This window comes from Puma concolor, chromosome A2 (assembly GCF_028749965.1).
Source record: "Puma concolor isolate L17-30 chromosome A2, mPumCon1.1.hap2, whole genome shotgun sequence".
Classification (NCBI taxonomy): domain Eukaryota; kingdom Metazoa; phylum Chordata; class Mammalia; order Carnivora; family Felidae; genus Puma; species Puma concolor.
In genome coordinates this window covers 109562579-109705315 of record NC_141668.1, presented here as the reverse complement: position 1 = coordinate 109705315, position 142737 = coordinate 109562579, and the positions used below count along the sequence as shown (strand labels likewise).

General features: G+C 44.8%; 2 protein-coding genes and 1 long non-coding RNA gene across 13 annotated transcripts; all 3 read right to left on the bottom strand.

Moving 5' to 3' along the window:
• Positions 1–60325: 60325 nt before the first annotated feature.
• MRPS24 (mitochondrial ribosomal protein S24) lies at positions 60326–69102 on the bottom strand. Of its 2 annotated transcripts, none has more exons than XM_025923205.2 (4): positions 68843–69102; positions 68694–68792; positions 68497–68608; positions 60326–60757 (listed from the first exon to the last, which is right to left on the bottom strand). In XM_025923205.2, the coding sequence occupies exons 1-4, from the start codon at positions 68879–68881 to the stop codon at positions 60474–60476; spliced, it is 534 nt and encodes a 177-aa protein (XP_025778990.1). In that variant the 5' UTR covers positions 68882–69102; the 3' UTR covers positions 60326–60473. The 2 variants fall into 2 exon arrangements, with proteins under 2 accessions (XP_025778990.1, XP_025778998.1); XM_025923213.2 differs by having other exon boundaries at positions 68694–68762; positions 68843–69100.
• Positions 69103–76818: 7716 nt separating this feature from the next.
• Positions 76819–135394, bottom strand: URGCP (upregulator of cell proliferation). 10 transcript variants are annotated; one of them, XM_086697217.1, is made up of 7 exons: positions 105156–105352; positions 100672–100853; positions 91584–91610; positions 91204–91274; positions 82012–82044; positions 81750–81788; positions 76819–79980 (listed from the first exon to the last, which is right to left on the bottom strand). In XM_086697217.1, the coding sequence occupies exons 5-7, from the start codon at positions 82025–82027 to the stop codon at positions 77387–77389; spliced, it is 2649 nt and encodes an 882-aa protein (XP_086553343.1). In that variant the 5' UTR covers positions 82028–82044; positions 91204–91274; positions 91584–91610; positions 100672–100853; positions 105156–105352; the 3' UTR covers positions 76819–77386. The 10 variants fall into 10 exon arrangements, with proteins under 10 accessions (XP_086553343.1, XP_086553338.1, XP_086553345.1 ...); XM_086697212.1 differs by lacking the exon at positions 100672–100853 and adding an exon at positions 93837–94460; XM_086697219.1 differs by lacking the exons at positions 91584–91610; positions 100672–100853; positions 105156–105352 and adding exons at positions 128858–129084; positions 135166–135394.
• Positions 82917–86353, bottom strand: LOC147583398 (uncharacterized). Its single transcript, XR_015248182.1, has 2 exons — positions 85082–86353; positions 82917–84836 (listed from the first exon to the last, which is right to left on the bottom strand). It is a non-coding gene; the product is annotated as an uncharacterized LOC147583398 (long non-coding RNA).
• Positions 135395–142737: the final 7343 nt, after the last annotated feature.

Here is a 142737-nt window from a genome sequence, read left to right as displayed (position 1 = left end):
AATAAATTTCATATATTGAAAAAAAAATTTTTTTTAATTTTTAAAAAAGAAGTATTGAACCCAAGGAACTTTGAATCCCAAGAGTCCGGGAGGAAAATAGTCGTGTTTCCAGGGACCCACCGAGACAACCTGATGGGCCATAGGTGCGTGATTGTGAACTGGGAGAGATGAAATGAACAGAGGGAGGGATCTGCTTCTTGGGAGAAACAAAGGGTGGCTGGGGAAAGAGTGGCTGGGGAAGCATAAGGCTGTATGTGGACAATAGAAAAACCTCAGACCAGGACAGAGAAAGATCCAATCTCTAACTGCAGGGCTTGCTTTGGACTGGGGCCAGCTGCCCAAATCACGAACCTGGGGAGAAGGGGAGCCAGCCTCCGGCTCAGGGGCTAGGTCAGGAGTACAGTCCGCACTAGGAGAAAGCAATCCCCTCCCTGGAGTGCTGTGAGACAGGACAAAGCCTGCCCGCACCTGCCAGCCAGGGACCACATATCAGGTAGTGCAGAGAGATGCTTCCCCAGTACTGGGGCCCATGGAGCGAGAGTTTGAATCCCAGCCAAGTGCCAGGCATGGGAGTCGGGGGAGTGAGACAAACTGCCTCATTTGTATCCATGGCACAGTGAGGACAGCTCAAACAGAGTGGTCTGCAGATGAGAGACTGGGGGGTGGAGGGAAGGGTCGCCATTTTTCTCCCCACAACCACCAAGATGGGGCCTCAGGGATCAGACAGCAGGACCCACAGTGGATTCCCCCTCCTCCAGACCTGCGCTGCTGCATTGCCTGGTTTAATTCTCGGACAATTCTAATTATATAGATACATTCTTCCTTCCTTTTCTCCTTCTCATCTCATCCCCCCCCCCCCCCAGTCTGGTTACTCTGGTCATTGGTTTGTTTAAGCAGACATATTTAATCCATTCTCTTGATACATGTTCCACACCTCCTTCTTTATTCTCCATTCTCTCTCTCTCTCTCTCTCTCTGGATTAAGCCTATAGTTTCTCTGTCTGGACAACTTTATCTTCCTTCATTCTTCCCTGCCTCCTTCTTCAGTTTCCTTTCTCTTTCTCTCTCTGGATTAACCTGTATAGTGTGTAATTTTTCTGTCTGGATAACTTTATTTTCTTTTTCTTTTTTCCCTGCCTCCTTCTTTATTCTCCTTTCTCTCTCTCTGAATTAAGCCATATAGTTTCCTTGGTCCACTTTTACTCTCTCTTTTCCCAGCCCCTGTCATGTGTCTCTTTGTATGGGATAAGGCCTCTTGAATCAGCACTGCCTCCACCCTGTGGTTTACTTGTAGCTGGTGTTTCTGATTTTTTGTTCTAGGTTTTTTGTTTGTGTGTGTGTGTGTGTGTGTGTGTGTGTTTGCGTGTTTTTGTTTTCTGTTTGTTTTTGTTTGTTTGTTTGTTTGTTTTCCTTTCCAGAGCTACTTCAATGAACAAGAAAAAACACATTTGGTGGAGGGTCCAAAACATCACTACTAGTTGGGAGATAAGGTACTCAGGGTGACAGCAACAGAAAGCAAGTAACACTCTCCAAAAAAAACATCTCCTGAAGGTCCAGGCCCTGGACAGGGTATGGTCCCTCCTTAATGTAGAAGTGCTTGCAGGTGCAGGGCACATAACAAACTTTTAAAACACATAAAGGACAGAACACTAGCCAAAATGATGAAACAGAAGCGTTCTCCTCAAAAAAAATTCCAGGATGAAATAACAGGTAAAGAATTGATCTAAACAAATGTACACAATATAACTGCACAAGAATTTAAAATAATAGTCATAAGATGATTAATCGCTGGGCTTGAAAAAAGCATGGAAGAAAGCAGAGAATCTATTGCTACAGAGATCAAGGAACTAAAAAACAGTAATGATGAATTTTAAAATGCTATAAATGAGGTGCAAAATAAAATAGAGGTGGTCACAGTGAGGATTGAAGAGGCAGAGGGGAGAATAGGTGAATTAGAAGATAAAATTATGGAAAAGAGGAAGCTGAGGAAAAGAGAGATAAAAAAAATTCTGGATCAAGAGGGGAGATTTAGAGAACTAAGTGATTCAATGAAACAGAACAATATCCATATCATAGGAGTTCCAGACGAAGAAGAGAGATAAAGGGGCCGATGGTGTACTTGAACAAAACATAGCTGAAAACTTCCCAAACCTGGGGAAGGAAACAAACATTGAAATCCAGGAGGCACAGAGAATTCCCTTCAGATGTAACTTCCATTGATCTTCTGCACAACATATAGTGAAACTGGCAAAATACAAAGATAAAGAGAGAATTCGGAAAGCAGCTAGGGATAAACGGGGTTAACATATAAGGGTAGACACATAAGAGTAGTAGCTGACCTATCTACTAAAACTTGGCAGGCCAGAAAGGAGTGGCAGGAAATTGTCAATGTGATGAACAGCAAATATATGCAGCCAAGAATCCTTTACCCAGCAAGCCTATCATTCAGAATAGAAGAAGAGATCAAGGTTTTCCCAAACAAACAAAAACTGAAGGAATTCATCACCAATAAACCAGCCCTACAAGAGATCCTAAGGGAGACTCTCTGAGTAAAATGGTGCAAGGACCACAAAAAGCAAGAGACATCACTACAAGCATGAAACCTACAGATAAGACAATGACTCTAAGCCCATAGCTTTCAATAACAACACTGAATGCAAATGAACTAAATGCTCCAATCAAAAGACACAGGGTGATTATTTGAAGAAGATGGTGATGTAGGAGGACGCTGGGCTCACCTCGTCCTGCTGATCACTTAGATTCCACCCACACCTGCCTAAATAACCCAGAAAACCGCCCGAAGACTAGCAGAATGGACTCGCTGGAGCCACCCATAGACAAGAGGCCCATGGAAGAGGGTAGGAAGGGCAGAGAGGTGGTGCACACTACACGGACTGGCAAGAGGGAGCCGGGGCGGTGGAGGGGCAGCCTGCCCAGAGAGGCGGAATCCTGGAATCTGGCTTGCAAAAGCGGAGGGGCTGGACTGCATGAGTTCTGACAGCCAGCAGGACTTGACATCTGGAATGTTAAAAGTCAACAGCTCTGCTCGGAGAGCAGGAGGGCAAGAGAACACAAGGAGGGATAGGTGTTGAGCCCCGGAAGACAGAGCTCAACTCGGCAGGCACGAAGGCACTGGTCAGCGCCATCTCCCTCTCCCATCCCCCAGCTGAAACCCCAAAGGGAACCAGTTCACCAAACCTGCTTGCATGGCACAAACACCCAACGCTGTGCTTCTGTGGATCCATCCCTCTGACAAGTTGGCCTCCCTCCCGGTGCTGCAGGGCCCCTCCTGCAGGGGACCACCAACAGCAAAGTGAGCTGAGCCTGCCCCTCCCACCCCTGGGCACCTTGTGGATCCACCCCAGCTAATATGCCAGATCCCATAGAAGAAGCACCACAAGCCTGGCAGTGTGCAAGTAGCCCAGACAGGGACCACACCACTCCACAGTGAGTCCTGCCCCTGGGAGAGGGAAAGATAAGGTACACACCAATGTACCCAATGTGGGGCTGACTGTGGCCCCAGCAGTGGGCTGGGGACAGACGTCGGGTCTGACTGTGGCCTTGCCCACTAGCACAAGTTACTCCAGACAGCATGGGGAAAATGCCCTGCAGTTTGGTGCCACCCCAGGACTACCGAAAATAATGAAATGGAAGAATTCTCAAAAGAAACTCTAGGAATTAGTGACAGATAACGAATTGATCAAAAACGATTTAAGCAATATGATGGAACAAGAATTTAGAATAGTAGTCATAAAATTAATTGCTGGGCTTGAAAAAAGTATAAAGGACAGTAGAGTATCTATGGCTACAGAGATCAAAGGACTAAGAAACAGTCATGAGGAGCTAAAAAAATGCTATAAATGAGGTGCAAAATAAAATGGAGGCAACCACAGCTCAGATTGAAGAGGCAGAGGAGAGAATAGGTGAATTAGAAGATAACATTATGGAAAAAGATGAAGCTGAGAAAAAGAGAGATAAAAAAAATCCAGGAGTATGAGGGGAGAATTAGAGAACTAAGTGATGCAATCAAACGGGCCAGTATCCGTATAATAGGAATTCCAGAAGAGAAAGAGAAATGGACTGAAGGTGTCTTGAACAAATCATAGCTGAGAACTTCCCTGATCTGGGGAAGGAAAAAGGCATTGAAATCCAAGAGCCTCAGAGAACTCCCTTCAGACGTAACTTGAATCGATCTTCTGCATGACATATCATAGTCAAACTGGCAAAATACAAGGATAAAGAGAAAATTCTGAAAGCAGCTAGGGATAAACAGGCTGTAACTAATAAAGGGAGACCCATAAGACTAGTGGCAGACCTATCTACTGAAACTTGGCAGACCAGAAAGGAATGGCAGGAAATCTTCAACATGATGAACAGAAAAATATGCAGCTGAGAATCCTTTATCCAGCAAGTCTGTCATTCAGAATAGAAGGAGAGATAAAGGTCTTCCCAAACAAACAAAAACTGAAGGAATTCATCACCACTAAACCAGACCTACCAGAGATCCTAAGGGGGATTCTGTGAGTGAAATGTTGCAAGGACCACAAAGGACCAGAGACATCACTACAAGCATGAAACCTACAGGCATCACAAAGACTCTAAACCCATATCTTTCAATAATAACACTGAATGTAAATGGACTAAATGTTCCAACCAAAAGACATAGGGTATCATAATGGATAAAAAAAACAAGATCCATCTATTTGCTGTCTACAAGAGACTCATTTTAGACCTGAGGACTCCTTCAGATTGAAAGTGAGGGGATGGAGAACTATCTATCATGCTATCAGAACTCAAAATATACCTGGAGTAGCCATACTTATATCAGACAAACTAGACTTTAAATTAAAGGCTGTAACAAGAGATGAAGAAGGGCATTATATAATAATTACAGGGTCTCTCCATCAGGAAGAATTAACAATTATAAATGCCTATGTGCCAAATACGGGAGTCCCCAAATATATAAAACAATTACTCACAAATATAAGCAACCATATTGATAAGAATGTGGCAATTTCAGGGGACTTTAACACTCCACTTACAGAAATGGATAGATCATCTAGACACGGGATCAAGAAAGAAACAACAGGGCCCTGAATGATACATTGGATCAGATGGACTTGACAGATACATTTAGAACTCTGCATCCCAAAGCAACAGAATATATTTCTTCTCGAGTGCACAGGGAACATTCTCCAAGATAGATCACATACTGGGTCACAAAACAGCCCTTCATAAGTATAAAAGAATTGAGATCATACCAAGCACACTTTCAGACCACAATGCTATGAAACTTGAAATCAACCACAGGAAAAAGTCTGGAAAACCCCCAAAAGCATGGAGGTTATACAGCACCCCGATAAAGAATGAATGGGTCAACCAGGCAACTAGAGAAGAAATTTAAAAATATATGGAAACAAATGAAAATGAAAATACAACAATCCAAACACTTTAGGATGCAGCGAAGGCAGTCCTGAGAGGAAAATACATTGCAATCCAGTCTTATCTCAAGAAACAAGAAAAAGCCCCAATACAAAATCTAACAGCACACCTAAAGGAAATAGAAGCAGAATAGCAAAGAAACCCCAAACCCACCAGAAGAAGAGAAATAATGAAGATCAGAGCAGAAATAAACAATATAGATTCTAAATAAAACTGTAGAGCAGATCAATGAAACCAAGAGTTGGTTTTTTGAAAAAATAAACAAAATTGGTAAACCTCTAGCCAGGCTTCTCAAAATGAAAAGGGAGGTGACCCAAATAGATAAAATCATGAATGAAAATGGAAATATTACAACCAATCCCTCATAACAAGCAATTATCAGGGAATACTATGAAAAATTATATGCCAACAAACTGGACAACCTGGAAGAAATGGACAAATTCCTAAGCACCTACACACTTCCAACACTCAAACAGAAAGAAATAGAAAACTTGAACAGACCCATAACCAGCAAAGAAATTGAATCGGTTATCAAAAATCTCCCAACAAATAAGAGACCAGGACAATATGGCTTCCCTGGGGAATTCTACCAGACATTTAAAGCATAGATAATACCTATCCTTCTCAAGCTGTTGCAAAAAATAGAAAGGGAAGGAAAACTTCCAGACTCATTCTATGAAGCCAGTATTACTCTGATTCCTAAACCAGACAGAGACCCAGTAAAAAAAGAGAACTACAGGCCAATATTCCTGATGAGTATGTATGTAAAAATTCTCAATAAGATACTAGCAAATCGAATTCCACAGCATATAAAAAGAATTACTCACCATGACCAAGTGGGATTCATTCCTGGGCTGCAGGGCTGGTTCAACATTTGCAAATCAATCAATGTGATACATCACATTAATAAAAGAAAAGATAGGAACCATATGATCCTGTCAATCGATGCAGAAAAAGCATTTGACAGAATTCAGCATCCTTTCTTAATAAAAACCCTCAAGAAAGTCAGGATAGAAGGAACATACTTAAATATCATAAAAGTAATTTATGAAAAGCCCACAGCTAATATCATCCTCAATGGGGAACAATGGAGAGCTTTCCCCCTGAGATCAGGAACACAACAGGGATGTCCACTCTCACTGCTGTTGTTTAACATAGTGTTGGAAGTTCTAGCATCAGCAATCAGACAATAAAAGGAAATCAAAGGCATCAAAATTGGCAAAGATGAAGTCAAGCTTTCACTTTTTTGCAGATGACATGATATTATACATGTAAAGCCCAATACACTCCACCAAGTCTGCTAGAACTGATACATGAATTCAGCAAAGTGTCAGGATACAAAATCAATGTACAGAATCAGTTGCATTCTTACACACTAATAATGAAGCAACAGAAAGACAAATAAAGAAACTAATCCCATTCACAATTGCACCAAGAAGCATAAAATACCTAGGAATAAATCTAACCAAAAATGTGAAAGATCTGTATGCTGAAAACTATAGAAAGCTTATGAAGGAAACTGAAGAAGATATAAAGAAATGGAAAAACATTCCATGCTCATGGATTGGAAGAATAAATATTGTCAAAATGTCAACACTACCCAAAGCTATCTACACATTCAATGCAATCCCAATCAAAATTGCACCAGCATTCTTCTCGAAACTAGAACAAGCCATCCTAAAATTCATATGGAACCACAAAAGGCCCCGAATACCCAAAGTAATTTTGAAGAAAACCAAAGCAGGAGGCGTCACAATCCCAGACTTTATAACCTCTACTACAAAGCTGTCATCATCAAGACAGCATGGTATTCTCACAAACACAGACACATAGACTAATGGAATAGAATAGAAACCCCAGAACTAGACCCACAAAAGTATGTCCAACTAATCTGACAAAGCAGGAAAGAATATCCAATGGAAAAAAGACAGTCTCTTTAACAAATAGTGCTGGGAGAACTGGACAGCAACATGTAGAAGGATGAAACTCGACCACTGTCTTACACCATTCACAAAAACAAACTCAAAATGGATAAAGGACCTGTATGTGAGACAGGAAACCATCAAAACCTTAGAGGAGAAAGCAGGAAAAAACCTCTCTGACCTCAGCCGCAGCAATTTCTTACTTGACACATCCCCAAGGGCAAGGGAATTAAAAGCAAAAATGAACTATTGGGACCTCATGAAGATAAAAAGCTTCTGCACAGCAAAGGAAACAATCAACAAAACTAAAAGGCAACCAACGGAATGGGAAAAGATATTTGCAAATGACATATCGGACAAAGGGCTAGTATCCAAAATCTATAAAGAGCTCACCAAACTCCACACCTGAAAAACAAATAACCCAGTGAAGAAATGGTCAGAAAACATGAATAGACACTTCTCTGAAGAAGACATCCAGATGGCCAACAGGAACATGAAAAGATGCTCAATGTCACTCCTCATCAGGGAAATACAAATCAAAACCATACTCAGATACCACTTCATGCCAGTCAGAGTGGCTAAAATGAACAAATCAGGAGACTATAGATGCTGACGAGGATGTGGAGAAACGGGAACATTATTTGCACTGTTGGTGGGAATGCAAACTGGTGCAGCCGCTCTGGAAAACAGTGTGGAGTTTCCTCAAAAAATTAAAAATAGACCTACCCTATGACCCAGCAATAGCACTGCTAGGAATTTACCCAAGGGATACAGGAGTGCTGATGCATAGGGGCACTTGTACCCCAGTGTTTATAGCAGCACTCTCAACAATAGCCAAATTATGGAAAGAGCCTAAATGTCCATCAACTGATGAATGGATAAAGAAATTGTGGTTTATATACACAATGGAATACTACGTGGCAATGAGGAAGAATGAAATATGGCCCTTTGTAGCAACGTGGATGGAATTGGAGAGTGTTATGCTAAGTGAAATAAGTCATACAGAGAAGGACAGATTCCATATGTTTTCACTCCTATGTGGATCCTGAGAAACTCAACAGAAGACCAGGGGGGAGGGGGAGGAAAAAAAATGGTTAGAGAGGGAGGGAGCCAAAACATAAGAGACTCCTAAAAACTGAGAACAAACTGAGGGTTTATGGGGGGGTGGGAGATGGGTATTGAGGAGGGCACCTGCTGGGATGAGCACTGGGTGTTGTATGGAAACCAATTTGACAATAAATTGCATATTTAAAAAAATAATAAAAAGAAAAAGAAATTGAAACTGAAGTGGAGCCCACTATCCCCCAACTTTGCCAAAAATGGTTAAGGAACAATTAATTGTAAACCATATGAAATGAAATGTACACACAAACTTTACCACCTACACCAAAATTCACTGGAAACTGTAGAGAAATTTAAAATGCAAACACAAGGGGAAGCTCTTCCTGCCCACAGGACCTGTCCCTGTGCTTTAATAAAATCACCTTTTTGCGCCAAAGACGTCTTCAAGAGTTCTTTCTTGGCATGGGCTCCAGACCCCGCGAACCCGACTATCACCCCCCAAAACTTCATCATTTATATGGTGCCCATCATGTGGGGCAATGAGTCTTTTCATCTGGATTCTGGGCTGGTGCAAACTTGATGAGTACTCTTTCCTTCCTTTACCCTCATTTCAGGGCCTTTTGAGAAGTATGGTCTTATTGGAACACTTTCATGTCAATTGCTTAAGCTGCCATTTCCTCAAACGTGGCTACTCTACGGGGAGGAGAAAGCCTGCCTTATAGTCGGAAGTTAGTACCCTGTCAGAATGGTAACATCTTTAAGAAACTAATATTGACTATGAAGCATGACACCAATAAAGCCCCTTGGAAATGGCCTGATACCTTGCTTACAGAGTTCCCAGCAGCCTTGCCAGGTGAGTAAAGAAGTCACTTCCTGGAAGGTAAAGGAACCTCAGGATACCGTGGGGACCTCACGAAGAGGAATCTGCCCACATCTTCAGGTTTTGCAGGCAGGTCTGACGGCAAGTACTTGACATGGCTTTTGACCTAGAGAGGCTACTAGAATTTCAATCTAGAGGTTCCTTATGAAAGGTTCCAGCAAAGCAAATTTTCAAAGATCTGTATGATCAATAGCTAATCTTGCTGAGCTTATGTAAATAATTAGGCCAAGGTTGTGAAAACTGGACTTGTTTTACAAATGAATTAGTGTTGATTTGGCTTCCTCTGGAAATGAAGGCTTTTTAAAGAGAAAAACTATGTTTCAATAATGCACCTTCATGGATGTAAAATTCTAGTTCTGATAGTCTACAAATATTGTTTGCCTAAGCTGGACAGCTTCAGATAAACTTGAAAAAAATTGTCACAATAGCACAAGTATGGACAATTTTCTTGCTTGTTATTCTGTGCAGATAGTAACAGGATCCCATGGGCATATGATTGCTTAAACAACTAAAAATGGGACGGACTCCTCCAATAATTGCATATGGAAAGTCTTTTCTCACTGTAGCCCTATCAATAGATAGACTATAGTGCTTTATTTAATTATTCACTTGAGGCCAGGTTAACTGATACACCTCTAAATGAATATGCAAGTCATAGCCTTCCTGAACCTGATCTTACAGTTACTAGAAATCCACCCCATATAAACCCAGGAGACATGATGTATTTAAAGGATTGGAAGTCTAATACAGTAGGGGTTTTAACTCCAAAATGGAAGGTCCCCTTACTGGATTGTATGATGCACTTCCACTATAGTAAAATTAGAAGGCCATTCTTTTTTAAAAAATTTTTTTAACGTTTATTTATTTTTGAGACAGAGAGAGACAGAGCATGAACAGGGGAGGGGCAGAGAGAGAGGGAGACACAGAATCGGAAGCAGGCTCCAGGCTCTGAGCCATCAGCCCAGAGCCCAACGTGGGGCTTGAACTCACGGACCACGAGATCGTGACCTGAGCTGAAGTCGGACGCTTAACCGACTGAGCCACCCAGGCTCCCCTAGAAGGCCATTCTTAATGGACTCACATATCAAGAATTAAACCTGAACCTTCTTCACAGGAATCTAGTATGCAAGCTGACACGTCTTCTTATTCCTGTGAACCAGTGGAATGCCTCGAATCTCTCTTCAAATGACAGTAATGGACTGAAGGAAAATTACCAAACGTTTTATATATATATATATATATATATATATATATATATATATATATATAGCTTCTCTTTCCCATAACATGAAACTTATTTTGTTGTCTTTTCCTGTGTCTTGGTGGATCGGAGATTTAACAGTGGCGGGCTCAGAGGCCACCCTTTCTCCAAAGATCTGAGCCCCGAATGGAGGGGAGGAAGGGTAATTTATAGTTGTCAGCTTCCATATCTGTGGCAGTGTTTCACGTGCATGGCAAACAGGGCAAGAAGAACCCAGAAGAGGGGTCTCTAAGCTAGAGACCAGAGCTTCTTTTAGTCCTGTTGGCCATCTTATGGTGTAAAACTTTATTCATTTTCCCAACATTCCCCCCTTTGATGCCTTTTTAAAAATCTTTTATTAGGCATCACTTTTTAGCTCTAGGGGTTGGTACTCTCAGAGGGCTAAGGTACATGCTGCAGTTTGGCGAGCAGCAGTGTTTTCAATAAAATGTACCAGGGTATTTAATATACAGGGGCCGATGGTCACAAGTAAAATTATGGAAAGGAGGGGCCCTGCCAGCGAAGGGAGCCAGGATGCCCAGTCTGTGAGATGCCATCCTCCCCACTGACTGATGTTTTCCTGTTGTCTACATTGAATTCTTTCCTTGAGTTCCTTAACCTTAGTCCTGACTATTCCTGATTGGTTTAAAAATAGCCACATTCCCCCCCAGAAAGATACAAGTCCCTCCTTTTTCTGAAGTGAGGAGGTCTAGGGCTCTCCTATTTTGAAGGGACACTGCTGCCAGGGTGTTTATTTGGCTTTGTCAGGCTCCCAGGGAGTCTGCCATCCGTTCCATGTCCAGCTTGTTGCTGCAGTCTCTATTAGCCCAACAGCAAGAAGCAAGATCAGGGCTATGACACTGGTAAGGAGCAAGGGATGGCACAGTTGCATCTGAACCCCTGGGCTTGGTCCACACGTTGGTTCCTCAAGCTTCTGCTGTGCACAGGCCAGCCAGCTTCTGGGGTGTGGCTGGAGCAGGGCTGGAGATCTCAGGGGACAGTGTCTTTTTGAGGGTCAGTTTCAGTGGGTTGACCAGATCTGGATCACTTCACCAGGTTGAGGGTTCCTCTGAGTTGGCCTTAACCCTAGAGTGATGGACACATGGGGTGATACCTGAAACTGAATCCTCTATTTGGTTGTATGTCTGTAAAATCCACCTCCAAGTACTCGAAAGGGGCGGGTTTCTGGTAACTGTCAGATCAGGTTTAGGGAAGATATGGTTTGCATATTTAGAGATCCATCCTGTTTTCCAGTTGTTTAAATAATCATATGCCCATGGGGTCTTATTATTATCCCCACAGAATAACAAGCACAGAAGATTGTCTATACATGAAATACTGTGACAATTTTTCTGAAGTTTACCTCAAGTTGTCTAGTGTAGGCAAACAACAAACATTTAAAGACAATCAGGGGCGCCTGGGTGGCTCAGTTGGTTAAGCGGCCGACTTCGGCTCATGTCATGATCTCGCGGTCCGTGAGTTTGAGCCCCGCGTCAGGCTCTGTGCTGACAGCTCAGAGCCTGGAGCCTGTTTCAGATTCTGTGTCTCCCCCTCTCTGACCCTCCCCCATTCATGCTCTGTCTCTCTCTCTGTCTCAAAGATAAATAAACGTTAAAAAAAAATTTAAAGACAATCAGAACTAGAATTTAACATCCATAACAGTGCATTGTTGAAACACAGTTCTTCTCTCTAAACGCCCCCCCTTTCCAGAGATAGCCAAATTGAGACCAATGCATTTGTAGAACAAGTCCAGTCTTAACAAACCTGCTTAACAAACAAAGCTTATGTAATTATTTACATAAGCTCAGCAAGAATAGCAATTGATCATGAGGATCTTTTAAAGTTTGCTTTGCTGGAACCGCATTGAACTTTTAGTAGCCTCTTCAGGCTAGAAGCCAAGCCAAATACTTGCTATCAGACAGGCCTTCAATACCTGTAGAATTGAGCGAATTCCTCTTCACAAGGTCCCCAAGATATCCTGAGGTTCCTACACCTGCCAGAAAGTGACCTTCTTTATTCCCCTGGTGAGGCTGCTGAGAACTCTGTAAGCAAGGTATCAGGCCAACATTTCCAAGGGGTTTTATGGCTCCATGTTTCACAACCTTAGTTCCTTAAAGCTGTCTGGTCATATCTGAGCCTATGAATGTCACTCTCAAATATGACATTCCAGTCAAAGCCTTGGTAAAATAACCAGTATTTCCAATGGTGACCTGTTACAAGATGAACAGATTCTTACTGAACTTATGCAAACCACTGTAATTTCCATGAAAGAAAAAATACTCATTGAGAGTTTTTGAATTTCAGGGGAGTTATGCAGAGAGAAAAGATAAATGCTTCAGTTTACAAATGAATACTTTATGACATTTCTGTATATCATAGATATCTTGAGAGAAGGTTTCCTTAATCTGAAAGAGCAAACATTAGAGAACCAGCAATATTTTCAACAAGAATCACAAAACTATAATCTTCCTCAATTCATTTAATCCCATGTTTCTAATTCTTGTTCAATCTGAATGCAGCTTTTTAGTTCTGGAAATTCTTACCCATTTTAATATTAATCTTAAAGATGTCAAATACCTATATTTGTCCCCAAAGTCCTTTTTATAAAACTCCTTGAGGAAGAAACACGTTTTGTGAGAGAATAAGAACAATTATAAATGACAAAATCTCAGAAATAGACATTGTTAAAGATCTGGTGAGAGTTCATTATGATGCAATTGACAAAGAAATTCGGTTATTTCTGTGACACATAACACTTCAAGTAATCAGAATATTGTGATGATTGTATACCAAAACATTAAAACTTTAGGAATTGCATATATATTTGGGCAGTTACAACATTTACCTGTGCAATACAACCTAAGGTTTACCATTGTGCGACAGTGCTTTTCCAAGTAACTTAGCATCCCAAATAAAAGGGCCTAATTGGTCAAAAAGCCTTCATTTACCATTTAAACCCTGAGAAATTTGTTAAAACCTTAGGAAGTTATAAGTACAGCCTAAATAGGTTTGCAGATCATTACAAATCTTAAAACTTTATTTATTCAACCAAGGTGGCAATAAAAGATCCAAAAGGTGAATGTATAGCATTATATAGTCCTTCCCAAAACCTAGCTCCTTTAACATTGAGAAGTTTTAACTAAGTAATCAAAAACCTGATAAAGATGAAACCTAAAACTTTGGTTTTCCTGGAAGACAAACCTTTGTTTGCATTGTCTTATCAAGAGCAGATCAGCAGTCCAAGAAAACTTTGTCATTTGAGCAGAGAGAAAAGGAGAATTTCAACCTTATACCAGTGTACTTTTAAAATTCCATTCATCTCAACCTTAGTCCATCCTAAGCACACATAAAATTCCTTGGGATTTCCCTTCATGAACCTTCTACAACTTTGCTTTGCCTTCAAACTTTGTCCCGAAGCCATTTCTCTCCAAATAACCAGTCTCATTTAGAACAAAATTACCTTCCTCTACCCTCAACAAAAATGTATTTCCATTCCTTGTATCTTTCTTACATACCTCCTACTTTCCTACATACAGGGTTGCTTTTCTTATTTCCATCAGTCTTAAGTACACTTAGCAGAATTTTAACTCTTAGGAAACCTTAGTTTCCAATTGAGGACTTAGTAACCAACTGAGAGGTGTTTACACCAGAATTTTTTTTAGATGGCTAATTCATCAACCAATTAAGTACAAAGCATGTTTTCCAATAGGTCCAAATAGCCTTAATTTCTCGGCAAAAAGAAGTTAAAAACACAAACCTATGTTCAGTAATCAAAGCTTTAGCAATTCATTCTATTTGGAAAAGACCTAGATGTCCAAGAAGGCGCACTTTACTCCTTAACCTTGAGGATGGGAGGAGGAGCCAATGGTGCCTGAGGCACTGAGGAGGGTATAGGAACCAGTTATGTAGACCACACCCAAGTTGATGCAGAAACAGCAGGGGGAGGGGAGGGCAGAAGAGGCAAAGTGCCAGTAGAAGGCAGAGAAGGAAAACCTAATTCAAAACCTTAACTCAAACAGAGGAGCAGATGCCATGTTTTTTTCTCCACCAAAGTGGAAATACAGAGTCCACATCAGGCCAGAGAAGACTGGGAATTTCCCCTAAACAAATGGAGTTTCAGCAACAGCTTGGGAAATTCCTTAAAGTCCCCATCCTGAGGTAGACTAACCACACTTGGCTCCAATTATAGCTGTTAATCTGGGAAATGAGGTAGAATCCCTCACATCTATTAAGCAGAGGGAGAGTCAGTGTCCCCTTCAGTCTGATTCTATCTCTGCCAAACCAATAAGGTCCCCTTCTCGAGGTTCCTCCTGATGTCGGCTGGGTTTCTGGGACTTTCCCTGGTTGGGACATTTATTCTTTTAATGTTCTTTCTCCTTGCAGTAGGCTCATTGACCCCTTGCTAAGGAGGTTCTGGGCCTCCCGCCTTTTGGTGGCTAGACCTTCCCCGTCCTTTTGTCGTGGCTCTCTTGTGCCTCTGGAGCAAACAGGGTGTAAGCCTTGCATAGACTCTCATAATAATCCCTGGGGGAATCCTCTTGCTGCTGGGCATATTCATGGGCTTCTCTGCCTCTGCTCTGATCCACCGGAGGAGAGCCTCTTGGTACCTGCGGATGTGGATGGGCATCTGGAAAGCATCTGTGCCTGGCTGAGGGAGCAATTTGGCTACTGGTCCTTGTGAGGGAGGGTTTTCTGGGTCCGGGAGGGAAGGAAAGATGGGCAGCACATCCGGGGCTGGAGGAGAAACAGAGGAGTTTCGAGCACAGGGGCAGGGGGGAGGGAGGCTGGTGAGTCATAAGGTGGCAGAAATATGGGATCTTCCTCTGGGTCTCCTGCAAACACTAGGGGAGCTATAGGTCGCTTCTTTGGTTCCCTGGGTGAGTCTCTGGGTAAGGCAGCTAAAACCTTTGCCTATCTCTGCTCACTATGGATGAATCACACCCAAGGCAGAGGATTTGGGGCAACTTCAAGCCAGGAGTCGATATGTGGAAATTGATCAGGGTGACTTGGGTTCCCAGTGACTATCAGCCAAACCTGCTGCACTACTTGAGAATCTTATGTCCCTTCCAGGGGACATCCTACATTGAATATGGGCCATTCTAGTTTACAAAAGGTCCTTAACTTCCCGGGTGTCATTTTCACCCTGTAATCACCTGAAAAACCCTTTTTAAAATTTTTGAGCATGACCTCTAAAATCATAGGCTTACTCTGTTTTGACCCCATTATTAATTCCTTTCTCTTGTTTGGTGTCATGGAGACAGACAAAGGGAGGGTATCCCCTCAGTTCAGAGGACCAATCAGATACTCCACTGGTTGTGTTCCTGAAGGAAACTTTAGGTGAGGCTTGGCCATAGCAGACTCAGCTTTGTGACTTGTGATTGGAGTCTAATCTGATGCTGCCCTGGACTGTGTGCCTTTCACCGTGATGCAGGTGAGCCCACTCAGACTCCGTAGACTTTTGGGGACCTTAAGGGTGCCTGTCTGTGGAGCCACAAACTCCAACTTGACTGGTAAGCGGCCAAGCCGCACATTCACACACACACACACAAACACACACCACAGGCTATTACATTCCCTCCCACAAAATTTTCTACCTGTGAGATCACTAAGGTCTCTGGGGAGTGATCAGGTCCCCCTTCCACCCTTTTGGGTGGGCCTGACTACTTTGGGGCTCCGGCTTTACTGGTTCTGATGTTGGGTCCAGGTCCTCACCTACCAGGTCTCTTTGAATCCGGTGAGAACGGTGAAACAGGGCCCGCTGGAGGCGACCGAACAGGAGACTGCTGAAATTCAGGCAGGGGGCACTTTCTCCTTTACGATTCCTTGCTCCCTCACTGCCTCGCCATTCTTCCAAACGGGTGGCAACAATGGGCCAGAGTAGTTGGGTTTCCCGGTCAGGGAACCAAATATGTTACGGAACCAGGCTGGAATTCTGGCAGAAAAACCAAGCGGCACTCGGAGATCTTCATGGATTGGAGATTTATTTAACACAGGCGGGCTCAGAGGAGCCCCTTTCTCCAAAGATCTGAGCCCCAAATGAAGGGGGGGAAGGGTAATTTATAGTTGTCAGCTTCCATATCTGTGACGGGTTTCGCGTGCATGGCAAACAGGGCAAGAAGAACCCGGAAGAGGGGTCTCTAAGCTAGAGACCAGAGCTTGTTTTAGTCCCATTGGCCATCTTTGGTGCAGTACTTTATTCATTTCTCCAACACTACCCCTAGGTTGGAACCCACAAATTCCAGTTAATCAGTGCTCTCCCTAATGAGTCCTCTGGACAACTGGGTTCTCTGTGCATCTTCCACCGCCCCAGCCTAAACACATTAACCATTATCTCCAATGACTCAAGGCTCACCCTAACTCCTATCCTCATATCCTAAACCCTCATTCCCTAACCATTACCACCTGATCCCTCTAATCTCTCAACTAATAAGCACTCATCCCCAAAACCTTCTAAACTGACACCCAATACTGTCACCCCCTTACCACCTAAACAATTACCCTCTCAGACCCTCACTCACTCACCCTTAAACCATCACTTCCAAATTCTGAACCCATTAGCTCCCGTGCACACCACCCACTGAACCTCCTAAGCCCTCTCCCCCCACACAAGTATCCACCAGCTTACCCCCTCGTCCACTCACCGGCAGGAAATATTTCATCTCAAACCCAGTAACACTGTTCTTCCCACCTCCTCACACAAAAACACCCAAATCATAAGGGCGTGTGACCACAAAGCCATATGCCATAAACCCAAAACCGTACACCATTAAACAATAGAATCCTAAAACCATAATCTATAAACCATACACCATGATGCATACATCATGAACCAGAACCATAATCACAACCAAAGCCAACATAAATATTCACAGAAATACTATTCATAATTGGAAAACGGTACAAAACATGCAAACATGCCACAAAGGATAAATGAATATACAACATGGGGTCAATCCATAAACTGAAATGTTCTTCCAACATATCAAGAAATGAAATAAACTTGTGAAGCTACTGAGGAAAACTGAATGGGAGTTCCTCAATATCTTAAAAATAGAATTAATTAATATACCTCAGGGTATATACTCCAAATATTTGAAAGCAGAGACTCACTCTGTATTTCTTCCCCCAAATTCATAGCCCTATCATGCACAATAGTCAAAAGGTTAAGCTGACCATTAAAGGGTGAATGGGTGATGTATACACAATGGAATATTACCCAGCCATGCAAAGGACTAAAGTACTGATTCATATCACAATATGGCTGAACCGTGAATTCACTATGCAAGGGTAATAATCCAATCACAGAAAAGAATATTATAAGATTCTACTTGTTTGGGGCATCCAAAATAATTTGATTAATTTGATCAAATTCACCAACAAAAAGTAAAATATGGTTGCCAGGCAGAGGGGAAAAGGGAATGGGGTGTTAATGTTTAATACACACAGACTTTCACTTGGTCAAAATTTAAACATTCTCAAGGTGGAAGATGGTGATTTGTGCACAATGGGAATATATTTAGTGGCATACAACTGTAGACTTAAAATCTTTTAGGGGCACCTGAGTAGCTCAGTCAGTTAAGTGTCCAACTTTGTCTCAGTTCATCATCTCACAGTTCATGGGTCCGAGCCCCGTGTTGGCCTCTGTGCCAACAGCTCAAAGCCTGGAGTCTGCTTCAGATTCTGTCTCTCTCTCTCTCCGCCCTTCCACTACTCATGCTCTCTCTCTCTCTCTCTCTTTCTCTCTCTCTCTCTCAAAAGTAAATAAACATTTAAAAAACTTTTTAAAAAATGTTTTAAATGGTTACTATTATGTTTTAAAGTCATGACTGAAGTACTAAAACATGTCACAACATGAATGAAGATTGAAAACATACTAAATTACAGAAGCCACACAGAAAAGTCTGCCTAGATTGGAGCCCTCTGTGATCTTTAAATCCATCATGGTTGTGAAGTGAGTGAAAGTCTCAAGAACAGTAAAGTGGGTCACAACAGGAAGAGTCATTGTCACAGAGTTCGGGCAGGTGATGACAGTTGAAGTTGCCTCTGGATTAGATTATAATGAAGAAACCATAACAGTTTCCCTGTTTAAGAGTTCTATGACAGTTCCTGTGGAAGGTATCCTGTTTTGAGTAAAAAACAAAGAAGTACGTCATAAGAAGTGGCAACTGTGTAAAATAACAGCTGGTGAAGCTGAGTATAGAGATAAAGAGTATTTCTTCTGCTATGGCAGACTTTCTATATGTTGGAAATTCATGGAAACTACATTACTTCTCAAAACAACTATATTAGTAACATACCAGAAAAGTGAACACATCAAACTTCATGATAGAGGCAAAACCCTACCTGGACACAGTTCACAAGATGCAACATATTACTAAAGGACACAGTGGTAGAATTATATTAGTGGCCACTATGCTGTGGATATTGTGAATGACCTAGGATATGGTAGAAACATGCCATTTTGAGTTCCCATCTTCTACCACATCACTCCACCAAACAAAATGAAACAAAAGTTAAAACAAATAAACAAACTCAGTGAAATTGTAGGATACAAAATCAAGATACAAAAATCATTACATTGGACAAACTCATAATGAACCATCAAAAGAAGTTAAGAAAACAATTAGGAAAAAACTTTACCACAGACATGAAAAACCTATACCATGAAAATGATAAGACATAGATGAAGAAATGGAAAGATATTATGTGTTCCTGGATTATAAAAATGAATATTATATAATTGTCATTTTACCCAAAGTGATGTACAGATGCAATGTAATCCCTCCTGATCAACATTCTAGTACCATTTTGCACAGAACTAGAAAAATCCTAAAAGGTGCATGAAACCACAGAGGACCATGAACAACCAAAGTATCTGTATAAAGAAGAACCAACCAGGAGGCATCACATTCCCTGATCTGAAACTATATTACAAAGCTACAGTAACCAACAGTATGCTATGGGCTAAGAGACAGAAAGAACAGTGGAGCAGAATGGAGAGCCCAGAAGCAAATCCACACATATGTGGTCAATTAATTCACAACAAAAGAACCAATAATATGCAATGGTGAAAAGACAGTCTCTTCAATGAATGGTGCTGGGAAAACTGGACAGCCCCAAGCATAACACCAGACCCCTATCTTACACACCACACAACAACTAACTAAAAACCCACAACAGCTAAGAGGAAGGAGGAGCACCAGTACGGAGGGCAGGGCTGCCCTGAAGTCAATGAACCCTGGTGTCCTGATTGTATTCATTCCAGTGAGGACATTGGCAGAACCTGCAGCGGTTCTGATTTCCTCCTGAGCTCCCCTGATTAAGTATCAGCAAAGACAACGTTGGGCTCAGCTATCTCCTGGTGATGTTTCCAACTCTGAAAAATGGTTTAACAAAGGAACAAGAGAATGTGCTTCAGAACTTTCCTCAATGAGGGAAGGAAGAGAGAAATTGAAAGGGATGAACCCCAAGAAGCTTTTCCTGCAAGGGCCCTTGTGGGGAGAGGCAAAGACCAGACAGCGGGGAAGTGATAGACAACAGCACACCAAGTCCCTCCCTTGCATATGGGAAAGGTCCTGTTCTGAGGGCATGAGGACCAAGCACCCACTTCCATGACAGGGGGCTCCTTTTCTCAGTCCTGACTGAGGATGCTGTCCTGGAGAGGGGTGTTCCAAGCTTGCACATGCATCTCATGGTTTAGGGTCAGAATCCTGATTGGGAACCCTTTGCCAAAGTATGTGATCCAGGTGACACTTTGGTCATCAGACATATCAGAGGTTACCTACAAGGGGCCCCTCCCATGAAGACTTCTGAGAGGTGGCCATAGAGGGATAAAATGGGCTGGGAGGGAAGGTGCACGCCTTACCCATGAACACCATCTCTGGGCCCCTCCAAGTATCAGAGTCTTGGGGGATTCCAGCCATCGAGTCCAATCCCTTCCCCTACTCACTCTGACCCCCCCACACACACACACCCCAACAACTGTCTCCTCACCCTTCACGCTGGGATTAGACAAGTTCCTTAATACATCAGTCATTCAAGGAATTCTTGTTGACCACCGATGGGCACAGCTTCTGACCAGGCACTGGTCCTCCAGATACATCATGCCAAGCAGGCATCAAGGGAGACACCAGAGCTGCGTGGGTTGGTGGGAGCAGCATACTGGGCTGGACTAGTTCTAATATTCTATTTTTAACACCTCCTAAGTGCCTACCTTGGCACAGGCCCCAGCCATTCACTGGGGTTACAGAGACAGAAAAGCCCCACTCTGTGCAGGAAGGGCATTGCAGGGGGCCCACTGACCCCAGGCCCACCACTGACCACACAGCCCTGAGCATTGTCATGACCTCTGAACACACTTACAGCGGGCCCATCCCCAGAGCACCCAGGCCTGGGGTCTTAACCATGTGGCATCTTTCCTCAAAAACACAGGCCTAGAATGCCCTCACCACCCACTACAGCCCTCAAGTTTCCAGAAAGCCCACATATTCTGTTAGATATCTGCGGGCTGGAGGGGAATAAGCCAAGAAAGTGACACCCCTGTGGAGTCAATGCTGAGGAGACTGTCTTCCCCAACCCCATGAGTCCTTCCTTCTCAACCCTTGGACCCCTGGAGCTCAGGGCTGGTGAGCAGGACTAGGCTGAGAGGCTCTCTTTGCATTGTTGCCGATCTTTCCTTCCTCAGATGTGGCTTGGAACCTTGGAAATAAATGCTGAGATTGACTTTTTCAAGTGTTTTCCTGAAACAGTGGTTGAGGCCAAAGATGTCTTGTTGCTGCCATGGATGGGCCCACAGTGGGGAGCAGTCAGAGCTGGGAAAAACCTGCTGCCCTCCACATCCCTGGGCTGATGCCCCTCACTCACCTGGTAATAGAATTTCTCAGTATCTGCTGGTGGCAGAAGGAGGTGGGATGACGGCATCCAGGGGTTGTTCCAAAACTATGGACATCTCTCTACACCAGCCCCATGTACCTGGTGGCTCTGCTCTGCATACTGGATCCCCTTAGAAATCACATCTGGGGGCGCCTGGGTGGCTCAGTCGGTTAAGCGGCCGACTTCAGCTCAGGTCACGATCTCGCAGTCCGTGAGTTCGAGCCCCGCGTCGGGCTCTGGGCTGGTGGCTCAGAGCCTGGAGCCTGCTTCCGATTCTGTGTCTCCCTCTCTCTCTGCCCCTCCCCCGTTCATGCTCTGTCTCTGTCTCAAAAATAAATAAAACGTTAAAAAAAAAATTAAAAAAAAAAAAAAAAGAAAAGAAATCACATCTGGGATCAGATTCTGTTAGTTCCCAGTCCCAGCCTCCATGCCAGACGTCCATCTGCTTGTGCCCAGGCTGAGTACAATGTCATGGAAAGGAGGCCAACCCTGGGCCTAATCCCCACTTGGCAGCAGCAGGAGACCTGACACAAGCCATGGGAGGGGAGCTTACAGGAGGGTCTCAACTATAAGATGAATCTTTGAGTTGCTGCTCCATGAGTCAGGACTCATTTTCTGGAAAAGCCTTCTTGGTCAACTGAGATTTTCAGAAGTATCTCATTGGATTTGATGTCAACTAATGTATTATGTAAGGACCTTATTTGATCTTACGAACATTGATGCAGCTGAATTAACAAACATGGGCCCTATTTACAAAATTCACCAGGTTGCCACTGAATAGACATCTTGAGGTCAGAAAGTACTGCATCAGGAATCCAGGTCCCCAGAGTTATCCCTTTGCAAACTGTGATGTTTGAAAACTTGTGAAGACATAGGATGTACTTTGCAAGGACCACTGATATCCTTGATCTTCAGAAGGTGAGAAGGATACAAGCTTGAGTTATGGCTGACGAGCACATGGTAGACATGCCTGGACATGCGATCCCAGGTCCAACTGGGGCTTTGGCACACATGTCTGCAAGACCAGGCCATGGCCCATTGAACCATAAAGCAATTAGTTTCCCAAGGATGCAGCTCTGACACCCCCTGCCCCATATACTGGCTTTTTCATTTCTTGGATCTGCTGCTCACAGATTCCCCATCTCTTGCTTGTGTCACTGTTGCCAGCATGCCTCTTCTGCAAGAGCAACCACCTCCTACCTTCCATGGTCTATGTTCCAGGCATCCTGCAGCTTCACTTTTTAGTTCACAGCAGAGAAGAGAGCAAGCAGTGAGGAGGTGGTGCCTGAGGGCTGCACCTGCATGCAAAGTCATGCCATCACAGTGACTGTCTGGACGTCATGTGGCTATTTAGGGTCTCCTGGATGTCTGGGTTATCCACGCACATGTCACATAGTCACATGCACATATGTGAGCAACTGGCTATGCCTAACTCTTGTTACCCAAAATGTTTGATCTTACAGAGGCTACAGCCCTACAAACCAGGTGATATTTAATCTCCTGAGGTTGATGACCCTGAAGAACAGTTGTTTCTGGGCCAGCCCAGATCTTGTGACCTACTCACAAAAGGAGAACACAGGGTTTGTTTGCTAGGGCCAGTTGCCTCCATAATTGCACGGTCCCTTGAAGGCAGGCAGGAAGTCTCCTTCCACCTCTGGAGCACTGGGAGGAGCTGCAGCTGGACGAGGTGGTGAAGACACCACTTTGTCTCTGCCAGGTGCATTGCTGGACAAGCTACCCCAGAGGTCATGGACCACACAGGCTCATCGACAAAACTAGTATGCTGGAATCACAAGGCTCTTTAAGTAAATTTTAATGGCACGGTGAGAAACAGAGGGGATGAGACAGAGGAGCACATTACCTGAATCCAGGGGTACAAACATTAATGTGCCCAGTCTCACTCTGTCACATTAGCCTTTCCTGCTTGTGGGGACCAGAGTCCCACACCTGGAAGGGCCTGGGGCAAATGGCACACACTGGCTCCATCAGACAGGCATGGGGACAAGTATGCCTTGTCTCAGCGTACCTGCACAGCCCTCAGTGTTCAGATGATCACCTGGCCTACACTGTACCTGAAATATATTCCAGTGCAGCAGTTTGACCCCCAACAGAGAGGCTACAAGGAAGGTTGTGGCTTTGAAGACATGACTGCAGGTAACAGAGGACAGGTTCATCTGGGACTTCCAAAGGCAGTGTCTATGGAAGGTGGAGACCCCTTTGTGAGACAGCTGGCAGTGAGACTGGAGATGCAATACCTCTATGGTCTGAAAGGCCATGTGCCCCCCAAGCTTGTGTTAGAATCCCAGCACCCAAGATGATGGTGCTAGGAGAGGGGCTTGTGGGAGGTACTTAGTTAAGGAGGATGGATCCTCCATGGATGGGAGTGGGGCCCTTACAAAAGACCCCACAAAGCTCGCTCACCCCTCCCCCAAGTGAGGACATGGCAAAGAGGTGCGGTCTGGGAACCAGGAAACATGCTCTCACAGACACCTTATCTGTGGGCAATTGATCTTGGGCTCACTACTCACTGAGGGCAGAGGGGATGCACAAATAAATGCCTCCTGTCCCCATGGGGAGAAGATTTAGGGGTTCATGCAGCCCCTTGGGCAACATTCTGTACTGCCTGGACTCATGGTCAGGCCCCAGCCTAAGCCAGACCCTGCTCTCTACTGTCCTGAGATGTGTCACCCTGAGCCAGGATGCCCCCTACACCAACATCCCATAGAACATGCAGATGATGAGGCAGGGGGGTGAGGTGTCTCCAGGGCACAGGTCAAATGGCATGATGGTTCTGTTCCCCTCCCCAACCTGGTCTTAGCAAAATTCTCAAACTTCCTAGATGTGGGCAGCATGCAGGGCTCAAGCGTCAGAGGCAGCATGGCATGCATGGAAGGGCAGGTGGCACTGCCTGAGGACTCTGAGCTTAGTGAGGTGATCCCACAATGCAGTCCTAAGAGATTCTCCGGGGGCCTGGACACTCTTGAGAAACAGAGAAACAAGAGACAGTGTGTGCCTTGTGCAGAAGTAGAAAGGTTCTCCATGGTGAACCTCCATTGTGCCTCTTCCCAGTGGGCACAATGCTGAGTGAATGTTCATTCTCCCACTGTGAAGGCACAGGGAGGAGACTGAGGCTTTCAGAACTAGCTTCTCCTGAAGCACCTCTCTCATGCTGCATGCCCTCCCTCGTCCCATGCTCTGCAAGAGCACTGCCCAGTGAGCCTGTGAGCTCTGCCCCCTGCACCACAGCAGAGGGGAGAAAGGCCTGGAGGCTTCTCTGGTCAAGGCCCCCCTGGCTCCTTCTGGACACAGTGCATACTGCCCTGCCTCTGGTCCTGTGAGTCTGCACGAGGCTCTTCGTAGTCTCCTCTGGAGGCCTCTAGCTTCACTGTACACATGGTGTCCAACACAGGCACATGGCTAGGTGGGGCTCCAGAGAAACAGCATTCTGCTTCAGGGAGGACAGATAATTATCCCATGTTGGCAGAGCAGTCAATTTTCTGGGTCTGAAGTTTACAAACAAAATCCCTCCTTTTGAGAAGGCAGATTAACAATGGAATACCTTCTACATTGCTAGCTGGGTAAATAATTTGTCCTGAAACCAATATCTCTATTCTTTAAACAGGATTGGGGAGGGGCGGTTGCATCATTGTTTCTGGGGTCCAGGCTGGCAACAGGGAATCTGGCAACAGGGAAGTAACTATGAAGGAACATTCTCAGAGACCAAACGGACAGGTGGTGATGTTTAGGGAGGAGTCTGGGGATAACAGCAATCAAGGGCCTTCGAGGAGACCCCAGTCCCCTCAGTCAGGGAAGATTAGCCTTCACAGGGCTCCTGGGAAACTGCCTGCCTGTGGGGTAGGGGAAGAAGATGGCTTAGGAACCCTGGATTTCCCACTACTAATAAGTTAATGAAATGAACCAAAGGTGTTAAACAGGGAAACAAGCTGGCCCACAGAGGCTAAATCAGGAGAAGGAACCTGATGCAGTAAACTTCAAAAACAAGAAGTCCTCCAAAGAAAAGAGGTTGCAGAGAGACACAGCAAAGCTTGGCTCCCAGCTCCTGGGAGGCTCTAGACCTGCACACACGTGAACCGAGAGGGCATTCTAAGCTCTTACTTCCTTTATGAAGAATGGCCTTGGGAGAAACCAGTGCCAGAAAAGCTTCTCATCTAAGGTGAGGCCCCATGGGCTACCCTGGATGGGAAAGCCACCTGCCCCAACCCCTTCAGGGGATGCACAACACCCAGGCTCAGCCCTAAGGGGCCCACCTAATAGATGTGAGGAAAGAATGAATTTGGAGCACATGACTAGCACAGAATTATAAAGGTAGGAACCCAGAATAAGACCATAACATTTCTATGGCTGGGATGGAGCTACAGACGGGGATACTGAGTCAAAACCTAACCCTGACCCACTTCTTTAGAAGGCCCCTGAGCCCATGTTCTAAGCCTGACATGCACCCTAACATCCATACTCCACTCAGCCCTCCAGGCAGATCACTGCACTTCTAGTGATTTGGCCACTGCCACACCCCTCGACCTAACCCTAATCCTAGCCAGTCTCTGGCTTCAAAGGGGCCCATCTTTTAGGTCTGAGGAATGAATGATAGAGAGGTCCATGATCAGCACAGAATTATTCAGTGATGAACCCAGAATTACACCATGACATTTCCACAGCTGCTATGGAGGTGTAGATAGGGATCCTGAGCCAAAATCTGACCCTGGCCCAAACAATAGGTTGCCCCATGAGCCTAAAGTCTAGGCCTGACCCATAGTCTAACACCTGTCATCAATTCAGTCCTCTGGAGAGATCACTGAGTGGTTGGTGGTTCGGCCCCTGACACCTCCTGAGACCTAACCCTAACCCTATTCATGGCCTGGCCCCAACAGGATTCCACATCCTAGGTTTGAGGAAAATAACAAAGTTGGGGCCCATGACTGGTGGAGCATTATTCAGCAAGGAACCCAGGAATTCATCATGACATTTCCAGAGTTGGAATAGAGCTACAGAAGGAGATCCTATGCCAAAACCTTACCACCATCAACCATCTCCAGATCCTAAACCCTAAGACTGTCATGCACTCTAACATGTGCCCTCAACTCAGCCCCCTGTGGAGATCACTGAACTGGTGTCAGTTTTTCTCCTGCCACCTCCTGGGACCTAATCCTACCCCTAGCCAAGGCTCTTTCCCTAAGGGGACCCACTTCCATGGCCTGAGTAAAGAATGGATTGGTGGCCCATCACCAGACCAGGACTATTTAGCAAGGGATCCAGAAAATCACCATGACATTTTCACCAGCAGGGATGGAGCTGCACAAGGATATCCTGAGCCAAAACCTAAGCCTGGTCACACCATTGGCTGGCCCTTGGACCCAAAGCCTAAGCCTGACCCACACCCTAACACACACCATCAACTTAACCCTCTGGGGAGATCACAGCACAGCTGGCCATTTAGCCTGTTGTCTCTTGGGACCTTACCCTAACCCTAGCCATAGCTTTGCCTGAAGGGGGTTCCACCTCCTAGGTCTGAGGAACAGATCTGGGGACCATGACCTGTGAAGAATTAGTGAGGAACTCAAAAGTTCATCATGGCTTTTACATGACCAGGATGGTGCTGCAGAAGTGGATCAAGCCAAAACCTAACCCTGGCATACACAATCATCAGGCTCTGAACTCAAACCCTAAGCCTGACCTGTACTGTAACACATGCTCTCAAACACAACCATCCAGGGAGATCACTGTAGTGCTGGTGGTTGAACCCCTGACACCTCTTGGGACCTAACACTAACAGGGCTCTGGCCCTAAGGGGGTCCATCTCCTATGTCTGAGAAAAGAATGGATTTAGGGTCGGCGACTGGCCCAGCATTATTCAGCAAGAAACCCAGGAGTTTGCCATGACATTTGCAGGGTCAGAATGGAGCTGCAGAATGGGATCCTGCACCAAAACCTAAGCCTGGAACATACCATCAGCCATCCCCTGATCCCAAACCCTAAGCTTATCCCACACGCTAACTCACGCCCTCAACTCAAGCCTCTGGGGAGATCACTGAACTGGTGGTGGTTCTGCTCTTGCTGCCTCCCAGGACCTAACTCTAACCCTACCCATTGCCTGGCTCCAAGAGGGTTCCACCTCCTAGATCTGAGGAAACCATGGATTTGGGGCCCATGACCTGCACAGAATTATTCAGCGAAGAACTCAGAAGTTCACTATGACATTTTCAGGGCCAGGATTGTGCTGTAGAAGTTCCATGTTGACCTGTGAACAGTGTGGCCATCAGGATGAGATAGAACACTGACCAATCCACCTCCCAAGAAGCAAGATCTACTTCTAGAGGAGGATGGACTCATCTCCCCCATAATCACTGGTGGAAGTAGGGGGTGGTTAATGAATGCTAAGGAAGCAAGTAGGTGTTCACAAGCAAGGTGTTCTTGCTTTACAGGTGAGGTCTCAGAACCACCAGCAGCATCCCCCTCACCTAGGAACTTGTTGGACCATGGAGTCTGGATGCCCACCCTCTGCCTGACAACTCAGAACTTGGATTTGACAAGATGCCCAGAGTGTGGGGTGGCAGCCAGCCCCCAGTGAGGCAGACAGGAATATGCAGAGGTAGACTTGGTGGTCCATATGGGAGCAGAAAGTCAATCTTCACAGCACTAATTTGCCACTGGGAGTTAAAAGCAAGGTCATCAGCCAAGAGAAGTGTAAAGAAACGGGTGCACTCCTCAAGGAGAGTGGTTTAGACAACAAGGGAGAGAGTGTGCCATGTCCACAGGTGTGGATGACTCTCCTTTGATGACAACACATGGTGGAGAAAACCATGAATGTGTCCCCAATCCATAAGGTAGCAATTTCATCCACCTGTGCATACATTTTAACCTAGACATGAAAGTGGGATGTCTGATGCAAGCTTGGGAGGGTTGCAGAGCCTGTGTAGTTGACAGGGAAGGCAAAACAGTGGTTGAAATTATGCATGAGCTCTTCAGGGGATGAGCTTGCTAGGGGCAGGGGGACAGGAGGGAAGGACCACAAGACTCAGGGCTCAACAACACTGTGGTAGATCCAGGGGTGTGGGAGGGAGCACTAGAGCCATGGGGGTGACACAGGACATGGTGCACTGGAAGTCAAACTCAGAGACAGTGCATCTGCAGGTGGAAGGTTGCATCTCTGTTCTCTGATGGCTCCTGGAACTCAGCCTTTGTGGTTTGATTTATTTTCATTAGGGACATTTTGGTGATTGGCAATGTTTATCCATGTGGTTTTATGATTTAAAAAGTAATATTGATCTACTATAAAATTAGAAACTTGTAGAGAAATAAGCCCAGTCACCCCTGAAATGCATGCGAGCATCAGGGGCCAGATGCCTGGATATCCCACCAGCACCCGCAGGTGAGGAGAGCCAAACATCCTGCAGGCTACAGAGTTTCATAGGTGCCTCTGAGGGGTGGTGAGGTTGGAATCCACTGAGAATCAGATGTCCAGGTTAAGGTGGCTTCAGTTAGGACTGGGTGACAGGCAGGGATCCAGGGAACATCAAGCCAAAGGACCCTCAGAATCCGAGCATCCAAACTGTCTGGGTGTTTTCCACTGAAGAGCCAATGGGTCTTTCAGGAAGTTCTCATAATGAATAATAAAGCTGTTTGCCTGGATCAGTCTCCCAGAATAGGATGGTAGAGAAGCAAGGCCCCCTTATGTAAATGCTAATCTCTCCCTATGTGTGTGGTTCCCCCAGGACATACATAACTAAATGTTGCATCATAACTTTGCACACTGTTTGCATAATTTTGTGTGGGTTACAATTTATGACAGGTCATATGGACAACACCAGAAACAATTCTGGAGACTGAAAACATCGTCTTTCTCACAGCATGCTCCTCACACATCTCTAGGGCTCTGTTTCAACCAGATTTCCTATTCCAGTGGGGCCTCAGGCTCTGGAGTCCCCAGCACCTACCCCTGGGTGAGGTCAGTGTCTGTCCTGTTCCCAGCATCCACGTGGTGACTCACCCCCCAACCAGAGCCAGCCCCTTCCGCCCCTCCAGGAAGTGGTCACAGGGAGCATATCAGTGATGCTACGGCCCACAGGGACAGTTCCTGAAGATCCTGGGTGCTCCCAACAGGGCATGGGCTGCACACTATTGCTCACGCTATGGGAGGCATGTGCCTGGGATGAACACAACGCGTGCTTAGGGTGCATGCGTGTGTGTGTCTGTGTCTGCATCTGTGTTTGTGTCTATGTGTGTGTCTGTGTCTGTATGCAGAACCCTGGGTGTGTCTGAGTTTTACTGGGGTTGGTGCAGAAATAAGCACAGAACCCCCATCAAGAGAATAAAAGTTTCCATTATCTCTTTGGATGAAAAGTTGGAATCTTCACACTATCTGACAAGTACAACTGCCATGGATCTCACAATGGGCACAGAGCTTTGACACGTTGTTGATAGTTGTTCCATTGGTAACGGGCACATTTTTGTTTCTGGAGAGCTGTGTTGGTGTCATGGTCAAGCCCGTCTCATGGTCTGGGCAGTCTCAGAGGTATGAGGAGCTCCTGCCTGGCCTGCAGGCCATGAGTCCCCAGGGACACACATGCCCACCTGCCCAGGGAGCTCCAAATGGCCAACAGGTTGTCCCTCAGCACAGCAGGCAGGAGGTTGTGACAGTGGCCACCAGGACATCATCAAGTCCTGACTTCAAAGAACCCAAAAAATATAGGCTTCTGAGGAGGTCTGAGTCTGAGGGAGGGGGGAGAACCTGGGGAGAAGGCCAGCTCAGTGTCATCTCCATGTGGCAGGGAGCCCCACCTGCAGCCCCATTACTTGGGCATTTCTGAGCTCCCACCGGCCTCATGCCTACAGGCTGTGTGTATTTCCCAGAGGATGTGGACCCTCCATCAAGACTCCCTACATTGCTGAGCTGAGGCTGCCCATGTGGCCACATCCCTTGGCCAAAGGATGTCTCTGCCCTGTGTACTCATTAGCAGTGATGAATGATTGTTGGTAGTCAGCAAGCACCTGAACCCAAACCCTAAGCATGACTTGTATCCTAACATGCACCCTCAACTCCACCCTCTGGGGAGATCACTGCACTGTTGGCATTTGGCCCCAGCCACCTCCAAGACCTAACCCTAACCCTAGTCATGGCTCTTGTTTTAAGGGGGTCCACCTCCCAGGTCTGAAGAAAGAATGGATTTGGGGCCCATGACCAGCACAGAATTATTCAGCCAGGAATTCAGAAGTTCATCAGGATATTTACTCAACTGGGACGGAGCTGCAGATGTGGGTCATGGGTCCTGCACCCAAACCTATGCCTGGCCCACAGCATCAGTGGGCTCCTGAACTCAAACACTTCCCTGTTTGTAAGTCTCACAAGTTCTAAGTCCAGTTCTCCCGAGATCTTGGGAGACATATTGCAGGACCTAGGTAGGAGCCAGAACTTCCTAGCCCAGCCTCTTTCAAGTATTGTAAACATTTCCAGATGCAGGAATCCTGGTATCACATCTGCCCCCCTGAAAAGCAGCCAGGCTTTCCTGTTGGCAAATCTCATGAGATCTGACGCCATATGTCAAGAAATCTAAGTCCAAATCTTACTAGTTCTCATGTGAAATATGGTGGGAAATGGGCATGAGCCAGAACACCCTTGCCCAGCCTACTTGGAGCAAGGGAAACAGTCAAGGATTTCCATTTCCAGATTTAGGAGGGCTGGGACCACACATTCCACCCTGAAAAGTATCCCAACTCCCCTGTTGGGAACTCTCGCATGACCTACGGCAAATCTCATGAGTCCTATGTCCAAATCTTGCTAGATCTTGAGTGACATATCACAGACACAGGGAAGGAGCTGGAAGTCCCAACCTTAGGTTCTTTCCAGCAAGAGAAACAGGCAAAGACGGCCATGTTCAGATTTGGGACTGCTGGAACAACACCTGCCTCCCCTTCAAAGCAGCCTGGTTTACCTTTTGGAAAATCTCATCTGATTTAAAGACCAATCTTGCAAGATCTAAGGCAAAATCTCACAAGAACATGGGTGACATCTGATGGAACTAAACACGAGCCGGAACTCCCTAGCCCACTTTCATCTGGGCATGGGAAATAGGCAGGGATGCCCATTTACATATTGGGGGCTACTGGGACCACACTGCCCCCCTCCAAAAAGTACCTGGCTTCCTTGTTTGTAAATCTCCTGTGACCCAGTGCAAATCTCATGAGATCTAACTCCAAATACCAGGAATCTCAGGCGACATAGGGCAGAAACAGCAGAAGACAAACTCCCAAGCTCAGCTTTTTGGGGAAAGTGGCAAAGATGACCGTTTCTGGACTCAGGATGACTGGGACAACACCTGAACCCCTAAAATACAACCATGCTTTCCTTTTAACGAATATCATGTGATCTAGGGCAGATCTGGAGAGATGTAAGACCAAATACTGCAATATGTCAGGCAACATATCATGGGGAATAGGAAGGAGCTGGAACCTCCTAGCCCAGCTTCGTTTGAGCAGGAGAAACAGGCAAAGATGGCCATTTCCAGATTTGGGGTGGCTGTGACAACACCCACCCCCCTGAAATGGAGCCAAGCTTCCCTTTTTTCAAATCTCACGTGATGTATGGCAAATCTTGCCAGATATAATGCAATATCTATGAGATCTAAATTCAGATCTCAAAAGATCTTGGGTAACATCTCAGGGGAATTTGGCAGGAGCTGGAATTCCCTAGCCTAGCCTTGTTGGGGCAGAGCAAACAGGAAAAGATGCTCCTTTCTGGATTGGGGATGACTGGGAATAAACCATGCCCCCTGAAGTGCAGCCAGGCTTCTTTTTTGCAAGTCTCCCATGACGTTGGGCAAATCTCACCAGATCTAATGCCAAATCTGGAGAAATATAAATCCAAATCTCAAGAGATTACAGACAACATATTGAGGGAACTCTGCAGGAGATGGGATTCCTAGCCCAGACTCATCCCATCTGGGAAAGATGGCCATTTCCCTATTTGGGACATCTGGAACAACACCTTCCCCCTTGAAAAGCAGCCAGGCTTCCGTTTTCACAAATCTAGTATATTGAATGGCAAATCTCGTGAGATATAAGGCACAGTCTCTTAAGATCTAAGTCCAAATCTCGAGATATCTCAGGCGACATCTAGCGGTATTTGGTAGGAGTCAAAACTCCCTAGCCAACCCCTTTCTGTCAGGGGCAACAGGCAAGGATGGCCACTTCCGGATTCAAGATGGTTGGGACAATATCCATCCCCGTGAAAAACAGGCATCCCTTTATACAAATCTTGTATGATGTATGGCAAATCTTATGTGATCTAGGGAAAATTCAATAGATCTAAATCCAAATGTTGTGAGATCTTGGACAGCAAATCTCCCGTTATCTAAGGCCAACTCGCAGGAGGTCTAAGCCCAGATATCCTGAGGTCTCAGGAGAAACAACAGGGGAACTCAGCAGGAGCTGAAACTCCCTAGCCTAGGCTCTTTTCAGCGGGGGAAACAGGCAAATATGGCAATTTCTGGATTCAGGATGGCAGGAAAGACATCCAGCCCACTGAAATGCAGTCAGGCTTCCCTTTATAGAAATCTCATGTAATGTACTGCGAATTTTGTGAAATCCAAGGCAAAGTTTCCCAACATCTAAGTCCAAATCTCACAAGATCTCAGACGACATATCCAGGGAACTCTGCAGGAGCCAGGACTCCCTAGCCCACCTCTTTCAGGCAGGGGAAACAGACAAGGATGACCATTTCCGGATTTGGGACTCATGGGAGAACACCTGCCCTTGTCAAATGCTGCCAGGATTACCTGTTGGCAAATCTCACGTGATCTAGGTCAAATCTTGTGAGATCTGCCAAATCTCATGAGATCTTGGAGAGCAAATCTTGCGAGATCTAAGTGCAGATCTCGAGAGATCAAGGGTGACACCGGGCAGGAGTTCAACAGGAGCTGGAAGTGCCCAGCATAGCCTCACTTGTGCAGGAGAAACCATCAAAAATGGCCACTTCTGGATTCTGGATGGCTGGGACCACAACTATCCCCCTGAAAAGCAGCCATGCTTGCCTGTTGGGAAATCCCAGATGATCTAGGGCTAATCTCATGATATTTGAGGCCAAATCACTCTAGATCTAAGTCCAAATTTCCCAAGATCTGGAACGATGTATCATGGGAACTCAGCAAGAGCTGGAACTCCCTAGCCCAGCCTTGTCTGGGCAGGAGAAATAGGCAAAGATGGCCATTTCCAGATTCGGACTACTGGAACAAAACCCGCTTCCCTGAAACGCAGCCAGGCTTCCCTTTTTGCAAATGTCATGTGGTCTAGGGCAAATCTGGAGAGATGTAAGGCCAAGTCTCACAAGATTTAAGTCCCAATATCATGATATTTTGGATGACATATCAAGGGAACTCCGCAGGAACCAGAACTCCCTAGTCTAGGCTCTTTCAGACAGGGAAAACAAAGATGACATTTCCAGATTTGGGTCAACTGAGAAGACACCCAATCCACTGAAACACAACCAGGTTTCCCTTTTCACTGATATCACACAATGTATGGCAAATCTCCTAAGATCTAAGGCAAAGTCTCCCGACAACTATGTACAAATCTTATGAGAGCTCAGAAGACATACTGAGGGAATGCCTCAGCAGGAGCCAAACTCCCTAGCTCAACCCAGTTTGAGCAGGGAAACAGGCAAGATAGCCATTTCCGGATTCAGGATGGCTTGGACAAATTCTGCCCCTGTGAAACACTGCCAGGCTTCCCTTTTTATAAATTTCCTGTCATGTATGGCAAATCTCCCATGATCTAGGGCAAATCTTGTGAGATCTAAATCCAAACCCTGCAATCTCTCAGATGAAAAATTTCGAGATATATAAGGCAAAGTATTGCGACATCTAAGTCTAAATCTGAAAGAGCTCCAAGGACTTAATGGGGGGAATGTGGCAGGAGCCAGAATTCCCTAGCTTAGGCCCTTTCAAACAGAGAAAACAGGCAAATACGGGCATTTGTGGATCCAGATCAGATGGGAAGACACCTGGCCCACTGAAACACCTCCAGGCTTTCGTTTTTACAAATCTCACTGTGAAGTATGGCAAATATCATGAGATCTAAATCAAAGTCTAGGAGATCTAAGTCCAAATCTCATGAGATCTCAGGTGACATTTGGAGGGAATTTGGCAGGAGCTGGAATTCCCTTGTCTAGCATCGTTGCACCAGGGAAAACAGGCAAAGATGGCCCTTTCCAAATTTGGGACAGCTGGAACCACACATGTCCCCCTGAAAAGCAGCCAGACTTGCCTGTTGGCAAATCTTGAGAGATCTAAATCCAGATCTCTCGAAATCTTGGACGACAGATATCGTAAGATTTAAGGCCAACTCTCAAGATATCTGAGTCCAAATCTTGGAAGGTCTCAGGAGAAATAACAAAGGAATTTGGTGGAAGCTGGAACTCCCAAGGTCTAGACTCTTTCAGATAGGGAAACAGGCAAAAATGAGAATGTCTGGGTTCAGGTCAGCAGGAAAGACACCTGTCCCACTGAAACACAGCCAGGCTTCCCTTTTTACAAATCTCATGTGATTTATGGCAAATCTCGCATGACCTAGGCCAACTGTCTCCAGATCTAAGCCCAAATCTCCCAAGGTCATGGTAGAAATAAAATGGGAACTCAGCAGGAGCCAGAACTCCCTAGCCTAAGCTCTTTCAGAGTTTTACAGTTCGGGTCATCAGGGAAAATACCAGGGCCATGAAACACTGCCAGGCTTCCCTTTTTACAAATCTCCATGATATATGGCAAATCTACTGAGATCTAAAGCAAAGTCTCCTGACACTTAAGTCCAAATGTCTCGAGATCTCAGACAATATACCGAGGGAAATCGGCAGGAACCAGAACTCCCTAGCCCAGCCTTGTTCAGGTGGGGAATAGGCAAAGATGGACATTTTCAGATGCGGGAATACTGGAACCACACCAGCCCACTGAAAAGCAGCGAGGCTTTTTTTTCCCCAGGTCTCATGTGAAGTTGGGCCAGTGTCCAGATATCTAACACCAAATCTCCCGAGATCTTGGACGACATACGAGGAAACCCAGCAAGAGCTAAAACTCCCTAGCCTAGGCTCTTTGTGACAAGAAAATCAGGAAAATATGGGCATTTCTGGATTCAGGTGGGATGGGAAACACCCAACCCACTGAAACACAGTTAGGCTTCCCTTTTTATAAATCTCGAGCGCTATTGGCAAATCTCGCAAGCTCTAAGGCAAAGTCTATGAGATCCAAGTCCAGGGGAAACATACAAGGATGCCACTTTCTGGATTCAGGACAACTGGGACTACACCAGCCCCCCTGAAAAGCAGCCACACTTGCTTATTGGCAAATCTCTCGTGAGCTAAGGTAAATCTCAGGAGAACTAAATCCAAATCTGGTCAGATCTCAGACAACAAATATCTCCAGATCTAAGGCCAACTTCCTGAGATCTAAGTCAAACCTCTCAAGATCTCCGGAAATATAACACCGGAAGTTCCAGGTCTAGGCTCTTTGGGATAGGAGAAAGAGCAAATATGGGCATTTCTGGATTAGAGTCAGCAGAGAAAACACCAGGCCCCCTGAAATGCAGCCAGGCTTCCCTTTTTTTTTTTTTTTTTTTTTTTTTTTACAAATCTTTAGTGATGTATGGCAAAATTTAGTGATGTATGGGATCTGAGGCAAATCCCACAAGCTCTAAATCCAAATCTCGAGAAATTTCAAATGAAATCTACTTGGAACATGGCAAGAGCCAGAACTCCTGCTTATTCTGGCAGGGGAAACATGCAAAGATGGCCATTTGCAGATGTGAACTCATGGGACAAAACCCAAATCCCTGAATCCCAGCCAGGCTTCACTTTATACAAATCTCCCCAGATGTATGGCACATCTCACAAGATCTAAACCCAATTCTCACAAGATCACAGACAGCAAATCTCGAGACATCTAAAGCCAACTCTCGTGAGATCTAAGTCCAAACTTCACAAGATCTCTAGAGAAATAACACGGAAACTCAGAAGGAGCCAGAGCTCCCTAACCTGGACTCTTTTGGACAGAAGAAACAGACAGAAATGGGCATTTCCAGAATCAGATGGGCAGGGAAGACTCCTGGCCCACTGGAATGCAGCCAGGCTTCCCTTTTTACAGATCTCAAATGGTGTATGGCAAATCTTGAGAGATCTAAGGCACAGTCTTGCAAGACCTAAATCCAGATCTCGGGTGACATCTAGCGGGGACTCTGCAGGGGCTGGAATTCCCTAGCCTACTCTCTTTCATGCAGCGGCAACAGCAAGCATGGCCATTTCCACATTGGCGACTGCTGGGACAAGACCCGCATCCTTGAAACACAGCCAGTCTTCCTTTTTTGCAAATCTCCCATGATATTGGGCCAATCTCTAGATCTAAGGCAAAATGTCTCGAGATCGAAGTCCAAATCTCAGACCTCAAATGACATCTGATGTGAAGTCGGTAGGAGCTGGAATTCCCTAGCCTAGCTTGGTTCATTCAGGGAGAGAACAGTCAAGGATGGCCATTTGTGGATTTAGGACAGCTGGGACCACACCCGCCCCCCTGAAAAGCATCCAGGCTTGCCTGTTTGCAATCTCTTCTGATCTAGGGCAAATCTTGCAAACCTAAATCCAAATCTCTCGAAATCTCAGCAGGGAAATCTCGCGAGATCTACGGCCCATTCTCACCAGATCTAAACCCAAATTTCGGATGCTCTTGGACAAGATCTAGCAGGAACATGGCAGAAGCCTCAACTCCTAGCCCAGCCTCGTTCGCACAGAGGAAACAGGCAAAGATGGCCATTTGTGGATTCGGACTTTGGGGAAAAACTTAAGTCCCTGAAACACAGCCAGCCTTCCCTTTTTGCAAATCTCATGTGATGGAAGGCCAATCTCATGAGACCTAAGGCAAAATCTGCCAAGATCTAAGTCCAAATCTGGCAAGATCTTGAGTGACACCTCGCAGGAACTCAGCAGGAGCTGCAGTTGCATGGCCTAACTTTGTTCATGCAGGGAAACAGTCAAGGATGGCCATTTCTGGATTCTGGGCAGCTGGGACCACAGACCCACCCCCTGAAAATCAGCCAGACTTGTCTTTTGTCAAATCTTTTGCAAGATGTAGGACAAATCTCATGAGATCTATGTCCAAATCTTGGGAGATCTCCTACTGCATATCTTGTGAGATCTGAGTCAAACCTTGTGAGAACTCCAGAGATATAAGACCATAACTTGGCAGGAGTCAGAACTCCCTAGTCCAGCTCTTTCTGACAAGGGAAACAGCAAATATGGGCATTTCCAGCAGCGAAGACACTGGGCCCACTGAAAAACAGCCAGGCTTTCCTATTTACAAATCTTGCATTATATATGGCAAAGCTCACATGATCTAGTGCAAATGTCACAAGATCCATATACAAATCTCTAGAGATCTAACACCAACTCTCACAAGATCTAACTCCAAATCTCAGGAGATCTTGGGTGATATCTAGCTAGAACTTGGCAGAATCCAGAACTCCCTAGCCCAGCCTCACTGGGGCAGGGGCAACCTGCAAGCATGGCCATTTCTGGATCCAGGACTGCTGGGACAAAAACCCTGGTACCTGAAACACAGCCAGGCTTATCCTTTTGCAAATCTCATGTGATATAGAGCCAATCTCGCGAGACTAAGACAAAATCTCCCGAGATCGAAGTCCAAATCTCTGGAGATCTTGGGTAACATCTGGCCAGAACTTGGCAGTAGCTGAAGTTTGCCAACAGGCAAGCTTGTATGCTTTTCGCGGGGGGGGACAGTGCTGGTATGGTCCAGTAGTCCTGTATCCAGAAATGGGCATCCTTGATTGTTTCCCTTGCCCGAACAAGGCTAGTCAGTTCCAGCTCCTAATGAGTTCCCATGACATGCCATCTGAGATCTCAGGAGATTTGGACTTAGATGTCGGGAGACTTTGCCTTAGAACTCACAAGATTTGCCACACATCACACGAAATTTGTAAAAAGGGAAGCCTGTCTGCGTTTCAGTGGACCAGGTGTCTTCCCTGCCATCCTGAATCCAGAAATTGCTATATTTGCCTGTTTCCCCTGCTGAAAAGAGCCTAGGCTAGGGAGTTTTGGCTCCTGCTGAATTCCCTTGATACGTCGTCTGAGATCTTGCCAGATCTGAACTTAGATCTCATGAGATTTTCCCTTAGATCGTGAGATATTTCCTCTAGGTTATGAGAGATTTGCCAGCAGGAGAGCCTGGCTGCTTTTCAGGGGGGGCTGATGCAGTCCCTATAGTCCCATATCTGGAAATGGCCTCCTTCCCTGTTTCCCTTGCCTGAATGAGGCTAGGCTAGTGAATTCCAGTCCTGGGACGTACCTGTGAAATGTCACCCAAGATCTAGGGAGATTTGGACATAGATCTCATGAGATTTTGCCCTACATCACACAAGATTTGCAACAAGGGAAGCCTGGCTGCGCTTTAGGGAATCGGGTTTTGTCCTAGCAGTCCTAAATCTGGAAACAGTCATCTTTTCTTATTTCACCAGCCCAGAATAGCCTGGGCTATGGAATTCTGGCAGCTGCAGATTTCCCACAATATGTCGCCCAAGATCTCCAGAAAAATGGCCTCAGATTTCCCACGATTTGGTCTTAGATTTCATGAGATTTTCCTTTAGATCACGCAAAGTATTCCAAAAGGCAAACCGGGCTGCATTTGGGAAGAGGGTGGTGTCCCAGGCATCCCAATCTGAAAATGGCCATCTTTGCCTGTTTGCCTGCCTGAAAGAGCCTGGGCTAGGGAGTTTGGGCTCCTGCCAAGTTCCCTCCATATGTCATCTGAGATCTCACAAGATTTGGCTTTAGATCTCGTGTGTTTGTCCTACTTCACAGGAGACTTGCAAAAAAGGAAGGTTGGCTGCTTTTCAGTGGGGCAGGTGTGGTCCCAGTAGTTTCAGATCTGGAAAGGGGTGTCCTTGCCTGTTTTCCCTACCTGAACAAGGCTAGGCTAGGGAATTCCTACTCCTGCTGAGTTCCTGAGAGATGTTACCTGAGATCCCATAAGATTTGGCCTTAGATCTCATGAGATTTGCTCTAGATCACTGGAGATTTGCCAACAGGCAAGCCTGACTGCTTTTCAGGGGGCTGGTGTGGTCCCAGCAGTCCCAAGTCCAGAAATGGGCATCCTTGCCTATTTTCCCTGCCCAAATGAGACTAGGCTAGGGAATTCCAACTCCTGCCAAGTTCCCTCAAGATGTCCCCAAGATATGGTAAGATTCAGATTTAGATCTCACAAGATTCTGCCTTAGATCTCGAGATTTGCCATACATCACATGGAATTTGAAAGAAGGGAAGCCGGGCTGCGTTTCAGAGGGCTGGGTGTCTTTCCAACTGACCCCAATCCAGAAATGCCCAACTTTGCCTGTTTCCCCTGCCCAAAAGATCCTAGCCTAGGGGGGAGGAGTTAAGATGGTGGAAAAGTAAGGCAACCCTGGGCTTTCTTCATCCCTCAAACACAGGTGTATTGAGGTCCAATTACTTGGAATGCCCAGGAAATTGATCTGCAGAGCAGCAGAAGGATCTCCACAGTTGGAGGGAGACACCTTGGCAGGAGCGAGGTATTTGGATGTGAATTGGGAGAGAGAAAATGGCAGCACCACGGAGGGGAGAGACAAATGAGAGAGAGAGAGGGAGTGGTTGTGAAAGCGCGGCATCGAGTTAGCACAAGAGGAAAACCTCCCTGGACCACGGACTGGGGAACAAGAAGTTAGGAGTGTGCCAGTTCTTTTTTGCAAACAGCCTTTGCAGATGAAACTCTGAGGTTTTGAAGTGCACAACTTTCTCCGGAGCAGAGCTTTGGTGAGTACTTCCGGGGAGGAGGGAGCTGGCCCTGGAGTGCATAGCATGGTGTAGCAATCTCCAGGACACACTGGGAAAGAATTGTCCCCTTCCCAGAGTATTTTGGGAAGAAGGTTTATTGCATCCCCAAGGAAAAAGTCCCTGCAGATACCAGCCAAAGGCCTTTCATCAGCAGGGTGGAGAGGCTCTATTCTGAAAGAGGGGAGTGGATCCATGCTATGCCAGTCCTCTAACACTTTAGATTTTGAATCCCAGCTGTCCACCAAGGAGAAGGCAGAGGAGAGTTTTGGAGCAGGGCAAGCTGACTGCCCTTGCTATTCTGTGAAGGCTGCCTGAGCAGCTGAAGTTGGGATCCCTGGTCTGTGAAGGAGACTGGGGTGACACCATTTTTTTGTCCCCACACCAAAATGATAGGACTTCAGAGAGCAGCACAGTGGCCGCCAGTGGAGACAGGACCCGCTGACAGCACACCCTGCTGCTCCGTGCCTGGCAACTGCTTATTTACTGGGGCAAGAATGAGTCTGATCCAATGCAACTGGCCTCTCCTCCAGACCAGGACAGCCACCACCCCTAGGCACAAACAGACAACTCTCTTTTTTTTCTTTCTTTTGTCCTTCCTCTTCTTTTTTTTCTTTCATATTTTCTGATTTGTTTTGTCATTTCTTTTTATCTTTCTTTTGATCACGCTTTTTATTCTTTTCTTTTTCCTTCTTTTCTCTTTTCTCTGGCTTTTTTCCTTCTTTCCTTCTTCTTTCTTTGGAATGAGCCTTGTGGTTTTTCAATTTTTTGTTTGGTTTGCTTTTTCCCCTTTCCTTTTTCTCTTTTTAGGGGACCAGACTTCCCCCTCCCTTTTTTTTCCAGGCTTACTTCAACAAACAAATCAAAGCACACTTAGTTAAAGGTCCAAACACTCCACACTGCAAGCCAGGAGGAGCTCTGCAGAGGACTGACCAGTGGTATAGAGCAGCCAAAATGCAACAGCAGAGTGAACACAAGATACATCAGAAATACTTCCTGGAGTGCCAGGCCTGGACAGTGTATGACTCCTTTTTAATATAGTAGTACTCTTAGGTGCAGGACACATAACCTGCTTTTAAAACATGCAAAAGGAACCTCCACACTGTTTTCCAGAGCAGCTGCACCAGTTTGCATTCCCACCAACAGTGCAAGAGGGTTTCTGTTTCTCCACATCCTCTCCAGCATCTATAGTCTCCTGATTTGTTCATTTTAGCCACTCTGACTGGTGTGAGGTGATATCTGAATGTGGTTTTGATTTATATTTCCCTGATGAGGAGTGACATTGAGCATCTTTTCATGTTCCTGTTGGCCATCTGGATGTCTTCTTCAGAGAAGTGTCTATTCATGTTTTCTGCCCATTTCTTCACTGGATTATTTGTTTTTTGGGTGTGGAGTTTGGTGAGCTCTTTATAGATTTTGGATACTAGCCCTTTGTCTGATATGTCATTTGCAAATATCTTTTCCCATTCCATTGGTTGCCTTTTAGTTTTGTTGATTGTTTCCTTTGCTGTGCAGAAGCTTTTTATCTTCATGAGGTCCCAATAGTTCATTTTTGCTTTTAATTCCCTTGCCCTTGGGGATGTGTCAAGTAAGAAATTGCTGCGGCTGAGGTCAGAGAGGTTTTTTCCTGCTTTCTCTTCTAGGGTTTCGATGGTTTCCTGTCTCACATTCAGGTCCTTTATCCATTTTGAGTTTGTTTTTTGTGAATGGTGTAAGAAAGTGGTCGAGTTTCATCCTTCTGCATGTTGCTGTCCAGTTCTCCCAGCACCATTTGTTAAAGAGACTGTCTTTTTTCCATTGGATATTCTTTCCTGCTTTGTCAAAGATTAGTTGGACATACTTTTGTGGGTCTACTTCTGGGGTTTCTATTCTATTCTGCCCTATGATCCAGCAATAGCACTGCTAGGAATTTACCCAAGGGATACAGGAGTGCTGATGCATAGGGGCACTTGTACCCCAATGTTTATAGCAGCACTCTCAACAATAGCCAAATTATGGAAAGAGCCTAAATGTCCATCAACTGACAAATGGATAAAGAAATTGTGGTTTATATACACAATGGAATACTATGTGGCAATGAGAAAGAATGAAATATGGCCCTTTGTAGTAACATGGATGGAACTGGAGAGTGTTATGCTAAGTGAAATAAGTCATACAGAGAAAGACAGTTACCATATGTTTTCACTCTTATGTGGATCCTGAGAAACTTAACAGAAGTCTATGGGGGAGGGGAAGAAAAAAAAAGAGGTTAGAGAGGGAGAGAGCCAAAGCATAAGAGACTCTTAAAAACTGAGAACAAACTGAGGGTTGATGGGGGGTGGGAGGGAGGGGAGAGTGGGTGATGGGTATTGAGGAGGGCACCTTTGGGGATGAGCACTGGGTGTTGTATGGAAACCAATTTGACAATAAATTTCATATTTAAAAATAAAAAATAAGAACAGTTTAAAAAATAAAATAAAATAATAAAAGTAAAAAAAATAAAATAAAACATTCAAAAGACAGAAACTTAGTCAAAACAAGTCAGAGGAATTCTCCTCAAAAGAAAGGTCAAGAATAAATCACAGCCAGAGACTTTCTCAAAACAAATATAAACAATATATCTGAACAAGAATTTAGAACAGTTATAAGACTAATAGCTGGCTTGGAAAAAAAAAAAAAAAAAGCATAGAAGACACCAGAGAAACCCATCCTGCAGAGATCAAAGACCTTAGGAACTAGTCAGGATGAATTTTAAGGTTTTTTTTTTTTTCACATTTATTCATTTTTTTTTTTAATTTTTTTTTTCAACATTTATTTATTTTTGGGACAGAGAGAGACAGAGCATGAATGGGGGAGGGGCAGAGAGAGAGGGAGACACAGAATCGGAAACAGGCTCCAGGCTCTGAGCCATCAGCCCAGAGCCTGACGCGGGGCTCGAACTCACGGACCGCGAGATTGTGACCTGGCTGAAGTCGGACGCTCAACCGACTGCGCCACCCAGGCGCCCCCACATTTATTCATTTTTGAGAGACAGCATGAGTGGGGAAGGGGCAGAGAGAGAAAGAGACACAGAATCCAAAGCAGTCTCCAGGCTCCAAGTTATCAACACAGAACCTGACGTAGGGTTCAAACTCACCAACTGTGAGATTATGACCTAAGCTTAAGTTGGACACTTAACTGACTGAGCCACCCAGGTGCCCCAAGTCAGGATGAATTTTAAAATGCTATAGCTGAGATGTAAAATGAACTAGATACAGTGACAGCAAGTATTGAGAAAACAGGTGAGTTAGAAGATGAAATTATGGAAAAATGAAGAACCTGGAAAAAAAAGAGGGCTAGGGAAACTACTAGATTACAAAAGGAAAATTAGAGAACTAAGTGATTCCATGAAACAAACAATATCTGTACCATAGGAGTCCCAGAAGAAGAGCAAAAAAAAAGGAGAAGATTTATTTGAACAAATTATAGTTGTTGAGAACTTCCCTAATCTGGGGAAGGAAACAGGCATCCAAGTCCAAGAGACACAGAGAACTCCCTTGAAAATCAACAAAACAGGTCAACACCACAACATATCATAGTGTAATTTGCAAAATACAAAGATAAAGAGAACATTCTGAAAGCAGCCAGGGACAAAAGGTCCTTAACCTACAAGGGTACACACATAAGGTTAGTAACAGATGTTCACTGAAATTTGGCACACCAGAAGGGAGTGGCAGGAACTATTAAATGTGCTGAATTGGAAAAATATGCAGCCAAGAATCCTTTATCCAGAAAGGCTGTCATTCAGAATAGAAGGAGAAATAAAGACTTTCCCAGATAAATAAAAACTAGTTTCTGACCACTAAACCAGCCCTGCAAGAAATTCTAAGAGGGATTTTCTGAGTGAAAAGCAGCAGAGTACAAAGGACCAGAGATCACCAGAAACACAAAATCTACAGGTAACACATGGCACTAAATTCATATCTTCCAATAATCACTCTGAATGGAAATGGACTGAATGTCCCAATCAAAAGACATAGGGTATCAGAATGAATTTTTTTTAAAAATCCATCTATATGCTGCCTACAAAATATTCATTTTAGACCTAAGGACACCTACAGATTGAAAGTGAGGGGATGGAGAACCATCTATCGTGCTAACGGATGTCAAAAGAAAGTCAGAGTAGCGATACTTAAATCAAACAAACTAGATTTCAAAACAAAGACTGTTAGAAAAGATAAAGAAGGGCATTATATCAAAATTAAGGGGTCTGTCCATCAAGAAGAGCTAACAATTGTAAATATTTATGCACCCAACTTGAAACACCAAAATATATAAAACAATTAATCACAAACATAAGCAAATTTGTTGATAATAATACCATTATCGTAGGAGACTTTAATACTCCACTTACAACAACGGACAGATCATCTAAGCAGAAAATTAACAAGGAAACTATGGCTCTGAATGACACACTGGACCGGATGGACTTGAGGGATATATTCAGAACATTTCATCCTAAAGCAGCAGAATACACATTCTTCTCAAATGTACATGGAACATTCTCCAGAATAGATCACATATTAGGTCACAAATCAGCCTTCAATAGGTACAAAAAGATGGAGATATACCATTCATATTTTCAGATCACAATGCTATGAAACTTGAAATCAACCACAGGAACAAATTTGGAAAGCCCTCAAATACATGGAGGTTAAAGAACATCCTACTAAAGAATGAATGAATGGGTTAACCATGAAATTAAAGAAATTTACAAATACATGGAAGCAATGAAAATGAAAACATGACTCCAAACAGTTTAGGATGCAGCAAAGGGAGTCCTAAGAGGAAAGTACATTGCATTTCAGGTCTATCTCAAGAAACAAGAAAGGTCCCAAATACACAACCTAACCTTACACCTAAAGGAGCTAGAAAAGAAGCAGCTAATAAAGCCCAAAGCTACAAGAAGGTAAATAATAAAGATTAGAGCAGAAATAAACAATATAGAATACAATAAAACAACAACAGTGGAACAGATCAATAAAATTAAGAGGTTTTTTTTTTAAAAGAATAAACAAAATTGATAAATCCCTAGCCAGACTTCTCAAGAATAAAAGAGAGAGAACCCAAATAGATAAAATCACAAATGAAAGAGGAGAAATCACAACCAACACCACAGAAATAGAAACAATTATAAGAGAATACTATGAAAAATTATATGGCAACAAACTAGACAATCTGGAAGAAATGGACAAATTCCTAGACACACACTACCAAAACTGAAACAGGAAGAAATAGAAAATTTGAACTGGCCCATAACCAGGAAAGAAATTGAACCAGTTATCAAAAATCTCCCAACAAATAAGAGTCTTGGGTCATATGGCTTCCAAGAGAATTCTACCAGACATTTAAAAAGGTTAATACCTATTCTCTTCAAACCACCCCCCAAAAAAAGAAAAAGAAATGGAAAGAAAGCTTACAAACCCATTCTATGAAGCCAGCATTACCTTGATTCTCAAACCAGACAAAGACCTCACTAAAAGGGAGAATTACAGGCCAATACCCCTGATGAACATGGATGCAAAAATTCTCAAAAAGATAGTAGCAAATCAAATTCAACAGTACCTGAAAATAATTATTTACCATGATCATATGGATTTATTCCTGGGCTGCAGATCTGGTTCAATATTTGCAAGTTAATCGATGTGAACACCACATTAATAAAATACAGGATAAGAACCATATGACCCTTTCAATGGATGAACTAAAGCATTTGACAAAATATAGCATATTTTCTTGATAAAAACCTTCAAGAAAGTAGGGATAGAAGGAACACACCTCAACATCATAGAAGCCATATATGAAAGGCCCACAGCTAATATCCTCAATCAGGAAAAACTAAAAGCTTTCCCCTAAGGTCAGGAACATGACAGTATGTCCACTCTCACCACTGCTGTTCAGCATAGTACTGGAAGTCCTAGCCTCAGTAATCAGACAACAAAACTAAATTAAAAGCATCCAAATCAGCAAGGAAGAAGTCAAACTCTCTTTGCAGATGACATGATACTCTACATGGAAAACCCAAAAGACTCTGCCAAAAAACTGCCAGAGCTGATACATGAATTCGGCAATGTCACAGGATGTAAAATCAATGTGCAGAAATCAGCTGCAGTTCTATACACCAATAATAAAGCAGCAGAAAGAGATATCAAGGAATCAATCCCTTTTACAATTGCACCAAAACCATAAGATACCTGGGAATAAACCTAACCAAAGAGGTAAGATCTGAATGCTGAAAACTATAGAAAGCTTATGAAAGAAACCAAAGAAGTCACAAATAAATGGAAAAACATTCCATGCTCATGGATTGGAAGAATAAATATTGTTAAAATATCAATACTACCCAAGGCAATCTATGTATTCAATGCAATCCCTATCAAAATAACACCAGCATTCTTCACAGAGCTAGAACAAACAATCCTAAAATTTGTATGGAAGCAGAAAAGACCCCAAATAGCCAAAGTAATGTTGAAAAAGAAACCCAAACCTTGAGGCATCACAATTCCAGACTTAAAGCTATATTACAAAGCTGTAATCATCAAGACAGTATGGTATTGGCACAAAAACAGACACATAGATCAACGGAATAGAATAGAGAACCCAGAAATGAACCCACAAATATATGGCCAACTAATCTTCAACAAAGCAAGAAAGAGTTTCCAATGGGAAAAAAGACAAGTGTCTTCATCAAATGGTGCTGGGAAAACTGGACAACAACATGCAGAAGAATGAAACTGGACCACTTTCTTACACCATACACAAAAACAAATTCAAAATGGATGAAAGACCTAAATGTGAGACAGGAAACCATTAAAATGCTACAGGAGAAAACAGGCATCAACCTCTTTGACGTTGGCCATAGTAACTTCTTACTACACATGTCTCCAGAGGCAAGGGAAATAGAAGCAAAAAATGAACTATAGGGACATCATCAAGATAAAAAGCTTCTGCACAGTGAAGGAAACAATCAATAAAACTAAAGGCATCCAGATGGCTAACAGACACATGAAACGATGCTAAAACTCACTCATAATCAGAGAAATACAAATCAAAACCACAATAAGATGTCACCTCACACCTGTGTCAGAATGTCTACAATCAACAACTCAGGAAACAACCGATGTTGGCAAGGATGCAGACAAAGAGGAACACTTTTGCACTGCTGGTGGGAATGCAAACTGGTGCAGCCATCCTGGAAAACAGTATGGAGGTTCCTCAAAAAATTAAAAATAGAACTCACCCTATGACCCAGCAATTGCAGTACTAGGTATTTATCCAAAGGATACAAAAATGCTGATCCAAAGGGGCACATGCACTCCAATGTCTATAGTAGCACTATCAACAATAGCTAAATTATGGAAAGAACCCAAATGTCCATCGACTGATCAATGGATAGAGAAGATGTGGTATATGTATACAATGGAATACTACTCAGTGATGCAAAATAATGAAATCTTGCCATTTGCAACAATGCAGATGGATCTAGAGTGTATTATGCTAAGCGAAATAAGTCAGTCAGAGAAAGGCAGATACCAAATGATTTCACTCTTAAGTGGAATTTAAGAAATTGAACAGATGAGCATAGGGGAAGGGAAGGAAAAATAAAATAAAAACAGAGAAGGGGGCACCTAGGTCGCTCAGTTGATTGAACATCTGACTTCAGCTCAAGTCATGATCTCTTGGTTCACAAGTTCGAGCCCCATGTCAGGCTCTGTGCTGACAGCTTGGACCCTGGAGCCTGCTTCAGATTCTGTGTCTCCCTCTCTCTCTGCCCCTTCTCTCTCTCTCTCTCTCTCTCTCTCTCTCTCTCTCTCTCTCTCTCTCAAATAAATAAAGTTTAAAAAAGGGAGAGAGAGGGAGAGAGAGGGAGGGAGGGAGGCAAACCATAAGAGACTCTTAAATACAGAGAACAAACAGGGTTGCTGGATGGGTGGCGGGTGGGGGCATGGGTTAAATGGGTGATGGGCATTAAGGAGGGCACTTTTTGGGGTGAGCATTGGGTGTCATAGGTAAGAGATGAATCACTGGGTTCTACTTCTGAGGCCAATACTACACTGTATGTTAACTAACTTGAATTTAAATTTTAAAATGTGGAGTTGCTGCATCATATGGTAATTGGTATATGTTTAATTTTTTCAGAAACCACCAGACCATTTTCTACAACAGCTGAAACATTTTACATTCCCACCAGCAATATGCAAGGGTTCCAGTTTCTCTCCATCCTTGCCAACATTTATTTTCTGAGAGGTCATATGAACCTCTTCAAGAAACATGATCAGGCAGCCACTTTGGGATATAAAGATGGCCACACAACTGGGGTGTTCTTTGAAAGGAAGGCGGAACCTGATAAAACCTGTTTCCACAATTGCTTTCCCAATACTTGGATACCTCCCCAAAACTCATAGACACGCAGTTCCTTCCACATTGGTGCCTTGTCCCCTGTTGCCTGGAAAATCCCTTCAAATCTCAGCTCGGCTTCTCTGCTGAGTCTTTCTTGGCTCATCCAGGTCAAGTTGCCATCCTTCCCTTAGTAACAGGCTGACATCATGGTGCAGTGGAACTCCTCAATAGCCACCACCAAGAGGGATCCTCTTAGTGTCCTCAGAGCACAGGATAGATCATGGTGCATCACTCAGTAAACCTTTGTCCACTGAATGAACAATGGTCTTAATCAGTGTAGGCCAGGTGGAACGCTGCAGTGGGGTTCTCTGAGATCTGCTCTGTGCTCACATGCACTGTGCCACACCCTAGGGATGCTGTGGCTGCAACTGTTGCCACAAGCAAATTATATCACTGACAGTGGTAGTCTGCTAGGGCTATGTGTCCAGAGCATGGGAAGGGTCCTCCAACCATCAGCACTCTGCTACAGATTGCCATAGACAGGGTGAGATAGAAGGTAATGACCCACAGGTAAAAGAGCTGAGCTCACCCCCAAGGAAGAAGGTCCTAGAGTTGGGGACTACGGAAGACCAAGCTCTAGAAGTGAGAGTGTCCTGTGAGGGCAGCCCCTGCCTTTGCGGTGCTTCTCAGCAGGATAGGGTCGATTTCTCTTCTTCCCCATCACCATTTCTGCCAACACAGTTGCTGCCAGAAACTGAGCATTCTTACTTTTGTCACAGCCGCTCGTGGGAGGAGGATGGATTGGTGGGGCCAAGACCCCAGCCCAAGTCAATCTGACTCTGAAACTCATAACTTGCCAACCCCACCCTGAGCCCACTGCCTACTGGGCATGGCAATCCCTGAGCCCTTTAACTTGTGGAGTCTGATGATAACTATGAGCAGTTAATGTCACAACAGAATTGAATTGCTGGTCTCCCAGTTGTTGTTGGAGAATTAGAGAATTGGAGAATTGGTTGGTGCCAGAGAAGACATCCCAGACTTTCCAACTCCACTTTCAGGGACATGGACTAGTGTCTTGAAATCACCCATGTGGGAATGTTTACACCACAGTAACCAGCAGAGGCCTGCCACGCCCTCCTCTGGGAGAGCAAGTTATTACACATTTATCAACGCACCACTGCACAGGCAAGTGGGAGACAGGGACCCAAGCAGGTTTCCCATAAGCCCTCCTCTCTGCTCCCTTCAGGGCAGAGCCCGGGGAAACGAGAATACACAACCTGTTACACACAACAGTGTCTGTGCTGGCCCAGGACCCCACACGCTCCCATTTATCCCCTTCCTCAGGCCTCCTGACAGGAAAGCTGGGCCACACCTTCTCTAAGGAGGGCATTAGCAGAGATCAGCTCTGGAAGAGTCACACAGGACAGCTACACTTAGGATGGGAAGGAAAGCTGGGGACCAGAGGCCCAGGTGGAGCCCTGCAAAGGGGTTCTCCAAGACCTGCTCTGTGCTTGTGTGCACCATGCCACATACTGTCCTCACAGAGCCTGCCATCTGGGGACACAGGGAGGCAGAGATTAAATGAAAAGCCATTAAGTCACTCCTCCATTAGAGTGTGTGATGAATGCTGTAGACGAGTCTACAGAGGGGGCCACACACAGTGAGGGTCGGAATATGCTGGCATAAGCCAATGTTCCTACTGAGTGGGACTCAATCCACATTAGTTTCACAAATGCAAAAGAAAAGAGACTTTTAACACCTAGAGGTTGAGTACTGCATTAGTTTTCTATTGAAGCTTGAACAAATTTCCACAAACTTGGTGGCCTGAAACAATAGAAATTTATTATCTTACAGCTGTGCAGCTCAGACATCTAGTGTGGGTCAGCAGGGCTGTGTTCCTTCTGGAGGCTCAAGGGGAGATTCCCTTTGCTAGCCTTGTCCACCTTGTGGAGGACTCCTGCTTTCCATGGCTCACAGTCCTTTCCTGCATCTGAGATGCTTCTAGAAAGGAATGCAGCCCTGCTGAAACCTTGATTTTAACTCAGCGAGACCTAGGTTTGACTTCTGACCTGCAAAACAGTGACAAATACACCCATGTCACTTTAAGCCACTATATTGATGGTAATTCATGCCAGCCATCGAAAACCAATGCAAGAGTGAAGGTGAGGGTCAAGTTCAGGGGCAAATTTTTGTGGAGGTGAGAGCTAGGGTCAGATCAGGTTGAGATTAGGTGCAGAGTCCGGGGTGGGGGAGGGGGTGAGGGTCAAGGTCACCCTAAAGGTCAAGGTTGGTGTGAAAGTAGGCATCACAGGAAGCAGGGTCAGGGTAAGTTTCATGATCTGGGTCAAGGTCATAATCAGTGCTTCAGGGTCAGTTTTAGGTAAATTGCCTGAGTGAATGTCAAGTTATGACTCAATTTGAACATTAGAGTCAGGATTACTGTGAGAGTTGGGTATAATTCAGGTTCAGGATGAGAATAGATCAGAGTCAAAGTGAAGGTAAGGGTCAATTCTGAGTAGGTATGGTGAATGCCAGATTCAGAAGCAGGTTAAGGATAACCTGCAATGTCAATATCAGGGTGAAGGTCAAAGTCAGGTCATTTTCAAGGTGAAGGTCGTGTTTAGGATCAAGGTTAGGGTGAGTGTAGGGTCAGGATGAGGGCCAAATGCGACATCAGCATCATGACGGTAAGTCTTCCTTTTTTCCTCTCCCCTTTTGTTTACAACTAATTTGACATTCATAACCAAACAGAAGTGCCTCTGCTCATCACACCAGGACACCCAGATTTCTACCCACCTGTGCATCAGAAAGTGAGTGGACAGGACCTTGAAGGAGATTGCAGATCCAAGAAAGTTGAGGAGCCTGCCCCACCCTTACTTGTTAATTGGGGGAAGCACAACTGGAAACTACAAAACAGGGAGACACTCACTGGAGACAATTTCTGGAAGCCCAGCCAGCCTGATGGGAAAACCAGGCACACCACTGAAGCAGGGTAGAGATGGGTTTGGAGGCAGAGGAGAAGGAAGAACTTGAGTTGGTCCCTTCCCAGGGCAATACTGGTGACAACCTGCCTCTCAGCCAGCGCAGGTGGAAAGCGAAAGTGGTGAGTGAGTCCATGACTGGACATTGGAGGAAAAGGAAAGAGGCAGCAGACGAGGATAACAAAAGGCATTGGAGGAACATGTTTCCTGCTGTGTGCTTCAGGATTTCAGCAGGATATGTGACAATGGACATCTGGGAGTCCCCCCTGGCAGGATTCCCCTACCAGGATGTGGACACCCCCAAAGCCCCAGGTACCTGTCCCCACTCTGCTGCAGCCCTAAGAGCCAACTCAGGGAGAGAAACCAAAAACTTAAGCAATAGTGCCACCTTCTGTAAAACAAAAGAAAGGTTTCTAATTGCCAGCAGGTTGAACTGTAACAAAGTCAACATAGTCTCTTAATTAAGGAAGATGTTTACTACCTCCAATGCCAGGCACTGGAGTGTCATCATACACTCATTAGGGCGGCCAACAATTGGCATCATAGTGTCATCGAACACTGTGAAAAATCACAGTAATGCAGTATCACAAAAAGAAGATAATTCTCCAGTAACCCAGCTCCCAGGCATGGAATATTGCAGTCTAACCGATAAAGAATCCAAAATATCTGTGACAGAGAGATTCAACGAGCTACAAGAAAGCCCAGAAGGGTAATTCAAGGAACTCAGATATAAAATTAAAGAACAGAAGGAGTTATTTACCAAAGAGATTGGAATATTAAAAAATAACCAAACAGAAATTCTGGAGTTGAAGACTTCAGTGAACAATATGGACTCATTAGAGAGGTTAGGTAATAGGTTAGGTAATGTCAGATGGAAGAAATGACAAGGGACTTGGGGATGGGAAGGAGAATGATTCAGGAGAGAGAACTAACATTTGTAAAAAGTGCTATGGTGTCTGATAAGAAAAGCAAATATAAGAACAACAACTGGTGTGCCAGAAGAGAAGAGAGGGACAAGGTAGCAGAGAATGTATTTAGAGGAAAACGAAGAACTTCCCAAACCTGGAAGGAATTGAACATGTAAGTCCAAGAAACTAATAGAACACCATATTATCTGAATGCAGAAAGATCATCTCCAAGGAAAGTCATTCATTATATTTGACGTTATAATGAAACTGTCAAAAATCAAACATAAAGAAAGCATCTTAAAAGCAAACAGGAAACAAAAGACAGTAACCTACAAAGGAGTTCCCATTTGGCTATCAGCAGATTTCTCAGAAGAAACTATAGGCCAGGAGAGAGTGGAATGACCTATTGAGTATTAAATGATAAAAAATGCTAGCCAAGAATACTTTATTAACCCAAGTTACCCTTCAGATATAAAGGAGAAATAGAGGCCTTGCTAGACACACAAAAGCTGAGAAAGCTCACCACCACGAGACTAGCCTTGAAGGAAATGCTGAACGGGGTTCTTCAGATGAAATGAAAAGACATTGATGAGTGACAGAAATTCAAATGAAAGTACATAATATACTAGTAAAGGCAAAAAATTAACACAATTAGAAAGTGGGAACTCTTATATTAGAATGATGTGTTAACAACTTAATTATAGTTTGGAGGCTAATGGAAAAGAGCATTAAAAATAACTGAAGCCACTATAACTCCTCAGGGAATTCACAGCGTAAAAAGAAGCACATTTTGGGGGCACCTGGGTGATTCAGTCGGTTAAGCGGCCGACTCTTGATTTTGGCTCATGTCATGATCTCACAGTTTTGACTCGTGTTGTGAGTTCAAGCCCCACACCAGGCTCTGTGTTCACAGCGTGGAACCAGCTTGGGATTCTCTCTCCTCTCTCTCTGCCCTTCCCACTCACGCGCTCACCCTCTCTCTCTCAAAGTAAATAAATAAACAATATTAAAAAAAAGAGGTACATTGTAACATCAAAAATAAAAGAGGAAGAGTGAAAGGGTGGAAACTTCATAGGGAATGGAAATAAGGTGCTATCAGTGTAAAAAGGATTATTTTATCTAACAGATGTTTTTCGTAATCCACATGGAAACAACAAAACAAAACTCTAGAGTGAGTCACAAAACAAGAAAAGGGGAGACCAAAGTACATACTGTGGAAAGCCAGCCCTTCACAGAGGTAGACAGAAACAAAGGGGGGGGGAGGGGAATAACAAAGGGAATACAAGACAAGCAGAAGACAAAATGTGAGGTAGCAGTATTGAGTTCTTACATATAAATAATCACTCTAAATATAAATGAACTGAAGCCACCAATCAATGGGCAGAATGGCTGCATGGATTAAAACATGAGAACCAGGGATGACTGGGTGGTTCAGTAGGTTAGGTGTCTGACTTTGGCACAGGTTATGATCTCACAATTTGTGGGTTCAAGCCCCTCATCAGGCTCTGTGCTGACAGCTCAGAGCCTGGAACCTGGTTCGGATTCTGTCTCCCTCTCTCTCTGCCCCTCCCTTGCTCGCACTCTGTCTCTAGCTCTCTCAAAAATGAATAAACATTAATTTTTTTTTTTTTTTTAATGAGACTCAACAGCAGCAGAACGCACACTATCCTCAAGTGCCCACGCAACATTCTCCAGAATGGACCACATGACAGGACACACAACAAATCTTAGCTACTTTGACAAGACTGAAATCATACCAACTATCTTTTCTTACCACAATGGTGTGAAACTAGGAATCAACAAGAGACAAGCTGGGAAATCCACAAATATGTGGCAGCTAACAGCACACCCTGAACAATCAATAGGTCAAAGGAGAAATCAGAAGGAAAACAAAAAAGTATCTCAAAAGAAATAAAAAAGGAAACACACCATATCAGAAGGTATGGGATGCAGCAAAAAACAGCATCTCTGGGGGCGCCTGGGTGGCGCAGTCGGTTAAGCGTCCGACTTCAGCCAGGTCACGATCTCGCGGTCCGTGAGTTCGAGCCCCGCGTCGGGCTCTGGGCTGATGGCTCGGAGCCTGGAGCCTATTTCCGATTCTGTGTCTCCCTCTCTCTCTGCCCCTCCCCCGTTCATGCTCTGTCTCTCTCTGTCCCAAAAATAAATAAACGTTGAAAAAAAAAAATTAAAAAAAAAAAAAAAAACAGCATCTCTGAAAATTTAAAGTGACAGGTGCATACATCAGGAAATTGTAAACATCTCAAATAAGCAACATATCTTTACTTCTCAAGGAACTAGGAAAAAAAAAAACCAATTAAGCCCAAAGTTACCAGAAGGAAGAAAATAATAACGCTCAGAGCAGAAATAAGTAAAATAGGGATGAGGAAGGGTTGATATAAATGAGAACTGTTTCTTCAATAAGATAAACAAAATCAACAAATCTTTAGCTAGACTAAGAAAAAAACAGAAAAGACTCAAAATTAAGAGTGAAAAAGGAGATATTACAACTGAGACTGCAGAAAAACAGAATTGTGAGACTATTCTGAACAATTATAAGCCAAAAAAGTTAGATAACTTAGAAGAAATGGATACATTCCTAGAAACAACGTTTCAAAACTATATCAGGAAGAAATAAAAAATCTGAACAGACCTGTAACGAATAAAGAGATTGAATCAGTGATCAAAAACCTCCCAACACAGAAACCTCCCCCAGGACGAGACGGCTTCACTGGTGATTCTAACACATTCAAAGAAGAATTAATGCCAATTCTTCTCAAACTCTTCCAAAAAATTGGGAAGAAGCACTTCCAAATTCATCCTGCAAAGCCAGCACTGCCCTGATACCAAAGCCAGAGAAAAGAAAACTATATAGATCATCATCTCTGATGAATATAGATGCAAAAACTCAACAACATATTAGCAAACTGAATTCAAGAACACCTATAAAGGGGGCACCTGGGTGACTCAGTCGGTTAAGCATCTGACTCTTGATCTCAGCTCAGGTCATGATCTCAGAGTTCCTGAGTTTGAGCCCTTCATCAGGCTCTGCACTGACAGTGCAGAGCCTTCTTGGGATTCTCTTTCTCTCTCTCTCTCACATACATATATAGCATTTATATATATAAATTATTATATATATAAATGGCATTACATATATATTGAATATATATATATTGAATGAATGAATAAATTAATAAATGAATGAATGAATGCATACATACATGCATCATGCATACATACATAAATGAATGAATAAATGGATGAATGAATGAATGAATGAATGAATAAATAAATAAATAAATACATAAATGTTAAAAAAAAATAAGAACACATGAAAATAATTATACACCATGAGTAGGATTTATCCCTGGAATGCAAGGACCATTCAACATACACACATCAATAAATGTGATACATCTAATTAATAAAATAAAAGAGGGGCGCCTGGGTGGCTCAGTCAGTTGAGCATCTAACTCTTGATTTTGGCTCAGGTCACAATCCCACATTTTCATGGGTTTGAGCCCCACATCAGGCTCTGTACTGACCCTACAGAGCTTGCTTGGGATTCTCTATCTACCCCTCCCCAACTTGCACTCTGTCTCAGAATAAGTAAACTTTAAAAAATTATAAAAGAAGAAAAGAAAAAATCATATGATCATCTTAATAGATGCAGAAAAAACATGTGACGAAATACATAATTTCATAAAAACCCTCAGCAGATTGAATATAGAAGGAACACACCTCAATATATTAAAGGCCATATGTTATGAGCTCACAGCTAACAGTATACTCAGTGGTGAAAATTGAAAGTTTTTCCTCAAGGATCAGGCACAAGACAAGGATGTTTACACACACACCACTCTTATTCAATATAGTATAAGAAGTCCTAATATAGTATCATAGTATTCAATACGGTATTAGAAGTCCGAGCCAAAGCAAATAGGCAAGACAAAGAAATAACAGGCATCCAAATCTTGAAGGAAAAAGTGAACCTGTCACTATCTGCTAATATGAGTCTGTATTTAGAACATCTGAAAGGCTCAACCCAAAAACTGTTAGAACTAATCAATGATTTCAGTCAGGTTGTGGGACACAAAATCAACTTACAGAAATCAGTTGCATTCCTATACACTAACAATGAAACATCTGAAAAAGAAATAAAGATAACTATCCCATTCAGAATAACATATAAAACAATAACATACTTAGGAATAAATTTAACCTAGGATGTGGAAGTCCTGTACAATGAAAACTACAAGACTTTGCTGAAAGAAATCAAAGAAATGGAAAGACAAAAAAATGGAAAGACATCCTGTGTTCATGGATCAGAAGAACTTGTATTGTTAAAATGTCCATTCTACCCAAAGCCATCTACAGATTCAATGCAATCCCCATCAAAACACCAAAGGCATTTTTCACAGAAATAGAAAAAACAGTCCTAAAATCTTTTTGAAATCAAAAAGACCCAGAATAACCAAAGCAATCTTGAGCAAAAAAGAACAGAGCCAGAGATACCACAGTTCCTGGCTTCAAACTATACTACAAATCTTTACTAATAAAAACAGTATGTTACTGCATATACAGACAAAAATAGACACATAGATCAATGGAATGGAATAGAAGGCAAAGAACTGAACCCCTGCTTATACAACAAGAAAGCCAAGAACACACAATGGGTAAAGAACATTTTTGTCAACAAATAAGGTGGGGTGGGGTGCCTGGGTGAGCGTCCAACTTCAGCTCAGGTCATGATCTCACAGTCTGTGAGTTCAAGCCCCACGTCGGGCTCTGTGCTGACAGCTCAGAGCCTGGAGCCTGCTTCAGATTCTGTGTCTCCCTCTCTCTCTGCCCCTCCCCTGCTCATGCTCTGTCTTTCTCTGTCTCAAAAACATTTTTTAAAAAATTAAAAAACATTTAATTAAGTAAAAACATTTTTTAAAAAATTAAAAAAATAATAAGGTAGGGAAAACTGGATGAGCACATTGAGAGCAATGAAATTGGACCCCTGTCTTACAGTTGAGTAGATTAAAGACTTGAACATAAGGACCTGGTACTATAAAGCTCCTAGAAGTAAATGTAGGGAAGAAGCTCCTGAACATTGGTTTTGGCAATGATTTCTTGACCATGACACCAAAAGCACAAGAGACGAAAGTGAAAATGAACAAATAGGGCTCCATGAAACTTAAAACCTTTTGTACAAAGAATCTACTAACAAAATGAAACAAACAATCCAAATTGGAAAATGGGTAGAACCAGACCCTTTTCCAAAGAACACATACAAATAGCCAACAGGTGCATGAAAAGATGCTCCACATCACTCATTATCAGGGAAATGCAAATCAAAACCATAATGAGACATCACCACGCACCTGTCAGAACACCTATTATCAAGAAGACAGGAGGTAAAAAATTGCTGACAAGGGCATGGAGAAAAGGGACCTCTTTCACACTGCTGGTGTGCATGTTTCAACCACAGTGGAAAACAATATGAAGGTTTATAAAAAAAATTAAAAGTAGACCTACCAATGATCCAGTGATTCCACGTCTGGGTATATACACAAAGGAAATAAAAACAGGATTTTGAAGAGAGATATGCACTCTCATATTTACTGCAGTATTTGTTCACAATAGCCAATATGGAAACAACAACCCTCCCATCAACAAATCAATGGATAAAGATGTGGTACACATGGAATATTATTCAGCCATGAGAAAAGAGGACATCCTGACATTTGCAACAGCATGGATAGACCTTGTGGAAATTACGCTAAATGAAATAATTCAGATGGACAAAGACAAATACTGTAGGATATCACTTATATGTGGAATCTAAAAAAGCCAAACTCACAAAACAGAGTGAAATGGTGGTTACCAGGGGCTAGGGAGGGAAGGGGACTGGGCAGTTTTTGTCTAAGGGTACAAATTTACAATGAAGATTAAATGAGCCCTAGAGATACAATGCACAATACAGTGAATATAGACAATGTTGTATTATAATCAACAAACTTACTAGGAACGTAGAACTTCATTATTCCAACAACTAAAAAGACAGAATAATTCTGTAATATGACAGAGCTGCTAATTGTTGCAATCATGATATGTATCAAGATACATATGTACATTTAAGGTATACATGTTGATACATTTAAGATGTACATGTTAAGTTGATACACCTTAAATTTATACGATATGTCAAATACATTTCAATTAAAAACTGGATCAGGGTCAAGATCTGGGTGAGTAATGGTGATTATCAAAGCAAGGCTGCACATCAGGGTCACAGTCTGGACCTGTGTCAGTTACGGATTTGAATAAGGTTCAGGGTCAAGGTCAGGGTTAGGTGAAGTTTCATGGTCAGTATGTGGGTTGATCAGGGTCATGAGGGCCAGGGACATGATCAAATCCAGCTGAGGTTCAGTTAGATCACTTTTAGGGTAAGGGTCAAAGTGTTATGGTGAGAATCAGGAGGATGGTGAGGGTCAAATTCACATGAAATCCAGGGTCATGGTCAGTGTCACAGTGGAGGTCAGAAGGGTCAGAATCAGGTCAAGGTTGAGTTTTGTCAGCAGAGTGTGAAGGTATCTCAGGGCCTGAATGACAATCAGTCTTATCAATCGAAGGTTGTTGACTGTTAGAATCAGGGTTACAATCAGGGTTAAGAATAGGGTCAGATCTGTGCAAGGGAGAGTCTGGGTGATGGTTGAGTTTCAAGGTGAAGGTCAGAGTCCACTTTATCACTGAAGGAAGATCAGGGATAGGGTCAAATTTAAATGACTTTCGGTTTTATGGTCAAGGTCATAAGAATCTGGATCAAGCAACTCCTAACTTGGGAGTTACGATGAGGTCAGTCAGGGTCACGGTAAGGATCAGATAGCATTAGAATGATGTTTTCAGAAACTCAAACTGAGAGGGTTATATGAGGGACATGATCAAAGTCAGTGTCAGAGTCAGACATGATGCCAGGAGGATCCCACTGAGACCCTCAGGCAAGAGTGAAGTTGAGTGATGGTCAAGTGGTAGGTAGGACTAGAGAGAGCATTTCTGTTGGAGTGAGAGTAGAGCTTTAGGGTAGAATCAGAGGGTAATAAGTCAAGGTCAGAGTTGGGAGTAGGATATGTGAGGTTGAAGTTCAAGGTTAAGTGTATCAAGGTGAGGGTCAAGGTCAGAGTCAGAGTGAAATTGGTCAGCAATTCCTGCCCCACCACCCAGCACCACGTGCAGTTTTTGCAAATGCCACTTTCTGAAATGCTCTCTCCCACTGAGCTATAGGTCTACCTCCCTCACCTGCTTGGAGTCATGCCCACCTCCACAGAGACACAAGTGTCATGGAGGCAGGGATCCTGGAACAGAATGTTTTGTTCACTGATGGATTCCGAGCACTCAGAAGAGTCTGTGGCACAGAGTCGCTGCTCTGTTGAAAGCTTGTGTAATAAAACAATGCATACGCATTAGGGTGTTTCTGGGCGGCGGGGGGGAGGGGGGAGGTGCATCTGCAAATAAACTGTACCCAGTCGTTCTCTCTGTGGGAGAATTACAAGAAACTTTCATGGTCGACACATGTATATATTGTTTAAAATTATTTAAACTCAACATTATTTTATAATCACCAAAAACGGATCTTTCCATTTTGAGAGAAAACAAAGAACTTTCAGTAAAGTTCCTGATAAAGTGATTGGCACAAGATAATCATTGCATTGCAGCTGTTACCCAAACCTCGAACAACTGGCGGCCTGGCCTGTCTGGGAGCCTTGGAGCACCCTCAAAAGGACTCTATTCCAGTTCTCTAAAGAGTAAAGACAAACCAAGAGGCAAGACAACATGGAAAGTATTTATTGAACAGCAGCTTTGAAAACAAATCCTCAGTTCACTCAAGGGATACATTTTCCCCATTCCCACTTCACCCCTTTCCCACACATTCCTGTCCTTGGCAGGCTCAAGCCTGATGCAAAAAAAGTGACTGTGCTAGATGTACTTGTACACAACCTTGGAGGGCACAGTTTGGAGGTGCAGACGGACAGGACATTTGTAAAAGTGGGAGAGCAGAGTTTCACTGTAACCCACCAGGAAGTAGAACTTGTATGCAGGCAGCTGCCTCAGGACCAGGGCACAGATCTCCACCTGATTAGCCCGGCGCTTCAGGATAACCTGGTCAGCCAGACACCCTGGAAAAGTGCCCAGCATGAACTTTCGAAGGAAAACATCCTCCACTGTTCGCTCTGCAGCATGGTCCTCCCCATCCAGGTTACCTGAAGAGAGAAGGGCACCGTGAAGAATCAGCAAAAACCTCCGGAGGTAATATCCAAGAGCACTTGGCACTCAATTCCACCCCCCACCCTGGCTTCTTCTCTTTTCTTCCATAAGTGAAATAAAAAGAGTACCACTTTAAAGTCCAAAGTACAGGGGGGCCACCATGGCAGAGAAGTAGGGGGACCCGAAGTTCCCTCGTCTCTCAAACAAAGCAGTGTTGAAGCCAAAGGACTTTGAACTCCAAGAGTCCAGAAGGCAAAGTGACAAAGTAGCTTCCAGGGACCCACTGGGACAACCTGACAGGCCATAGGTGCATGATTGTGAACTGGGAGAGAGAAAATGAACCGAGCGGAGGGATCCCCTTCTGCAGAGAGACAAAGGGAAGAGAAACAGAGGCTGGGGAAGCATAGGACTGTATTTGGACAAGAGAAAATCATGGACCAGGAGGAAGAGATCCACTCTCTAACTGCGGGGCTTACTCTGGGGGCTGGCTGCCCTGACCGTGCACCTGGGGAGGAGCGGAGCCTGCCCCGGACTGGTGGCTAGGTCAGAGACACAGTCTGCAGTAGGAAAAAGCGATCCCCTCCCTGGAGTGCTGTGGGAAGAAGGCATACATCCGCTCAAAGCACAAAGACTGCCTGCACCTGCCAGCCAGAGACCATATATCGGGCAGTGCCAAGCAGCACTTCCCCAGTACTGGGGTGCATGGAGCAGGAGTTTGAATCCCAGCCAAGCACCAGGGAGGCACAGGAGTCAGCGGAGCGGGGCAAACCGCCTCTTTTGCACCCGTGGCACAGTGAGGACGGCTCGAACAGAGTGGTTTGGGACACCCAGTCTGTGGAGGAGAGACTGGGGTGTCGCCATTTTTCTCCCCATCACCACCAAGGTGGGTCCTCAGGGATCAGACAGCGGGGCCCCCAGTGGAGGCGGGACCCACCTACACCAAACCATGCCCCTCTGTGCCGGGTAACTACGAATCTACTGGATACTCGAGCAGGCTTGATGCTGAAGACCAGATAGATGCTCCTCCAGACCTGTGCTGCTGCACTGCCTGGATTAATTCTCAGACAATTCTTATTATATAGATATGTTCTTCCTTTTTTCCTTCTCATATCTTCCCTCCTCCAAACGGGTTATTCTGGTTGTTGGTTTGTTTAAGCAGACACATTTAATCTATTCTTTTGATACATGTTCTACACCTCCTTTTTTTATTTTCCTTTCTCTCTCTCTGGATTAAGCCGTATAGTTTCTCTGTCTGGTCAATTTTTATTTTTTCTTTTTCCCTGTCCCTGTCATTTCTTTGTATGGGATAAGGCCTCTTCAATCAGCACCACCTCCACCCTGCTGTTTACTTGTAGCTGGTGTTTCTGGTTTTTTGTTTTTGGGGGTTTTTTTGTTTGTGTGTTTGTTTTTGTTTTCTGTTTTTTTGTTTGTTTTCCTATTAAGGGCTACTTCAGCAAACAAATCAAAGCACAACTGATGGAGGGTTCAAAACATCACTATGAGTAGAGAGATAAGGTAACCAAAGTCACAACAACAGAGAGCAAGTAACACACTCCAAAAAACACCTCCTGAAGGGCCAAGCCCTGGACAGTGTATCACTCCTCTTTAATATAGTAGTGCTCGCAGGTGCAGGACACATAACAACGTTTTAAAACACATAAGGGACAGGAAACTAGCCAAAATGATGAAATGGAAGAATTCTTCTCAAAAGAAATTCCAGGAAGAAATGATAGCTAAAGAATTGATCAAAACAGATATAAACAACATAACTGAACAAGATAAAATAATAGTCATAAGATTAATCACTGGGCTTGAAAAAAGCATACAAGACAGCAGAGAATCTATTGCTGCCAAGATCAAGGAACTAAAAAATAGTTATGATGAATTTAAAAAATGCAATAAATGAGGTGCAAAATAAACTAGAGGCAGTGACAGCAAGGACTGAAGAGGCATAGGGGAGCTTAAATGAAACAGAAGATAAAATTATGGAAAAGGATGAAACTGAGAAAAAGAAAGATAAAAAAATTCTGGATCACAAGGGGAGAATTACAGTACTAAGTGATTCAGTGAAACGGAACAATATCTGTATCATAGGAGGTCCAGAAGAAGAAGAGAGAGAGAAAGGGGCAGAAGCTGTACTTGAAGAAATCATAGCTGAGAACTTCTCCCATCTGGGGAAGGAAACAGAATTGAAATCCAGGAGGCATCCGAATCACCTTTCGAACGTAACTTGAATAGATCTTCTGCACAACATATCATAGTGAAACTTGCAAAATACAAAGTTAAAGAGAGAATTCTGAAAGCAGTCAGGGATAAACAGGCCTTAACCTACAAGGGTAGACACATAAGGGTAGTAGCAGACCTATCCACTGAAACTTGGCAGGCCAGAATGGAGTATAGGAAATATTCAATGTGATGAACAGGAAAAATATGCAGCCAAGAATCCTTTATCCAGCAAGCCTGTCATTCAGAATAGGAGAGATAAAGGTCTTCCCAAATGAACAAAAACTGAAGGAATTCATCACCACTAAACCAGCCGTACAAGAGATCCTAAGGGGGACACTGTGAGTGAAATGCTGCAAAGACCACAAAGGACCAGAGACATCACTACAAGCATGAAATCTACGGATAATACAAAATCTCTAAACCCATATCTTTCAATAATAACACTGAATGTAAATGGACTAAGTGCTCCAACCAAACGACATAGGGTATCAGAGTGGATAAAAAAAACAAGACCCATCTATTTGCTGTCTACAAGAGACCCATTTTAGACCTGAGGACACCTTCAGATTGAAACTGAAGGGATGGAGAACTATCTATCATGCTACTGGAAGTCAAAAGAAAGCTGGAGTACCCATACTTCTATCAGACAAACTAGATTTTAAACTGAAGGCTGTAACAAGAGAGGAAAAAGGGAAGTATATAATAATTACAGGGTCTATCCATAAGGAAGAACTAACAATTATAAATGTCTATGCACTGAATTCGGCAGCACCCAAACAGATAAAACAACTAATCACAAACATAAACAACCTTATTGATAAGAATGTGGTAACTGCAGGGGCAGTTTAACACTCCACTTATAACAATGGACAGGTCATCTAGACAGAAAATCAATAAAGAAACAATGGCCCTGAATGATACACTGGACCAGATGGACTTAACAGATGCATTTAGAACTTTCCATTCTGCAGCAACAGAATATACATTCTTCTCAAGTGCACAGGGAACATTCTCCAAGATAGATCACATACTGGGTCACAAAACAGCCCTCAATAAATATGAAAGAATTGAGATCATACCATGCACACTTTCAGATCACAATGCCATGAAACTTGAAATTAATCACAGGACAAAGTTTGAGAAACCTCCAAATGCATGGAGGTTAAAGAACATCCTACTAAAGAACGAATGGGTCAAGCAGGCAATTAAAGAAGAAATTTAAAAATACATGGAAACCAATGAAAACGAAAACACAACAATCCAAACCCTTTGGGATGCATCAAAGGCAGTCCTAAGAGGAAAATACATTGCAATCCAGGCCTATCTCAAGAAACAAGAAAGATCCCAAACACAAAAATCTAACAGCACACCTAAAAGAACTAGAAGCAGAACAACAGAGAAACCGAAACCCAGCAGGGGAAGAGAAATAATAAAGATCAGAGCACAAATAAACAATATAGAATCCAAAAAAACAGATCAATAGATCAATAGAACCAAGAGTTGGTTTTTTGAAAAAATAAACAAAATTGATAAACCCCAGCCAGACTTCTCAAAAAGAGAGAGGATCCAAAGAGATAAAATCATGAATGAAAATGGATTTATCACAACCAATCACTCAGAAATAGAAGCAATTATCAGAGAACACTATGAAAAATTATATGCCAACAAACTGCACAACCTGGAAGAAATGGACAAATTCCTGGATACCCACAACTATCAAAACTCAAACAGAAAGAAACAGAAAATTTGAACAGACCCATAACTAGTGAAGAAATTCAATCAATTATCAAAAATCTGCCAACAAATAAGAGTCCTAACCACATGGCTTCCAAGAGAATTCTACCAGACATTTAAAGCACAGTTAATACCTATCCTTCTCAGGATGTTCCAAAAAACAGAAACGGAAGGAAAACTTCCAGACTCATTCTATGAAGCCAGCATTACCTTGATTCCCAAACCAAAGACCCCACAAAAAAGGAGAATCCCTGATGAACATGGATGCAAAAATTCTCAATGAAATACTAGGAAATCACATTCAACAGCACATAAAACGAATTATTCACCATGCAAATGGGATTCATTCCTGGGCTGCAGAGCTGGTTCAACATTGGCAAATCAATGTGATACATCACATTAATAAAACAAAGGAGGAGAACCATATGATCCTGTCAATCGATGCAGAAAAAGCATTTGACAAAATACAGCATCCTTTCTAAATAAAAACCTGCTAGAAAGTCGGGATGGAAGGAACATACTTAAAGATCATAAGAGCCATAGATGAAAAGCCCACAGCTAACATCATCCTCAATGGGGAAAAACTGAGAGCTTTCCCCCTGAGGTCAGGAACACGACAGGGATGTCCACTCTCACTGCTGTTAACATAGTGTTGGAAGTGCTAGCATTAGCAATCAGACAACAAAATGAAACAAAAGGCATCAAAACTGGCAAAGAAGAAGTCAAACTTTCACTTTTCGCAGATGACACGATTCCCTATACGGAAAACCCGAAAGACTCCACCAAAAGACTGCTAGAACTGATACATGAATTCAGCAAAATCGGAGGGTATAAAATCAATGTACAGAAATCGGCTGCATTTTTATACACCAATAATGAAACAACAGAAAGAGAAAAAAACTGATCCCACTTACAACTGCACCAAGAACCATAAAATACCTAGGAATAAACCTAACCAAATATGTAAAAGCTTTATATGCTGAAAACTACAGAAAGCTTATGAAGAAAATTGAAGAAGACACAAAGAAATGGAAAAACATCCCATGCTCATGGATTGGAAGAATAAATATTGTTAAAAGGTCAATACTACCCAAAGCAATCTACACATTCAATGCAATCCCAAAACTGCACCAGCATTCTTCTCAAAGCTAAAACAAACAATCCTAAAATTTGTATGGAACCACAAAAGACCCCAAATAGCCAAAGTATATTAAAGAAGAAAACCAAAGCAGGAGGCATCACAATCCCAGACTTTAGCCTCTACTACAAAGTTGTAATCATGGTATTGGCACAAAAACAGACACATAGACCAATGGAATAGAATAGAGAACCCAGAATTGGACCCACAAAGTATGGGCAACTAATCTTTGACAAAGCAGGAAACAGCATCCAATGGAAAGAAGACAGTCTCTTCAGCAAATGGTGCTGGGAGAACTGGACAGCAACATGCAGAAGAATGAAACTAGACCACTTTCTTACACCATTCACAAAAATAAACTCAAAATGGATGAAAGACCTAAATGTGAGACAGGAAACCATCAAAACCCTAGAGCAGAAAGTAGGCAACAACCTCCTCAGCCACAGCAATTTCTTGCTCAACACATCTCCAAAGGTAAGGGAATTAAAAGCAAAAATGAACTATTGGGACCTCATCAAGATAAAAAGCTTCTGCACTGCAAAGGAAACAATCAACAAAACTCAAAGGCAACCGATGGAATGGGAAAAGATATTTGCAAATGACATATCGGATAAAGAGTCAGTATCCAAAATCTATAAAGAACTTACCAAACTCAGCACCCAAAAAAAACAAATAACCCCGTGAAGAAATGGGCAGAAGACATGAACATTTCTCCAAAGAAGACATCCAGATGGCCAACAGACACATGAAAAGATGCTCAACGTCACTCATCATCAGGGAAATACAAATCAAAGCCACACTGAGATACCACCTCACGCCAGAGTGGCTAAAATGAACAAATCAGGAGACTATAGATGCTGGAGAGGATGTGGAGAAACGGGAACCTTCTTGCACTGTTGGTGGGAATGCAAACTGGTGCAGCCACTCTGGAAAACAGTGTGGAGGTTCCTCAAAAAATTAAAAATAGACCTACCCTACAACCCAGCAATAGCACTGCTAGGAATTTACCCAAGGGATACAGGAGTGCTGATGCATAGGGGCACATGTACCCCAATGTTTATAGCAGCACTTTCAACAATAGCCAAATTATGGAAAGAGCCTAAATGTCCATCAACTGACGAATGGATAAAGAAGATGTGGTTTATATATACAATGGAATACTACTTGGCAATGAGAAAGAATGAAATCATGCCATTTGCAGCAAAGTGGATGGAACTGGAGGGTATTATGCTGAGTGAAGTAAGTCAGTGAAAGAAGGACAGATATCACATGTTTTCACTGATATGTGGAACTTGAGAAACTTAACAGAAGACCAGAGGAGAAGGGAAGGGGGAAAAAAAGTTAGAGAGGGAGGGAGGCAAACCACAAGAGACTCTTAAATACAGAGAACAAACAGGGTGGATGGGGGGGGGGGGATGGGTGATGGGCATTGAGGAGGGCACTTGTTGGGATGAGCACTGGGTGTTGTATGTAAGCCAATGACAGTAAATTATATTAAAAAAAAATTTTTTTGGTTCAAAGTACATTATTTCATTAAATTCCCGAACAAATCCTGTGAAGTAGATATTATTGGTTATCCTTGTTTTACAAAATAGAAGAGCAAGGCCTTAACAGGGCACAAAACCCAGATGATCCTTTTTGTCTAGCCCTTTCACACTCTTTCTGGGCTCCTTATAGAAGCACTGGCCACCCTTTGGTCCCGAGAGATGAGGCCACCAGCTTCAGAGATAGGGGCCATGAGCTCTCTTACCAGCCAGGTACACAGTCTCAACCAGTGGATTCTCAGTATAGCTCCTGCAACTCCTGCACATCTTAGAGCATCCACACCCATCCCCAGACCTTAGGACCAGAACCTGAACAGGGTGGAGGGCAGTCATGTGTATTTTAAGTAAGTTTTCTAGACAGATGGATCTCAACACATCCAAAAGCTGAGAACCCTCATAATGAAGAAAATACAGCTGATCCTAATCAGCTAGTGGTTATATTCTATAAAATCACCATGAACAACGAAGTAGGGAACATTGAACCATCGCTCCTGGGGGAAATACAGGGTTACGTTTCTGTATGCCCTTGATTAAGATATTTTGGTCAACACATCAATACGTAACTTCGTTTCACATGTTTCTGTTTAAAGACACCTTGTTTAATACAAACGGCGATTAACACTGAACTCTCTGCCAGCAGCATTGTAACTCATGCCTGAAAGAAAGCCCACCCGACGTGCAGATTTTCTCTGCAATGTGCGTCACACCCTTCTTGTGCTTCACGGTTCAGCATCTGGGCTATTTTAAGGCGGTGGAATCACCGACGAAAAGCACAAAATCGTAAAAACGGAGCACTAGCAGATCTCAAAAAGAACACTTGTTTACAGCACGGACGCTGAAACAAGAAGGCAAAGCCTCGCTCAACCTCAGCGGAGAAGGAGTACGCGAGGTCGCTGCTCTGCCCCGTCTAAGAATGAGGGTGACAGCACACGCCGCACACAACTCACGAATATGAAATCTGGAAATAAAACCTGTGAAAAAGTAGGAGCTGAAAGAAGCCTCTTGCACGTGTTTATCTCACGCTGTGTCACAGGCCGCAGCCGAGAACTTCTTCCCACAGCCCCCAGCACAGCGGCCCCCGCTGCCCCCTCACCTGTATGCAGCGACAGCCAGCCCTTGCGATGAGCGATGTAGTGCGGAGCATGCGCCTCCTCGTAAGTCACCGGCTTGTCCCCCTTGCCCACTCTGACTCGGGCCGCCCGGTTCTAGAAGCAGGGAGGGGCCGTGACACTGAGATCACCCACCGACCCAAGCCGCGGCCACACCGCCCACGCGCCCGGCCGTGCTCACCTTAGTGCAGACCGCGGACGTGTGCAGGGCGCACCAGGAGCACGGCAGCTCTCGGCTCCAAGACAGCGCCTGTGAGATAAGGAGCACGTGACACGGAGACTAAGGCCCCGACCACGAACCGCAGGACCCCGCCAGCGTCGCTCACTCACCCGCAGCCTGAGCCCGCGGAAGCACACGGGCGCCGCCATCTTGGGCCAAGCGCAACGCGCCGGATGTACCACGGCGCCGGGAGGGGAGACGGGGCGGGGTGAGCTCAGGGCAAAGGTCAACCCTCGGGAGGCTACGATGGCAGACCAGACCAAATCGGATCCCGCGCTTGGCCGGGTTCGACCCCGCGGAATTGGCGGGGTCTCCCGACCGGGGCAGGAACCTGTCTGCGGGGGTGGGGCCTTGCCTCCCGGCTGGGGCGGGGCTTGTCTTCGTGGGCAGGCCCGCTAGTGGGCGGGGTCTCTATGTCGGGGCGGGACCTCCCGGGCGCTGAGGGGCCGCCGAGCAGCAGCAAGACGGGTGGGGCTTCTCAGTCGGAGCGGGTCTGCTCGCGTGCTTGCTGCTTGGCCTGGGCGAGGCTGCTGAAGGTCTGGGTCTCTCAGCCAGGGCGGCCCCGCAGGCAGGTAGGCGGGGTCTCTCCGGCCCTGGCGCAGCCTGACTTCGGTGGCAGGTCGGCGGGCTCCTCCTCTGGGAGCAATGCTGAGAGCTGGACTTCCCCGCAACAAGCAGCCCAGGAACGCCTAGCCATGCACCTCTCCTCGGCCTGCCACGGTCGGCGTGTGCGCGGTGGTTCAGGTTCGGAACGTGGGTGGTGCGGAGGTGAAGTCTCGCCCTCCTGGAGCTCGCCCCGGCAGGGAAAGGGCCTCCGGGACAGCTTGGCGTTCGCCGGACTTGGACGTACCGCTCTCTCACCGGAGCCCTTGGGACTCGGATGTGAGCGGAGCTCGTCCCCAGATTCTAGAAATCAGGCTGCTGGGTTCTGCCTCCAAATAATATTATTTAAAAAGAAAAGGAAAGGGGCGCCTGGGTGGCTCAGTCAGTTAAGCGTCTGACTTGAGCTCGTGTTTCGTGGGTTCGAGCCCTGGGATCTGACAGCTCAGAGCCTGGAGCAGCTTCGGATTCTGTGTCTCCCTCTCTCTCTCTGCCCCTCCCCCGCTCACACTCGGTCTCTCAAAAACAAACATTTTAAAAAGTTTCTTAATAAAAATAAATTTAAAAAAATAAAAACCCCTTCTGGCTTGTATCCACAAAAAGAAGAAATACGTTTTGGTTAAAACTTAACCCAGTTCTTTGGGGGAATAGGTAAGGTTTCACATGGGCCCAAACCCTAGTGTCTGGTTCTTGGGGAATGAAATGTGTAAGAAAAGGCTGGATAGTAAGGAAATTCATACTCAAACCAGAGCATTGTGGCTGTAATCGGGTATCCAGTAATTGTTATCAGAGGGGAAAAATAGCAACACTGGGTATCTTATTTCAGAACTCCTCACAGAAATGGAAAAGCCTGGACTCGAGTCCGGCCCAGGTGTGGCAGTCTTTGTGGAACTGAGTCTCAGCTCCACAATCTAGAAGATGTGTTTTTTTAGCAAAACTACCTCATAGAGCTGTTACGATAAACGATTGTTATTGATAGGCTGAATGATATGGAATTCTAACATTTGGCCATTTTTGACCTACATCATTGACCCTAATGCTGCTTGTATACTCCTGTGGTTTCTCATGGTAGGGAGGACTGGATTGTCATCTACGTGGAGGGGAAATAGAGGCAAAAGTGGATGGTGAGTTACCCAAGATGACACAGGGGAGGGGCAGAGGGACCAAGATATGTCTCTTGGCTTGCAGCCACTGTATTTTCCATAATAAAGATTTCTGTGACAACTAGAAGCTCAAAAACAATCTTCATCAAGGGACAGCATCTCTCATGTCCAACTCACTAGAAATGTTTTATTTCTAAATTTTTAAACTGTGGCCTCCAACTGCTCTGCATACTGGATAAGGAGATAAAAGAAGAATGATCTGTTCTCCAATCACAATACTTTCCAGATAAGAGAACTTTCAACTTTTCCCAAAGGACCTTTTTTTTTTTAAGTAGGCTCCACGCCCAGCATTGGGCCCAGTGTGGGGCCTGAACTCACACCCCTGAGATCAAGACCTGAGCTGAGATCAAAAGTTGGATGCTTAGGGGCACTTGGGTGGCACAGTTGGGCGTCTCACTTCAGCTTACGTCAAGATCTCTCAGTTCAAGGGTTTGAGCCCCACATCATGCTCCGTGCTGACAGCTCAGATCCTGGGGCCTGCTTCAGATTCTGTGTCTCCCTCTCTCTCTGCCCCTCCCCTGCTCATGCTCTATCTCTCAAAAATAAATAAACATTTAAAAAAAATTTTTTTAAGAGTCAGATGCTTAATGGACTGAGCCATCCAGGCGCCCCCTCAAAGGACCCTTTTAAACTGACATTTTTTTTTCTTTTAAAGTTTCCATAAAGTTTGATAATTTCATAATTTGAAAAGTTTTAAATCTGCCCAACATGCTGAGGAATATGGGATCTGGTATGTGAATTATAGGCTCCTGGCTGTGCAACTTAGGCAAGTGACTTGACCTTTCCGGAGCTTCAGTTTCTCTCATCTGTAAAATGGGAACAATGACAGTTGTGAAAATTACATTGTAAAATGCAACTAATAAATGTTTTTTAAAAAACAGAATAAAGCCAGGGTGCCTGGCTGGCTCAGCCTGTGGAGCATGCCACTCTTGATCTTGGGGTTGTGAGTTTGAGCCCATGTTGCGGGTAGAGTCCCTGACGTGTACATCTCCTTAGGGAGATGAACTTAATATGAAGGATTCATGAGGGCTCACAGGAACACCACGCTCCCCAGAGAAAGGAAGGCTGGTGTTCCAGCGAAGGTGATTTCTGAATTCTACTGGAGCAGCAGGCGGCAGTGCAGGGCTGCTGGGCAGAGGCGGCTCTGGTTCATTTCATCCTCAAGGCGTCAGGCAGTCACACCCTCAAATTTATGTTTGTCTTCATGTCACTGTCCCTTAGGCCTTGTTTGAGGGTGGGTCTTGTGTGTTTGCATGATTAAAATAACTGAAAAAATTTACTTACGCATCAGTATCAATTTTCACATTGTTTTAAATCACCAGTGGAAAAAGCTTAATGGGTGTTTTATTTTTCCGTAATTGCCATTGGTTAGTGTTTTCATGTACTTTGCTTCTCCCATAAACCCTGTAAAGGAGGCAATATTGTCCAGGTTTTGCAGAAAAGAAGATAGAGGTCAGAGAGTCACCTGAGGTCACAGAACCAGCCAATAGTAGCAAGCCTTCTTGTTCCAAAGTGTGTGATTATTCCGTATTTGGGGTTCTCCCCTCCCTGGGTGGACATGAACATTCAGAACCATGTAGGATGGGGGAATGGCCTGGATTTCTGGAGGTGGGTGCAGAAGGCTCAGTGCTGGCCCTGAGGGACCTCCTGGAAATGGAGTAGCCACCTTTAGGAACAAGGGACCCACACAAAGGGCCCTCCTGGGTCCCCAGACCAGAATCCTGGGAAGATGAGGGTGTACACCTGTTTTTTCTCAGATGTGAGCCTCTTTGCTCTCCTCATGATAGTACCAGGAAGAGCTAGGGTCACCTGTATGCTTTCAAAGTGGTAGTGTCTGCTCCTTTGAGTCTACTGGGCCCCACAGCACAGGTACAGAACTGGGGTGGAGGGGGCCATCCCCAAGCTTTCCCGGTGCTGCTTAGATGATTCTGATGTGCAGCCAGGATTAAGTCCTAAACTCCAAGTTTATGTGGGAGTCTTCCAGAACCTGATTTGTAGAGATCCTTCTCGAGGACAGGCCTGTTTGGTGCTTCTCACAGCCCTTTTCTACCACTGGATACGAGACCATGGCAGCACTCACTCTGAGGGGCCTGGCCTTAGCCCAGTCCTACCACTCTTAGGCCACAAGGCAGAGGAGGGGGGTGCTGCAAGTCTCTGAGACGGCCCAGTGGGCTCCAGCACAGCTCACAGGTGCACCTGTATTCGAGGATAGAGTGCCGGCCAGGCTGCGGGACAACATTGGGTGAGACAGAGACTCTGGGCCCAGCTGGACTTGCAGAAGGCAGTCCAGCCTGGAACGTGGTTTCATGTCCTGGAAGTCACCAGAATCTAGCCTCAAGGATGGATGCTTTCCTGTTGGATGCAGGATTAGCCGAGACAACCCCATTCGTTTGGACTTATCCTAACTCAGAACTGCTGACGTTTTTGCATTTTGTAAACCTCTGCTAAATCTGGTTCTTCATACTCCCGGTAATTCATCTCCTAGTGACCAAACATTCACCAGAGGTTCTCAGATCTATTGTGGAACTAAGCCGAACCACCACTGACATCCAGTTACAGCAGAGTCTTGAATTGTCCTGTTTCTTGCACAGATAGCCAGAGGGGCTCTGATCTCAGTTCCCCCACCTCCGCTCTCCCTCTGCTGGGACCCAGGACGAAGGGGCAGGTTTGCTGGGTTAGTGATGTTCTGCTTTGGGGTGCTGAGGGAGGAGGCGTGGTCTCCTGCCAGCCGGGCCAGGTAGATGGGCCTCCTGTGTGCCAGCAGCTGGAGTTTTGCTCCCTGGTTCTCACACACCAGGCTAGATCTGGACACAAAAATGAGCAAGAGGTTCTGCCTCCCACAGGGACCCCAGACAAGAGGGCAGAAAAGCAGACAAGTAAAAGGAGAAAAGACAAGGATGAGGACAAGGCACCCCTCAGAGGGTGGAATGGAGTGGGAGCTGCCACCTGAGGCCATCCTGAGAGAGGTGACAGCCAGAGTCTGCCAGGAAAGGAACAGGTAGGAGCCCCAGGCAGACAACAGCATGAACAAAGCCATGGGGCACAGAGTGTGGGTTGGCGGGCAGGAGGCCGCCAAAGTCAGGATCAAGGTCACCTGGGTCTCTTCTGTGGTCCTGACTCACCTGGGCCCATAAAGCTGCACTCCGGCGTAATTTGGATGAAGTCTTAGGAACTCAGGACAAGTTTATAGCCAAAATCATTTTTTTTATTGACTGATTTAGAAAAAAAAAATAAAGTTTTGTTTTTTTTTTAACTGGGCTAATTACATCTGAGGAGCTGGAGAGAGCTGCCGTATCAGGTTTACATTGGTGCAGATTTCTCAACACCAGCCCTCCTGTGTTTCGAGAAGTCTAAGATAATGTTGATTAGAAGACATTGCTTTAGGTACTATTAAGAAAGAGAAAGGGCTGGGGCACCCAGGTGGCTCAGTTGGTTGAGCATCCGACTTCGGCTCAGGTCATGATCTCACAGTTCGTGAGTTCGAGCCCCATGTCAGGCTCTGTGCTGACAGCTTGGAGCCTGGGTCCTGCTTCAGATTCTGTGTCTCCCTCTCTTTCTGCCCCATTCCCCACTCATGCCCTGTCTCTCTGTCTCTGTCTTAAAAATAAATAAAAGAGAAAGGGCTGCAAATTTTAAGATACCACTGATTACAAGATGTCCTGTTATAGGCACTTTCCTCTGCACAAGACTTGTGGGTGTGCAGTGCCGTGAGCACAGACTGGTTCCTCAAACACCAGTCTTGTGCACCCTCCCCAGAGCAGGTGCTAGTGGTGGCGGGGTAAGGCCTAGGGAAGTTGAGGTAACTTTGCTCAAGGGCAACATAATTAGCAGGAAGCAATGGCCCAGGTGCCCCACAGGCTGAGAGCTCTTCCCTGGGAGAGGGGCAGGCTCTCTTGTGCCTGGTCGCAGACTCCCAGGCACATTTACTCCATCACTGACTAACAGGGTCCCCTGGGAGCTGCCTGTCCACCTTCTCTGAGTAGCTCTCCACCTCACCAAGCTTGGCTCCAAGGATATCAGTGCCCAGTAGCCCCGTGGCAAATCCCAGGGCCCCTCAGACCCTGATGTCTCCAGGAATGGGCAGGGCAAACTTAGACTTAGCGTTCCGAGCCCCAGGTCACTAGGCAAGGCCTAAGTATTGTAAAAACTAGAATCACAAGAGCAGCTCTGACTTCAGTGTGTGAAGGAGAACCCCTCGTGGAATTGAACATCACCTAAGAAAGGATTAGGGGAGATTTCTGGGAAAATCACTTGGCTCCAGCACAACCTCTCCTGTCCCTGCACCTGAGAGGTGACAGTCTTCTGACATTGCCCAGGCAGCTGCGGTGGGGGTGGGTGCAGTTACTGAGTACACCCACCAGTGGGGTCCTGTCTGAGGCAACCTCGTGCTCAGATTCTGTTACACCCTGTCTTCAGACTGGTCTGTTTGCAAAAGTTTAAACACTTTTAGCAAGGGGGCACCTGGGTGACGCAGTGGACTGAACATCCAACTCTTGATTTCGGCTCAGGTCATGACCTCACAGTTTGTGGGCTCCAGCACCACCCCCCCCCCCGCCCCGCATTGGGCTCCGTGCTGACAGGGAGGAGCCTGCTTGGGATTCTCTCTCTCTCTCCCCTTCTCTCTCTCTGCTCCTCTCCTGCTTGTGCTCCCCCCCTCCTCTAAAATATAGAAAAATGAAAATAAACACTTGTGGCAAATGCTAGTTGCAATTTCACAGCATCTTAGGTCAGGGGGATATAATTTTCCTGATTACTAAGCAGTTATTAATCTATTTTGGATCCTGCATCCTTTTGAAAGTCTGTTGAACTCTTTCCCCAGAAAAAAAAAGCACACACATAATTATCTGGAATTCAGTGATTAAATCTTTGGACAATGGAAAGACCCAACAAGGTCAAGAATCTTTGCTTAGTAGGAGCCACTAGGGATAACTTTCATTTCAGATTTCAGGAAGAGATTGAATCAATTTTTAAGGGAAATGGTTGATATTCAAAAATTCTAAGCAAGGTTTCCAATGTCTGAACTTTGGACCCATGATGATCCTGGCTGATATTCTTACTGTGCTGGAGAAGCTACTGGGTAGTTCCCCAGCTTTACGGGAAGAAAGTAAGAAGAGGTTTTAGTATTTCCAGGTGAACCAACCCCTTACAATTTGTGTTAATGATCCTGAAGAGATGAGTTTCTAGTGCCTGAAGGTTAGAGGGTTCTGAGTTTCAGAAGGGAAAAGGTTTTCCTAAATTTATAATGATATATTTTTTTAATGTTTTTATTTATTTTTAAGAGAGAGAGAGCAAGTGGGGGAGGGGCAGAGAAAGAGGGAGACACAGAACTCGAAGCAGGCTCCAGGCTCCAAGCTGTCAGCACAGAGCTCAACGGGGGGGGGCTTGAACTCATGAACCTTGAGACCATAACCTGAGCTGAAGTGGGATGTTTAACCAACTGAGTCCCCCAAGTGCCCCGGTTTTCCTAAATTAGCAAGAGGTCATGTTTTCAGCTTCCATCTGGTGCATCCAGAGCCAGGCTCCCAGGACCCAGGCACAGCACTGAACATCAGGGGAGCAGCAGCCTGGACGTCCTGGAAATACAGAAAAGGGCTTTGGGAAAGCGGTCCGGTCCAGAGGGCGCCCCCTTGTGGAGTCTGGCAAAGGAGAACAGGGAACACACGGAGGAGCTCCTGGTCACCACTGGGGGCCCAGTTCTTCCCCAAAGTCACAACTTATGGAGGGGAGGAAGCCCCAGAGCCTAAGCAGCAGACCCCCAGAGCTGGTGAGGGAGCGGGGCTGGGTTCCAGGGATCCTGAGGTGCCCCGGCTTCAGGGAGGGCCAACGCTGGCAAGGATCAGGCTGAAGCATCCATGGTGGAGGGGCTCAAGGTGACGTCGGGGAGGGAGCCTGGCCCACAGACAGGAAGCCAGATGAAGGGCAGACGCCAGGGTCTGGCTTGGGTCAGCCTGGCAGCTGCAGGGTCCAGGGGTGATGACCCTGAGCAGGGTCCCATCAGGTCAGCCCCTCTCCCCACCCAGGTGTGTGGGACAGGGCTTCACTGCTCTAGGCCTCCCTTCGTAGCCTAGAAAGTGGGACCTTGATGGCCACACCCAGCGTGGCTGTGAAGACTTTTATTTCTGTGCTCCTGGTAACAGCCTGAGGGCAGACCTCTGTGTAAAGACAGGGGACAGCAGGGCAGCTGTAGGACACTTCTCTCAGGTGTCCCTCCCCCCCCCCCCATTGCAGATGCTCTGTGTGCAACCTCCTTAGACGCCGTGATCCTCTTTGAGGAAACAGAGGAACCTGCCTGTCACTATCACATGCACGTTCATTCACTCCACTCTTTTAACAAACATTTATTAAGCGCCTACAGTGCGCAGGGCCCTGTGCCAGGCCCTGGGGGTACAGAGTCGGGTCACACACAGCCCCATCCCCAAGGAACTCACAGTCTGGGGCGGGGCAGACACGGCTGCAGGAGGTGGAGGGAGCCAGGGGGGACTCTCCATGGGGGTCAGTCGGGACCAGCAGGTCACGGAGGAAGGGCCTGCCTCCACTTCCTCAGGGCGGCATCCAGCAACCCCCCCTCCTCACCCCCACCCCGTACCGGCTGGGCTGCAGGGGTACTACCCCCCACCCCAGGGACGAAGGAAAGGGAGCCAGAGCACAGGGGCCTGGAAAGGAGCTGCACACGGAACAAACTCCTGCTGTGTGTGCATGCCCTGCCCCAGGGCCCCTTGGCTCCCGAGAGCATCTCTGAGCAGGTCTGTGCGGTCACCTCCCTCTCAACACTGTTTAGGGAACCCCAGCCCCCTCCCCCCAGGCTCTTGCCCTTCTCCCTTCTCATGGGGTCAGGTGCCGGGCACAGCCCCCACAGGCACACCACCTTCAGAACAGGCCCCCTCCTAACACTCAGAGCCGCCTCACCAGCTCAATGAGCTGCTGGATGTTTTTGTTCTGGTTGGACAGGCCGTTCCTGATGTTTTCCAGCAGACACCTCTTTAACTCAAAAATGGCCTCACTGTACCCCAAGCTCACCGCAGCCATGGGAGGCACCCCATGCCACAGGCCAGGGATGTGCCAAACATGCTGCTTCTCAGGGTCGCAAAAGGCCAGGTCGGCCAGCGTCCGGATGCCGTCGCCCTGCTTCTCCATCTGTGCGCCGGCTCTGCTCACGTCTCCAGGGGGATCCAGGAGCGGCCTCCTGTCCCGAGGCCTGGGGCCAGGGACACACGCATCCTGGAGGTTCTGGTACACAAACTGATAGTTGGGCACGTGCCCCGTTTTCTCCAACCTCAGAAACGCGTGCAGAACAGCTGGTGGTATGTCCCTCGTCTCGGCCAGGCTCACCACAGTGACGTTGCTCAGCCCCATAAGCAGAGTGGCCAGGGAGGCCTCCAGCTCGAACCTCTCCCCGGCTGCGGTCAGGGCCCCGCCTATCAAGCCCCCGGAGTCTATCACCAGGATGTGGTCGCAGCCCAGATCCTGGCTGAAGTTCTCAGCCACGGTGACCAGCTGCATGAAGGCCCCTCGAGGGCCACACCCCCGCCCCGTGGCAAAGCGCAGCCCAAACATGGTGTTGAGAAGCGTGGACTTCCCAGTGCCCGGTGCACCCAGTGCCGACAGGACCACCAGGCGCGACCTCCTCTCCAGGCGAACGTGCAGTTCCTTCAGGAGCCCCGTGACCCAGTGCAGGGGGGTACTCAGCGTGCTGCCGTCGATCAGCTCCAAGGGCAGCCCCTTCAGCAGCAGCTCCAGGGCCAGGCCCGGGAAGTGGGCAAACCGCCTCTGGCCGGCCGGCAGCTTCCCTGCCTCCACCAGGCAGCTTTCTGCCTCGTAAAACTGTCCCATCTCCCGCAGGAAGTGCTCTACACCCAGGGGCTCAGGCCAGAGCAGCTCCCCGAAGTCCACCATGCCACAGTGCTTGGGTCTCAGGCTAAGAATGGTCTCGGGAGGCTGCCGCGGCCTTGGCTGGGCCATGCGGGCCAGTCCCCACTCCATCCACCTCAGGAAGTACTGCTTCTCAGCCAGTGAGGCGCTGCTGATGCCTGCGATGAACTCCTGCAGCCCCCAGGCAGGGTCCTGGCGGTTCTGCTGTGCACGAAGTTCTAGCAGCCGGTGCCCCAGCTCCGCCCTGCCCTTGTCAGGAGGGTCCCCTGCCCTCTGGGCCTGGCACAGCTCCTTCTCCACCTGGGCCGCCTTCCGCCAGGGGTCCCCCTGCAGCCACAGCTCGTCCCTGCGGTAGGCGTCACAGTCCTTGATCCTCCTGGTGATGCGCTCCATACGCTGCTTTGCCTGCTGACACTCGTCACAGTCCTCGTCCACCCTCAGCCCCAGCTTACGGGCCGCGTGCGCCATCTCCTCCACAGACAACCTCCTGCAGGGGGACCGGGCCACGTGCGCCACGATGGAGCGGACCCTGCGCACGAAGCCTGCGCTGTCGGTGCTGCTGACCTTCACCAGCACGTGTGAGTGGTCCATCTTCAGCACCGGGATGAGCTTGTTCAGGAACCTGAGGTTTGTGTTCCGCTTCCCACGGTAGGGGCTCAGAATGAAATAGTACTTGGTGGCCGAGCCCCTCAGGGAGTAGAGCAGCTTGTAGTCCTTCCTGCTGATGTTGTCGGTCAGGATGAACACGGCGGACGAGATCTCGGTCAAGAGCTTGAACTGCAGCCAGTGAGACCCGATGTCGCCCCGCAGGTTCAGAAAGGCCACGGGCTCTGGGAACACATCCAGGTCCTCCCTGCCGCTGGGGAGGAACCAGGAGACTTCCACCAGCCCATCTGCGATCTCCCGGGGGTTGGTGCCCACACTCAGGTCGCGATGCCAGAAGCAGTCCCGTGGCCGGTGGCTGGGGCTGAGCACAGCGTTGAGAAGCTGTGACTTGGAGTTGCTGCTGACCTCCATGCGCACGAAGGCGAAGGTGGGAGCCCGGGACAGCACCGCGCTATCCTCTCGGAGGCCGCCCACGCCCCGCGGGGGCTGCGCCCACCACGTCCGCACCACGGCCCTCAGGGCCCACAGCAGAAACGTGTGGTAGTGGTTCTCCGAGTCAGGCAAGACGAGAGGGAGTGCAAACTGGCACAGGGACATTTTCAGCACAATTTCCTGCTGCAGGAAACCATCTGAGGAGAGCAGAAGGGCACAGAGAAGGTCCAAGGGGTTCACAGGCGTGTCGGGCGTCGGCAGCTCTGAGAAGGAATAGATGTCCGCGGAGATGTCGTCAGCCGCGTCCCAGTAGATGATCTCCTCTTCCATCTGGCTCTCCTTCTCCATGGGCCTGGCGTCCAGGGGCACATCCAGCACCATGGTGGTGTTCCTGGCCTCAGCGTTGAGGGCCTGCAGCTTCCTGAGGAAATTCCAGGGCAGGTCTTTGGGGGCCTGAGGGGCCCAGTTTCTCATGCTGTCGCTGCTGATCTGCAGGGCGTCCTGGAGGCTGAGCTTCTGGGCCTGGTAGGTCTCCAGCCCCAGCAGCGACAGCATCTCCTGCAGCCTGCTCCTCTCCGCTGTGGGGGGGTGGGGGGAGAAGACGTCAGGGCTCACCCCACGCATCAGGGGCCCCGGTTACAGGTGGGATGGGGGACGGCCTCCCAAGGCCTGCCTGAGATCAAACTCACACCACCCCCAGACCCAAACACCACCAGACACGTTGGACATTAGAGAGAAGACACCAAGGGGCCACGTTTAAGAACTGGGAGAGTCCAGTCTACACGTCTGGTTTCTCCTGAAACCCATAAGACCCAGCCACACTGGGGCCCCAATTTAACCATGTAGAGTGCACAGCCATGCACCCACACATGGGACGCAGGACCCCTTCTCTGACCACACCCCCACCCCTGCCAAGTGACCCCGTGGACTTTCCCCACATTCTGGGCCAGAAGCGGGGTCCCTGCACACTGTCACCAGGAATTTCCCACAAGCGACACAATCACTGAGTCACTCGGATTTTCCAGGTTACATTCTTTTCTTTTTACAAACAACTTGGAGGATTTTTAAAGGGAAAAGGAAGCTATCACTAGATAGAGAGTCACAGAAATCATAGCTAGCAACCAGTTTTGTGACTCTGAAGCCAATAATGTGGTTTTAATGTTACGGGGGTAAAATATTTGGTAGAGATTACCAGAAGTCTGCACTTACTTGTCCAGATCCCCAAATACCACCCAACACAGTACGAACTCTTAGCAAGCACTACACTCAGCACAGTAACTCCTCGAAAGGTTTCACCCACTGCCCCTGTTCTTGGGTGTGGCATCTGGCCAATTTCCATACTGCATAGGATTAGTATGCTGTCATGGTCCAATAAACGAACAATTAAAAAATGCAAATCCTACTGAGCTGCAGGCTTTTTTCCACTCCTTTCTCAAAAGAGAAAGCCTATGAAGTTACCCACATGTTCATATAAACCCTGAGAGGAGGCACAGCCCTGGTCCGGGGCCCTCCTGGGTGACCAGCAGGACTCAGCCCTGGGACACAGGTGTCTCCTCCCCTGCAGGGGCCGCCTCTCTTCAGAACCTGCCCTGCGTTGGGAGGGGGTGGGGGTGCAGTGTGGCTGCAGTAACACAGGGCTGGTGAACTTGCTGCAGAAACAAAAGAGATGCATGGGGTCACACAGGAATAGAAAAGGTGCTGCTCAGGTCTCTTGAGTTTTGCCTGAATGAAACCAGGGACGTGGTTTTTCTTACCCAGACATGGAACAACGGTTTTTGTCTTTTAAGTAGCATGGTGGTGATGGGCAATGGGGAAAAGCCAGAACAAGAAACCTCACAGGTATCCATGCCTAGTGTGTGGCCCTTGGTGGGAGTGTCACAGAAACCACTGGAACACCCAGAGGGTCCCCCCGGATCCCACTGCACTTTAGAACCACTGTTGGAGCAGGGGGTGCCTGGGGGGAGGGGGTCAGTCAGTTGAGGGTCTGACTTCGGCTCGGGTCATGATCTTGCGGTTCATGGGTTCGAGCCCCGCATCAGGCTCTGTGCTGACAGCTCGGAGCCTAGATCCTGCTTCGGATTCTGTGTCTCCCTCTCTCTCTGCCCCTCCCCTGCTCACGCTCTGACTCTGTCTCAAAAATAAATAAACATTAAAAAAAAATTTAGAACCACTGTGGGGACTCGTCACAAGTAAGATTCCTGCACTTGCAGCTTCCCCTGCCAAGACGCTAGTGTCCATCACTGTCCCGGTTAGTGGTGGCACTGAGGACTAAGGGGCTAGCAGAGACTCTGACACAGGAGCTGTCCTCCCTTGACAGGACAGGGGTGAGAGCAGAGAAAACACGTACCTGTTGGGAAGTCACTGTCCTGAGCCTCATTTGTACCGTCTAAAAAAGCAAAGGAAAATGAGGTGTCAATCAAATCAGCACCTTAGACTGACACAAATTAATTTAGGCTAAACCCAGAACCTTCCTTCTTCTCACTAAGACAGCAAGTTCTCCCCAGTGTTCACAATGTAAAATCCCGGTGAGTTCTCAGTCTACTCACCCGCCCCCTTTCCCCAGACTGGTCCACCCCAAACCCTGCTGTCTCCTCCCACATGAGACTCACAGTCATCTGCTTCCATTTCTCTCCATTCCAGATCTGGAAGAAAACACACACATGAGGACTTTCATCAGCAAGTTAGGACCTTTCTACCAAAAAGTCTCAGTGAGAATGTGGGGGCTCCTGTTTATTATTAGTGCTTTTAACTTCAGCTTTTCCTGTGTACATTTTTTCCAGCCCCAAATATGACACAAAGTAGTAACAGCTACATATGAAACACTGATTTGCTCTAGAACATGTATCTTGAAGAATTTACTTCAAGTTTCCAAAAATAAAATATAAATAAGTTCATGAAACTTATAGATTAATCTTTGATGTTAGAAACTATTTAAAACATAAGTCAATGCAAATTCCTTGGTTCAATTTCAAGATGACCTCCTACAGACATCATTTTTATTCTATCATAGAGCTTTTGAAATCCCTGGAAATGAGGCATCTCTCCTGGGGAAGGGCCATGACTTCTACGTCCACAGTTATCTGTCCAAACTCTAGCATCAGGGTATGTCCATTGACACTAACACTTTACTACAGGGTGTATTTAAGTTAGTGCCATTCAGATGTACAAAGACTTCAAAACCCTACAGCCCTGACTGCAAACATGGGACAGTGGGAGCAAGACTTCAGTGTGTACTTTTTTATTGTTCCGGCTTTTGATCCAAGTAAAAGTACCATCTAATCCAAAATTAAAATTATATTTTTTAAAGATTATGAATCAAGAAAAGATTCTGATATTTTCAGATTAACTCCTCTCATGATTTCCATATCAGGAGGCAGATAAACATGACCTTTCAGTCTTCTTTGATGGCATTTCTGGAAACAGATGTGAAGAGCAGGGAAGAGAAACAGGAAAGTGGTTGGAGAAATCACAAGAGCATGGAGGACAGATGAGTCACACACATCAAACCACTGTGTTGAGCCATCAAAAGATCAGTTTATTCAAAGTGGAGAAAAAACATCAGAAGGATTTTTTCCAAGGAATCCAAAATGCCCTCTGAGAAAATATGAGTTATAGGAGATGATGGGACAGAGAGGAGCCCGGGCCTGGCTCCAGGTAGCTCTGAGAGCAGTTGTGAGCAGGAATCACAGGGTAAACCTCAGACTCACAGAAGCCAGGGCCTCCTTTTGGTAGGGATGGGACACAGCTCTGATGCGCACAGGGCAGATTACAGGTGGGTGACGTCAAGGAGGCACAAAGTGGCCAAAGGGTCAGCCTATCAAACTGCAGGAACCACCGTGGGGCAGGGGACCCTAGACGTCCGTAGGCCAAGATCGCTGGGAGCCCAGATAGGCACCAGTCAGCAGCAGACGTGGGGGCCAGCAAGGGCTTGCTCCTGGGGGGGCCAAGCTCTTCACTATAGTTCCTGCTGGACAGGCCCAGGCTCCGACCCCCGGGGGTGCCAGGCTGACAGGGACAGAGTGCTGGCCGGGTGCTCCCACTGAAATGATAGGTCAGTGGGGGGATTAGAACGACTCTCACCCACGAAACTGAATTACTTTTCCCCAGTTATTATGGCATCCAGTACTCACTCCACAGAGCTTTCACCGTGTTTTGGAGTGCTTGCTACTGGACATTCCGTGGACATTGAAGACACCGCTTCACACCTTGGGGCTATTAGTGTATATGAAGGAGAATGAAGTTGAACTCCCACCTCACACCCTGTACAAAGATGAACTCTATAAGACCTAAATATAAGAGTGAAAAGGAGTAAATCTTTGTAACCTTGGATCTGCCAATGGATCCTTAGCTGTCATGCCCAAAGCACAGGCAACAACAGAAAAAAAAAAAAAAAAACAGACAGGACTGCATGAAGATAAAAATTTCATGTGCATCAAAGAGCACTGTGAACAAAGTGGAAAGACAACCTACAGAATAGGGGAAAACACGTGCAAATCATATGCGATTCGGGTCCAGTTTCTAGGATACATAAACGACTCTCGCAAATTCAAACAAAAAAGAAAAAACCCCATTCAAAGGATGGGGTACCTGGGTGCCTCAGTTAGTTAAACGTCCGACTCTTCGGGTACCTGGGTGGCTCAGTTGGTTAAGCGTCCAACTTCAGCTCAGGTCATGATCTCGCAGTTTGTGAGTTCGAGCCCCATGTCAAGCTCTGTGCTGACAGCTTGGAGCCTGGACCCTGCTTCAGATTCTGTGTTTCCCTCTCTCTCTGCCCCTCCCCCACTTGTGCTCTGTCTCTGTCTACCAAAAACAAATAAATGTAAAAAAAAAAAAAAAAAGTTTGACTCTTGACTTTGGCTCAGGTCATGATCACATGGTTCAAGTTCGAGCCCCACATGGCGCTCTGCACTGACAGTGTGGAGCCTGCGTGGGATTCTCCCTCTCCCTCTCTGCCCCTCCCCTGCTCTCAAAATAATTTCTCCTTTCTTATTGTGTTTAAATATATATAACATGGGGCACCTGGGTGACTCATCCGGTTGAGCGTCAGACTTCAGCTCAGGCCATAATCTCATGGTTCATGAGTTCAAGCCCCACATCCGTCTCTCTGCTGTCAGCACAGGGCCTGCTTCAGATCCTCTGTTCCCCTCTCTCTGCCCCTCCCTAGCTCATGCTCTCCTTTTCAAAAATAATTTTAAAAACATTTTTAAAAAAAATACACATAACAGGGGCACCTAGGTGGCTCAGTTGGTTAAGCATCTGAATCTGATTTTGGCTCAGGTTGTGATCTCACAGTTCTTGGGTTTGAGCCCTGCATTGGGCTCTGTGCTGACAGCTCAGAGCTGGAGACTGCTTTGGATTGTGTGTCTTCCTGTCTCTCTGCCCCTACCTCACTCATTCTTGCTCTCTCTCAAAAATAAACATTAAAAAGGGGCGCCTGGGTGGCGCAGTCGGTTAAGCGTCCGACTTCAGCCAGGTCACGATCTTGCGGTCCGTGAGTTCGAGCCCCACGTCGGGCTCTGGGCTGATGGCTCAGAGCCTGGAGCCTGCTTCCCATTCTGTGTCTCCCTCTCTCTCTGCCCCTTCCCCGTTCATGCTCTGTCTCTCTCTGTCCCAAAAATAAATAAAAAACGTTGAAAAAAAATTAAAAAAAAAAATAAAATAAACATTAAAAAAATACACATAACAGAAAATTTACTACCTTGCACATTTGTGGGTGTACAGCCGAGTGGTGTTGAATCAGTTCATTCACTGTTGTGCAGCCATCTACCACCCGCATTGTGAATACGGAGTCCTAATCCTACTAGACAGTAACTCCCATTCTCCCCAACCCAGTCCCTGTAAACCGGTTCTGGTCTCTGCGACTCTGAGTGCCTCACATACACAGAATCACACAGCGTTTGTCTTTTTGTGACTGGCTTATTTCATTTGGCATGATGTCTTCATGGTCCATCCATGCTAAATCATATGGTGGGATTTTCTTCCTTTTTAAGGCTGAATCACATTCCATTGTGCAGATGGACCACATTTGGGAAATCTCTCCAGGAGGTGATGGACACTTGGGTCACCTTCATGTTTTAGCTGTCGTGATGACGCTATTGATATAGGTGCATAAAGATCTCCTGCAGACCTTGCTTTCAATTCTTTGGGCCCCGCCCAGAAATGGAACTGCTAGGCCATATGGCATTTCTATATTTAATTTTTTGCGGAAGCTCCACCCAGTTTTCCCCAGCAGCCACACCATTCACACTCCCACGTCCATTTCTGATTTTAGTGATAGGAGTATTTTCTCCTTTTTTCTTAGTCAATGTAGCTAAAAGTTTGTCAGTGTTGTTGCTCTTATCCAAGAATTCATTTCTGGTTTCATTGATTTTCTGCACCATTTTTCTAATCTCTGTTTTACTAATCCCTGCTCCAATCTTTAGTATTTTCTTCCTCCTGCTAGCTGCGGGTTTCACTTGTTCTTCTTTTTCTGGTTCCTTAAGTTGTAAAATTATGTTGTTGATTTGAGATGTTTATTTCTTTAAATTTTTTTAATGTTTATTTTTTTGAGCGAGCAAGTGTGCATGAGTTGGGGAGGGGCAGAGAGAGAGGAAGACACAGAATCCGAAGCAGGCTACAGGCTCCAAGCTGTTAGCACAGAGCCCGACACAGGGCTCAAACCCTCGAACCAAGAGATCATGACCTGAGCCAAAGTCAGACACTTAACTGACTGAACCACCCAGGTGCCCCAGATGTTTTTTTTTTTAAGTTTATTTATTTTGAGAGAGACAGAGACAGAGTGAGTGGCGGAGGGGCAGACAGAGGGAGACAGAATCCCAAGCACACTCTGCACTGTCAGCACAGAGCTCGACACAAGGCTCAAACTCATGAGCCATGAGATCAAGACCTGAGCTGAAACCAAGAGTTGGACACTTAACCGACTGAGCCACCCAGGAGCCCCACACGTTTCTTATTTTTAATGTAAGTTCTTATAGCTCTAAATTTTCCCTCTTAACACTGTTTTTGCTGCATCCTACATGTTTGGGTGTTTTGTGTTTTTGCTTTCATTTGTCTCTAAGTATTTTCTAACTTTCTTGAGATTTCTACCTTGAAACCCTGGTTGAAAGTGTGTTTAGTGTCCACAATTTTTACAATTATTCAGTTTTAGGTTTTATTGATTTATAACTACATCCCATCGTGCTCACTTTACAATATCTATCTTGTAAAATCTCTGTAGACTTGACTTGTGGATGTACACTTTAGAAGAACGTGTGTGTCATGTTGCTGGGTTAAGTGTTCTCTATGTTTGTTAGATGTGGAAAGTTTACTGTGCTCTTTAAATCCTCTATTTCTTTTCTTGTCTTCTGTCTGGTTGTTCTATCTATTATTATGAGTGGGGTATTAATGTTCCCAGCTCATAGTGTAGAGCTATTTCTCCTTTCTATTCTATCAGCTCTTGTTTCAAATATTTTGATGGGCTGTCATTAGGTGTGTACATGTTTATAATTATTGTATCTTCTTGCTGTATTGAGTCTTCTATTAACATACAATGCCCTTGTTTGTCTCTTGCAACCTTTTTTATGTGGAATCTATTTTGTCTGATATTAGTATAGCCACTCCTACTATCCACTGGTTATTATCTGCATGGAATATCTTTCTTCATCCTGTCACTTTCAACTTCTTTTTACCTTTGGATCTCAAGTGAGTCTCCTGTAGACAGCATATAGTTGGGCCAATCTCTGTCTTTTCATTGAAGAGTTTAATGCCTTTATACTTAAAGTAACCACTGACAAGGAGGCACTTACTTCTGTCATTTTGCTCTTTGTTTTCTATATGACCTATATACGTCCAAAAACTTTGCCCCTTTACATTCTACCCCCACCTCTTTTGGTTGTTGATATGACAAAAGCACATCTTTATACACTGAGTGTCCCAGAACATAAACTACTAATTCTTTCAAATGCATTAGTCTCATAAGTTATGCAGGAAATAAGATTTGGAGTTAAAAACCAAAGTTACAGTAATATTACTATTACATTTTTTTCTTTAAAATGTATTAGTCTTATATAGAAAACAAGAAGTAAGCTACAAACCATTGTTAGAATTGTTACATTAGCTATTATAATTGCCCATTTACCTTTATTTAGATCTTTACATCTCAATATATCAGTAATACAGTCACTGTTTAGTGTCCTTTCTTTTCACCTGTAAAATTCCCTGGTGCATTTCCTCTAGGGCAGGTGTAAGGTCACCAACTCCCTCAGCTTCTCTTTACCTGGGAATATTTGTTTCTCCTTCACTTTTTTAAAAAGTAGGCTTCATGCCCAGCACGGAGCCCCATATGGGGCTTGAACTTATGACCTTGAGATTAAGACCTGAGCTGAGATCAAGAGTTAGAAGCTTAACTGAATGAGCCACCCAGGCATCCCTCTCCTTCACTTTTGAAGGACAGATTTTCTGGGTATAGGATTCTTAGCTCATAGGTTTTTTTGTTTGCTTAGCACTTTATTTTTATTTTTTTAGCACTTTAAATATATATTCCCACTGTCTTCTGGTTTCCAAAGTTTCTGATGAGGAATCTAGAGATGATCTTGGAGGATCCTGTGTATGTGATGATCTGCCTCTCTGTTGCTGCCTTCAAGACTCACTCCTTCTCTTGTTGAAGTTTAATTGTAACGTGTCTTGGTGTGGGTCTCTTAAAATTCATCTTACCTGGACTTTGTTGAGTTTCTTGGATTTTATATGCATGTCTTTTTAGGAAGTTCTCAGCCATTATTTCTTCAAATATTCTCTCTGCCCCTCTCTCTCTCTCCCCCCTCCTTCTGGGAGGCCCACAATGAGTACCTACTGATGGTGTCCTATGGACATCTTAGGTTCTGTATGCTTTTCTTCAATCTTTCTGTCTCTGGTCCTCAGCTTCCATAAGTTCCATTGTCCTATCTTTAAGTTCACGGATTCTTTCTTCCATCTGCTTCCATCTGCCTCTGAATTCCACAAGTGAAGTTTTCATTCTGGTTACTGTTCTTTTCAGCTCCAGAATTTCCTTTGGTTTCTTATTCTAGCTCTTTATTGATATTACTGTTTAGTTCACATATCATGTTCTTGACTTTCTCCACATTTTCCTTCAGATTTCTGAGCATCTTTAGGATCATTGTCTTAAAGTCTTCGCCTAATACATCTGCCCTCAATCTTTTCAGTGCCCGCTTTTGTTCAATTTGTTTTTCTTTGAATGGGTCATATTTCCCTGTTTATTTGTGTGCCTTGTGATTGCTTTATTGAACACTGGACATTTGAATCTAATAATGTGGTAACTCTGGAAATCAGATACCCCCACCTTCCCCAGGGTTTGCTGCTCTTTGTTATTATTTGTTGGGTTGTGTAGGTGAGCTCTGTGCTCAGGAGCAAACTGAGGTGTGAAATTTAGGCCCTCTGAGGTGTTTTCTGAAATCTTCTTTGGGAATGCCCACCCACTATCTAATTTCCCCACATATGCAATTGCTTTTGAATGTTCTAGTGTCTAATGTCTGGCTCCCAGAAGGGGAAAGGGCAAAAAATTAATGGGAGGAAGGGTGCTGGTCTTGAAATCCCCTGGAAGTCACTTCAGCTGGAGGAGGAGGGGCTTGCAACAATAAGGAAGGGGCAGCAACACCAACGGCCACCCTGTGTCTGCACCTCTGTGATCAGAAGCAGTAAGCAGCAGAGCGGAGATCCCCGGTATTTGGGCAGGGTTCTTTCTGCCCACTCCAGCTGGTTCCCGCCAGCCGTGTGCAAGCTGCTGCAGGACTGTGTGCACAGCAGCCTGCATCTGTCTAGGAATGGGAGGCAGGGAGCTGCTACTGTGCTGAGAGACGTAGCTTTTACCAAAGTAACTACAGATTTACTACCCAAGCCTCCCCCTGAAGTGGCAAATCTCCACCTGACTCCAGAGTTACACAGCAGTTAGTGGCCAGATCCACCAGTACAAGTGCTGCGCAGGTTGGGAGACAGATTCCTGGCGTTTCCTATTCTGCCACCTTCCCAGAATGAGAAGAGTTTAAAGAGTTTTCTTAAATTTCTTTTAAAGAGTGAGCTAAAGGGGCACCTGGGTGACTCAGTCGGTTGAGCATCTGACTCTTGATTTTGGCTCGGGTCATGATCTTACAGTTTGTGAGTTCGTGCCCCATATTGGGCTCTGTGCTGACAGGACGGAGCCTGCTTGGGATTCTCTCTCTCCCTCTCTCTCTGCCCCTCCCCTTTTCTCTTTCTCTCTCTTAAATAAACATTTTTTACAAAAATAAATTTAAAAAATAAGGAATGAGCTATGAAGTAATTAACACCCTCAGATGGAAATGAGGTAAATAAACTCTGTAAGAGGATTATATATAAAACGAATCCATGCTTTTAAAAATCGGGAGTGTGAGTATCCCTGGAAGAGGCAGGGTGGGAGGAGACTACTGGGAAACTGACGTGTTTGTCTTCTTTGTCTGGATGCTGCTTAAGATAGGTCTGTTCATGTTTGTGAAAATTTCTCCAGTTACACACTGGGAATGTGGGCACTTCTTCAGGTGTACATCACACTTCAATACAACTTCCCTCTTAATCCTATAGGTTGAAGAGTTTGCTTTTAAGTCTTATTAATGAAACAGGCTGAAGAGGAAATCACATACCTCAAGAAGAAAATTTCTTAAAATAATTACTAGAGGCTTATTCATTGGAGAGATAATAAAGATGGGACGTAGGAAGGTAGCAGAGTGTCTCTGAGCATTGGTTTCCTCAATGAAACAAAGGACCAATAGTGACTAACCACCTGGCTCACAACAGGCATCCAGTGGGGGGATTCCCTCCCCCAATCACCCCATGCTGCCTCCCAGTCTCTCTAGAGCAACTCTCGTTCTGACAGAAATCCCTGTGGTCAAGGAAATGTTCTAAGTCTGCATGTCCAACAAGCACCTGAAATATACCTGGTGTGACCAAGGTAGACGTTGTGTGCCTAATGGCTACGGTACCGAACAGCACATTCTAGATCTTGAGAAGGTGTAAGGCTTTGGCCAATTTCTACTTGATCCCAACTTTGCTGTGAGGCCTGACCTGGCCTTTACTTCCCCCAGTGCCTACCTTCTAGAACAGAAGCTCCATGGGACGTGGGCCACTGCATTCACTACTATTTACTATATTCACAGTGCCTACTCCAGTGCCCGCACACGGTAAGTGGTCAACAAATATTTGTTTGGATGAATAAAATAAAACAGAATTTGATTAATCCAGACTTCTTTACATATTTTTGTGGGGTTATCTTTGCATACCACTCTGATATCCAATAGGACATATTTATTTCGAGAAGCACTGAATTAGCAATAGATCCAACATGGATTTCTAAGAGAAAAGGTGTCTGATGTGTGGCCACCATACCTCAAAGCTGAAGCCACGAGAGGCAGTCCCAGACCCAGCCCCCAAACCCACTGAGGAAGAGACCCAGCCCGTGTGAACCACAGCCAGGAAGACCACGGATCGGTCTGCTTGGGACAGTTCTGCTTTATCCCTGTTGTCCCAACACAACACTCAGAAGTGCCCAGGTCACAAAGTAGACAGTCACCCAAAGCCAAGATTCAGGGTGGCAGGAACAACATGCTTGAATTGGACGATACGTTCCCAGAAAACTGTGGGATAATCACCTGTTGGAAACTGAACCCTACTTTGAATATATGAAGTTAAAAGGCCCTTGAATGGAATCGTTTCATAAAAGGAAAAACAAAAGCCTTAGGCTTATTTATTTCTGAGGCCTGTGCGCCCCTGCCCAGGATGCCGCCAGAACCAGCTTCCAAGCGGGTGCCGGCCCCCATTACCTGCAATGGCCACCGCGGTCCGTCTCTCAGATGCTTTTATTCCTGGGGCCACTTCTCCCAAATCTGAGCGTCTGAAACAATTCCAAAGGAAAACTGTAATGAAAATAATGAAGTAATACCACAACTTGATTCTACCTGTCAAGTTGGCTGCACGTCAGAACCTCTTGGGGGGACTTAAAAACTACAAATCCTGGCCGCGCCCCAGCTCGTGGAAACCAGACCTGGGGGCTGGGCCCAGGCAGCACTGTTTCAAAGAGCTCCCTCAGTGATTCCAACGTGCAGCCACCACAGAGAAGCCCTGGTCGAGAAAAACCAGCCCTCTCTGCAACCGCAGGCCAGAGCACACATCGTCATTCAAAAAGACAGAAAAATATACATACCCTTTGACCAGTAATTCCACTTCTAGCCTAAGGAAATAATTAAGATTTAGTTACAAAGATGTTGATGTTAGCTTTACATATAATAGTGAAAAACTGGATGCCTTTTAAAATCAAAGTCCGATTACAGAGAAGTATGGTACAGTCTTATTCTGTACTCATTAGAAAATACTGTATGGATCACACCTTGTGGACACAGAGACGTTGGACGATGTTACAGAATGACGTGAATGATATATTCATTAGCAGGAGGAAAAGTCAAGTTACAGAACAATATGTGTAGTATGACGTCTCAATAAAATTGTATTTGTGTATTTCCCTACAGGTGTACATAAGGAGATCTAGAAGGATATTCATCAAGAGTAACAGTGTGGGCAGACAGGGCTGGTCCTGAATTCTTTTAAATAGGTTTGGTAAGTGCAGTCCGTTTAAGAATGAACTATTTTAAATATATTATAAAATTGAGTAAATGTGCCGATTTTGTCAGGAGCCAGGGGTTCCACTGGTGAAGAAGGGACACACAAATATGGAAAGAAGAAGCTAGAACAAGAACTCCCAGGGGCGCACAGGAACCAGTGAGGCCAGCGCGACGGCACGATTTCTACACGCGAGCGTGTGGGTACGCGTTTGCATCTATACGCATTCTCTCTCCTAGCTCCATCCACCAAAAGGGCCAAAGATACTCTACGGAGACAGTGAGCGCACCAACCCCCTTCTGTGCCATTCCACACTAAGAGACAACAGGTCTCCTTGGAGGGATGGCCGGGAAAGAACAAGAGAAGTCTGAGCATCTTCAGAAAACAAGGAAGTGCTCAAAAAAATGCTAGGGTAGGTCACAGAACATAGGTGCCATCTTGAAGAGGCTCCTACGGCCAAGTCTGGGACAATCTGAGTGTGAGCATAATAAATACAGTAACTAATGAAAAACCATTGAAAAGCAGGACTGAGTGAGTCCGTGTAGGTATATATAAACAAACTGGGGGAGGGAGGAGGGCTCTTGCTCACAACTATCCGATGAGTCAAGTGCTGCAGCTGGAGTAGTATCATTCTGCGACCATCTCAATCTCAATGAAGACTGGTTCAGGCCAGGGGCACCTGGGGGGCTGAGTCAGTGAGTGTCCCACTTCGGCTCAGGTCATGATCTCAGGGTTTGTGAGTTTGAGACCCATTTTGGGCTCTGGGCTGACAGCTCAGAGCCTGCTTGGGATTCTCTCTCTCCCTTGCTCTCTGCCCCTCCCTCGAGTGCACATGTGCTATTTCTCTCTCGTGTGCGTGCTCTCTCTCTCTCTGTTTCTCTCAAAATGTCTCCCCACAGACTGCTTCTTAGGGGTCAGGGAGAAAAAAAAAAACCTAGTAATTACAACGATGCACACTTGGGCAATACCTGACTGGGTGATCAAATCAGTGACAACATGACAGATGGCCACTGTGTGCCCCAGCCATCGCACCCTGAGAAAGAACACGTCACCAGGCAGTGTTCCGGCTAAGAATGAAAAGTCCTGGTCTAATTGTGGGGGCAAATCCAAAACAGAAAGTCACCTGGAGGGGAGGACTATGTTATCCCAAAGTCACAAAGGACAAAACAAAGGTGGAGGAAACGTTCCAGATTCAGGGTGCTGGAGAGATGTGAAAACAAAATGCAGGACCTGACCCCACACTAGATCCTGAACCGGAGGGAGAGACTTTGGGGTCAACTGACAGAATTGAAATGTGGGCACTATGCGTGTTGAAAGCATGGATGTTGATGACTGAACCACAGCTGTAAGAGAGTATCTCTGCTCTCAGGAAACCCCGAAGGATCTGGTGAGAAAACAGGATGTTGCATGTAGCTGACTCTCTAGTGCGTAAGAAAGATTACGCATGAGTGTACTCATGTGTGTACATAAACACACATGCAGCGAGAGCCAGAGCATGAGAAATGAAAATGGTAAGTGAGCTAAAATATTAAAAACAGCAAACTCTGGATAAAGGGCCTTTCACTTTTATCATTTATCTCTAGGTACAAGTTATTTTAATAAAAAATGTCAAAGTTTATTTTGTTCTATTTACATTCTTTAAGTGAAAGAAGCATGTATTAATAAAACCAAAAGAACTTAAAAATGATGCAATGAGAGGGGTCTGGGCCAGAATAAGATGTGCAGGTGCCCCAGAGAGACCAGACTGCTGTGTCTTCCAGGAGCATGGGGACACTCAACTCCATGTAAGGGACCCTCAGACCATCCAGCCCCCACTAATTCCCCAGCAAACAAGTCACACCCGCAGTCCGGAAGGAGACTCCACGCCGGGTCTCTGGGCGTCTCATCCTCTGCCTGCTGTGAGGAGAGTCCTGGAAACACAACTGTACAGCACAGACTGCTAAGCTCCGCCCCCGATGCTGATAAAAAAATGAGAGTTTTCATTGCTTTTGTAGTAAGAAAAAAAGTAACCTTAAAAATAGACAACAGGACGGGTATAAACTGGCTCCCAGAGTAGAAGCAAGCATGGCCTGGCCGCACACACGCGCCTGAGGTCCAGGCTGGGAGAGGGGAGGACCAAAGGACAGGTGTTTACACTCGGGGGCTCCTCCCACCCACACACGGGCTCCTGGGACAAGAGCTGGACCTCAACCCTTTCCTTCCAACACAAGAAAGCAGGCAACAAAAGTGATATTATCACAGGGATTCTGTCCTGTATTCCTGTCCACAAACTGCACATCTGTATTGTGAACGGAACACAGGGCCCAGCCTGGCAGGGGATCAGAAGCTTGGCTCCGCCTGGCACTTTTTACCTTTCGATCTACTTTCAACGCTTTCACAGTCTCAATTGTGTTCAAAGTCCTTTGCTGAAGCTGTCACCCCCGTGCGACTACATTTGGAGACGAGGTCTGTGCAGAGTGTGATACTGTGATTTAAAAGAATTTATTTGGTTCGTCTCCATTCCTGGCACACAGCTCCTAAAAACCCTTGGGATTTTCTTTGTGAGGTGTAAAGGTGCCTCTTATAATGTTAACGAGTGAGTTTGGGAAAGCACCTGAGGATGGGGGCAGGTGGCCTGGGGACCTAACCACGTGGTTACAGGACTGCAACTTTAAGTTCATGGACAGGAGGGGCTGGAGGTTGGATCAATCACCAGTGGTCAATGAGTTCATCACTCATGCCTGTGTAATGAAGCCTCCAGAAAACCCCGACAGGATGGGGTTGTGAGGGCCTCCAGGTTGGTGAGCACGAGATCTGAGAGGGCAGGGAGACTCCGTGCCCCTCCCCACACACCTGGCTGTGCAGATCCTCTTCTGGCTATTCCCGAATCACTCCTTTTGTAACAAATGGGTAATCTAGTAAGTAACACTTTCCCTGAGTTCTGTGAGTCACTGCAGCAATTAACTGACCCCAAAGAAGGGTCATGGGAACCGGACTCACCCCTAGTCAGCCAGAAGCATAGGAGGCAGCCTGGATTCTCACTGCTGGCATCCTAGGCAGGAGGTGTTCATGGGAGCCCCAAGCTGTAGCCCATGTCACAAGCACGGCAGCGGCCCGGGCCTGCAGCGTGGAAGTGGGGCTGGGGGTGGGGGTTGGAGGGAGGGGTGGTCTTGCATGACAAGACCCTGAACCTGTGGGAGACGCTCGCTGTCTCCAGGCAGACAGAGTCAGCGATGAGCTTAATTTCAGACACCCTGCAGGTGTCTCAGAATTGTTTGCTGGTGTGGACAGAACCCCCCCCCCACCCCCCGCAACATTACAATTAGATCAAGAATTCTGTTTTGGTGGCAATTGCAGTTAAACGAGGTCCTAAGCCTGGGGCTTGTGGAGAGCTGGCTCTCTGTCTGCAGCTTCACAGAAAAGGCCACATGAGGCCACGGCGAGAAGGTGGCTGTCCACAAGCCAGGGAGAGAGGCCTCAGGAGAAACCAACCATGACCACACTGCAGTCAGGGCACCCAGCCTCCAGGACCATGCGACACAAGTCTGTTGCTTCCGGCACCATAAGCACAGCAACGCCATACCCAAAACGTCCTGCGAGGTGGAAACAGCACAGAGGCCTGCCCACCGCCCCCACACCAGCAAACACGGCTGGACCCAAACCTCAGTCCTCTGGCTCCCTCGGGGCTCATCACTTTTAAGACTCAGGTAGATTTTAGGTAATTTAAAACTACAACTAATAATTACAAAAACCCTGAGTACCCGGCCCGGCCTCAGGCACATGCAGCCCAGGAGGCTTTCTGCAGAGCAGGTGTGGGAAATTACTAACATCATCACTATCTTTTTCTGCTTCCCAAAATAGGGGGAATATAAAATATGGAAGAGTACCAAGAAAATGCCTTTGCTCTTTTGAAAATTACTCAACAGATGAACCAATCCCCTCCCCACCGTTAGTATGATTCCATTGCTACAAGCTCATTCTAGCTCCGGCTTCCAGAGGACGACATTCTGTGAGGCTGGGGTCACCTCCCCATTACAGGCCAGAGTGCAAAGCCAAACATGGAAGCCAGCTCAGGTCCTGTGCAGAGGCCCATGGTGGGCGTGGGCTCCTGGCCTCCATGCTGACCAGACCTGGGGCATCTCCCCACAGGGACAAGGGGTGATCTGACCGCCGCCCTGAGGGCCCAGTGCATCTAGCGGTACTTCCTTGCTAAGTCAGTGAGCAGACACTGTGGTCTGCACCCTTCGACGGCTTCCTTTGAGTCCAGCAGGAAAAATGAGGGCCCTGACAACTCCCTGGCCGTGTCTCCTAGGTGATGGGGCACGCCATACTTTCCTTGTCCTTCTTCTTTTTCCAACTGCCCAGAAGATTTACCTGCAGAGGTTTTCTACATCTGGAGAGTCTGATTCTGGAGACCAGGGTGTTCATGCACGCTGACCCACCTCTGACAACGGAGGCCAGTGCACCCCGTCAGAGCTGCACACTTCTCGGGCAGCGGTCTTCAATGCCCAGAATAAATGGTCCAAACCTGGTGAGCAGGGCTAATTCCTAGCAACAAACCCCACTCCTTCACCAGGTGGTGACAATAAAGCAAGATGGCACAGAAAACCATCCCAAGCAGGATATGAGAGAAATACAGGTGCATTTGCTTACTGTAATGCAGCCAGCAGCCTACTATCAATTGCTTTGGATAATAAAGAATCTGCTCAATTTTTGCTGTTTTATGCTGACAACTTGTAAGACCCACCAGTCGCCCTCCTGCCCCACACCTGGGCCAGCTGACAAGTAAGCCTAGGGACTTCTTCCTCTGCCCTGGAGGAGGGGTGGGGGGCCCTCCTCCCATTACCACCCCCAAAACAAAATAAACTTTGAAGCCAGTTGTTCTGCCTAGGAAGCCTCACTAAATTAGTAATAAACCTTTATAAACCAACCTGGTGTGTGTTTAGGGTTGAAATGTGTCCCCCCCCAAGGGGCACCTGGGTGGCTCAGTTGGTTAAGCGACCGGCTTCGGCTCAGGCCATGATCTCATGGTTGGTGAGTTCAAGCCCCATGTCGGGCTCTGTGCTGACAGCTTGGAGCCTGGAGCCTGCTTTGGATTCTATGTCTCCCTCTCTCTCTGCCCCTCCCCTGCTCATGCTCTGTGTCTGTCTCTCAATAATAAATAAACGTTAAAAAAATTTGTTTAATAAAAAAAGAAATGTGTCCCCCAAAAAGGTATGTTCAAGCCCTAACCCCAGTACTGAATGTGGTATTATTTAGAAATAGGGTCTTTGATGGGGCGCCTGGGTGGCTCAGTCGGTTGGGCGACCGACTTCGGCTCAGGTCACGATCTCACGGTCCGCGAGTTCGAGCCCCGCGTCGGGCTCTGGGCTGACAGCTCAGAGCCTGGAGCCTGTTTCGGATTCTGTGTCTCCCTCTCTCTGACCCTCCCCCGTTCATGCTCTGTCTCTCTCTGTCCCAAAAATAAATAAACGTTAAAAAAAAAAAAATTAAAAAAAAAAAAAAAAAGAAATAGGGTCTTTGCAGATATAATTAGTTAAATTAAGACCAGATCATACTGGGTAGGGTGGGTCCTCTTATTAGGAATGTGTGGTTGGTCCACAGCGAGCAAAACGTGGGCAGGGGAGGCAGAGACCCAGTGCTGTGTCTACAATCCACAGATCACCAGCAGCCACCAAAAGCCAGGGAACAGGGAGGCACCAACCGGGCCCACACCCTCATCCCAGACTCCTGGTGTCCGGAATGGTGGCGGAATACGCTTCTCTCTTCATTGTGGCCCTTGTGACAGCATCCCCAACAGAGTTCATAGAGCACGAGTGTGGCTCCTGACGGCTGGATGCGGCGTTCTCCCCAGTGCGTCCCTTCTCTGCTACTTGCAAGGACACCAGTCATTGGAGGACGGCCCAGCATGACCTCATTTTAACTAATCACAGCTGCCAGGAGCCTATTTCCAAAAAATGGTCACATTCACAGCTATGAGGGGTTAGACCTCAACACACGTTTTGGAGGTGACACGATTCAACCTCTAACAACATGCAAGCCACAGGAGAGGCCATCCCAGCTCCACAGGGACCACCCACATTGAAGTGTTCAACTCTCATCATGTTCAGGGGCATGACTGGCTGAGAAAACAGAGGAGCTGGGTCTGTGGCAGCGCCTGGGGGCGGGGACACAAGCGGATGTGGGATATCACAGCACACCCCCTCAGCAGCCCCCCTCCGGGGGCCATAATCATCGCACCCCCAAGTGGAGCAGGAACGGGGCTGCGTGCAACGAGGCTGTGTCCTGGGTTCACTGAGCGAGAGGAAGTGACTCTGAGTCCTCCGAGAGCTCACACAGGAGCCATGTCACACCCCACAAGACACACGGGCTGACCTCTGAGCCAAGGCTGGCTGTCTCCGCCCCACACAGCTCATCAGGGTGCTGTGAGGGTCTGGGGAGGTTTACATGTGGGAAGCAAGTTCATATAAGGCAGTCAATGTTCTCCTGGACTTACCCTCACATTTACTCCCTGCCAGGGACTTCCCTAGGAGTTTCGGATCATTCTGTGAAGGACACAGACATCCTTGCTCTCAGCTGGGGGAGATGGACAAGTAATAACTTTTAAGTAGAAGGCACACTGGAAGATGCCCTGAGGCCTGGGCTGGGGCTGCTGTGGGTAAAAGGGGGTGGGGACTCCCAGAGTGGGGGGGGGGCACAGGAGAGCTCAGGCAGGGCAGGGGGGCCCCAGAGGAGGGGGGGCACAGGAGAGCTCAGGCAGGGCAGGGGGCCCAGGATGAGCGGGAGGGCAGGGTGAGCAGAAGGAGGCAGCAGGACAGGTGAGGCTGAGCTCTTCAGGCCACAGACAAGATCCACTTTTATTCCAGGGGAGGAGGGAGGGGGGAAGTGCTGAGTGTAGGTGGCACGCCTGTCCAGTGACAAAGGTCATACCTGGGTGGTGGCAGCACCAGAGACACTGACACAGGGCTGGACTCAAAGTCTCTGTGAAGGGTTCAGCAGACGAGGCAGAACGTGTGAGACAGACAGTGCAGGCAGCAGACAGCCGGACTGACAGCTGCCTGCATCTAAAGAGACCAGTGTAAAGAAACTATTTGTGCGTCCCCAGCTTCCCAAATTCTCTCACTGGGGCAGCAGTTTTCCAGATCTAGTTGCAAATAAAAGAATCAAAACCCACGGCCAACGCCCTGTAGACAAGCAGGTTAGAAACGTACATTTACAACATCAATGAGAGGGGTGAAGAATCCACACAGCAAACAGGCAGCATCTGTATGAGAACTTTCAGATCCCAAAGACCATAAAAGACTTGAACAAATGAAGAGGTGTATCCTATTTGAGAAAGGAAGGCTTAACGTGATTTTCTAAGTCAATGCTCCCTGAGTTAACCTGTCTGTGCATCTAGGCTGAAAAACAGATAAGCTGATTCTATGGAGAAATATTTGTACAATATAAGGAAAATTCTGAAAAAGAACAGCAATGAAAGAGACAAAACCTGCCGGAGAGTAGGACACAGGACCAGCCACCAGAAATGAAGGCTGCAGGCCCGGCTCATAAGCAGACAGGCCGCTGGGTGGCAGGAGGCCCAGGGGCAGGCCCCAAACCCACAGGGAATCTGGTCCCTGACCCTGGGAGCTCACAGTGTCTGGGGGCTAAAAACCACCTGGAAAAGGTAATGGCAAACCCTGGCCACTCCCTTCACCAAAGTATCAACTGGACCTAAGATTTAAATTGGAAAAGGAAACAAAAAGTGCACTCAAAGGAAATATTAAAGACTTAAAAATCAGAGCCGGGAAGGCTTCATAAAGTCACAAGGCAAACGACAACAGGAGAAGTCTTTGTAACACAAATGGCAAAAGGCTGGTTTTCTCCATGTACGAAAAGCTACAAATCCACAAGAAAAAGCCAAGACTCCAAAGAGAAAAGTGAGACAGGACATCTCCAAAATGCATGTCAGGTTTAAAACAAAACAAGGAGGACCCAGAGCCCGGCTGTGCCCTGGAGTCGGGGGGTAAGGATGCCTCCTGGGTGGGACCTGGGCACCATGCCTGCATTTCCACAAAAGTCCTTTCACAACTTTTGAGATTTGTACCGTGTGTGCATTACTTGTTGTGAGAAATAAGGCAGCTAATGGGGTGCCTGGGTGGCTCAGTCGGTTAAGCGTCCGACTCTTGATTTTGGCTCAGGTTGTGATCTCTCAATTCGTGGGATAGAGCCCTGTGTCAGGTTCTGCCAGTGTGGAGCCTGCCTGGGCTTCTCTTTCTATCCCTCCCCTGCTCATGCTCTTTCTCAAAATAAAGAAATAAACTTTAAAAATTTTTTTTAGAAAAGAACACTCCCTGACTGGAAAGCCCCTGACACTCGTGGTCCTGGGTAGGATGCCCTTCCCTAAGCTGGACAGAGGCCGGCAGCACGGTCATCCCGCCCGATCAAGTGCTGGCCCCCCACCACGGCTAGGTGAGCTTTGCTGAGCTGCTCTGCACAGCCAGGGACGCTTTGCCTACAACGCCCCTCGTCGCTCTCCCTTCTTCTCCAGTGGGGGACACCCTGAGGGCTGGTGTGGCTCCTTGGGGAATGGGCAGGGGGAGGAGGTGGCAAAGTCTGCAGCCCGCTGGTAAGACCGCATCCCTTCCCCAGGAACGACAGCAGCCACTGAGCGGGCAAAGAGCTCCTCACAGACTTCTCCTGGAGCAGACACACACCTTGCCTGAGTTCCTCAGTGTCTCCACCCCACAGTGCGTTTGTGGGTCCTCTCCTCCCCCCTGGTGTGAAGAGCCCATCTGGACCAGGCCAGGCTCTGGCAGGAAAGCTGAACCCCTCCCAGAAGGCAAAGCCCCAGATCCTTTCCTTCCCCACAAAATGATGGTGTTAGGAGAGGATCTTCCTGGATAGGAATGATAAACAGTTAAAATAAAGTCTCAGATACTTTTAAATGTGTGGTGCATGACGGGGGGGCACCTACCCCAGCAGACTTGCTCACCTCTTGCTCTTCTGTTCGGGGACAGGCCTCACTGTGTTACATCTCACTTACGGGGTGTACATGGCTAGAACCCAATGTCAACAATGGGATCAAAGCCACTGGGACTATTTCTGAGGGAACACAAGCAGTCAGGTAGGAAGTTTCTATCTTTAAAGACCCAGTGAGTGAATATGCCATTAGCTTCCTAGTTCTTTTTTTTTTTTTTTTTTACTTTTTTTTAATGATTTTATTATTTATTTTTGAGAGAGAGAGAGAGAGAGAGAGAGCGAGCATGAGCAGGGGAGGGGCGGAGAAAGAGAGAGACACGGAATCCGAAGCAGGCTCCAGGCTCTGAGCCAACGTGGGGCTCGACATCATGAACTGTGAGATCACGACCTGAGCTGAAGTCGGACACTTAACTGACTGAGTCCCCCAGGCGCCCCAGCTTCCTACTTCTTAACTCAGTAATTCCATCAGACAAGCAAAACTTTTAAAGTCTGATGTCGTGTGTTGGGAGGTGCAGAGAGGGAAGGTGGTGTGACCCCTTGTGAGGACACTTCAGTAGTTTCAGGCCCCCTGACCACAACACCCAGTTCTTTGAACCTACTCTAGAAAAAGGTATGTGCATGTCCAGGGGAGACGTGATGTGTGGCATCATCTTACAGAGAAAACTGGAAACCTCCCTAACTATGTAACATGACCATGTCACATGATATGATATAAATGTCAAGATTTAGGTAGATCTGATCCTGGTTCTGACATGTTGGCTGAGGACAGCAAACTGCAGAATAGCATGAGAGCATTTAAGTAAAAACAGAACAAATACATGCTCTGAAAAGCAAACTGTGTTATGTATATTTCCCACAATAAAAAAATGGGGCGGGGGGGACAGAGCAAAGAACAAACATAATGTGTAAATGCACAGGAAAATGTCAGAATAGTTGCCTAGTTAAGACACGGGGCAGGGGGTGGGGGGCAGGGAACGACACTCCAGGCGTATCTGGAAGTCTGTCTCTCTGATAAGAACAGCCTAATTAAAAATACACCAGGGACGCCTGGGTGGCTCAGTCGGTACAGGCCATGATCTCGCAGTCTGTGAGTTCGAGCCCCACGTTGGGCTCTGTGCTGACAGCTCGGAGCCTAGAGCTTGCTTCAGATTCTGTGTCTCCCTCTCTCTCTTTCTGCCCCTCCCCCACTCACACTCTGTGTGTGTCTCTCTCTCAAAAAATAAATATTTAAAAAATTAAAAAAAAAAAAGAAGATTCTTGGGGCGCCTGGGTGGCTCAGTCAGTTAAGCGTCCGACTTTGGCTCAGGTCATGATCTCGCAGTCTGTGAGTTCAAGCCCAACGTCGGGCTCTGTGGTGACAGGTCGGAGCCTGGAGCTTGCTTCAGATTCTGTGTCTCCCTCTCTCTCTGCCCCTCCCCCGCTCATGCTCTGTGTCTCTCTGTCAAAAATAAATAAGCATTAAAAAAAAAAAATACACCAAAAATTTTAAAGTGGTAGTTTATGGAAATTTGGATTACATTTGATTTTGATTTTGTTTTATACTTTTTTTGTTTTTTAAACTATATGCCATTAACAATCAAATGTAAATACATTTAGCCCATGTAATCCAGGTTTGCTGTCCCTCCAAGTGAGTGTAGATGAGTGGCTGTAAGGCTCCTGAGGTAAGAGCCCCTTCAAGATGGGCTGTGGACAACAAAGGCTACAGACCTTGGTCCCACCAACATACTCGCTGACCCCCGACACTGCACAGGAACGCTGAAAGCCCACCAATGAATCATGGACCCCAGGTTAAGAACTTCTGATTTAGACAACATTTAAAACCACAGAAATAGGGGCGCCTGGGTGGCTCAATCGGTTAAGCATCTGACTCTCCACAACAGCTCAGGTCATGATCTCACAGTTTGTGGGATCGAGCCCCGTGTTGGGCTCTGTGCTGACAGGGTGGAGCCTGCTTGGGAATCTCTGTCTCCCTCTCTCTCTGCCCCTCCCCCAGTCATGTTCTCTTTCTCTCTCAAAAATAAACTTAAAAAAAAAAAAAAAAAAACCACCACAGAAACGCCACAATCTGGCAGAGAACACATTGGGATTAGCAGAAATGGACTACAGACTCCCCGGCCCCCGGGAGTCCTGACAGCAAAGGCACAGGCAGAGCACAGAAGACTAGCCATGGGGCAGCAAGGAGTGAAGGCCGGCAGGATGGAGCTGACGGTAGCAGGGTGAGGAGCTCCGTGTGTTCCGGCCCCACCACGCTGCTGTCACATGGACTCCCCCTCAGTGAGCAGTGGGCAGCGAGCCCACAAACAAGGCCAGGCCCACAGTCTGGCCAGGCACCCTGGTCTCTGCATAGCTCTAAACTCATGGGGCTGGGGGTCACCTCAGATGTATCCTTCCCTGTGATGCCCGCTTTCTCACCATTTCCTTCTGCAAAATGCCCAGCCCATCAGTAAGGGTCTCTTCCTTCTCTCCCAGCTCTCTTGCAGAGATTCACTTAGGAGAGAAGATGGGATTCAGAGGTGCCAGAGGTGCCTCCATGAACAGCCCAGGAGAAATCACAGATCCCTTCCCATCCCTGCCCTGGACTAGTTTCCACAGTACCGAGTCCAGCAGGCTGGACGTCTGCTGGTCAGCTGACTGAGACAGGCGAGAAAGTCCCAGGAAGTCAGGTCTTCCTGGCTGGACTCTGCCCTACCAGTGAAACCTGCAGAGTAGACACCCAGGGGTTATATCTGGAAGTACGACTGTCCCCAAATGCGTATATGCCACAAAGAGTGACAGTTCTCTCTACAAAATAAAATAAAGCAAAATTAAAGTTTTGTGACCTCAGCTCTGCAACGAGTACAGTCAGAAAACTACAATTTAGTACTAACTGCAGACTCATGGGGACACCCGCTATGGTACAATATCAAATCTAAACTAATGCCACCTGCTACAGGGACACCACTTAGGTAGAGCCTGCTGGCTCTGAGAGGGCTTACCAGGCCACCATAAACTCCACCTCTGACCCAGGTCTAAAAGGAGTGTGCTGGGACACCAAATGGGCCATCACGTTTGGAAGACCAGACAGCAGCCGCACCACAGGCTCAGACATCACCCTGCCTCCGCCTGCTCCCAACAAGAGGGGCCAGAACATGGTGGGACCTTGAACCCTCTGGAATCAGTCTGGCCTTCTGAGGGATGGGCCAGTGTTTATTCTACTTATGAACTCAAGAGTCCTGGGCACTTTATGACCAGAGCTCCCCAGACCTAGAAAGCCTGCAGGTAGATGGAAAAGATCCACCACTTGGTTATCACAAACCCCCTGCTCCATGCAGGCTGAGGACAGAGCCAGGCCCCACCTGTAAGAGGCCTGACACCCACCGTCTCTACCCCACTGGAGCTGCTACCACAGCCACCAGGTCTAAGACCCTCTGAATGTAGACAGTAGTCAAAAAAAGAATTTTACCAACTAAAGCAATGACCTTGAGGCTAATTTTCCTCCTCTGTGAACTGAGGTATTGGATTAACTGTCATTCCCAGCTTTCATGACCACTTATATTATGGAAGCAAAAACTAATTACAGTTCATTGCTGAGGTTTTATTTCAGAAGTAAGGAATTTTTTCAAAAATTACGAACTCTGTGTGTCACCATCTTTTCCTCAAGAAAGAACATTTTAGCACCCAGGCGGTGGAAAGCGGTGATGTCAGAACAGGGGCTGCCACCCTATCGGGGCCCGCGGCCCTGGCCTGACCCGAGTCCCGACCCGAAGCCCCAGCCGGCCTGGCAGAGGCCTCCCCTACCCCCAGGGACCCCCCCCCCCCTACGGGGACCCTCGGGGACCCTCGGGCTGCGCCCCGCGGGGTGGGGGGAGGGCCCGGCATCCGCTCCCGGAGAGCAAGTGGAAAACAGCTGCGCAGGGCAGGGCGGGGGCGCCGGCCGACCGGGCTCCGGGCCCTCGGGGCCCAGCGGCTCCCGGATTCCGGGCCGCGCCCCCGCCCTGCTCCCAGTCCCCCGCCCGGCCGCCCCCGACCCGCGCCCCCGTGCCCTCCCCCCCCCCCCCCCCGCCCGGCCGCGCCCGCCCAAGGTCTTGCTGGAGGCCCGCGGGGCCCGGCGGGCGGGGGTCCGGACTGGGGGCTGTGGGCCAGGGGCAGTGAAGGCGGCCCGCGCCCGCACCTGCACCCGGACGCCCCCACCCCGCGACCCGCAGACCCCTCCCCGGCGCGGCCTGAGCGCCTCACTCACCCGGGCGACGCCATCAGCGCGGCGAGGTCTCGGCGCTGCCGCCGCCTCCGCTTCCTCCGCGCCGAGCGCCTCCGCCGGGGAGGGGCCTCGCGCCGGCCACGGCCGCCCGCCCGGGCCGCTCCGGGCGGCAGGGGTGAGGGGAGGGGGCCCGGGCCGCTCGGGGACGGGTCCGGGATGGTGGTGGGGCGCTCGGGAAGGTATCCCAGGGCGCTCGGGGAGGGGGTCCGGGGCGATGGGGGGCGCTCGGGGAGCGGTCCCGGGGCGGCGGGAAGGGGGCCCGGGGTGGTGGTGGGGCGCTCGGGAGGGAGCCCAGGGCGGCGGGGAGGGAGTCCGGGGCGATGGGGGGCGCTCGGGGAGCGGTCCCGGGGCGGCGGGGGGCGATCCGGGAGGAGGTGCGGGTCAGCAGAGTGAGGCGCTCGGGGAGGGGGCCCGGGACAGTGGATCGGGGCGCTTGGGGAGGAACGCAGGGGTTCGTTGGAAGCGCGCCTGGGAGCAGTGGGGTTCGCCGAGCTTTTGGAGGTGTTGGAAGAGGGCCCAGTATCGTCTCCCAGCGGCCTTGGGCGGGGGTGGGGGCGACACAGCACCGGCTTGGACCCGGAGCAGGGCGACCGCGGCGGCCCACCTGCCCGGGTGCCCGCGGGCCAGGACTCTCGGACGGGTGCCTAGGTTGCCAAACCAACCGAACACCTGTCCCGGGGCCACGAAGCTGCGGCGGGACTGGGTGAAGTGGACACCTCCCTGCGATCTGAGTTTAATTTCTGTAAGGAAAGCGTTTCTTTAGCCCAGGAGAGCAAGGCGTTGTTACTACTATTAAACAAGTGGTAACTTTGCTATTTCTTACTTGATTAAGTGCTGTCTTGCATGAGTTGCTGGCCTCTCTGAGCCAGTTACCCCCTGTAAAATGTGTATAAAAGTACACTGTTCATCTCTAAGGACCATGGAGCACCTTTATTATTCTTTACGTTGTGTTATTAAGCAATAATAATGGGTCTGGGGTTCCCACAGTGGGTTTCACAGGCACCATCTGTGAGTGCTTGAGCCTCAGTTGCTGTTTCAGCAAAATGAGTTTTCAAAAATAAATGAGCTCTTGTAAGTGAAAACGCCTGACAAAAAGCTCTGGAAAATATAAACCACTGTTGATCACATTTCTGTGTTATATTCGGTATTATTGATAATCAATATTTTGTTTTTACTGCTAATAAGAATGAGAGATAGCAAAGCAATGACTGAAAACCTTGCCTCTGGAGCCAGAATATCTGGGTTGAAATCTGAGAGCCACCAATTACCAACTCTGGAAACATGGGCAAGATAGAATCTCCTCAGGGCCATAGTTTACTCATTTGAAAAATCAGGTAGAAATAGGTGCCTTTCTCTGAGGGTTGAATGAGTTAATATTTGTACAGTGACTAATACATTGGCTGGTGCATGGTCTCTTCCCCTTCCTGAAAATCCATATACCGTTGTGAGGATCCGTGTTCCCTTCAGTAAAATGGAAGCTCACGGAATTGCTGCCCTAAGTTCAGAAGGTAATTAATGCTCTGTAAAGGGAGTTAAGTAAATCCACAGGGGCTTCGAGACCCCAAATCGGAAGAAATCTCAGAGGACCGGGGTTAGGAAGAGTTTGGGAGCAGACAACTGTTAAATGGCCTAGTTCAAGGCAGTAATGATTGCTACTAGAATGAGGGAGGTCAGATAATTTTTTTAAATAAACTTAGTTAAATTTAAAATATATTTTATGGGGCACCAGGGTGGCTCAGTCAGTTAAGCATCCAACTCTGGATTTTGGCCCAGGCCATGATCTCATAGTAGTGAGACAGAGCCCACATCTCGTTGGGCTCTGTGCTGGGTATAGAGCTTGCTAAGATTCTCTCTCTCCCTCTCTCTCTCTGCCCCTCCCTCACCTCAAAAATAAATACATAAATACATAAATAATACTTTAAAGTAATAACTATATACAAGGTCTCCGATATATTATTCTTCCTTAACATAAGTTTTAGTGTGTGTGCCATTTCACTGCCTGGTGGATGATTCTGTTCTAACCAGCCCATATTGTTGGACATAAATACTGCTGCAGTATTCATTATTATAAGGAATATGGACAATAAATGTCCTCATAGCCAAAACTCCCCAACCATGATTACTTCATCCAGTAATCATCCATGATTATTTCCTTAAGCCAAGTTTCTAGGAGCTGTATTTCTAGGTCAGATGATATTAGTATTTTAAGTCTTTTCAGATAAATATATAATATACATATATACATACAAGCAAACACATACATATATACTAATACACACGTATATACATTCACACATATATACACACATGAAAACACATATACGTGCCGATAACATGTATATATGCACTTACATATGTTCACATACATATATACATATGGACAACACATATACATACATTTACATATTTAAACGTACCTATACACAAACCTACAGATTACTCTCCCAGCATAGTCACCAACACCGGTAATAGTGCCAGTTTCCCAAAACTCACTCTGTAAATTTCACAATTTCTTTTATTGCCAGTGTGATAGGTTAAAAAAACAGTATTTTGGCAAAATGGCTCACTAGGAAGTTCCCGGTTCTCATATCCCCACAGAAACGTGAAGAAAACCACCTGAAACTCTCTGAACTAATTGTGTAGAGGCTCTGAACACCCAAGATTTACAGCAACCAAGCAAACACTCAAGCAAGAAAAGGTCATATTTAAAATTGCAGGAAAGTTCAGTGGCATTTTTAATTGCGTTGTCCCACCCCTTCCCCACAGTAGCAGTGGCCTTGGCCTTCAACAGGTACTATCCAGTTTCCGTCCCCACAGACTCATTGCCTTCAACAGGCCTTATTCACAAACTACCTTAGAACAAACGGTAAAGGGAGTCCCTCCGACTGAAATGGCAGGGCACTATGGGTAAGAGACAACCCTAAAACCTGAAACTATAAAACTCTTGGAAGAAAACCTAGGGAAAAAGCTAAATACTGCACTCTGCAATGAATTCTTGGATAAAACACCAAAAGCACAGGCAACAATAGCAAAAAATAGACAAATGAGATTATATCAAACTGAAAAACAAATGCACAGCAAAGGAAACAATCAGCAAAACGAAAAGGCAACCTAGGGAATGGAAGAAATTATTTGCAAACCACAAATCCCATATGAGGTTAATATTCAAAATATAGAAGAACTCCTACAACTCAATAATAATTTTTTAAAAACTGATTTAGGAGTGCCTGGGTGGCTCAGTCGGTTAATCTTCTGACTTTGGCTCAGGTCATGATCTCAGGGTTCATGGGTTCAAGCCCCGCATTGGACCCTTTGCTGTCAGCACAGAGCCTGCTTCAGATCCTTTGTTCCCCCACCCTGAAAAATAAATGAATAAACTTAAGGAAGACTGATTTTAAAATGGGCAAAGGACCTCTAGACATTTCTCAAAAGAAGACGTACAAATGGCCAACAGGTATATAAAAGGTGTTCAACGTAACCTCATCAGGGAAATGCAAATGAAAACCACAATAAGATATCACCTCACACCTGTTAGAATGGCCATTGTCAAAAAAACAAAACATATGTGTTGGTAAGGATGTTGAGAAACAGGGTACCTTGTACACTGTTGGTGGGAATGCAAACTGGTGCAGCCACTGTGGAAAACAGTATAGAGGTTCCTCAAAAACCTAAACATATAAATACCATATGATCCGGGGCACCCAGGTAGCTTAGTGGTTGGGCATCCAACTCTTGATTTTGGCTCAGGTGATGACTCCAGAGTTGTGGGATCAAGCCCCGTGTTGGGCTCTGCACTGAGCATGGAGTTGGCTTAGGATTCTCTCTCTCTCTCTCTCTCTCTCTCTCTCTCTCTCTCCCCCCTTCCCCACCCCTCTCCCCCAATCACAGGCTCTCTCTCTCAAATAAAAATAAAAAATAAAAGAAAAATTAAAAGAAAACAATACCATATGATCCAAAATCACACATCTGAGTATATATCCAAAAGTACTGAAGATCTCAAAGAGATATCTATACTCCAATATTCACTGCAGCATTATTCATAATAATCAAGATATGGAAACAACCTGTCTATCAAGGAATCAATGGATAAAGAAAAATGTGGTGTATAAGTACAATAGAATATCAGTGAGCCTTTAAAACATAGAAAATCCTGACATTTGCAATGACATGGATGTACCTGAAGAACATTACGCTAAGTGAAATAGACCAAAGGACAAATACTGCATGATCCCACTTTTAAGAGGAATCTAAAATAGTAAATTTAAAACCACAACATAGAATAGTGGTTACCAGGGCTGGGAGGAGGGAAAAACGGAGAGGTGTTGGTTAGTCTAAGTTACGCAAAATGAGTAACTTTTGGAGATCTAATGTACAATATAGGGTCTATATTAACAACACTCAATGGTATACTTAAAAATATGCTAAGAAGGTAGATCTTATGTTAAGTGCCATTAACCACATACACACAAGCATATATATATATATATATATATATATATATAAAATAAACAAATAAATAAATAAACATAAATAATAACAATACATATAGGGAATGAGAGGAAAGCTTTTGGAGGTGATGGATAGGTTTATGGCCTTCATTGTGATGTTTTCACAGGGATATTATGATCTCCAAGCTTATCAAAGTGTATACATTATGTATGTACAGCTTTTTGAATTTCAGTCATACTCAAAGAGATTGAGAAAAGTCCATTGCACTTCCACTCACTAACAATGAGCAATACGAAAAAGAAATTAAGGAATCAATTCTATTTACATTAGCATCAAAAAGAAAAAATCTTTAGAAATACATTTACTCAGGGGCACCTGGGTGGCTCAGTCCATTCAGTGTCTGACTTCGGCTCAGGTCATGATCCCACCATTGGTGGGTTTGAGTCCCGCGTCGGGCTCTGTGCTGACAGCTCGGAGCCTGGAGCCTGCTTTGCGTTCTGTGTCTCTCTCTCTCTGTCCCTACTCTACTCAAGCTCTCTGTCACTCTCTCAAAATAAATAAATAAACATTGAAAAAAATAAAAAAAAAAGAAATACATTTACTCAAAATGACAAAAAAATGTGACACTGGAAACTACAAAAACAATGTTGAAAATACTAATGCAGATATAAATAAGTGGAAAGATATCCCATGTTCACAGATTGGAAATCTTAATACTGTTAAGATGTCAATGTTACCCAAAGCAATTTACAGATTCAATGGAGTTCCAATCAAACTCTCAAAATATTTGTTTACAGAATAGAAGAAGGCATCCTAAAATTTATACGGAATCTCAAGAACACTGAATAACAAAAACACTCTTAAAAATGAAGAACAAAGTTGGAGGACTCATACATCCGAATTTCAAAACTGGCTATAAAACTTAGTAATCAAAATAGTGTAGTACATAAACACAGACATATAGGCCAATGGAATAGAAAAATGAGCCCAGAAATAAATTCTCACATACATGGTCCAACATATTTTTGACTCAAGTGCTAAGACCATTCAATGTGGAAAGGACAGTTTTTCAACAAGAATGAAGTTGGACCCATAGCTTACATCATATACAAAAATTACTCAAAATTGGTCAAAGACCCAAACATGCAAGTTAAAACAATAAAACTCTTGGAAAAAACATAGGGGAAAAGCTTCATGACACTGATTCTTTTGGATATGACACCAAAAGCATGGGCAACAAAAGAAAAAACTTGATCAATTAGACTTCTTCAAAGTTTAAAAATTTTTGTGTATCAAAGGACATTATCAAAAGAGTGAAGACAACCCCTCTCTCTCTGCCCCTCCCCCATTCATGCTCTGTCTCTCTCTGTCCCAAAAATAAATAAACGTGAAAAAAAAAAAAAAAGAAACCCTACAACTCAACCACACACACACACACACAAAAAAAACCAAACAACCCAATTAGAAAATGGGCAAAGGGTTTGAATAGACATTTCTCCAAGGAAGATATACTCACAGCAAATGAGCACATGACAATATGCTCAACATCATTAGTCATTAAAGAAATGCATTAAAGTATGTGAGATACCACTTCCCACATACTAAAATGACTACCACCAAACAAAAGAAAATATCAAGTGTCAATGAGGATGTGGAGAAACTGGGACCCTAGTACAGTGTTGGTGGGAATGTAAGATGGTTTGATCACTGTAGAAAACAGTTTGGCAGTTGCTAAAAATGCTAAACACAGAAATACCATATGATCCAGCAATTATGCTTCTGGGGTATATGTCCCAAAGAAGTGAAAGCAGGAACTCAAACGGATACTTGTACACTAAGGTTCAAAGTAGCAGGTATTCACCATAGCGAGAAGGTGGAAACAACCCAAAAGCCCATCAACAACTAAATGGATAAACAAAATATGATATAAACATAAAATGGAGTATTATTCATTCACAAGAAATGGTGGAATTTTGATTCATACTACAACATGGATGAAACTTGAAAACACACTATGTGAAATAAGCCAGACACAAAAGGATATTGTGGGACTCCACTTACGTGAGGAACCCAGAGCAGGCAAACTAACAGATACAGAAAGTGGATTAGCAGTTACCAGGGTCCAGAGGTGGGAGAATGGGGAGTTACTGCTTAGTAGCTACAGAGTCTCTGTGGAATGATAGTTTTAGAAAAACTGATGTCGTGGTTGTACAACATTGGGAATGTAATGAATGCCACAGAACTGTACACTTAGAATTATTACAATGGTAAATTTTATGTTGTATATATTTTGCCAAAACAAAAAAATTGAAGAGAATCTATTTAGACATCTCAGAAATTTAAAAAGTATATTGTTGAAATAAAAGGTCTGAAAGAGTGGATTTTAATTATCAGAAAATGCAAACTATACACTAATCAGAGCTAATCCTAAAACAGTTAAAAGCACTGAAAATTTATTTTAATATCATAATTATCTAATGAGTTGGTAAGAAAGCTGGGCATTCTCTGGTCAGGTCCCAGAAGCAAAGAGGTGAGCCTAGAGAATGACAGCAGCTTCCTTCTGGGGACCTTCACCACACCAGGGAACCTGCATTCGAGATTTCACAGCTTCCAGCATTTGAGGAACAGAAACCAGCCCTCAGGACCCATCCAAGGTAGGGGCTGTAAAAGAGTAGCCTCTGTCTCTAAGGCTAGGATTCCAAAGGGTCATACCCAGTGAAAGAGAAATAACTGGCCTCCACCCCTGAGGAGAGTGTCTCCAATTTGGTTTGGAAGAGGATTCCCTCTGAGGATATGAAAACCACGAGTAGCCCTTTCATGGCTGTGCAGCATGAACTCCTACCACCTGGGTAACCTGAAAATTAGAGGAACTTTATTTTTTTCCAACGTTTATTTATTTTTGGGACAGAGAGAGACAGAGCATGAACGGGGGAGGGGCAGAGAGAGAGGGAGACACAGAATCAGAAACAGGCTCCAGGCTCTGAGCCATCAGCCCAGAGCCCGACGTGGGGCTCGAACTCACGGACCGCAAGATCGTGACCTGGCTGAAATCGGACGCTTAACCGACTGCGCCACCCAGGCGCCCCCTTTTTTTTTTTTTTTTTTTTTTTTTTTTTTTGGTGCAAAAAGGTGATTTTATTAAAAGCAAGGGGACAGGACCTGTGGGCAGAAAAAGCTGTCAAGAGGAACTTTAGAGTGATCCTGGGTTGGGAGTGCTTCTAGAGCCTGGCAGATGCCAACACAAATCCCCTCTGAAAGAATCCACATTTATTCGGGGCATCAGAGAATTTATGAAATAAGATTCCAAGAAAAATCAAATTCCAAAGAAAAATTCCAAATAAAATTTTGGTAGTCAAAAATAACATAAACAGAAACATGGCACCATGAATGAGAAAACAAAAACAAAAAACAAAGTCAAAGAGACCTTTAAGAATTTCAGATAAATGGAATTATTAGACACAGACTTTACAATAACTATGTTTAACACTTTGAAATAGACAAAAGATAACCTTGAAATATATCCAAAAAGGATGAGATTTGAAAAACAATCAAAATTTAAATACAATAGAATTGAAGTTACAAGTGTAACAGATGGGTTTAATAGCAAATTAGACACACTGAAATTAGTGAAATGGAAAATAGTACTGAAAAGTTTATCAGTAATGGAGAACAGGTCAAAGTGAAGGAAAAGATGAAAAAGGGCTAAGAAACACACAAGATAATGTCAGAAGGTCTAACATATGTATAATTATGGACTCAGACAGGAGAACAGAGAAAATGGAGAAGCAATATCTGAAAAGACAGTTACTAAGAATTTTCCAGAACTGATGAAAGATACTGCCTCACAGCTTCAAAGGGCTAGACAAATCTCAAGTGGGACAAATAAAAAGAAATCCACACCAGGTTCTATAAGAATGAAATGCATAAGAGACTGTACTTTAGGTGAGAGGAAATTAGCAGATGGATCTGGGCTTCAAGAAGTAACAAAGAGCACAGAAAATAGTAATTTAAACAAACATTGGCCTTAAAAACAATAATAACGTATTGTGGGTTAAATTTAAAAATGTTTAAAGCAAGAGTTGGAGGCAAAGTAATGGTCTCCAAAGATGCCCACATACTAATCCCCATACCCTAGGAATATTTCGTGTCACATGGCAAAGGAAAATTAAGAGTGCAGATGGAATTAAGGATGGTCATCAACTGACTTTAATGTGGAGCACCTATCTGGATTGGGGGAAGGGACAATGCCATTACCAGGGTCCAGGAAGGTCGATGAGGAGATGAAAGGACTGCTCCCGGCTGTCGCTGGATCTGAAGAATGAGCAAGGAGTCACGAGACAAGATCGACAGGCACTGGGAAAGGAAAGGAAACAGAATTCTCACCAGGGGCCTCTGGCAAGGAACACAGCCTTGTCAGCACCTCTAAGCTACAGAACTGGAAGATGATGAATTGGTGCTATACCAAGCCACTAAGCTGGTGATAATTTGTTACAGAGCAATAGAAAACTAATAGAGAGTTACAATACATGTCCACAATAGCTTCAGAGTTGGAAAATAGAGTTAAAGTATTTTAAGAGTCTTTATCGAGGGTGTAAGTGGTGTGAAACTAGCTGGAAGCAGCTTCTTACAAGCCACTTCTGCACCTCTCTTTCCAAGTGCACATTCACTGAAGGTAGTCTGAAATCAGATGGAAGTATTTACATCACAGAAATAGGCAAGTGTTACAAATTGAACTTTTATTTACTAAATGTGTTACTTTTTAAGAGAAAGAGCATTTGGAATTCTTGGAGTAAACAATGAAAGTACTACACCCTAACTTGGCTTCCAAAGTATTTGGGGAGAGGGGTTAACAGTGGGAGAGGAGAAAAAAACACCAAATATATACAAAAGAGGATAAGAAGAAACATGAAACTGGTAGTTCAAGAAAAAGTACAAGAGGATAGTTATAAATTGAAACATATCAGTAATTACAATCATGTAAATATGCTAAATGTTCAAGTTAAAAGACAGTTTGTCATGCTGGTATTAAGGAGACACTTCTCAAGCATAAGTACACTGAGAGGTTGAAAGTCAAAGGATACAAAAGATATTTAGGTAAATTCTAACCAAAAGAAAGTTTCTATAGCTACACTAATACCAGACAAAAGAGATTTCAAAGCAAAAATCACTACAAAGGATAAAGAGGAAAACTTCATAAAGATTAAATGTTATTTCACCTGGCAGATAAAGCAATTTTACATTTGCATGTGCCTCATAATATAACCTTAAATACATAAAACATAAACATTGATAAAATGACGAAGAGTATTTTAAAAAATTCAACTGAGTACATTTTAAAGGTCTTATTGTTTTACTCAGTGATTCGTGAATTGGGCAGCATCCCATGCAGCAGATGGAAAGAAGCTCTGAAGAGCTGGACACAATGAAAGACTTTGACAGGCAGAAGGAGCAAGGACAAGGAAGTGGACTGGTTCTAGCAAGGTCACTGCCCTTTAGGGGATGGCAAGGGTGTAGCAGGCAGATGACCTCACTAGTGCTGACCAGGTGGTTCCTGATTGACGAGTCTAAGTCTCAATCTGGTGATGTGGGGTTTAGCACAAGTGACTCCATTTTGGGCCTGTTGTCTTGTTTTTAACAAAGGAAATAGACTAATCTAACATCATGGTGGGAGATTTTAGCATCATTCAGAAACACATACACAATCAATTAAGCACATGGGATATACAAACATAAATCTGACTTAAGGGACATTTTTGATGTATGGAAAAGTCACAATGATTGTACAACATTCCCCTATCCTCTTCACCCACTATAGCCAAATGTTAACATCTTATATAACCACAGTTCAATTATCAAAAGTAAGAAATTAACATTATTGCAATGTCACCAAATAAACTACAGACCTCACTCAGATTTCATCAGCTATCCCACTAATGGTTTTTTTGGTCCCAAAATCCAATCCAGGGCTCCACTCCAATTTAGCTGTCATGTTTCCTTATTCTCTTCTAATTTGTGACAGATCCTGTCTTTCCTTGTCTTTTATGACCTTGACACTTTTGAAGAGTACAGGTCAGGTATTTTGAAGAACGTCCTTCATTTTGGGTTTGTTTGATGTTATCTCATAAGTAGACTAAGGTTATAGATTTTGGAGAACTATACTACAGAAATGTTTTCCAAATTGTTCTGGTTGTGGCCAATGGGAACTTTTTCGGGTTGGCTTCTGTGTCTTTCTATGTGCCCCCATCCTTTTCTCTTTTTACCTAGCACTTCCTTACTTTCTGCCACCAAAGAAACTCCAGAATTAGCTTGTATTTTCCTTGCCTCAGCCCTGGAACCAAGCACTTCTCCAAGTGGCCCTGGCCCCTTGGACTCAAGAATTGTATTTAGAAACCAAGATCTGGGAGCTAGGTGTGTTCATCACTATCAGTGTGTCATTGTTTTTAGGCCCTCAGCTGACAGATCAGGAAAACCTGTGTATATATACCAAGTCATATCTACACATCTCTATTGATCTACCTACAAATATATATGAGTGTGTGTGTATGTATATGTGTGTGTGTGTGTGTATGTATGTGTGTGTATTCAGCAGAAAATAAGAAATGTTGGCAAGAATGTGGAGAAACTGGGACCTTTGTGCATTGGTGGTGGAATTGTAAAATGGTGGTCATTGTGGAAAAAGTATGGTGATCCTCAAAATGTTAAACATAAAGGGGCACCTGGGTGGTTCAGTCAGTTAGGCGTCCGACTTCGGTTCAGGTCATGATCTCACAGGTTGTGGGTTTGAATACTGCATCAGGCTCTGTGCTGACAGCTCAGTCTACAGCCTGCTTTGGATTCTGTGTCTCCCTTTCTCTCTGCCCCTCCCCTGCTCACATTCTGTCTCTCTCTCAAAAATAAACATTAAAAATTTTTTTTTCAAAGTTAAACATACAATTAACATTTGATCCAGCAATTTATTTTCTGGGTATATAACTAAAATAATTGAAAAGATGGACTCCAACAGATATCTGTTCATCAGTGTTCATAAAAACATTATTCACAATAGCCAAAAGGTGGAAACAACCCAAATGACCACTGATGGATAAATAAAAGTGGTATATACATATGATAAAATATCGAAAAAAGGAATGTAATCCCTTGAAAAAAGGAATGTAATTCTGAAATATACTAAAATAAGGATGTTCCTTAAAGACATTATGCTAAGTGAAATAAGCCAAACAAAAAAAGTCTGGTATTAGTGTACAAATATGGTATGAGTCCACTTATATAAGGATACTTGAATACAAATACAGAAAGTAGAAAAGAGGTTACCAGGGCTGTGGGGAGGAAGAATGGGGAGTTACTGTTTAATGGGTTCAGAGTTTCAGTTTAGGATGAAAAAAAAGTTCTGGAAATAGATAACGATGTTGGTTGCATACCAGTGTGAATGTACTTAATCCCACTGAACTACACTTAAAAATGGTACCATGCTATTGGGGAAACCCAGTGTGGAAAGCAGATTGTGACAAATAACCTAATTGTATTATAAATATATAGCATACCACATTTGAAAAGGGTGGGAATGAAGGAACTAAAACCTACATAACTTTGGAAAAGTGTTTTTCACTGGATACTATAAGGCTAATGACAAAAAGAATGATACATAAACAGACTGATTAGTAAATGTTTCACACATCCTGTAACCCACAGGATATGGGTTAGCAATTCTGAAATTATGAGTATAACAAATATGAAAATATAGATAATGAGAGTATGTTTCCCAACATCAGGGAAAGAAGTTACAGATATACAAAGGAAGAATGCTACCCTGTGGTGCTAGATGAGATTCTGACGTACCAGTATGAACTCTATATGCAATTTTAAAATTGTTGGTAGGGTCGCCTGGGTGACCCTGTCAGTTAAGCGTCCAAATTCAGCTAAGGTCATGATCTCACAGCTCGTGGGTCAGAGCCCCACATCGGGCTCTGTGCTGACAGCTCAGAGCCTGAACCCTGCTTTGGATTCTGTGTCTCCCTCTCTCTATGTCCCTCCCCTGCTCATGCTGTGTCTCTGTCTCTCTCAAAAAAATTTTTTTAATTGTTGGCAAAATATAATAACATAAAGGTTCCCATTTTAACTTAAAATGTGTTCATTGTGGTATATAGTTTTAGGAGTTCTGAAAAATGAATAGAGTTGTACGTTCACCACAGTCCACTCAAAAATTTCCTTTGCAGTTTGTAGTCAGCCTCTTCTCCTAATCCCCAACCCATGGCAACCACTGATCTTTATATATTCCTCTGAGTTGGCCCTTTCCAGTATGTCATATATATGGACTCATATAATTTATATCCCTTTGGGTCTGGCTTCTTTCATTCAGAATACTTATTTTTAGGTAATGATAAAAAAAATCATAAAGATGAAATGTTAACTTCACCAGGAAAATATAACAATTTCTAATTTGCATGTGACTAATAGCATTGTCTCAAAATATATAAAACAAACACTAATAATGAAAAGAAATAACAATCAGTAAAAATACATCATCCTGCTACTTTGCTGAATTCATTAGTTAACAGTTTTGTAGCATCGTTAGGATGCTATCATCTGCCAACAGAGATCATTTTACTTTTTCCTGCCACTTTGGATGCCTTTTATTTCTTTTTCTTGCTTAATTGCTCTGGCTAGAACTTCTAGTACGATGTTGTAGAGAAGTAGTGAAAACATCCTTGCCGTATTCCTGACCTTAAAGGAAAAGTTTTCAGTCTTTCCCCATTGAGTGTTACATCTGCTGTGTTTTTCATTTATGGCTTTTATTACATGGAAGTAGTTTCCTTCTATTCCTAATTTGTTGTGTTTATCATAAAAGGATGTTGAATTTGACAGATGATTTCTCTGCACCAAATGAGATGATCATGTGTTTTTCCCCTTCATTTTATTGATGTTGTGCGTGATATTGATTGATTTGCATAATTTGAACCATCTTTGCATACCAGGGATAAATCCCACTTGGTCATAATGTAAAATCCTCTTAAAATGCTGCTGAATTGTTTACTAGTATTTTGTTGACAATTTTTGCATCAATGTTCATAAGGGACATTCGTCTGTAGTTTTCTTTGCTTGCAGTCTTTGTCTGGCTTTGGCCATCAGAGTTATGCTAGCCTCATAGAATGAGCTACAAAATGTTCTCTTCAATATTTTGGAAATGTTTGAAAAGCATTCTTCTTTAAATGTTTGGTAAAATTCACCAGTGAAGCTCTCAGGACCAGTGCTTTTCTTTGTTGGGAGATTTTTTAAATTGCTGATTCCATCTCCTTACTAATAATAGGTCTATTCAGACTATTTCTTCATGACTTAGTCTTGGTAGGTTTTTGTTTCTAGAAATTTGTCCATTTCATCTAGATTATCCAATGTGTCAGCATAAGTTGTTCAAGGTACTTCCTTATAAACATTTTTTTTTAGTTCTCTAGAATTAATAGTAATGTCCCCACTTTCACTTCTGATTTTAGTAATTGGAGACTTTTCTCTAAGTCATCTAGCTAAAGGTTTGTCAGTTTTGTTGATCTTTTCAAAGAACCACCTTTTGGTCTCATTTGATTTTCTTTACCATTTTTTCTACTCTCTATTTCGTTGTTCTCTGGTATAATCTTTATTCTTTCCTTTTGCTAGCTGTGGCTTCAGTGTATTCTTTTTCTAGTTCCTCAAGTTGTAAAGTTTGGTTGTTGTTTTAGAACTTTCTTGTTTCTAATGTAGACATTTATACCAATGAATTTCCCCCTTAGCACCACTTCCAATGCATCTCATGAGTTCTGTTGTGTCTTTCTTTTCATTTGTCTCTAAGTATTTTTAAATTTCCCTTATGATTTCTTCTTTGATCTGTTGGTTGTTTACAATTGTGTTGTTTAGTGTCCAAAATTTTGTGTATTTTAGTTTTTTACTGACTTCTAACTTTACCCATTGTGATCAGAGAAGACACTTTGTATTATAACTATCTTTTAAAATCTATTGAGTTAATTTGTGACCCTCCATATGGACCATCCTGGAAAATCTCCCATGTACATTTGAGAAGAATGTGTATGTTGTTATGGGTAGGTAGAGTACCCTATATGTATAGAGTCTGCTAGAACTAGTATTTTATTGTATTGCTTAAGTCCTTATTTCCTTATGTTCTGTCTGGTTGTTCTATTACTTTGAGTGGGGTACTAAAGTCTCCAACTATTATTGCAAAACTATTTCTTCCTTCAATTTTGTCAGTTTTTGGTTCATATATTTTTATGGTCTGCGATTAGGTGCATAAATGTTTATAATTACAATTCCTTCTTGCTGTTAAAACATTTGTTAACATACATCTTTGTCTCTTGTAAGCTTTTTTGACTTAAAGTCTATTTCATCTGAATTTTGTATAGTGTTTTGTGCTCTCTTTCGATTACTTATTTGCCTGGAATATCTTTCTCCATCATTTCACTTTCAAGTCTGTATCTTTCAATCTCAAGTGAGTCTCATGTAGACAGACATATGGTTGAATCATGTGTTCTCGTCCATTCTGGCAATCTGTTTTTTAATTGGAGAGTTTAATCCATTTACATTTTAAAAAACTATTTCTGAGAGAGAAAGAGAGTGTGAGCAGGGGAAGAACAGACAGAGAGGGAGACACAGAATCCAAAGCAGGCTCCAGGCTCTGAGCTGTCAGCACAGAGCCCAACACAGGGTTTGAACTCATGAGCCATGAGATCATGACCTGAGCCAAAGTCGTATGCTTAACCGACTGGGCCACCCAGGTGCCTCTCCATTCACATTTTTAAAGGTTTGTTTATATTTAAGAGAGAGAGAGAGAGAGAGGGAGGGAGAGAGAGAGAGAGAGCACACAAGAAGGGAAGGGGCAGAGAGAGAGAGGGAGAGACTCCTAAGCAAGCTCCCCCTTGTCAGTGCAGAGCCCAACAGAGGGCTCGATCTCACAAACCATGAGATCACGACCTGAACAGACATCAAGAGTCAGATGTTTAAATGACTGAGACACCCAGATGCCCCAGAATCCATTTACATTTAAAGTAACTACTGGGGGGGCGCCTGGGTGGCGCAGTCGGTTAAGCGTCCGATTTCAGCCAGGTCACGATCTCGCGGTCCGTGAGTTCGAGCCCCGCGTCGGGCTCTGGGCGGATGGCTCGGAGCCTGGAGCCTGTTTCCGATGCTGTGTCTCCCTCTCTCTCTGCCCCTCCCCCATTCATGCTGTGTCTCTCTGTCCCAAAAATAAATAAACGTTGAAAAAAAATTTAAAAAAAAAAATAAAAAATAAAAAATAAAGTAACTACTGGGATGCCTGGGTGCCTCAGTTGGTTAAGTGTCTGACTTCAGCTCAGGTCATGATCTCACGGTTCGTGGGTTCGTGCCCTGTGTAGGGCTCTGTGCTGACAGCTAAGAGTCTGGAGCCTGCTTCGAATTTTGTGTCTCCCTCTCTCTCTCTGCTCCTCCCCCACTCATGCTCTGTCTCTCTCAAAAATAAATATTAAAAAAAAAATAATTACTGATATGGAGGGACTTACTTCTATCATTGTGCTATTTGTTTTCTATATGCCCTATAGCTTTTTTGTCCCTCATTTCCCACAGCCCTGTCTTCTTTTGTATTTAGTTGATTTTTTGTAGCAAAATGCTTAAGCTCCTTACTTTCCTTTTGTGTATATTCTATAGCTAGTTTCTTTGTGGTTGCCATGGGGACTCACACTTAATATCCTAAAGCTGTCAAACTCTAATTTGAATTTATAGCACCTTAACTTCAATAATACACCAAAAAAAGCTGCTCCTTCACACTGTCCCTAACCTTTTTGGTTGTTGATGTCACAAAACCACATCTTTATACATTGTATGCTCCAAAACATAAGTTAGTATATTAAATGCATTAGTCTCCTAAATTATGTACAAAATAAGATTTGGAGTTACAAACCAAAGTTACAGTAATAATTACATTAGCATTTTTTATTTAAACACATTAGTATCATAAATTCCATAAAAAAGAAAAAGCACAGTTACAAGCTATTACAATAACCCTAGCTTTTATAACTGTCCATGTGTTTATTTTTACCGAGATCTTTATTTCTCCTCACAGCTTCAGGCTAATGTACAGTCTCCTTTCATTTTGCAGGGTTCCCTTAAGCATTTCTTGCAGAGCAGGTCTAGTGGTCACAAACTCCCTCAGCTTTTATCAAGTAATGTCTTGATTTCTTCCTCACTTCTGAAGGGCAGTTTTGCTGGATATAGGGTTCTTGGTTGAGAGATTCTTTTTCTTTGAGCACTTAGAATGCATCTGTCTTCTAGCTTCCGAAGTTTCTTATAAAAAAGATCTGCAAATCTCTGAGGATCACTTGTATGTGACAATTGTCTTCTCTCGCTGCTTTCAAGATTTGCCCTTTTTCTTTAGCTTTTGAAAGTTTGATTATAATGTGGGGTGTTTTTGCCATTTGGATTTTTTAGTTCTCTTTTCAAATACCATACAGAAGGCAAAAAATAAGTATGCCTTCTCATCCACCAGACAAGGTTAGTCCCCCCCTCCCCTAGGGGACTTTATCACTCCCCCTTCATACACACACACCCTGGTTCTACTCCAAAACCTTCCCCATGCCTCCCATCCATTTATACCCTTACTGTCCCTGTCTTCCACAGTGATGAGGCCCCAGAAATAGGGTACAGGATGGGAGGAGATATAGCAGGGGAGCCCCCTGAACTGTTGAATCTGGGTGGGTCAAGGAGCACCCTGCACCACCAGGTGGAGAATGGGGGTGTTCAGAGAGATCGGGGCATTGGAGGATAAAGGCACATCCAGTCTGATGGGGAAGGAGAGAGGCTTCCTCTCATCCTGGGAATAGGGTGGACAAGAGGGGGAGGTTACACATCCCTCCACGAGCTCCTGGAGGTTGAGGGAGGACCCAAGGAGTGGGTCTTTTTGAGCTCATCTTACTTGAAGTTTGTTGAGCTTCTTGGATGTTTCTATTCATGTCCTTTTTCAAATTTGGGAAATTCTCAGTCATCATTTCATCAAATATTCTCTCCGCCCCTTTCTCACTCTTCTTCTTTGAGACTCCCACAATGCCTATGTTGGTGCTTTTGATGGCTTCCCATAGACATCCAGGCTGTGTTTGCTATTTTTCATCTTTTTATGTTCCTGAGCCTCAATAACTTCCATTGTCCTACCTTAAAGTACTGATTTATGTTCTGCCAGCTCAAATCTGCCTTTGACTCCTTGTGATTTACTTTAGTTATTGTACCGTTCAGCTAAAGAATTTCATTTTAGTTTCTTTCTGGATTTTCCATCTCTTAATGAATACTTGCATTTTGTTCTCACATTGTTTTCTTGACTTTTAGTGTTTTTTAAATTTTTTTAAATATTTATTTTTGAAAGAGACAGTGTATGAGTGGGGAAGTGGCAGAGAGAGATGGAAACACAGAATCTGAAGCAGGCTCCAGGCTCTGAAATGTCAGCACAGAGCCCAACATGAGGCTCGAACTGATGGAGTGCAAGATCATGACCTGAGCTGAAGTCAGACACTTAACCAACTGAACCACCCAGGCGTCCCATTGACTTTTAGTATCTTTACCACCAACTCTTTGCCTAATATATCTCCCAATGTATTTTTCAGGGACAGATTCTGTTGTATTTTTTTCCTTTGAATGAGACATATTTTCCTGTCTCTTTGACTTGTGATATTTTGTTGAACACTAGACATTTGAATCTAATAATGTGATAACTCTGAAAATTAGATTCTTCCCCTTCCCTCAGGGTTTGCTGTTGTTACTTGTCTTTTTGATTGTTATACCATTTCTGTGCTGAGAATCAGCCTGAGATGTAGATTTAACTCTTCTCATCTCTTTTCCTTGGACATGCATAATTACTTTCTAATTTTTCCTGTATATGCAGGAGTGTTTGAATACCTTAGCCTTTAACATCTGGTTCTGACTCCCCATCTCCCCCCGACACACAAAACAAAAAATTAAGGGACAAAAGGGGGGAAAGGGCACTGGCCCTTTAAATATATTGTAACACACTTGAGCCAGATGGGGGAGGTGCAATAGCAATGGCTCCCTGCCTCTTTGAACCTCTATGATCAGAAGCAGCAGTGATCAGAGGAAAGATCCCTGATATTCAGAGGACAGAGTCCTTCTTGCCTGCTTGGCTCCCACAAGCTGTGTGCAAGCTGATCCAGCAACACGGCTGTCTGTCAAGTGGCTAGGGGTTGGGATGTGTAGTTACTATCACGCTAAGAACAGAAATAAAGTAAAATTTACCATCCAAGCCTTTCCCTAAAAGTTGCAAGCCTTCAACAGACTCGAGTTCCAAAATAGTTATATCAGATGATTCTGCAAGTACAATTGTTGTCTAAGGAGGGAAACAGATTCCTGAGGCTTCTGACCCCATCTTCCTAGAATCCTTCTTATTTGTTTTTTTTCTATTCCGTGTGTTGTTCATCTCTGATCTCCATTACTTTCTTTCTGCTAGCTTTGGGTTTAATTTCTTCACTGCTTCTGAAGGACAGTTTGGCAGATACAGTATTCTTGGCTGACATCTTTTTTTCCCTTTCACTACTTTGAATATGCTAGCCCACTGACTTCTGGCCTACAAAGTTTCAAATGAGGAATCTGGTGATAGTCTTATTGAAGATCCTTGTTATGTGATGATTTGCTTCTCTTGCTGATTTCAAGATTCTGTTTTAGTTGCCAACAATTTATGTGTCTCTGTGTGGGTCTCCTTGAATTCATCTTATTTGAAGTTTAAGTTCTTGGATGTTTATATTCTTTCTTGGATGTTTATATGTCTTTCTTCAAATTTGGTAAGTTTTCAGGTATTATTTCTCCAAATAATCTCTCTGACCCTCTCTCTCTTCTGGGACTTTCTACAATGCATGGTAAACCTCTAGGTGTCCCACAGGTCCCTTTGGCTTTGTTCATTTTTCTTCAATCTTTATTCTTTACTTTCCTCAGACTTGATCATTTCAATTATCTTACCTTCTGGTTCACTGATTCTTTCTTCTACCTGCTCAAATCTGCAGTTCTTCTCCTTAGCGCCAGAATTTCTTTGTGGTTTTGCTAATATTTCCATTTTGCTCATACATCATTTTCTCGATTCTCTCCATTGTCCTCCTTTAGTTTTTCGAGCATCTTTAACACAGTTGTTTCAAAGTCTTTCTCTAGATTTGCCAGCTGGCCTTTCTCACTGGACATTTTCTACTGTAATTGTTTTTTTCTTTGAATGGGCCATACTTTCCTCTTTCCTTGTGTGTCTTGTGACTGTTTTTTCCCTGAAAACTTCATGCTTGAATCTAATAATGTATGAAGCCTGGAAATCAGATTCTTCCTTTTCTATCTCCCCAGGATTTTCTTTGGGGTTTGGGGGGGTTGTTTTTTGCTTTAGTTTTATTGTTGTAGGCTCTGTGTGCCTGAGATCAGCCTGAGGTGTAAACTTAAGGTCTTCTCAGGTCTTTCTGAGCCTGAACTTTTCCCTAGGCATGCACAAAGACTTTCTAAATTCCCCTGTATGTGTGGTAACTTTTGCCATTTAAGGACCTCATCCTTAAATGTCTGGCTCCCAAAATGAGGAAAAGAGATAAAGGTGGGGGGAAAGGTGCCACCTCTTTAAATCTCCTGGAAGTCACTTCCGCTGTAGGGCAAGGGGCTTGAAACAATGGGAGGGAACATGCAGCAATGGCTGCCCGCTCCTGTGTCTGTACTTCCATGATAAGAAGCAGCAAGCACAAAACAGATCCTGATAATTTCAAGGACAGGGCCCATATTGCCCACCCTGGCTCACCTAGATGTAAGCTGCTCCTGGAACAAATGCATGACTGTCACTGAGTGGAAGATGGGTGGTGGGTATCCATTGGTGAAACTGACCAAAATTAACTGCACTCTCCCATTCAAGCCTTCTTCAGGAAGTTACAAGTCTTTGAATAAACTACAGAGTTCCAACATAATTAAGTCAAGCACATTCTGCCAGGACAATTGTCTAAGTAGGAAGACAGATTTCTGGTGCTTTCTACTCTGTCATCCTTTCCAAATCCCATAACTCTTTTTATACATTGAATTCCACTTATTATTGTTTCACTGAGGATGTCTGCATCTGTATTCCTGAGATATATTAACTTGTAGTTTTCCTTTTTTGGATGGTCTTTGTATGGTTTGGGCATAATACTGACTCATAAAATAAGTTAGAAAATCTCTCCTTTATTGTTTTCTGGAAGATAATGTGTAGAATTTGTTCTGTAGATGTTTGGTGGAATTCTCTACTGAAAATCTCTGATTCTTTTGTTGGATGTTTTTAAATTAAAAATTCAATTTCTTTAAGATTTACAGACCTATACAAATTATCTTTTATATTAGATGACTTTTGAGAAATTAGTCCATTTAAGTTGTCAAATCTATATATGTATAGTTCTATACCCTTATTATACTCTTGATATCTGTAAGGCCTATAGTGCTAGCCCATTTCATTCCTGATATTGGTAATTCGTGTCATCCTTTTTTGTCTTATCAAAGGTTTGTCAATTTTTTCTAAGAACCATCTTTTATTTTCTCCACTGTTTTTCTCTTTTCAATTTGGTTCCTCCTCTTATTGTTTCCTTCCTTCTGCACCTCTACGTTTATCTTGCTCTTCTTTTTATAGGATAAATTGAAAGGTTAAATTATTTTCTTGAGACTTTCCCTCTTTTCTAATGTTAAGAATTTGGTGCTATAAAATTTCCTGTTAGCACTACGTTAGCTACATCCCACATATTTTGGTATGTTTTACTTTCATTTTCATTTAGTTCAATATGTTGTTTTTATTATCCTTTGAGACTTCTCCTTTAACCCATAGATTTAGCAAAATTGTTTAGTTTCCAACTGTTCCAAGATTTTCCTGTTACCTTTGTTACTGATTTCTAGTTTGATTCCATTGTGGCGAGAACACACACAGTAGGATTTCAATTGTTTTTAATATGGTGAAGCTTTATGACCCTATTGTGGTAAATGGCTTATCTTGGTAAACTGTCCATGAGAACTTGAAAAGAACGCCTATTCTGTTGCTGTTGCTGTGGTGGGGGGGTGGGGGAGTAACCCTGTTGATTGAGTTATTACATATCCTGGCTGATTTTCTGGGTATTTTAATCAATTGTTGGAAGAGGGGTGTTGAGGTCTCCAATATAATCATGATTTGTCTATTTCTCCTCTCAGGTCTATTTTTGCTTTACATATTTTGTAGCTCTGTTGTTTAATGCATACAAATTTAGGATTGCCATGTCTTGATAGCCTGACCCTTTTCATCATATGAAAAACTCCTCTCTGTCCCTGTAATTTTCTTAGCTCTAGAGTCTACCTGATGTTAATACTACTGCCTTCTTTTGATTACAGTCTGTATTGCATACCTTCTTCCATCTTTTTGCTTTCAACCTACCTATATCATTACTTTTGAACTGAGTTTTCTTATGGGGAGTATATATTTTTAACCACTCTGCCCCTTTCTTTTAATTGGTGTATTCTGACATTTACATTTAAGGCAATTATTGATATGCTAGGACTTCAGCGGGTTTTTTTTTTTTTTTCATTTTGTTTCGTTTCTTTCCTGTTCATTTGTCTGTTTTCTTTGTCCGGCTTACTTGTGCCTTTTGTTAGAATTCCATTTCATCAAAACTGCTTTTGAACTTACCTCTTTGAACAGACCCTTAGCAGTTGCTCTAGGTTTTATGTTACACATACATAACTTTTCACAGCACTCTGGTGTCAACATTTTACCAGTTCAAGTGAAATGTAAAAGCATTATAATCCTTTAAGTTCCTTTACCCTCTGTCATTTATAAAACAGTTGTCCTAAAGATTCCCCCTGCAGGCTTTGAGATCCATATCAGACATTACCATTTTTGCTTCAACTATCAAATATATTTTATAAAACTCAACAAAAGAAAAATTCCATTGTATTAACTTACATATTTACTCATTCTACTGTTCTATATCCCTTCTTGATGTTTCAAGATTCCTTCATTTATCATTTCCTTTCCAACTCAAGAAACTCCTTTAGCTTTTTTTTTTTTTTTTTTTTTTTTTATAGATAGATCCCCTGGTGACAAATCCTTACTTTTCTCTCATCAGAGAATGTCTTGATTTCCACTTTATTCCACAAGGATATTTTCACTAGGGAGACAATTCTGAGTTACAGTTCTTTGTTTTTAGCACTTGCCAATGCCATGCCATTTCCTTCTGGCCTCTGGTTTGTGGTAAGAATTCTGCTGTAATTTGGATTGGTTTTCACATACTATTTCTTTTTTTCAAGATACTTTGTCTTTAATTTTCAGAATTTTGACTGGACATATTTTGGCATGGTGTTTCTTGGGGTGTATCCCATTGGGCTTAACTCAGTTTCTTGAATCTGTAAGTTTACGTCTTTTGCAAACTTTGGGAGTTTTTTCAGCCATTATTTATCCAAATAATTTTTCAGCTCCAAATTCTTTCTCATCTTCCTTGGGGACTCAGATGCAATGAAATGTTAGATCATTTGTTATACTACCACAGGTCCTTGAGGCTCTATTTACCTTTTTTCCCAATCTTTTTTTTCACCGTTGCTCCCTGTTGGATAAATTTCTATTGTTTTATCTTTAATTTCACTGATCCTTTCCTCTATCATCTCCACTCTGCTGTTGAGTTCATCTAGTGAGTTTATTATTTCCTTTATTGTATTTTTCAGTTCTAAAATTTCCATTTGCTTCCTCTTTATATTTTGTACTTCTTTGCTAAGACTTTCTGGTTTTTTGCTTCAAGCATTTTCCTAGTTGTTCATCAAAGCATTTTTATTATGCCTTCTTTAAAATCTGAGGTGCACCTGGGTGGCTCAGTTGGTTAAGCATCCGACTTCAGCTCAGGTCATGATCTCATGGTTTGTGAGCTTGAGCCCCGTCTCAGGCTCTGTGCTGACAGCTCAGAGCCTGGAGTCTGCTTTGGGTTCTGTGGATTCTGTGTCTCCCCCTCTCTGTGCCCCTCCCATGCTCATGCTCTGTCTCTCTCAATAATAAACATTAAAAAAAATTTTTTTAATCTGTCAGATAATTCTCATCTCTGTGTCATTTCTGGTTTGGAATCTGATAACTGTCTTACCTTACTCATTGAGACAGTCTTGGTCTGATGAATGATTCTCAAATGTACCCTGGACATTTTGAGTATCGTGTTATGAGACTCTGGATCTTATTTAAATCTTTTTTTTTTTTTCAGGCCTCCTGTGACATCACACAAACACAAGAATGAAGACTCCACCTTATTACAGCCACGTGAAGATAAAAGTCCACCACCCTGGCTGCAAAGGTGGTTAATTTTATGTGTCAACTTGACTAGGCTACAAAATGCCCAGGTAGCTGGTTAAAAATTATTTATGAATTCGTCTGTCAGGGTGTTTCCAGAAGAGATTAGTCTTTGAATTGGTGGACTGAATAAAGCAGATGGTCCTCTCCAATGTGGATGGTTATATCCAATCTGTTGAGGGCCTGAACAGAACAAAAAAGTGGAGGAAAGTTAAATTGGCTCTCTGCCTAAATGTTTGTACTAAGAAATCAATCTTCTGTACTTAGCGCTCCTGGTTCTCAGGCCTTCGGACACAGATGGAATCCACACCATCAGTTCTCCAGGTCTCAGACCTTCAAACTGCACCAACAGCTTCCCTGAGTGTCCGGTTTGTACAGAGCCAATCATGGGATTTCCATAATACCATGAGCTAATATCTTATAATAAATCTATCTCCCTTTCCTCACCACCCTGCCCCCGTTTCTCTAGAGAACACTAATACAGAGGGTGAGGAATGCCTTGTAACTGTTCTCCATGTCGCCTTCACAGACACTGTGAGAGAGAAAAGGTCTCATCATTGGGTGGGCATGATAATCCCAGTTGTCTGGGCCTTCTCTGACATCACCCCAGCAAGGGAGGAGGACTGCCCCTTTACAACATGGCTATCATCAAACTCTAGGCTGATAGGGATGGGGCGCCATTTTGTTCCATGGTGTTTGACTTTAGTAAAGCAGTTATTGCCTATAGGTTTTCTGTCTTGCTAAGTTGCCCCTTTCCTGGTCCTTTGGTGAAAGAGAGGAGGCTACTTTTGGGGATTCCCCCCCTCACCACTCCCATTGGTATTCCCTGGTTGCTGGCTTCTCCAGCACCCAATCCAGGATATATTAAGCAAAAAGAGAACTGTCATGTCATTTTCAGATCTCAAGATCCCTTCCCAAGTCTGCCATCTTCTCTCCACATTTCAGAGTTTGCTTATGTTTTGATAAAGCCCAATTTATTGATTTTTTTTCTTTTATAACTCATGCTTATGTTATAGTTAAAATATCTTTGTTGAACCCCAGGTCACAAAGATTTTTTCATGTTTTTTTCTAGAAGTTTTATAGTTCTAACTTAATTTAACAATTAGGTCTATGACTCATTTTCATTTACTTGTAGTATATAACATGAGGTAAAGTTGCGGTTATTTTTTTATATGGCTGTGTAATTGTTCCAAAGCCATTCTCCACTGAATTGCTTTGGCACCTGTCTTAGTCCATTGGGGTCACTGTAACAGAAAAACATAGACTGGGGGGCTTTTTATAAACAACAGAAATATATTTCTCACAGTTCTAGAAGCTGAGAATTCCAAAATCAAGGCACGAGCAGATTCAGTATCTGATAGGGTCCTCTCTCTAGTTTATAGATGGCTGTCTGCTGTGTCCTCACATGACAGAAGGGACTAAGGAACTCTCTAGGGTCTCTTTTTTACAAGGGTATTAATGCCATTCATGAGGGCTCTGCTCTCATGAGCTAATCATTTGGAAAGTGCCCCACCTTCTAATACAAGGTTAGGATTTAACATATGACATTTAGGGGGACACATTCAGTCTATAGCTGCACCTTTTTGAAAATCAATATGTGGGTTTATTTATGTACTCTCTTTCATTTTCATATTTCATTTTCCATTCTTTGTTTCAAGACAACTTAGCTATCTTTATGCCAACACACCTTTTCATTACATAGCTTTAGATCTTGTAATCATATAGCCTGAGTACTGCCCATTCTGAATCCTCAGCATATCCACATAAATGTCAGAATCCGTTTGTAAATTTCTACCAAAACAAAAAAGCCTGCTGGGATTTTGATTTGGATTGCACTGAATATATGAATTCAGGAAGAACTGATATCTTAACAACATTGACTCTTCCAACCCATGAACACTATATCTTGCCATTACTTTGATCTTTAATTGCTCTGAGCAACGTTTGGTAGTTTTCAGTGTAAAGGTCTTCCAAATATTTTCTCAAGTTTATTCAGAAGCATTCCATATTTTTCATAGTACTGTATGTGGCATTAAAATGTTTTCTCAATTTCTGATTGTTAGCACATAGAAATACAATTGATGATCTTGCATCTATAACAGCTAAAATATTAATAGTTCCAGAAGCTTTCTGTCATCTCCCTCAGATTTTCTGTGTACACAAGCATGTCATCTGTGAATAAAAACATTTTTACTTCTTCCCTTGTCATTATTTCTTTTCCTTGCCTCATAATAACAGCTAGAACATCCGGTACGCTAGATAGTAGTAAGGTTATGGGGTGATCTGGTGGGGTACTGGCCTGAGGGCCTTAGTATTTCACTAGATGTGGCTGGAAGGCCTCCCTTAGTTCCTCAGCACAGGGGCCTGTCCATAGAGCAGCTCACAATATGGCAGCTGACCTCCATCAGAGCAAGGAAGTGACAGAGTAAGGAAGCAAGAGAGGTTGCCCAAGATGGAAGCCAGTCTTTTTCTTACCTTAATCTCAGACATGACATCCTATCACCTTTTCTATTAATTAGAAACATCACTAAATATAGCCCACACTCAAGGAGAGAGATTACGTAAGGGCCTGAATACCAGGAAGTGGGACTTGCTGGGGAACATCTTAGAGGCTCCCTACAACAAGCTCTCAATGGCCAAATCGAGGACAATCTTAGCAACATAATAGATAATGAAACTAATCAATTAAAAACTATACAATAAATAGCCATGAGTCCGTGCATATCAACAAAGTAACTGAATAAATAAATAAAAATTGGGGAGAAAAGGGGTACCTGGCTGTCTCAGTCAGTGGAACACATGACTCTAGATCTCAGGGTCGTGAGTTCAAGCCCCACATTGGACGTAGAAATTACTTTTAAAAAAAAAGTGTTAAATAAATAAATAATAAAAATGGGGGAGAAAAGACAGCTCCTCCTTACAGTAGAATTCTAATTAATAAATGTAGGAAGAGAACTAGAAATAGGTAAACACCACAGTAATAATTGCTGTAGACAATAACGTAACCTAAAGATAGTGAATGAAAGTGTGCTACATAAACTTTTACGTATCTCAACAAGCTACTTGTTAATTTAAAAAGAAATTTAACTTTACAGTTAAAAGAGAAATCTGACAAATATGTACATAACAAAGTGATCAGACTTAATTAGTAATAAAACGTATCAATGTCATGTACCCTCTGATATGATGCATTGAGAAGAACACATCACTTCCGTAATAGTTTCGCCAAAAATGCAAAGTCTTAATCTCATCAATAAGAAAATCCAAACTGAAGGACACTCTACAAAATAACTTTCCCATACTCTTCAAAAATGACAAGGTCATCAAAGACAAAAAAAAAAAAAAAAAGACTAGAATTTCTGCAGGAGGCTAAGAGCTAGGATAAACAAATATAACATGGCATCCTAAACTATGTCCTGGACCAGAAAACAGACAGTAATTGGACAAGTAATGAAATTTGAATGAAGTCTGTAAATTAGCCAATAGTATTGTATAGACGTTAATCTTCTGGACTAGCCAACTTTATTAGTTATATAATATGCTATTATTTTACTTACCCAGAGGAAGCTGGATGAACATACAAGAACTGTGTATTGTGGTTCTTATTATATTTTCAACAGCTTCACAGACATATAATTTACACACATTCCCCCGTCCCTCAACCCTAGGCAATCACTAACCTACTTTCTGTCTCTAGAGAGCTGCCTATTCTGGACAGTTGACATAAGTGGCATCACACAGTATGTAGCCTCTTGTGAATGGCCTCTTTCATTTACCATGTTTCCAAGGTTCATCCATTGTCATGTCTTGAATTGTGACCCCTCCAAAAGATGTTGAAGTCCTAACCCCCAGTCCCTGTGAATGTGATTTATTTGAAAACTGGGTCTCTGCAGTTGTCAAGGTATAATAAGGTCATTAGGCTGGGCCCTAAACGAATGGACCCACATAAAAAGGAGAAATTTGGACACAGACGGAAATCCACACAGAAGGAAGACAATGTGAAGACACAGGGAGAACACCATCTACAGGCTAAGAATGCCTGAGGCTACCAGAAGCTAGATGAGAGGCAGGGAGGAGGTTCTCCCTCGCAGCCCTAAGAAGGAAACAACCCTGCCAATACCTTGATTTTAAACTTGTAGCCTCCAGGGGTGCCTGGGTGGCTCAGTCGGTTGAGTATCTGACTTTGACATAGGTCATGATTTCATGGCTCGTGGGTTTAAGCCCTGTGTTGGGTTCTGTGCTGACAGCTCAGAGCCTGGAGAGGCTTCGGATTCTGTGTCTCCCTCTCTCTCTCTGTATGCCCCTTCCCCACTCCCACTCCATCTCAAAAATAAATAAACATTAAACTTCTAGCCTCCAAAACCATGAGACAATAAATTTCTGTTCAGCCACCCAGTGTGGAGTACTTTGTTACCGCAATCTAATATATCCACACTGTAGCATATATCAGTACTTCATGCCTTTCTATTGCCAAACATATTCCACTGAGTGGATATATCATATTTGGTTTATTCCTTCAACATTCGGGCTGTTTTGGCCTTCTGGCTAGTGTGAATAGTGCTACTATAAACACTGACACACAAATTTCTATGTGGACACGCTTTAATTCCTCTTGGGTATATACCTAAGAATGGAAATGCTAGGTCATATAAGTCTATGTTTAACTCCTTAAGGAACTGCCAAACTGTTTCCAAAGCAGCAGCACCAGCTTATGTTCCTGCCATGGTATGAGGGTTCCAACTTCTCCACACGCTCCCCAACATGTGTTATTACCTATCCTTTCGATTACAGCCCTCCCAGAGGCTGTGAAGTGCTACCTCCTTGTGCCGTTGATCTGCATTTCTCTAATGACTCAGGATACTGAATTTGTCTGCTCTATGTGCTTATTGGCCATTCCTTCATCTTCTTTGAGGAAATACGTATTCAAATCCTTTACCCAGTTTTTAATTAGTTTGCCTTTTTTTTAAGTTTATTTATTTAGTTTGAGAGAGAGAGCGTGCGCAAGGGAGGGGCAGAGAGAGGGAGAAAGAGGATCCCAAGCAGGCTCCACGCTGACAGTGCAGAGCACAACGTGGGGCTCGAACTCACAAACGCAACCATGATATCATAACCTGAGCCCAAATCAAGAGTCAGCCTGTTAACGAATGAGCACCCAGGTGCCCCTGGTTTGTCTTTTTTATTGAGTTGTGAGAGTTCTTATATGTTCTGAATACCAGGCCCTTATCAAATATATGATCTGCAAGTATTTTCTCCCATTCTGTGGGTTGTCTTTTTGCTTCCTGATGGTGCTATTCACAACACAAAAGTTTTAAGTTTTTATAAAGTCCAATTTACCAATTTTATATCTTTTACTACATTCACAACACTTCTGTACATATAAAATTATATGGAAGATGGTGTACAAAATACACAATGATCAAAATAAAAAACTACATAGGGGCACATGGGTGGCTCAGTCGGTTAAGCAACAAACCTCGGCTCAGGTTATGATCTCACAGCTCATGAGTTCGATCCCTGAGTGGGGGTCTGTGCTGACAGCTCAGAGCCTGATGCCTGCTTCAGATTCTGTGCCTCCCTCTCTCTCTCTGCCCCTCTGCTCATGCTTTGTCTCTCTCAAAAATAAATAATCATTTTTTAAAAAAACAATAAAAGGGGCGCCTGGGTGGCGCAGTCGGTTAAGCGTCCGACTTCAGCCAGGTCACGATCTCGCGGTCCGTGAGTTCGAGCCCCGCGTCGGGCTCTGGGCTGACGGCTCAGAGCCTGGAGCCTGTTTCCGATCCTGTGTCTCCCCCTCTCTCTGCCCCTCCCCCGTTCATGCTCTGTCTCTCTCTGTCCCAAAAATAAATAAACGTTGAAAAAAAAATTAAAAAAAAATAAAAATAAAAATAAAAAAACAGTAAAAAAAATAAAAAATAAACTGCATATAAAAATTTATGTAAAACGTTTAAAATACTCTGCACTAAATTCCCAACAGGAGCTACAAAAGAATTTTTTTTTTATTTGCTATTCAACACAATTCTGTTTCTTTTCTTCTTTCCTGTTATACAACTGATGCAAATCCTCTATGGAAATTTCAGAATTAACATTAGCAAACGCACCATCCAGAAATAACCATCATTGTCACTGAGGTTTCTATTCGTACACAAATACATAAGTATAATGAAAACCTAGGGTCTGGACTTGAAGCGTGTGATGGAAGAGAGGGCTGCGTGCATCTCCGTGGCAGGTGCCTCCCACAGGGCGCCCGCGGGCGTCGGTACTTACAGGCCGCAGTCCAGAGCACTGCTGAGAACCACGGCCCGGGGGCGAGCCCAGCAGGCGAACAGAGAGCACGGCCACCCCGGCGAGCGCCCCTCTCGCCGCCGGCCGTCCCGGGTGTCAGGGCCCCGGCGGACGGGTGGCCACAGGGCTCACAGCCTCTCCCCACCTCGCCAGGCTGCGAGGAGCGTCCCGCTCGGCAGCGCCGGCCCCACAGTGCACCGCGGCGCGCACGCGCAGGCCGTCGAAAACGAAGAGACTAGCGTCCGCCAGGCAGTCAGGCGGGATCGCGCCGCGCGGCCTTAAAAGGGCTCCGAGCGGCGCGGGCACCATGTGGAGCTTGCTTCGCGTGGGGCGGCACCTGAGGGGCGGAGGGGCGGTGGGGCGGGGCGGGGCGGGGCAGGGTAGGGTGGCAGGGCGGGGCCAGAGGAAGGGGCCTCTCGCCCGCGGCCCTTGCTGAGACCTTGCGGAACCTGCATCGCTGTCCTCAGGTCGCCTGGTGGCGAGTCCCCTGAACAAGGAGGGCTTGCCCTTGTAGGGGTGTCTGGGGGGCTGGCCGGGGAGTCGAGATTGGAGCCGGATCCGTAGGATAAGCAGGGATTCTGCAGGTGGAGAAAAGGGACACAGACGCCCTCGGCCACCGGGAGCCCGCGCGGCGTGGCTTGAAGCGGGAAGGGAGTGGCTTGGCGGGACTGGCCTTAGAGGCAGTGCTGGGATAACTTTTTTCTCCTGCAGGTAACTGGGAGTCCCTGTAGGCATTCAGTAGATTAGCATCTGGAACGTGTACAGCAATAGAAAGAAAAAGTATTTCCGATTTCGCTACCTTACCATTTGTTGACAGTCTAGCATATCTGCTACCAGTCTTTACCATACTTTTTAAAAAATAACTGTAGGGGCACTTGGGTGGCCCAGTCCATTAAGGGTCCGACTTCTGCTCAGGGCATGATCTCCGGTTAGTGGGTTCAAGCCCCGCACGGGCCTCTGTGTTCACAGCTCAGAACCTGGAATTTGCTGCAGATTCTGTCTTCCTCTCTCTCTGCCTCTCCCCACTGATTTGTTCTCTCTCTCTCTCTCTTTCTCTCTCTCTCTCTCTCAAAAATAAGCTTTTTAAAAAATAAGTCATTGTAGCATATTTTGTATTCCACTTTTTCTCATAGCCTTTAAAGTGACCATTTTCCATGTTGTGAAATAGTATTCATGACCAATTTTAAAGGTTAACATTCCAGTAACTTATTTTACCATTACCTATAGTAACTAAATGCATGGGTGTGGGTGTCCCCCCGGGGTGGGATAGGGCATGAGGTCACTTCCAGTGGGACCTCAGGCAAGGCACCAATCATTCCCAGCCTCTGTGTCCCACGTTTATATAGAAAGTTAAATGAGATGATACACTTTTAGCAAGTACTTGGCACACACCAAGCACTCAAAGTGACTTAACTGCCACTGATATTCTGAATTCTTCATAAACTAAATAATGCTTTGACAGGCATCTTGTGCACTGAGCTTAGGTTTCATTGCTAGATATGGAATTACACAGTCTCTAAGGGTATGACTCATTTTTTGTAAATAGTTCTCCAAAAAGGAATGTTTTTGGCAAATTATTCTCTAAAAGGGGTCATCTGCCTTCCTAGGACTGACTTGGAGGCAGGTGAATGATATGCTGAGATCTGTGTGATAAAAAAACACTGGTGGTTGCATTGTGGGCTGGAGAAAGAGGGGCTTAGAGTGAAAGCCCCCCAAAGACTTGGCTCCAGTTACTGAGTAGGGAACAGACACCAAGGCCAGGGCAGGGCTTGGATGGCATGGCAGAGATGGAGTGGACTGGACTTGAGGAAGAATGTGATGGAAGAGAGGGAGGCCCCAGATGGGCCCCTGGGTGGATGGTGTGTCCTTGCCTAAGTGTGAAGATAGAAATCTTGAGGGCAGGGAACAGGATGGGCGAGATGAGCAGTGTGATCTGACCCTACAGGTTGGAACTTGGAGGCTGATATGATCTGTAAGAGGAGAACCGGTAGGAACAAGTTTGGGGCATGAGGATGAGGTGGCAACCACAGACACAGGTGACTGAAGTCATAAGGTGAGGGAGAACTTCCTTGAAAGGAATCACTGAAAGAAGGAACCAGACCTGGCCTTGTAGGGATGTGACCCATACAGGGGTCACAGGGCCCTTATGATGAAGGGTCCTGCCCTTGGTTTAATGGTCTGCAGTCACCAGCTTGAAATTCTTAATAATTATTGAACAAGAGACGCTGCGTTTTCATTTCACATATTACGTAGCAAGTCATGGGAGAAACAACACGGCTGTGGGAAAGACAAACTTGAAAAGGGTGAATTTACCTCTCCTGAGGGACCAAACTGAACAGGAGCTCTTCAGGAAGAAGGGGAGTGGACACCAGCAGCAGTATGAAGCCAGGATCAAGAGAGGGGCCTCTACTGGCTGCCCCCTCACCTCCCAACCCACAGCCTTTGCCAACCAACGTCATCCCTTTTTTAGAAACTTCTAAATATTTGTAGATGATGTTTCACTTTATTGGAAAAATATTACTTCAGTTATTTTATGTGCAAACAAGAACGCCCATTTAAAAAATCTGAGTATGGGGGCGCCTGGGTGGCTCAGTCGGTTAAGCGTCCGACTTCGGCTCAGGTCATGATCTCGCGGTCCGTGAGTTCGAGCCCCGCGTCGGGCTCTGTGCTGACAGCTCAGAGCCTGGAGCCTGTTTCAGATTCTGTGTCTCCCTCTCTCTCTGACCCTCCCCCGTTCATGCTCTGTCTCTCTGTGTCTCAAGAATGAATAAAACGTTAAAAAAAATTAAAAATAAATAAATAAATAAATAAATAAATAAATAAAATAAAAATTTGAGTATGTGTCCATGTAATATTTCTAAATGTCTTTAATAGGGACAGTGATATATGTGGCAGAATTAGGTTTATGTTTATAGGACAATTGATAGTTAATGACAATATTTTTTGCTTTCTAAAGCAATACATGTCCTTTAGAGAAAATTTAGAAAATTCCCCAAAATGCAGTTTTTTAAAAAGTCATCTATAGCCCCATGAGGTATCTGTGGTTAACATTTTGATGGATTCCATTCAAGTCTCTTTGCCATGCACATGTTTCTGATTGTCGTAGTCACATGGTACACCGAATTTTATATTCTGCCCATTCCTCTCTTTTTTCCTTAATGCCATGACCTTTTCTCCTGTTACTCTGTAGTATTTAGAAACTGTAATTTTTTTTTTTTCAACGTTTATTTATTTTTGGGACAGAGAGAGACAGAGCATGAACGGGGGAGGGGCAGAGAGAGAGGAAGACACAGAATCAGAAACAGGCTCCAGGCTCTGAGCCATCAGCCCAGAGCCTGACGCGGGGCTCGAACTCACGGACCGCGAGATCGTGACCTGGCTGAAGTCGGATGCTTAACCGACTGCGCCACCCAGGCGCCCCAGAAACTGTAATTTTCAATGACTGCATAATACTTGATTTATCTTTTCCAAAAAGTTTCGTTAACTTTTTTCTGATTGAATTGTTCTTTGGAGAACTTGCACAATCAGGGAAGTATAGATAACACCATATTTCATCTATTCTACAGTGAGTGTTTTTTCACACTTTCACATCCCTGAAATTGCGATGCTTCTTAAAATTGCTGTCAGCCAGGCAGCAGTGGTAACTTAATTGTCACCATCTGTATGTGTGAGCTGGTCATGGCAGTGACTACTGAGGCAAATTCATGGTTGGTGTATTGAGTTTAATTGCTTTAAAAATGTCTTCAGAAAGATACTGTGATTTAGTACTAGAAAGAAAAGCTTTTGTAAACATAGGCACAGAAACAGACGAGTAGGGAATACATTTTGTGTTAGTGGAACAGATATTTGTTGTTGGAGGAAGGATTGCAATCACCTGTTTCCACGCCAACCAAATGCTCCACAGGCCCCAGAAAGAAAGGTATCACCAGCTCTCAGGTCAGGGAGGCTGGGTCCCCTGTGCTTGCTGAGGTTTGTGCAGAGAGGTTGTGTATCACAGGGCTTTGCAGAATGGGTCTCGATGGCATGGAAGGAAACTTGGGAAAGAATAATGAAGGACTCTGTAAAAATTTCCACATGGCATTGCCTGGAAGGCACAGAGGATGATTGACAGAACATCCATGACCCAGGGTGAGCTTTAGACTCAATGGATACAATCGATTTATTTATTTCCCTTCTTGTTCCTTTTTTTTTCTTTTTCTGCATGCAAAGTGATACTTGATCTTAAAAATAATATTAACAACCTATGCCCAAGAGCTTAAAAGTTGTTCTTTCAAAAAATAATTTTAAAATAAAATTAAAAGTAGGACGCCCAGGTAGCTCAGTTGGTTAAGCTTCCAACTGTTGATTTCAGCTCAGGTCATGATCTCACGGTGGTGAGATCAAGCCCCATGCTGGGTGTGGAGCCTGCTAAGATTCTCTCCCTCTGCCCCTACCCTGCTCACACTAAAATATATACACACATATATATGTATATATATATATGTGTATATATATATATATATATATATATAATTTTTTTTGAGAGAGAGACAGCACTAGCGGGAGAGGGGCAGAGAGAGGGGGAGACACAGGATCTGAGGTAGGCTCCAGGTTGTGAACTGTCAGCACAGAGTCCAACGTGGGGCTCCAACTCATGACCTGCAAGATCGTGACCTCAGCCGAAGTCGGATGCTTGACGGAGTCACCCAGATGCCCCAAATTACATTAAATTAAATGTCTCATGTATAAAGAGAGTGCTCAATCTTAATTGCCATGTGCCTTCTTTCTTAGTTATACACAAAATAAAATTGTATCTTAATTGGATGGCATCTTGGGTTCGATGAAACAGTAAAAGAATTGAGTGCGTCCAAAGGTTTGCTCGACTATGTTTCCCGGGTGATACCCTTGTGCTTTTAGCCTTTCCCGGTTTCAGGACTTAGGTTTATCATCTTTGTTATGTATAACAATCATTACTATACAGTCATAACCTGTGGAGTCCTTTACAATTAATCAAATATTTTATTTACATATGTATTGAATAAGTAGTAAGTTCCCATGGTTCAAAACTCAAAAGGTACAAAAAGATCTGCAGAGAAAGCCTCACATCTGCTCCTGCCCCCAGCAGTCCACTTCTCGCTGGGGCCACCAGTGCTACCGGTTTCTTCCTCCGGTACCAGATACCTTCTACACACTCCTCACCTGTGTTCACAGTGCGTCCTGTACGCGCTGTCTTCCCGGATTCCATGCTGGGGACACTTGTGCGTGCTATACACACTACAAAACGTATAGTCATCCGAAAGTGCTGGCTACTTGGCCAGCCAGTGTTAGAATTACAACTTAACAGATAATTATACCGAGGCCCAAGGAGGTCACAGTGATCTTCCCAGTGGTAGAGCTGGGACTCAGACCTGGGTCTTCCAACCGCATTAGATAAGCACAGAAATGCGACACATGGGAACTAGTTTCTTTCAAATCACACCATTCTTTGAAATGCCAGTTAGCATTTGAAACTCCTCAGTATTGGTTGGAGTTTATCAATGGAGACCACTCCTGGCCTTTCAGGAATGGTTAAGTCTTAGTATCCACTCTCCACAACACCAAAGAGGGAGGTGCATTCTCTGGACAGGGAACAGCCCATGCTGTTCAGAAACCCCTGGAGTCAGGGGGAACCAGCCAGGACCGCCAGCTTTCCCTGCCCCCATGGCTCTCATGGTCTCCCCAGGACTTGCCCTAACAGACCTTCCATCAAGGAGCCAACCTGCTCATGCATAGAATATAAGCAACGCCCTGGGAGCACAAGTGAGCAGGAAAGAAACTGCCGTGTGAAAAGTGTCTGGGGCCACACTGCACTTCTGAGTGTGTCCACAGGTCCCCTTGCATGACCTTAGTTCCCCACATTCACTGCTGCCATGACAACTCTGCTTACTGAGCACGGGTACCCCGTTTAGACACGTTACTTATTACAACTGGCCGGTGGAATTCTGGTGGGTGTTTGAAAACCAGCCCTCTGGCGTGAGACATGGCCCCGAGTTGTCATGCGTGCTGGCTTCCGCGGTGCAAATAATCTCACTGTGGCCAACCGTATTTGGTGGGGACTGGGAGAAGTACAGGATAGCTAGGGAGGTGGGGGTCAGTACAATGCTCAGCATGCTCAGACACGTGAGGTGGCATCAGGAGGGTCTTTGAGGATGAGCTGTTTCAGGCTGAATTCGGGTCAGGAAGAATGTCAGCCATGTACGTGCATGAGCCCTGCACCCCGGGTTTACCATACCCTGAGAATGACCCCCGTGTCCTTAGTCACCCCCAGAGCCCCCGGGATGTGCCACACCCTTGTGGTGGGGAGGGCAGTAGGGGAGGTAGAGAGGTGGCACACAGGAGCCCTGCCCTTAGGTTAGGACTCTCTGTAACCTTGGACAAGTTACTGGAATGTTCCAAGTTCCCTTTCCTTATGACTGAGCAGGGCTCCTGAGACAGAGCAGCTGAGGTGAATGGAGCGTGGTGTTCAGCAGAGCAGGGCAACAAGGCCCTAGAGCAGTGAAGTCTGGCGCTGCTAGGCCAGTAGGTGGGCAGAGTGAACCCTTCTGTGACTACTGGGACGTCACACAGAACAACTCAGGTTGTTCACAGAGCCTGCTTGGGATATTCTCTCTCTCTCTCTCTCTCAAAAATAAATAAATAAACATTTAAAAATAAATACATAAAGTGTATTTATTTAACACTTACTATGAGATTTTTAGACATACCAAAAATTATTTTGTTCATTGCCTCCTTTGACTACAAATCTTACTTAGTGTCATGGCACCAAATCTCCTTACAGTCATGAGGACAAATGCCCACGTTTACCTGACCTCCAGGAGGCAGCCATGCCTGCTCCACGGCTGCCGATGGTGGCACTGACTCACGCCAGTGGCCGGGCTCCAAAGCTGTGCCCTGGAGTCCATGTGCCAGACAGCCTGGAACCATCCCAAGTGATCTCTGTGCATCTCCCCCATCCCCATGCACCCACGCGGTAGAACAGGAGAGAGCGAGGGAGGAGGCCTGTGGCATTTTCATCTCCCATGGCAGATGGTTATATGGAGCCGCCAGGAACCCCCAGCCCAGCACTCACCTCCTCTGTGTGACCGTCTTCGCTCAAGGCGGTCTGTTCCCCTCATTTGTATCAGCCACAAGTGTTTGAGAAGTGGCAGCATCCCCTCTGCATCAGGTCTGCTCTCTGTTCTGCACTGGAAGGAGGTGAGCACCATGGGTGAGGCTGTCACCCCTTCTGCCTTTTCATCACCATGAGCCACACAGGAGCCTTGGCCTCACCTCTCATGAGAGAGGGTGGTGGGCGGAGAAGCAGTCAAGTTCTGCGATCAAAGGCCAGAAGGGGGCTTTGCAGACCCACGGAGTTGGGAAGGAAGCCTCCAGACCTTGGACCTGGAGATCAAGGTGACCACAGGGGGCTGCTTTGCTCCAGCAGCTCCCAAGTTATAGCACAGTTTCACTGCTGAAGCACTCCAGTGAGATTACTGAGTTTAGTCACACCACCACTTCCTGAGCAAAGCAGGCAGCAGTCGGAGCCTGGTTGGAGTC

What these genes read in the sequence shown, in the direction of transcription:
- MRPS24 (XM_025923205.2), bottom strand. Translation starts at nt 68,881, where the DNA reads ATGGCGGCGCCCGTGTGCTTCCGCGGGCTCAGGCTGCGG. An exon ending in TCCGCGGGCTCAGGCTGCGG is followed by an intron (nt 68,793 to 68,842) that starts GTGAGTGAGCGA and finishes TCGGGGCCTTAG; the next exon opens with TCTCCGTGTCACGTGCTCCT. An exon ending in CTGGCTGTCGCTGCATACAG is followed by an intron (nt 60,758 to 68,496) that starts GTGAGGGGGCAG and finishes TTCTCTCTTCAG; the next exon opens with GTAACCTGGATGGGGAGGAC.
- URGCP (XM_086697212.1), bottom strand. Translation starts at nt 93,979, where the DNA reads ATGAAAACTCTCATTTTTTTATCAGCATCGGGGGCGGAGCTTAGCAGT. An exon ending in GTGGAATTACTGGTCAAAGG is followed by an intron (nt 91,275 to 91,583) that starts GTATGTATATTT and finishes GAATTGTTTCAG; the next exon opens with ACGCTCAGATTTGGGAGAAG. An exon ending in AGAAATGGAAGCAGATGACT is followed by an intron (nt 81,789 to 82,011) that starts GTGAGTCTCATG and finishes TTGCTTTTTTAG; the next exon opens with ACGGTACAAATGAGGCTCAG.